Raw genomic sequence first — 144,179 nt, 5'->3', positions numbered from 1 at the left:
TGAACAATGGTAGAAGCACAAATAGATGAAGACCAGGGAGGAGAATGAGATATGGATTTGAACTTACGGTGAGGAATGAAGGTGTTGGTTCCAACAAGAAGTCAGTCACTAACCGCCTTAGCAACATTATTCGGTAACATAGCAAAGATAGGATCTCATGGAACGTCACATAGGAAGCTGTGAACTCCATCCTAGTTAACCTTCCTGTAATTGAACGTCTTCCTATAGAAGGGACTATCAATAGAAAATTTAATCTCAACGCGAACAACAGAACGAAATGTAGGAAAAGAGGAAACAGAAGTGAGAAAAAGATGAAGTAAGGATGGTTAATGGTGATCATTACCAAGAAAAAAGATGAAGTAAGGATGGTTAATGGTGATCATTACCAAGAAAGCATGTAAGGAAGATGACAATTTGAGGACAGATTTCACTAAATTTGTGCAATAAGAGTGGGTTAGGGTTAGGGTTAGTGTGGGTAGTCAGTTATTAAGGTGGTGAAAAATAATGTCGTTTCCTACGTTCAACTTCAAGTAAAAACCACATTATTTTTGCACTAACCTAATAGAATCTGAGCATTAAAGTAACCAAAAAAGCCAAAAACAAAAACAAAATAAATAACAAAGATGGCGATAACAGATGAAGTTGCAATGAATTTTCAATACTGCTGGATATAGTATTAACAACTGAGCAGTCATTTTCAGAAAGGGAGCGATAGAAAGCGATTTCAATAGAAAATGTTAAAAATCTTTGAAAAAATAAACAAGTTTTTTGGGGGGCCGAGATTTGTGTGAATTAAATAATTTTTTGATATATTTACTTCTTATTGCTATTTTATTTGGATAATATTTACTATTAAATACACACAATATAAAAAAACATTTATGATTTAAAAAAAAGTAAATAAATATTGTCTTTCTTTTAACTTATGTATTTTTTTTATTTTCATGCTTGACTAATATTTAAAAAAATATTTCCCACTAAATCTAAAAAATAAACTTGTTTAATTTTTACAAAAAGATTTTTATCGAAAAAAAAAGCAGCAGGAACAATTTTTCCTGCCTTAATTTGTCGTGCGTAAATGTCAGAAAAAAGTAGTCTTGTCATATATTTTTTGTGCCTTAATTTGCCATGCATAAATAGTCAAACCGCAGTTGTATTTTCGCTCTTTTGTTAGTAATAAACAGTTATTGGCTATTATTTGTATGTCTGATTAAACTTAAGAGAAGGCTTTCCAATTTTGATCGGGGCCTCTCGAGTTATAACAGAAGTGTTATAAAGTCCTGGTTTAATGTAAAGTGTTATTTGAACTTTTACAAACACTATAAAGAATATATATTTAAAAGCATATAGTCTTTTCACCAAACACATACTTGTGCATTTCGGACAAACACGTACTCACCATACTTGTGGGTTATCGCTAGTGAGCGGTCAAGAAACATCTCAATTAAATAAAAGTAGTTTTTTTTTTACATAATTATTTTTGTTTACATATGATCTGGTCTTTATTGCTTCGTCGCTTTCGATGTGTGCGGCTGTAGATCTGCATTATTTAATGGCTGTTTAACTCATGTATGGAAACACAAAGAGACTTATTGGCGGTTTTAATGGTTTTATTGGGAAGAGAAGTTCGTTCACAAGGAGAGAGACCGAAATTAATTCCTTGTAAAAGAAAGGCTAAAATTAATTCCTTCTTATTCAATTTTCTTTCGTAGCTTTAAAGAAATTGTCAAGGAACAAATAAATCTCGAGGATATTTATTTTAGATTTCTACATCATTGACACGTCTCATCCAGCTATTTCCTCGTCACTAGGGCTGTGACAACAGCATATTCTTTTCATTGTTTTGACTCTTGAGTATATATCCGTTAATATCTTATATGTTTTTATATAGATGGAGGTGGTTCTCGGTTAGTTGTGTCTAACTGTGGCGTATATATACCCGAGATTTAAAAGAATAAAAAAGAATATTCGATTGTCACGACCCTACTCATCACAAACTGCTGAAATTCGGACGTCATCATTTCTTATGTAACAATTGACACCTGCTTCTACTGTGTCTTATCTAGGGAGTCGACTTCTGAACTCTCCGCATCAATCACACCAGATGCGCTGGGTTCATTTTCTGACATGCGCTTAATGTAACACTTTCAAAATTCATACACGTTAATATAATCGGTTAAACTGAAGAGAAGCCTTTCCTATTTTGATAGAGACCGCTCGAAAATCGTTCCTAGATCGAGATCGTTTAATACAACTAAAAGATTTTAATTATGAAAATCAGACTTTTTAGCTATGGAAGACCGTATTAGATTATCCAGCTCTTCTGAACTAAATAAAGTGAAACTAATTCAACGGTCATACACGTACATTGTATTACGCTGTAGGTGCTCTTGAGTGTTCATATTAGTGAGATAGAGACAGGGTACATTTTAAAGGAGAGACGGGATCATGTAATACACAATGAGAGGGGGATAGATATATAGATAGAGAGATTTATACAGTTCTGAATGTTCTGGGAGTGTTTCTATAAACATTATCTTTCTTTAACACATATATTTTTGAGATGATGATTCTCAGTTCTTTTACCATAAAGAAGGAACCAGTTATTACTTATAATAGCTGAGGAGGAGGGGGGAACATTCTTAAGATGGTAGACACATTACTTATATGAATTTTATATACAAAGTTCTTTTAATACAAATTCACAATACCTTCGTTTGTTGAATGACATATCACAGGACAGTTGCTACAAAATGATAATAACGTCCTTTATTTCTTGACCAGTCAATGGCTTGCATCAAGTAATTCAAAGTTTCTACATGATTTCAACATTTCGCCTCTAAAGGTGGGTTCCTTCATGACTCATGTCAGCTCAGTCCGACCCTCTTTCGACCCTGCTTCGCCACTGACTCGCACTCATACTGACTCTGATTCTTCTAAAGCTCTAACTATATTGACAACTCCTTTCTTCCATGACGTCATTGCATGACCAAACAACGTGCATATCGATCCCGTGGCCTGGCATGCCTCACGTGTCTAAAAACATGCACTGTTTCCTCACATGTTTACAACAAGAGTTCTATTTTTCGACTAACCTATTTTATAATAATGTTTAACATTTTCTATTGTTCGTATAACCTCAATTTAATTCCTTTTTCATATAAACAGAATTGAATCATTAAATTCTCTTTTGAGCCACATATCTAAACTATTTTATGGAAAACTAAACAATGGGTACTTTTACATTCCATTTTCAATAACATATCTGTATTATTTATTTTAAATTCTCCTGAATCTTAATTTCAAACCTAGCTTCCCAGGTTCGAATTCTCGGACTATCCTATCTCATTTTTACTTACTTACAAGAACAGGCGACTGTTCTCGTAACAATTGTTATTGTCCTTTCCTTATTTTTCCCCCCATTATTATTTATATGTGGATGGCAATAGATAAGACAAAACACAATACGTGCAACGAGTTTAATCGCAATGTTTCTTTATCTATGGACAAACTAAAGTGCCACCGCTAAAGGCGGTGTAAATCCTAGATAGTCTCTCAAGCAACATTTTCCCTTTTCTGAAAAACGAAAATAAAAAAGAGATCTAATAAAGCTAAATTCTAATAACCTAAATTTATCTTCGCCTCCTAATTCTATCGAGGTAGAGATCCTAAGTTCAGCTTCGATTTAGTATTTATAATTAACACAAGTACTACATAATACACTAAATCAGGGGTCGGCAACTCATTTTACCTTGCAGACTTTAATCATGTTATAATGACGGGTCGCAGGCCGGACGAAGGCCATGAATAAAAAATTAAGGAGAATTATATATGCAGACTAATATAAACTTAAATATTAAAAAAAAACATAATAAAAATAAACATTAAGAAATCAGAAAATCAAAAGGAAATCTAAAATTAAAAAAACACATAACAAAATAATTTTTTTTAGGGAAAGTCAAAATACTTGGGAAAAATATATCACTGAAACGAAATAGATGAAATTAAGACGTGTATGAATCTGTTACTGAAACGAATAAAACACGACCCATTCAAAAATTCCAGTAATTTACATACAGTAGGTGGCAAGGCTGTTGAAGGAATGAATTAGAATGCCGACTGAGACAATATTGTCCCTTTGAAGTTGTCTCCACCTAATGTCTGTCAAATTTGCTCTCAGTTTTTGTTTTAAGTTCATTAAAAAAAAATTGGGAGGGTAGGTTTTGATTGTGTTTTGCCGTCATAGTATTCACATTCGGTTGGGTGAATCAGAGTAAGATAATAGCAGGCCTTTTGCTGAATCCGAAAGCCTCGTCTCTCATGTTAAAAAATAGAGCCATTGGTAATGAGATTTGCAGGTCGGTCAAAATGAATTCATGGGCCGGATCTGGCCCGCGGTTAGTAAGTATCAAATCCTCGTACTAAATAATAACTATTAATTAGTAACATAAAAGGCGAAAATGTATTTCAAACTTTGTGAGGCTCTAGACTTTAAATTCTGCTTCGCCTTATAATCCAGATCTTAAACAGAAGGTTATGTTCATAATAATTGCTTCTCAGAAAACAGTGGTGTAGTGTGGTTTGCTATCGTCTGCGTTCTTCGAATTTGTTATCTTTCCGAGCCTTTCCCTTTATGCGTTTTCAGCTTTAAAGAATCGGAATACGAAAGAAAAAATATTATTTTTCTTTCCATCACATGTGGCAAAAAGCGTCACCCTAATAAAATGCTACAGCTATTGAAAGAAAAAATATTATTTTTCTTTCCATCACATGTGGCAAAAAGCGTCACCCTAATAAAATGCTACAGCTATTGAAAGAAAAAATATTATTTTTCTTTCCATCACATGTGGCAAAAAGCGTCACCCTAATAAAATGCTACAGCTATTGAAAGATAAAATATTATTTTTCTTTCCATCACATGTGGCAAAAAGCGTCACCCTAATAAAATGCTACAGCTATTGAAAGAAAAAATATTATTTTTCTTTCCATCACATGTGGCAAAAAGCGTCACCCTAATAAAATGCTATTGAAAGATAAAATTAGAGGTGCTTCTGCATCTACTGACTCGCGACTTCCACGAAGTTTCTCGGCTGTGCTCGGCCGCTGACGGGAATAACCGGATGCGGATGATCGCGAGACGTTAAACCGCTACGAGATAATTATAATGGAAAAACAATAAATAAAATTACAAGCATGCATCTTAGCCAACCCTGACCCTAATCCTAACCTACGCGATTAAAATTATTTTTTAATTTTTTTTCCAAGTTTTGGCGTCAAGTTCCGGATGTGATGAGATATACAAACGGTAATTTAGCTGATATGAATAAGAAAATACTTTACAAAAACTCTCGTCCCCTGCATGTACTCGTTCTGACAAGGCTTTTGCCAAATTTGGATATTGCCTAAAATGATGTCAAAATGCACCACGAGTATACAATCTCATTTTCAAAACTACCTCAACTTCAATGTATGATCTCCCCCTTGCCAAACTTTCACCAGAAAATCACTTTTCATGGCAAGTACTCGTCTAAGTTTAAATCTATAGTACCTTCTTGCTAAACTTTAAAAAAAAAAATCACTCGTCTGGCTACAACCACTATAAACGATCCACCTCCCACTTTCTATATATGCCTAAATCTAAACGGAGCTTCCACGAACAAAGCTTCTTTCCCAGGACTGTCCGCCCGTGGAATACTGTTCCGCTGTCTTGCTTCCCGATTAAATACAGCATCGTGGACTTTATATCCAATGCAAACAAATTCTTGTTGAACCGTCCCCATAAATAATCAAATTCTACCCAATTTATAACATTAACACTACCACCTTATATTCATTAACACTTGTTATCGAGTGGCCTTCGGGTCTTGATAAGTAGTGGCTCTCACGTAAAACAAAAACAAAAAGCATCTTATTCGTACTAGTCATTACGAGTAATGCCTCCATTCGTAAATAAACAACCGGAAAAAAAAACTTACAAAGGAAATTCAAAATAAAAAGGAACAATAAAAGTCCTTATAATATCTTGTGGAATTAAGAAAAACAATTTTTGTTGAATAAATTATTTACAAAAAACAAACAAAAAACAATGTTTTTAAATATTACAAAATTAAAAATAATTTTAGATTTTACTTTGAGATGAGTGTAAGAATTTGAAGATTTTCACAAACCTCTATTTTTTTCGACCTCCTTCGTATAACTCCAATTTTAAAACCTTTTTCACTTTCCGTCGACATATTGGAAAAAAAAACACGCAGGAGACTCTCCTTGTCTAAGACATAAGACATAAATAATTATATGCTTACGTCATCAACAACTTCATGTAAAATTCCGTGGTCATTTGTGATGTCATAGCGAGTTTTTCTACTATTTAAAAAAAAAAAACATCTTAATATTTTTACTTTTATTTTTTGAATTGCTTTCGATTTAAAACCGAATTCTCACATTATAACAATTAAAACAAATAAATTAAAAAAAATAAAAATAAAGAACGTGCTTTTTTAAATTTTTTAGATGAGAATTGGTTATCTGTATTATTTGGATTTTTAGACTACTGTTCTCATCTTGAGTGTTATTTTCACAACGTTTCGAGCGATGTAACCTCTTCTATTGGATCTTATCGGGAATCTTTCTGTCGATCTGAAGAATCTGCACGGAATTTCGAACTGGGTCCATTTTCTGACATGCGCTTAAACAGAAGGTATGTTCATAATAATAATTCGTTATTTAATTCACGGGGGTAGCATTCTCTCGTTCTGTCAGCCACGACTGGGTAGAGGTTCTAAGTAAATCGCGATTGTATTTTGAATGTCGCACTAAGGATCGGATCTTCAACTTCCAGAAGAGCATAACTTTACAACTGAATTTTTCCAAATACGTTATCCACTACGCCACGGGTCATTGCGGACAATTCTAGGATCCTTAATCCGATTTTGTTTCTAGATGTACAATTTTATTAAGTATCATTATATATCACTATGTATTACTACCTATTTATTGCTATTTTTATTTATTTATATTACCTATTATAGCTTTAAGAAGATCGAAGGTTACATCGACCGAAACGTTATTAAAGTAACACCCAAGATGAGAACAGTAATCCGAAGAATCAAAATAATATGAAAAACAAGATGTTCAATTTTTCGAGGGGTGTTTAATTAGCTGTGGTTCGTTTGAATTACCGTTGAAGGAATAAAGTTTTTGTCTCTAGCAAATAGAAATAAAAGCTAAATCTAAAAAAAGGGAGGTTACTTCCGCATTTACTAACCCGCGATTTCCACGAATTTTCTCGGGATTGCTCGGCCGCTGACTGGAATAACCGGAAGCGGCCGATCGCGAAACGTTAAACCGCTATAAGAAAGTTATAATGATAATTAGGAAAAACAGGGAAAAATACAATAAATAAAATTACAAATATGTATCTAACCCAACCATTACCCTAGCCCTAACCCTAACCCAACCATTACCCTAACCCTAACCCTAACTCAACCATTACCCTAACCCTAACCCTAACCCAACCATTACCCTAACCCTAACCCTAACCCAACCATTACCCTAACCCTAACCCAACCATTGCCATAACCCTAAACCCTAATCCTAACCTACGCGATAAAAATTATTCTTTTTTGTTTTTATTTCTTTCAATTTATGCAAAAGTAGCCTTCTTTGTACTGCCGCCATATTTCCTCTCCCAAAATTTCACCCAATTCCTCCTTGAATACATTTCGCTTTCATTTTGATACAGCCATACGTACGATGCGGATCTTCGTTATTTTCGACTTTCACCGTTACAAAATTCGCGTTTCTTTCACCCATCATTTAAGGATTTCGCTTTCATGTTCATACAGCCATAACTACAATGAGAATCTCCATTATTTTCGTCAAAAGTAGAAATATTTCCAAATTTTCACCAGCTATGGACAAATCCACTTGTGGATGCCTTGGTAAAGGCAAAGACTAAAGGAGTAAACCCTGACAAAAATCCGGTTTGGAGTCTTCATAACAATAAGCGGATCGTGAAGCACTGCAACACCTTTCCGGCAACTTCTGCAGCTGTATTGGCTCCGACCGCATTAGCTTACCTTTCCGTCGGACTTTGCCTGTAGTGCCGAGAGGGTAACCCTCCCAGGCCTCCATCTGCAGAGCCAATTCCAGCTTCAAACTGTATAGCCACAGCAGATGCTGCAGTGCACCAGACTCGATGCATAATGCCATTGTCTTGTTAGACAGGAGGTTGCCATGAATACATGTTTAAATTCTGTTATAAGTTTCCCGGATGCTGGCAGCCGACTTCATCCAGTTGAGATACTTTGGCAACCCTCTTGAACTTGGCATTATTAATTGTGATGAGTGCCATCTACTGAATTGCATTAGCCCTAAGTATGGGTAGTAGAAATCCTCCTTTACAAGAACAAACTTTACTGCATATTTCTGTCCAGTTTTGGTGTTTATTATTTTAACATGACATTTCCCTAATGACTTCATTACTTCAATATTCCACATGACAAAAAGAATCTTATTTGAATGTTCAAGTGTTTTTCCCTCACATCCTTCTTATTCAATATATTGCCCGAAGCTCCACGATCAAGTTGAAACGTAATTGTCTTTTCTTTCACTAGGTATTAGGTACGTGCAAAACGAATGCCGATGCTCAACATATATAACCATTTTGCGCCCTCCCTTTACTTCCAAATTCACCAAAAAAGTCAGAAAATTAACCAATTTTAATAAAATTTTCAGTATTTATCAAATAATGATCACGGAATATAATGAACACATCATTTTTACTTAAATCTTAGTGGTTTTGCATGATTTTTGTATGCACGATTCTAATAATTTCCTTGCTTAAATGAATGTGAAACTTTTGGGGTAGCATAATTTTTTATCTAATCTTGAAAAATAAAACTTTTAACAATATTTAAAAGCAGGAACATAGAAAAATAATTAAATTAAAAAATGGTAAAAATTAGACTAACGTTCACGATATGAATGTACGGAGGCACGACTGGGAGAAAAAAGAAAAACAGCTCCCCCTACCTCCCTTTAAAATATCTGACGTCATTTTCTGATTGTCTAAAAATTTGGGCTTCCGTATATAATTCATGTGACGAGAAATTTTTTTACATTCAGTTGAACGAAGGGAGACCCTCTCGCTTTTTAGGCTAATTAAGCTATTTTTTGTACAAACAAGGTGTGTTTTTTTAACATTTCATCTATTATCTTAGGACTTTACTAATTATCTTTAAAATAGACCCAGAAAATTAATATTTATCTTTCCAAGAATTTTTACAATGAATTTATTTAATTTAAAAATTTAGCTCAATTAGATAGCTCGCCGTAAAATAGAAAAATTCTTAACTTTTTTTTTACGCGTACAAATATTTTTTTCCTTTAGTCTTTCAAATACAATAAAAACGTAGTCGGAGAACTACAAAAAAAATATGATAAACCGGCCTTCAAATCTACGTTCCCCTATTTTTTCGGCCATTTTTGCTCGTACCTACCTTTCACCGTCATCTCCGCCTTTATTGTCTCTTGTTTTACAGAATTTATTTTTGTTGTTGTTGTGACAATGTCTATATGTCCATAGTCTGAACCACTACCACTATCGTCTTATTGCGTTTCGGCTGTAGAGATATTCTATTTTCTCACAGATTTGAACCAGGTTTGCATCTCATAGCAAAGTGGTTCTTCTCATATGCAGAACATAACTCTTTACTCAGTTCACGTCGCAAGGCGCATGCCCTGTGATTTGTCCCTATTTACAATGCCTCCCCACGGGACAGGGTCGTTTTTTAATGTGGAGAAAAGGAACAAAAATAAAAATTGTCTCAGTCGTGAAGGATTTCTCCTCGACTGACAGAGAACAAGAAATTAAAGTGTAGATCTGAATAACAGATATTACACTTTTATCTTGACCCGAAGGCATGCCCTGTGATTTGTGCCGACGTTTTTCTCTTAGGTTTCAGACCCACTCTGTTCATTTCCATCAGTCTCAGGATTTTATAGCATTTTCTGACAGCTTACTGTTGGTTTTCTCAACTTTAGACGTTAACAAAAATAGTGTGACGTCAACAAGCAGAAAGGAACACAACACAAAAAAGTTATAAAGAAACTTGTATTGATAGGAAAGAGGAGGAAGAAAGAATGTTTCTTTGCAAAACAGTCGCTTTTGCGGAACTTATCTATGATTCGTCCTTTTAACGTTGTTCGTTTCCTGTGGTGTGGTAGCAGTGTCAGAAATTTCGTGAAAATAGTGAATAATTCCACCCCATCTTTCCAAGCTTATAACTCCTCGAAAAATGTAATTCAAGCCCTAATTTTTTTTTTCAATTAAAGGAGTAAGGACCAAGGTTTTATTTAAAAAAAAAACAAAACAAAACAATGTGTTTTTTTTTTTTTTTAAAAGGTTTTAAACTTCGGACTTTACAGGTAAATTTCTAAAAAACTGATTTTTTTTTTGTTTTAAATTTGAATATATTATTTATTGACCTTTTCTCTTCAATTTGTGATATATAAACCTATTAAACATAAATTAATTATTTACTTTTTAATAGACATTTCAAAATGAGAGGCGTAAATTATTCGACCCCCTATCTTTCTAAGCTTATAACTCCTCGAAAAATGTAATTCAAGCCCTAATTTTTTTTTCAATTAAAGGAGCAAGGACCAAGGTTTCATTAAAAAAAAAAAAAAGACAAAAAGAAAAAATGTGTTCTTATAAAATAAGGTTTTAAACTTCGGACTTTACAGGTAAATTTCTAAAAAACTGATTTTTTTTTTTTGTTTTAAATTTGAATATATTATTTATTGACCTTTTCTCTTCAATTTGTGATATATAAACCTATTAAACATAAATTAATTATTTACTTTTTAATAGACATTTCAAAATGGGGGGGGGCGTGAAAATGGGGGGGCGTGAAAATGGGGGGGGCGTGAATTTAAAAAAAACGTTTGTCTAAAATATTATATTCGGTTTATTGGAAAGAACATAAAATTTCACATTGACCCTGAAAATATCGTAAAAATAGAATCAATAGAAAAATTTTGATAGATTTTTAAAATTTAAAAATTTAAAAATATTGAGTTCGGAAAATTCATTACTGTTTTAAAAAAAAAAAATATATTTTTATTACTTTTAAAACAACTGTAATAGTTTATTTTGGAAGTATAATCCATAAAGAAAATAAATAACCCACTTTTAACAGAGAAATTACGAGATTTTTATATTGTATTCGCAGTTTCGTGTTAGGGGTGTCAAAAATTCCTACAAAAATTCTGATACTGCTAGTGGTGTGGTACTATCGCCTCCCCGGGAGGGTTACTTGGTTGAAGAATATCTTGGGAACGCAACCAGCTCCCCGGGGAATAAACGATATCCAACGATATCTAAACGATAGACACCTGTTGGAAGCATCAGCGAAAACGGGTCGATACGTCGTCGGCCATAACTGTCTGGCATGGGTCGCATCTTCCCATCGTCGGCATTAATGGCATGCTTAAATCGAATACTTGCATAAAAATAGCGACAAATGCATTTTTATAAAAATATACATAATTTATTTAACAGTTAACAAGTAGGAAGCATATTTTGTCAACCCATCGCGTATAGCGAGCAAATCTCAACTGTTTTTACAACAATAAAATTATAATTCTCTCTATCTTCATTGAAAGAGAGAGAAGGGGAGTGAAAGAGAGAAAGAGAAAGAGAAAGAGAGAGAGAGAGAGAGAGAGAGAGAGAGAGAGAGAGAGAGAAATATGCGTTTCATACAATGCTTTGTTTTTCAACTTTAGATATCCGCGTGTACGTCTGACCTTTCTTGAATGATTTTGTCACTGCTAAAAGTTTGATAACACCTGTCATTCAAACCCAACCGACATGATCTAACGTTCCCAAACCCACAAAACACCTGTATGAAACGTTTTTAACTTCATCACAAAGTCAGACACAAGGTTAGAAGCTATATATACGGGTTATTAATGTAGAAGCCCCCAGCTCCCTTAAAAAGGGCCACGTCATTGTGCCATTTTGGAGGTTGGCCGGGTTGAGGTAAAAAAAAGGAAGTCTTGAGTTCTTTGGTGTTTCAATTGCTGTCGGAACTTCTCTCATGTGTCTGGTATGAATGACGGAGAAGACTGAAAAACACGTGTTGTCTTCGAGGCCTCAACAAACAAAAGAGTAAGAGAAGCCGAAATAACCGCTATCGAGGGATTGGGAGGAATCTAAAAAGGGAAGCCTGGGATTAATTGCTTTTCATCCAATCACAGGGAACCCGGTTAGTGACTCCTTAATAATTTCAATATTACATATGTCTATGCAGTTTTGAGAATCTCTCTCATTTTTAGTAATTCCACATGTGTATGAGGATTATGTATTCGAAGAATTATCTGATCTTGCAATATTGATGAGACGCAACTGTCATAAAAATTGCAAGTTTTTTTTTATCAACGTACGAAACGACGTAATAAATGCTTCCACAGTTTCTGATTCTCTTATGGAAGACGTAACGTTCGTATGTTTCGTTTGTTCTCCCTATGGCGCATTTATCGAACGTAACGTCTGAATTATTTCATGGAATGTTCTCTTATCTTCAGCAGTTAAAATTTAAGACTCCTAATAGACATTTGATGTCTCATCTACTAGCATATAGCGCAAAAAGCGCCGTTTGGTATTGTACCGACTGTCTCGCCAGATACGTAATAGCAGTCATAATTATGTCATTTCAGCTTACAAAGTTTCCAATTTGCTCATAAATTATTTTCCATGCACAGGGATAAAGGTCTTATACAAGCCACAGGTATATTTGTTTCTTCCATGTTGAGTTTAGCCATTTTTTTTTACTCCACGTGCACACAAATTAAAACAAAATAATAAAACATGATTTATTTGCATTCGTCTTCCTAAAATATATTCCGCTATTTCCTTCATCATACTTGAAAAATCCTTTGCTCTCATCGCTGCCACCACGTTTCATTATCGTTTATACGTGGATGGTAAAAAACAAGAGTAAACGCCAAGACGTGCAACGAGTTCAATTGCAATGTTTTTTTTGTTTTTTTTTTATTCAGGGACAAACTACAATGACACCGCTAAAGGCGGCGTAAACCCTAATGATTCCCTCATGCAGTATTTTTGACTATGTTGTTTTTTTTTCGCATTATTTTTCTCTTCGTTCATTTTCCAGCTAGCTTCACGTTGACACATTTATGGGTGCCTGGGTAATCTCCAAAAATACCGTTAGGGCTTACAACATGGCCGCCAGAAGAGTCAACAAAAAACTGCGAATAAAATATATAAAACTCGTAATTTCTGTTTTTAAAGTGGGTTGTCAATTTTCTTTATGAAATATACTTCCAAAATAAACTATTACAGTCGTTTAAAACATAATAGAAGTATTATTTTTTATTTTTTAAAAACAATGTTTACAAAATGTCTACGCACGTTCGTAGACATTTTGTAAACATTGTTTTTAAAAAATAAAAAATAATACTTCTATTATGTTTTAAACGACTGTAATAGTTTATTTTGGAAGTATATTTCATAAAGAAAATTGACAATCCACTTTAAAAACAGAAATTACGAGTTTTATATATTTTATTCGCAGTTTTTTGTTGACTCTTCTGGCGGCCATGTTGTAAGCCCTAACGGTATTTTTGGAGATTACCGGTGCCTGTCTTGGCGTCACTTATTTTAAATTCAGAATTTACTTTTTTACGCCGATGTTAATGCTCGTTTCTCCGTGTTGATATCTGCGTAGAAAAACATTTTCATACTTACAGAGATTCCCGAGTCTTCACATAAATATTAGAACGCTCGACGAACAGTACCAGTTTTTTTTTTTTTTGCAAACAATTAATTCAGACAAAATTGAGTTTTTTTCTTCATTATTCATAAGAGGACGTTTTTAATGGATTTTATTAATTATTATTTTTATTTATATCAATGTTATTTTTGTAGTAGTTTTTTTTAAAAATTTATTTACTAGAAGATGTACCCGACGCTGCCTGGTATTAAACGTAACGTTGAATTCCCCTAAAAAAATGAAGTAAAAAAAAAAAAACGGAATGAAACAGACATGTGCATGCGAGTATTCTGTTTTTCTTTCTAAACAGTTCAGTTCTTATAAGTAAAAAATAAATACTCGAGCTGAAAGACAACTTAAAGACAGTGAGTCAAGTACGATAACTATTAGACTAGCTTGATATCATTTTAAAAAAGTGTTTTCAAACCAACTTATACTTAACATAAGGAATCCGTCATATTTCAGATAAAAAAATTCCGATAACTCACACGTGCACACAATTTTTTTAATTTTGACTCCTTAGCAGCCTTTTTTCCTGATGAAAACGATTAAAATGTTTTCCACATGTCTGAATACCCTATATACCAAATTTCAAGTCTGTAGATCAATAATTCGTTGTGTATATAGGTTGAAAATTGTCCTTACACGCATATTCATAAGAGGACGTTTGTTGCGGACCAGGATATAAATACCCTAAACTCGCTAAAAGAAAAAAATAATGAAACGAATTGCATGAAGGAAACAAAGAACTCAAATGCTGGAATAAAATAAACATGTCGTTTATTTTCTGTTGAGAAATGAAAGTCTTGGGTGTACACGTGTTCATTCGGCCGTTGACGACTACGCGCGTTGAAGGAAAGGGAATGCAATAGAGAAACGCGAAGTGGCAAGCCGGCCTGTAGAAAGAGAGGGTTAACCTCGGTAGAGAGTCGCGCACATGTCTGTTGATGGACCAAAGCCGAAGGGGAGATAGAGTGAGAAAGTTAATCCAGGTTATGGAGATAGAAAGCATATAAAGTGTACGTATGGTCTGTTAGCTTTTTGTCCCACATAGTAGCAAGTGGTGTGAGGCACGCGTGTGCGCGCGCATGCCGAAAAGGCACGCTGTCGGTCCGTAGACCGTACAGCTCGAAAGCTGGTCTTAAAGGAAGAAGCTGCTTATTGCTCTTTCTTTTATAGGTGTTTCCGGTGGTCTTTTGCGCATGTGTGGATTTCCTTTGAAAGGGGAAGTGATGTTGTCCATGCGTGCGTGTATGTGAGTACACGTGTGTACGTTAGCGTGTATGTATATACACGTGAATGTGAGTGTATGTATGCGAACGTAAATATATGTACGTGTGTGGACGTGGACGCGTATGTTTGTGTGCGCGTATGTATATGACAAGTAATATAGCTTGAAATGTGAACGTGTGTTTTTGTGTGAGACTAGAAAAGGCTCGCACAATACTCCCCTTCCTAGGGGGAAAAATATATGCAGTGTATATATATATATATATATATATATATATATATATATATATATATATATATATATATATATATATTGTAAGTAATGTTTTCGGCAATTGACTTTTCGTCCTGTTTTTTTGCTGTTGGTGTGGTTGTTTAAAAAAACGTCAAAAACGGAATGTCAAAAACGGAGTGTGTTCGTAAAAAAAAAAATTTACTTACGCGTGGAAAAGGCGTTTACTCTTTTTTTAGGGTGATATTTCTTTGGTTGTTTTTTTTTGTGTGTGTGTGCTGACGTGTGCAACGAGTTGCTTGGACAGTGAAATGAATTGTACGTCTGGAAGGAAAATTTTTGTTTCATGTTGACGGTTTCTTCGCAAGTGAGTCTGCAGTAATGTGTGCATTGTTTGGATGGGCGCTAGTTATGCATTCGTTCTTGTTGAACGAGTTTCCAGTTTCCGTTGTCTTCGCATGTGAGTCTGCGGTAGTGTGTGTACATTATCTGTACGGGCGTTTGTTGTGCATTCGTTCGTGTTGAACGATAGTGTCCGGTTGCCGGCTGTCCATGAAACTTCCAAGTTGTGATTTTATCAGCGTGCGTGGTGCATCTCAACTCGTATTGTTGATTCAACTTCTTCCTATGTGTTGGTAGGGATGTTCTGTAATTGTTTCTTTGTTGTTGCATCTGCTGTGCGGGAGAGAATGTGTATAGGCCTATGTGATTTTGCTCCTCGCATTTGTTGCAGGGTAATGTCCGGAAACCGTGAAAATGTTTGTCCAGCTCGAATTTTTCTTTAAATTCGCTATGAAGTCGACAGCTCCGTGTTTATTTTCTGCCGAGTCTGACGAGGGGTTTTGTCATTGTTGTTTGTAGTAGTTATTCCTGTCGGTAGGGGTTCACTTGTTTTTCTTTGTTGAAAAGTTCGTTTTTTTTTCTTTATCAAATAAAACGCGCGTCTCGCTCAAAACAATTAATTTCAAAAAGGTAGGGTCGCCATGCTTGTTCGTTTCGCGTCAGTCAAGCGCCAGTTTGTTGTGGTGGTGAAAATTAGGACTAATGAATTGAATTGAGAAAGAGACGAAATACGTGTTAAATTGAATTAAACGAACTAGGATTTATTTCGTGAAGAAACAAGTGAAAGAAAAAGGTACAACACGTGTTTAGTTTGGCGTGCGTCTCTCGTTGTTTACTGGTGAGAAGGAAGGTGTATAGTTTGGCGTGTGTCTCTCGTTGTTAGCTGGTGAGAAGGAAGGTCTATAGTTTGGTGTGCGTCTCTCGTTGTTAGCTGGTGAGAGGGAAAGTATTGTTGTAGAGAGAGAGAGAGAGAGAGAGAGAGAGAGAGAGAGAGAGAGAGAGAGAGAGTGAGAGAGTCTGTGTGTGTATAAGTGTTTCATTCAAACTCATCCATTTCATTTTAAAATAACGGGGTCACCATTTCATGTTGCGCGTGGCAAGGAAAGGAGATGGAGTAGAGGAACAAAAAATGAAATGCTGGAATAAAATAAACATGTCGTTTTTTTTCTGTTGAGAAATGAAAGTCTTGGGTGTACACGTGTCCATCCGGCCGTTGAAGACTACGTGCGTGGAAGGAAAGGGGAATGCAATAGAGAAACGCGAAGTGGCAAGCCGGCCTGTAGAAAGAGAGGGTTAACCTCGGTAGAGAGTTGCGCATATGTCTGCTGATGAACCAAAGCCGAAGGGGAGATAGAGTGGGAAAGTCAATCCAGGTTATGGAGATAGAAAGCGTATAAAGTGTACATACGGTCTGTTAGCTTTTTGTCCCACATAGTAGCAAGTGGTGTGAGGCACACGCGTGCGCGCGCATGCCGAAAAGGCACGCTATCGGTCCGTAGACCGTACAGCTCGAAAGCTGGTCCTAAAAGGTAGAAACCGCTTATTGCTCTTTCTTTTATAGGTGTTTCCGGTGGTCTTTTGCGCATGTGTGGATTTCCTTTGAAAGGGGAAGTGATGTTGTCCATGCATGCGTGTATGTGAGTATATGTGTGTACGTTAGCGTGTGTGTATATACACGTGAATGTGAGTGTATATACGTGAGCGTAAATATATGCACGTGTGTGGACGTGGACGCGTATGTTTGTGTGCGCGTATGTATATGACAAGTAATATATCTTGAAATGTGAACGTGTGTTTTTGTTTGAGACTAGAAAAGGCTCGCGCACGTTTTTAATGGATTTTATCAATTATTATTTTTATTTATATTAATGTTATTTTTGTATTAATTTTTTTAAAATTTATTTACTAGAAGATGTACCCGGCGCTGCTCAGTATTAAACGTAACGTTGAATTCCCCTAAAAAAATGAAGTAAAAAAAAAAAAAACGGAATGAAACAGACATGTGCATGCGAGTATTCTGTTTTTCTTTCTAAACAGTTCAGTTCTTATAAGTAAAAAATAAATACTCGAGCTGAAAGACAACTTAAAGACAGTGAGTCAAGTACGATAACTATTAGACTAGCTTGATATCATTTTTAAAAAGTGTTTTCAAACCAACTTATACTTAACATAAGGAATCCGTCATATCTCAGTTGTGAAACAGTTGAAAACAGATAAAAAATTCCAATAACACACATGTACACAATTTTTTTAAATTTTTCCGGATGAAAACGATTAAAATGTTTTCCACATGTCTGAATACCTTATATACCAAATTTCAAGTCTGTAGATCAATAATTCGTTGTGTAGATAGGTTGAGAATTGTCCTCACACGCACATCCTCACTTTTATGGATATATAGATTATTCTTTTTGTTTGGAGAAAGAAAACACTGTCCGTAGAGACTATTTTGTATAAGGTAAGGCGGGAGCGAGACGCGCTCGTTCTCTATGTACATGGGAAAACGTGGGGCTCAATAGCATTTCCAGGACGCCTCCATTTAGAGGAGGAGTGTTTTCTCATATCTATCTCAACCAAAATCAGAATTTTTCGGGAATCTCTGGTAAATTCTTGATACGCTATTCTGCACAAGTACCACTACGTATACTATGCTAATTTTCACGAGTTATGTAGAAAGCTATAGACCATTTTACTGTGGGGGATAACTTTTCTATATAAATTTAACGTAAAATGTTCGACCAGTCATGTCATCTCTATCATGTTTTTTCAAGTTAGGCGACGGGAGGAGGGGTGTGGAAGAAACATGACAAATACATTTTTTTGTTTTTTGTGGTGGTAGTGGGGGGGAGCGGGAATTACATTTGAAACATAAAATAACTTGATTAATTTTTTATGAGACCATTCTGTACTTTCACCTAACAATTTTATAAACAGAACGAACCCCAAAATATGACAAATTCATTGGGGGGGGGGATTACATTAGAAATATAAAATGACGAAAAATTTAATTTAATTGTTTTTGGAATTAATTTTTGGTAGATCTTTTTTTCCTTTTTTTTTTTCGATCGCACGGACATTCGCTGCTATTTTTATTGAAACAAAAGTTGTAATGATATATTTTTAATTATTATTTTTTTTTTTTGGGGGGGGGAGATCTTTCCAGTGCTCAATATCCGAAGAATAGTTTCTTCTCTTTGTAGCCCTTCTGTCGAAATATCTGGTGGAGAGGGTATCACATACTTCTTTTTTTAGGCGATTACATGTTTTCATCCGTTCTTTTATTTTTATTGTGGGTGTATCCACGTTGCCCATTATGAAAATGATTAGTATACAGGTGTGTTTCAAACGGAACTTCATGTCAACCCAGGCAACGCTGGGTACCTATGCTAGTATATTAATAGATTGATAGTTAACAATGCGCATTTAACATGGGAAGAGTTGAAGAGTTCCTTAGAAGACTGCTATGGAATTGTAACAAAGTCCAATGCGGATATAGTCGAGTTAGCTAACATAAGAGAGGGTAGATCAGGGGGAATCCAAGACTATTTCCAGAGGATACTACGTCTAACAGAGGGGCATATAGTGGAATAGTTGCAAAGCAGGCATTAGGTTTTTTTTATAGAAAGTCTCAGAGATCGAGATGTTAAGATGTTAAGATGGCAGTAATGAGACACGAGCCGAACGATCTTCAGGCCGCTTACCAGAAGTACAATGGAAGATCCGGCTTGATGCAAGCCATGAATATGTAGACGAACCCATGAAGGGTTGTCATGCTAGACGGCGAATTCAAATTGAAGCCGTGGGTCCAGCCAGTTCCCCTTCAAAGTACGACGATAGACGGAAAAGAGGAAACCGAGTAGAAAATAGGGGCCCGGTATATAAAACTAGGGAAAAGGACAGAAGAAGGCAGGTCATAAAGTGTTTCTGTTGTGGTAAAGAAGGCCACATGTGGAGAAACTGTAATCGACATATCCAGGGAAAAGGAGGCGCTCCTTTTATACGACACTCGACGATCGGGAACAAGAAGTTATTGACACACGTAATCGGTAATATAGGTACAACAAACTCCATTACAATTAAGTTTGAAGACAAAAATTATCGAGCTCTAGTGGATACGGGGGCAGAGGTTTCGGTAATAAACTGTAGTGTTTTCAATGTACTGAGACAATGGCCTGAACTTAGAAAGACCCCCCCAGTAAATTTAAGGACAGCAAATGGGTCTCAATTAAAGGTGGAAAGTCTCGCCCGATTAAGGATAGAAATAGGAAGGCAGTCCACACCGCATGAATTCTTTGTTGTGAAGAATCTCACCAGAAGTGTAATACTAGGCTGTGATTGGCTTAGACAAAATGGGGAAGGAATGTACTTTGGTTTAGGAGCAATGAGATTAAGAAATGAATATATAGCGTTGGAGGAAGATGCTCATATTTCAACAATAGTTAGACTGGCCGAGAAAATAGCGGTAAAAGCCCAGCATCTACATGCATGCAATCCTCGTGCGGGTTTTAGTAACGGTCAGGGATTGGAATATGAGATAGAGCAAATAATCAGCGGATTTGTTAGTAATCTTAGTGGAAATTCAATGGTTAATTCAGTGGTAAAAATTAACAAGTCTAGTAAGTTTCCGCTGAATAATACCAATCAAACGATTACTTTAAAAAGAGGTTGTCATATAGCTAAGTGTAGTGCGGTTGGTAGCATTACTGAGATTATCACGCCAGAAAAAAATAATAAGATCTCTGATGAAAACTTGAAAGGAATAAAGGTACCTGAAGAATTCAAGCTAGAGATCGATAGATTGCTAAAGCGGAATAGGGATTTGTTCGTTACGGATGATAAGGACTTGGACAGAACTGATGTAGTAGAGATGCGTATTGATACAGGAACGTATGAGCCCATACGTAAATTCCCGTATGGAACACCACTAAAGCAAAGGAAAATGGTAGATTCAGCAGTAGATGAAATAACGCTGGCAGGAGTAATTGAAAGATCGAACAGCCAGTGGAGTTTCCTTATAGTATTAGTAGAAAAGAAAGATGGCAGTAAGATATTTTGTGTAGCATTGAATAAAGTCACAAAGAAGTATGCCCGACCATTACCAGTTATTGACTCGAAATTAGATTTAAAGTCAGGTTACTGGCAGGTTAAACTGAATGAATAAGAATGATAAAGAGAAAACAGCGTTCACCTGCCACCAGGGTTTATTTCACTTTGACGTGATGACGTTCGGACTCTTAACTGCTTATTACATACATAGACTAAACATAACCTTCCTTTCTCCCTACACATAATTACTAATGCCTCCCGCGCTATCGTCCGTCAGTTCCTATTGGTACACAATCGCACGTGCGTGTGAGCATATATATATATAATATACTAAATTTATATATTGCTCTATATTTAAATATTGAGCTTTTCCTTTTTGGCTAGGATCACCCTGAAAGTGTTACCTCTAGTAATATCTATCAGGATTTTCATCGAATTTTAATCTGTGTCTTATCTCGCTTATCTAGAAGCTCCCTCTCCCTGGTCGAGCTTTTTATCCTTACCAAAAATGTTTGACAAGGAATATATACCCCTCTCTGCTAAAAATATCCCCATTCCCTCTAATTTATCCTTCATCCACAAGTTTACACAGGCTATCAATAAATTCCTCATTAATATTAGATGGAAGGCATACCATTTTGATATGCGCTCCAACAAACAGTATAAAATCAAAACGCAAATCCCACACCCCGAATACTTTAGAAATGAACTCCCAATTAATTCCAATAGAGAACTAAAACAAATCGAAAGAGCAGCCGCTAATTTCTATGGACTTAAAGCAGTCTTCCAACCAAAATTTACCCCCAATTAGAAGAGTTTGAAAAACTTATGCTGAACCTAGTTAAAGTTAAATGAAAAAAAAAAAACAGAAGCACCCAATTAACGCCACCACAAGTAAAATAAACAAATTCACACAGAAAGTTAAGAAAAACGCAAACCTATTTATACCTGCAGATAAAACAAAAAAAAACACTATAAGATGGACTACCCCACCTATGAGAAGCTTATGTATAAAGAATTGAATAAGTCTCATAAAATTGTTCATAAAAACGAATTAGACATGATAAATATAGATACCAGGATCATACTCAAACAAATGAACCTCCACAATTTCACCGAAATCGTTACCCCGGGAACCCCAAGATTTACGTTGAAGGACCATAAACAAAATTTCCCAGACAACCCCTCGTTAAGATTAATCTGCGCCTCAAGCTCTGATTTAGGACTACTTAGTAAGAAAATCTTAGACAGAATTATACCGCAGATAAAAGAGAAAGTAAAATTCCTCTTTGGCAATGCTCCCAAACTGTCCTCAAATGGTTCCTTCAGCTCAAAGATCAAAAAGACTCAACTTTATAACTTTCGATATATGTAATTATTACCAATCTATATCCCCAATACTTCTTAATAAAGCCCCGATTTTCGCTAAGAATAATTCCAAAATATAACAGATTTAGAAAGGAAGCTTATCCTTCTGGCTAGACGTTCTCTGATTGACTTTGATGGAAAGTACTGTACCAGGAAAGATACTCCATTTAATTTTGACATTTTAATGGGTATAAACGACTCTGCATAAATCACCGATTTGGTTGGTCTTTACTTGTTAAGGGAGCTTAGCTTAGAATTTAAAAACCTACAGGGAGACCTATATAGAGATGATGCCCTCTTCATCACAAAAGACAGACCTAGATAATACAATAACACTGTAAAGAAATTACATGAGTTCTTTAGAAACTATGGCCTCTCTATTGAAGTTGATCCTAATAAGAATTTCTTGGACATCTCCTTAAATCTATATTCGGAAACTTACTCCCCTTACCATAAGCCCAATTTGACCCAAAAGAAAAATAATAACACTATCCGTAATTTTTCGAACAAGCATAACCCTAATCCAGAGCACACAAACTCTAAGACTAAATCCAGTAGCACTCAAACTAAAAAGAATAGAAATAAATTAAGGCGAAAAAAAATCCATATGGTTCAACCCACCATACAGCTCCAACGTAAAAACTAACATACCAAAGGAATTCTTTAAAATAATTGAACAATCCTTTCAACAACCCCATAGATACAGCACTATATTAAATAAAAACTCAATAAAAATCTCTTACTCCACTACGACTAACCTAGCGCAAACGATAATGACATCAAATAACTCTAAAATAAGAAAAGCCCAGGCCCCTCCCTCGCAGATTCCACCCACACAAAATTATAATTGCCTAAACAAACAATCTTGCCCCTTAAGAAATAATTGCATGTACAAGGACGTCATATACTCGTGTACAGTCACTGAACTCCCAAATACAGCAGCATATATAAGTGATAGAACACCCAAAAATCGTACTCAAAATATATTAATTACTAGAGAGCTCCAATAACTCCCGCTTTGCTACCCCCATAAATGAGACACAAGATAACACCCAAGTTACACTTGAACCCCCTCCTGAAAACGAATCGAACCCAATTATCCCTTCCCCCCTCTACAAGTTTATCCCACACCCATAATAGAAACTCCAACAGTGTAGGCACCATTAATGCAAACGTAAAATCCCACACGTATATCGGCGCAACGGCAAATCTAATTAAACTGAGAATATTAAACCATGTAAGCTCCTTTAATAATGAAAATCCAAATAGCAATAAAGGCACCTCCCTAACAACTCTGATCAGAAACCTCCAACGTAGGAATATCCTGTACTCGGTAAAATGGGACATACTGAAAAAATCCAATTCAAACAACCCTAAATCCAAAATCTGCAACCTTTGTACTTCAGAAGCTGTTGCAATAATGATATACCCTAAAGCCACAATAGACACCCAAAATGAGCTTATTTATGCAAGCACAGGGAAAAATTCAAGTATATCCAGCTCAAAATCACTTAAGCCACTATACCTATGGCAATATGCCCTTATATGTATGCACATGGGTTTACATATGTATGAGTATATATGTATTCATGTATGGGTGGGTGGATGATGTATGTGGACACGCATCTTTGTACCTGTGTTAATGTATGCGTATGTGTATATATGCACTTATGTATGTGTGAGTTTGTGTACGTATATGTCTGTACATGTGTGTGTGTATGTGTGTATATGTGTGTATATATATAAATTGTTTCCATTAATTTTATTTCCTTATGTATGTGTGTATGCATGTGTGTGCGCGCATGTGAATATGCGTTCTGTGTGTATATAAATGTGTGTATATATATATATATATATATATATATATATATATGAGTATGTACTGGAGTATGTATGCATGTGTATGTAAATGTATGTATATGTATATATATATATATATATATATATATGTATGTATATGTGTATGGATGCGTACGTATATGAACATGTACAGTTTACAGAGTTGTGTGTATATATATATACATATATATATAAATTGTTTCCATTAATTTTATTTCCTTATGTATGTGTGTGTGCATGTGTGTGCGCGCATGTGAATATGCGTTCTGTGTGTGTATATATATGTTTGTGTGTATATATATATGAGTATGTACTGGAGTATGTATGCATGTGTATGTAAATGTATGTATATGTATATATATATATATATATATATATATGTATGTATGTATATGTGTATGGATGCGTATGTATATGAACATGTACAGTTTACAGAGTTACACACATTTACCGTAATTTAATGCGCTCCAGATGTCTGCATCTCCCCGGACCATCTGTATATGCAGACAATGGGGATTACTCTCCCATTCTAGAATAGAATTATTAAACCCGATCAATTGTTGATGCCTGTATATGTTTAATTGAGTTGCAAGCTCGTTGTAATTGTAATTGTATATGATATGCGCGCCTTTATCTCCGTATGGAAATATCTCTTACACTTGGGAACGCGCGGACGTTGGCGCGATCGGATGTATTTGTAGTTTCCGATGTATGTGCATTTTTTCACATGTGTGCAGGCGTGTATGTTTTGTGATATGTATATACGTGATTGTGTATACATGTGCAGGAATATATGGACACGTGTGTGTATAAGTGTATATGTGTGTATGCATGGTATAGATGGATATATATGTATATGTGAATGCGATATATATATGTGCATATATATATGCGGATATGTGTGTGAGTGTCTATTTGCTTGTATCTGCGCTTAGGTGCATGTTTGACAGATAGATATACGGTTTATTATATAAATATATTTATAAACTTGATTTGCTGAAATACATTTTGTTCATTACGTTTGTTATTGTAGTGTGTTCTGGTTTAATTGAATTTATTTAAAACGTATATATTTCTGTTATATTCAACCACGTTTGGACAACTTCACATTCAGCCCTGCATATGTATCAAATCCCTCCAGTATAAGAATAGCTAATCAACCAAAGTATATAAAGCATCCACTCAAACATCGTTTCCAACCCAACGAACAGCAAAGCCTATTTATCCATAGATCGCCCCCAAACAGAAATATATACGTTTTAAATAAATTTAATTAAACCAGAATACACTACGATAACAAACGTAATGAACAAAATGTATTTCAGCAAATCAAGTTTACTTTTAAATATACCCCCATAATTAAAAACACCCAATCTTTAACCCACTTAAATAAGTAATCCCCCAAGCATTTCAAAACTTTAGACCCTGACTTGTCTCCATTTCCACTTCACCTACTCACCTACCTACACAGAAAAACAGCGCATCCACCCCTTCTTATACACACTCCCATAAAGAAATCTCAAGAATGTACATCTCCCATTTGAACCTAAAATTAAGAGGTCAACACATTTTATCGAATACTAACATACAATCCCCCCCCCGAAGAAATTTCATTAAGCACATGCTTCCTCGCCCATATCAACCCTTCGCCCTTCTCTCTTTACCCTCTCTACCTCACCTCCATCCTCCTCGTCCCTTCATCTAAAAGGCTTCCCTCACCCCTTCTCAACAAGAAAGCTGACCGGCTTTCACTAAGTATCAATCCCATATTAGAAGCTATTCGTCCAACATATCTCTTCTAAAAATCATCTCTCGGAATATTTTGCTACCAAGACCATTGAGTTTCGAGTTCCATTGCCCCATAGACATGCATATATAATTCCATCACCCATGGGAATATATGCAATGGATTGGTATATCCATCCAATATCTGATATACTGTGCCAACTCCAAAAAAGAATCTGGATTACATATACCAAAACGCATTCAACACTCCAACGAATACGGCCGCCCCATATACCTTTCAGAATATCAATAAGGAGCAACCACGCATTTTGTTATCTGGGATTACTGTGTTCTCCCCTGGACCAATATTCTGCCTACTTGGAAATCACCCCGGAGGACATTATACTGCTTCCGATAATGGACTGCCCAGGTTGTATGAAATTCCCCCTTCCAATAATTATTTTCATATAACAATTATTCACCACCAAAAAACTACTTTCAATTTTAATTTAATAATTCTTTGTAGAAAAGAGCAAAAGTTATAGGAGTAAACCCCGACGATTTGGAGTTCCGATATGGAGATTGTACAAATCGTTGACTAGTAGCATATATATATATATATATATATATATATATATATATATATATATATATATATATATAGAGAGAGAGAGAGAGAGAGAGAGATGCTACCTATCTTGGGTCGAGCATATTGGGAAGTGATATACAAACAATGTCTAAACATCGTTAATTCACTACACGCTCAGCAGCAGCCGTATAGCATAATGGTTAGAAGTTTTGACAGGTTTCGATTCTGGCTTGACGTAATTGCCTGTCCAGCCGCTGTGATAGCTGTTTTTTCATATATATATATATATATATATATACTAGTAAAAGTATCCGTCCTTGACTGGGTTCAAAAACAGCCTACAGAAAATGGACTCTGATTTATGAAAGTATGATAGGTTATGAAAAGGAAGGGTTGTAAAGAGATAGCTTCGAATTTGAGGGTATCAAAACCAAAGCAAAATATGATGAAAGTAAAAATAAAATAGATAACCCTCATAATTTGTTATACCATACCCGTTCACACTGAAACACTTTTCACAATATTCTGTGGATTTATATTACAAAAAACTTGTTAAACTTTGTGACATATTTCCATTCTATGGAGGTCAGGTGCGAACAAACACTCCATAATTTTATTATACCATATTTCTTCAAACTGAAACATAATTATCAAAGTATACTTACGCAGATAGATATGAAAAGTCTTTATTAAACTGTGTGCCTAGTTCCATTCTATGGTGACCAGGCGCGAACGCAGACCCCACAATTTTATTATACCATCTTTATTTAACTTTAAACATACTTATCAAAGTTTTCTTATGTACATCTATATCAAAAACACTTGTAAACTTTTTTTTTTAAATTTTAAATTTTTTATTTCCATACTCTTGGGGCCAGGCACGAACGCAGACCCCACAATTTTAATGAACCACCATTCTGCCAGATCAAACATACCCATTCCTGTGTCTCGATACATCTTCTATCATTATATGTAATCAGTTTTTTTAAAATAGTCAACTATATAGGAGCCTATTCGTGATCACACACACACACACACAGCTTTATATATATATATATATATATATATATATATATATATATATATATATATATATATATATATTCCAGCGCATCTATTTATCTCCATATATCTTGGAATCTCTCTCTCTCTCTCTCTCTCTCTCTCTATATATATATATATATATATATATATATATATATATATGCCACCATATCTATCTATCTATCTATCTATCTATCTATCTATATATATATATATATATATATATATACAGATGTATATGTGCATGTATCTATATATATATATAAACAATATATATATATATATATATATATATATATATATATATATATGTGTGTGTGTGTGTGTGTGTGTGTGTGTGTGTGTGTGTGTGTGTGTGTGAATAAAGATGGCTGCCGGAACACACAAACGATGTTGAGTCTTCTACGAACTTTTTATCTTCTTGCAGCATTATGCTGTCATATATTTTTTCTACCTAGGCAAAGAATTTCTATTTTTTCTGAAGAGTATATCCACGAAAAGATACGATATTTACATAATAATAACTGTTTGTTTCTGCATAACGAAACGGATCTGCAAAAAAAATACCGATATTGTAATATGCTGGAGGAACTGCTTTCCTTGAATAATAAATATTTGAATCTTGGAATGTAACTATACTGTTATCCTTATATATCTATATATATAAAAATGTAATTCTTGGTTCGTTCAAAGTGAATAAAACCATATTTCTACGTTACCAATTTAATTGAAATTTTCAGAATATTTATCTGTAAAGTCAAGGAATGTTTGCATGTTATTAAAATTAATTAACATCGCAAATTATAAAAATATATAAAATAAAATAAAAATATTTTTCATAAATGCAGAACTATGTTCCATTTTATTTCCGATTTGCAGTCAATTCACGACGATTTGACGATTTCGAATTAAAAATGTAAGTCTTGATTCGTTCGTTATCAATAAAACCATATTGGTACATTACCAATTTATTTGAAAGCTTCAGACAGTTTATATGTTATTAAAATAAATTAACATCCCAAATTATAAAAATATATAAAATGAAATAAAAATATTTTTCTTAAATGCGAACCTGTGGTCAAATTTTATTTCCGGTAGAATGCACATTGGAATGATTTCACTACGATTTGACGATTTCGCATGGCATTTTCAGTGTTACATCGCTAAGTATAAGGCATTTCATTTGTTTATCCAAAATTTACATTTATAATTTATTTGTTTATTTCATCCATCAAAAAATAAGTTTTATTTGTTTTTTTACGGCATCTCGTATTCCAAAATTCCATTTTTTTTAATTTAAATTTCAAGATTACATTTTTTTTTTAAATTTAAATTCCAAGTGTTTAGATTAAATCCAAGCCTACCTAAAATAAATTTGTTTAATTCTTAAAAATATTAATAAATAAAAAATAGCATCCATTTGCTTCGATCGATTTCATTTGCTGGAAAAACTTACCGCATTCCTCCCCCCATTTTTATTCTTCCTCACGTGTTACAGGTGATTCTTGGTAAGTTTCTTTCTGTAAATCTGTCTAAATAACTTCATATTTGAACTTATCTCGAATTACAGGATTTTAAAATTATTTTGTTTTTCTTACCACTTTCCGGCAATTTGTGCTAATTCATTTGCTGTTTTTTTTTTTTTTTTTTTTTTTTTTACAGTCAATCTTATTTCTACATTTTTTATGGCATCTCGCATTCCAAAATTCCATTTTTTTTATTTAAATTACAAGTGTTTTGATTAAAGCCAAGCCTACCTAAAATAAATTTGTTTAATTTTTAAAAATTGTTTCGATCGAATTCATTTGCTGTAAAATCTTACCGCATTTTTTCTTCCTCACGTGTTTCTTTCCGTTTATTTTTTATTTATTTTTATTCTGATATTCAACAAATTTCTTGGTAAGTTTCTTTTTTTCCATAAAAATTCATTTGCTTTTTTTTTTTGCATTCAACCTTATTTCTACATTTGTTACGGCATCTCGCATTCCAAAATTCCATTTTTTAATTTAAATTCCAAGATTACATTTTTAAAAAAAATTTAAATTCCAAGTGTTTTGATTAAAACCTAAAATTACTTAAAATAAATTTGTTTAATTCTTAAAAATATTAATAAATAAAAAATAGCATCCATTTTTTTCGATCGAATTCATTTGCTGTAAAAACTTACCGCATTTTTTGTCCCCCCCTGATTTATTTTCTTCCTCACGTGTTTCAGGCGTTTCTTTCCGTTTATTTTTTATTTTTTTTTTTTTACGAATTATTACTGATTCTGGATATTCAACAAATTCCTTGGTCAGTTTCTTTTTTTTCCATAAAAATTCATTTGCTGCTTTTTTGCAGTCAATCTTATTTCTACATTTTTTACGGCATCTCGCATTCTAAAATTCCATTTTTTTAAAAATTTAAATTACAAGATTAAATTTTGTTTTAAATTTACATTCCAAGTGTTTTGATTAAAACCAAGCCTACCTAAAATAAATTTGTTTAATTCTTGAAAATATTAATAAATAAAAAATAGCATCCATTTTTTTTCGATCGAATTCATTTGCTGTAAAAACTTACCCCATTTTTTGTCCCCCCTGATTTTTTTCTTCCTCACGTGTTTCAGGCGTTTCTTTCCGTTTATTTATTTATTTTCTTTTTTTTACGAATTATTACTGATACTGGATATTCAACAAATTCCTTGGTAAGCTTCTTTTTTTTCCATAAAAATTCATTTGCTGTTTTTTTTTTTTGCAGTCAATCTTATTTCTACATTTTTTTTACGGCATCTCGCATTCCAAAATTCCATTTTTTTTAGTTAAATTCCAAGATTACATTCATTACGAATTATTACTGATTCTGGATGGATATTGTTCAACAAATTCCTTGGTAACTTTCTTTCGGTAAATCTGTCTAAATAACTTCATATTTGAACTTATCTCGAATTATAGGAGTTAAAAATTATTTTGTTTTTCTTACCACTTTCTGGCAGTCCACTTTTTCCCAGATACATTTATAATTATTTGTGCTAACTATAGCATTCATTTTTTCCCATAAAAATTAAATTTGCTGTTTCCTTTTTTTTTCCTTTTTTTGCAGTCAATCTTGTTTCTACATTTTTCCCCCCATAAATTTTCTTTTTTCAACTTTCACGTGCATTTAGAAATTGTACGATTATACTTTAACAATTCAAATAGTTTTTACACATAAATCCTTCTTTCAACGTTGTCCAACAATATTTATTCCTTACCGTTTTCCGGTGTTTTGTGGGGGCATTACTATATTGCTATTGCAATTATTTAAATTTTTTGCTTCTTGCTTTTTCTACAGATTTTTTAAACGATTTATTAATTATTCTTAAAATCTTATAGCATTACAATAAAGATTACATCTTCTTATAAATGATTTTTGCTTTTTGTGTTATGGAAATCAATACCATTTTCTTACTCACGTGCATATAGCGTACGAGCCATCTGTTTACTAAAAAACACTTGGCCTTACATAACGATACAGATGTTGACTGGCCAAACAATTGATTATATTGCGATATCTGCGATATGTTTTTCTTCAGTCTCCTCTTTTTTCAGATTGCTTAATTAAAAACTTGCAGAAACAAAGAATCAAACTTACTTGAACGCAAACAAAATTACAGAATTACCATAAAAAACTTGGCATTACTTGGCCATACAGGCAAATAAATTGAGAAATCACCCAAGCAAATATTTTTTAGACTTCTCCTTCTTCAGATTCCTCAATTAAAAATAGGCATTAAAACTTAAACAATTTTAAAACTAAATTCATTTTTCCAAATCTATTTGGACACAAAGAAAACTACAGAACCACATAGAAAGCTAAATTGGCCTTTATTGACCATACAGCTCAATTACCAATAAGCAAAAAAAAAAAGAAAAATATAACAAATTAAAAAATATTGCTCCAAATCTATTTTGAAGCAAAGAAAGGATTTTCAGATTCCTCAATTGAAAATAAGCAAAAAAAAAAAAAAAAGAAAATATTTCTACAAATCTATTTGTAAGCAAGGAAAATTACTGAACCATATGCAAAAAACGGTCTTAATTGACCATACAGATCTCGACAGATAAATAAATTGAGAAATCAATCAAGCCAATACTTTTTTCAGACATCTCTTTTTTCAGATTCTTCAATTAAAAATAAACAACAAAACACTTTTTTAAAAAAATATATTTCTCCAAATCTATTTGGCCGCAAATAAAAAAAAATTGGCCTTATTTGACCATACATTTGTCGACAGGCCAATACATTGAGAAATAAATCAAACAAATATCTTTTTCAGATTTCTCTTTTTTCAGATTCCTAAATTAACAATAAGCAAAAAGAAAATTTAGGAAAAAATTATTTCCAAATCTATTTAGATACAAGAAGTACAGAACTACATATAAAATAATTGACCTTATTTAACGTTACAGCTCAATTAAAAATAAGCACAAAAAGGAAAATTAAAAAAAAATATATCTACACATTGTGCTTATTTGAACATAAGTTCTCAATAAGCTAATTATTTGAGAAAACAATCGAGCAAATATTTTTTCATACTTCTCTTTTTTCAGATTCCTCAAATCAAAATAAGCAAAAAATTACAAAAAAACATTTCTACAAATCTATTTTGACGCAAAGATAACTACAGAACTACAAACAAAGAAAAAGAAATTGCTTTTAATTGACCGTACAGATCAACTAACAATAAGCAAAAGAAAAAAAAAATAAATTAAAAAAATATTGCTTCAAATCTATTTTGGAGCTATATAAGGAATTTCAGATTCCTGAAATGAAAATGAAAAAAAAAAAAAAAAAAAAAATTACAAGAAATCATTATTTCTACAAATCTATTTTGACACAAGGAAAACTACATGACTACAAACAAAGAAAAAGAAATTGCTCTTAATTGACCATACAGATCAATTACCAATAAGCAAAAAAAAAAGAAAAATATAACAAATTAAAAAAAAAATTGCTCCAAATCTATTTTGAAGCAAAGAAAGGATTTTCAGATTCCTCAATTGAAAATAAGCAAAAAAAAAAAGAAAATATTTCTACAAATCTATTAGTAACCAAGGAAAATTACTGAACCATATGCAAAAAAGGCCTTAATTGACCATACTCATTAATCATTTCACCAAACGGAACCACAGCAACACGTGGCCGGGTACAGCTAGTATATATATATATATATATATATATATATATATATATATATATATATATATATGATGATTGCAGCATCTTGTCAGACGAGTGCCACTCCCTCAGACATTTAAAGTCCATGAGCCCTAACATTACTTTTTTTTAGTGGTACCGGCGAATTCACACACTCAAGCAGACATAACACTGAAGACGGTCATTGCTATACATACATATATATACGTACACGCATACACACATACACACACATATATCCATAAACATACATATATTCATACATACATAATACATATACATACACACATGCATGCATACACAAATACATACGCATATATACAGTCATATACAAATACAAACACACATATACATGCATATGCACATATAAATACGTACACATATATGCACATATACATACTCATGCATTTAACTACATATACATACATATCTATGCATTTATACACAAACATACACATATGCATATATACACATACATATATATATACATACACACAAATATATATATATACATATATACATACAACCTCACATAAATATATATACTTATATACATACATACACACACGGATACATATAATGATGGCATATCAGTTATTCCATGCTTCCAGCATTTCAAGCCTACACGCGTCACAACTTTTTCATTACTATAGGACTACTTTTTATAGACAAATGCCTGAGGGAGTGTCTACACAAGGATGCTGTTGCAGAGGTTTAGCTTTGTACGCCAGCTAAATCTCTCTCTTGGTTGAAAATGTTGAAATCCAGTAACAAGCAAGAGCAAGATAGCCAGCAACAAGTTAAACTGCAGACCAGCTTAATGCGGGTACTGATCTCCCGCTTTATGGTTTTTTAAATCAGAGATTTGCTTCTCCTAGAGGGGTTGCCTTCACCACGGCTTACGGGAGCCCTCTCCACCCCACATACACATGGAAATAAACACATGCATGCACACATACATGCATACACACAGAATGCGCTCAAACATACATATGCATGTACACACACATGCAAATATACACACATAATATCACACACATATAAGAATGTACTTACATATGCATACGCACGCGTACACATGCACATACATGTAAAATACACATGAAGTAGCGTTCCAAAAGTCATATATCCTCAATGATCAAGATGAAGGTGATGGGTACAGTTCAATGAGTTTGACAAAAAAAATCAAAAACAAATTAAATATACATAGAATCAGACGAAAAATCCAAATGAACAGATCAGCGTTTGAAACGGCTTGAGTTTTTGTTTTATCTTGTTTTTTCTTTCTCCTTCTTTCCCTTTTCCTCCCTCCTTTCCTCTTGTTTTTATTTAAATAAAATGTTTGTACACAAAAACTCACGTCCTGAAGGCAGACAATGATGACGAACTTCATTATTATTTTTATTACAACTAAATATACATAGAATCAGACGAAAAATCCAAATGAACAGAAGAGCGTTTAAAACGGCTGGAGTTTTTTTTTTGTAATAAAATGTTCATACACAAAAACTCACGTCCCGAAGGCAGACAATGATGACGAACTTCACGCATAATTTACAACTAAATATACATAAAATCAGACGAAAAATCCAAATGAACAGCGATTAAATATATATATATATATATATATCACTTTTAAATATATATAATATATATATATATATATATATATATATATATATATATATATATATCACTTTTATCACATCAGGAAGACTACTGAGATGCCCACTTGATAGGTCGAATCTGCTGCCAATTAATGAACACCAAGAACTTAAAGAAACGTGTCATGTATTTTTGCGGCCATTACTTTTGAGAAAGCTCTAGCGGAACATAATAGCACCTGAGTAATTTGTATATGTAGAAACATTATTTTTCTGGGTCTTCATTAACTTTTGTTTGAAGAGGTAGTAACTCTTTGGATTATAAATTAAATATGTAGCGATGAAACTTAAGCACATTTCCTATTTATTTGTTTCTCTTCCCTTGTTTAAATATTTCTCACTTGCCACAAGGTATTCGTATGCATTGCAAACATGAAACACATTAAACATCTACTCGCCCAGTGCATATTTATACTAAGCAAATCAGAAACTGTTGATCGGATTTAATATAAAAATATTTAGAATAACTCGAAATGAAATGTAAGACCCGTAAATAAGGCAACTTTTCGATGTTTGCATTTATTTGGCTACTTGTTAGAATTTGATATTAACAGCTTATGTCATATATATATATATATATATATATATATATATATAAGTTTATGTTATATATATAACAGTTTATGTTATATATTAATATATATATATGTATATATATATATATAAAATATATACTTTTATTTTTATAAAATTTATATATATATATATATATATATATATATATATATATATATATATATATATATATAATATTTTGGGGTGAAGAAGGCTCCCGTAAGCCGTGTTGAAGGCAACCTTTATAGGAGAAGCAAATCTCTGATTTAAAAACCATAAAGCCGTAGACTAGTACCTGCATTAAGCTGGTTTGCAGTTTAACTTGTTGCTGGCTATCTTGCTCTTGCTTGTTGCTGGATCTCAACATTTTGAACCAAGAGAGAGACTTAGCTGTCGTACAAAGCTAAGACTCTGTAACATCATCTGTGTACAGATACACCCTTAGGCATTTGTCTATTAAAATGGTCCTGTGGCGATGAAAGTCATTTTTGGGCTCATGGACATTAAGTGTCTGAGAGAGTGGCACTCGTCTTGTAAGACGAGTGCCACTCTCTCAGACACTTAAAGTCCATGAGATGTTGCAAATCATCATATATATATATATATATATATATATATATATATATATATATATATATATATATATATATAATATAAAATTAAACTTCCTATTCAGCGTAGAAGAAGGAATATTTTTTAATGAAACTAAGTAATATAAATAGAATGCTACAAATAATAAGATTTCGTTTTTTATTGTGCGTGAAAAAAAATACTGAACATAAGATTTGAAGTAAAAAATGAAAGTTTATTGTACATGGATCATTTATTGGTTCTGATTTGTTTTACTGAAACCAATCTGTAGTTTCCATTTTTGTTTGAGAAAACAAATGATACGATTAATACAAAAACAACACATAATTATTAAACTAAAAACAAAATATGCCTGTATTAAAAACGCGTTTTTTACGCGTATATCTGCCATACTTTATTTAAGAAAGCTATGACGTCAATTTAAAATGTAAAAAAAAAGCTTTAGAAATAATAAAATAAGTAAATAGCAATAATAATAATAATGATGATAATAATAATGATGATGATGACGATGATGATGATGATGATGATCATAGTAATAATAATAATAATAATAATAATGATAATAATAATAATAATAATAATAATAATAATGATAGCAAGTTTATCGTATGTGATGGATTTGTTTATTTTATTTACGTATAAATTTGTTTAAATGTGTGTATCGTCATCATCGTCGTTATTGTCGTTGTTGTCGAAGATACTTTGCATTTTTCTGGTAGAAAGAGTTCTAAGTCTTGGCCGAAAACCTTTCTAGAGCTTGTGTTTCGATAAAAAATACTGGTTAGTTCCAAGCAGAAACTGAATCCTCGTGGTAAGGAAGCGCCGGGTTGACGTCCAGCGGAGATAACCAAGTTCTACGGCCAGATTAAGTGTTCTTTAGTTTTGGTTGGTAGAGGAAGGAACCTCCACAAATGCAACTCATTCTTATGATGAATATAAATACAAAGGAGTTGGATCTTGGGAGGACTGTACCTTTTATGCAAACGTTTAAACTTCTGCCACTGGAGTACCGAGTTTGCCCAATTCCAAGAAAGTAAATTATTACACTCGTAGGAAATCGGCTAAAAGAGCTGGTGATGTGAAAAGAAAGTGGAACAAGGAAGAGCAAGCACAAGTTTGCAGTGGAATGTAAACTGAGAGCGGAACGGGATGATCATACAAGAGGAATTGGAAAGGTGATACTGAAGTACAGGGAAGAAGGAGGTACGTTTGAAATGATTGAAAATAAGCTGATGAATCAGATAAGAACAACACTTAGAAAAATATGGTTTACGTCAGTTGAAAGAGAATAGGTCAGAAGGAGGATAGTAAACAGTTCATCTGCCGGTGGTATTGACTATGCTGAAATCTTGCTTGAATTTGATTCTGTTAAAACACTTCCAGAAATGTCTCATGAGTGCCAAGAGTTAGAAGAAGAAAGCAGAAATTATACTATGGGAATGATAGATAATCATATAATTCAAACAGAGGAGGATAGCTTACTTCATAATTGTGAGATTTCCAGTGCGGAAATAACAGATGATGAATTAAATTTGCTGAATAGACTGAAAGAATTAACGAGAAATACTGAAAAAGGGAATATTTTTAATTGCAAGATTATTGACCAGAAAAAAGTTAAGGAATGCGACAAATAATGTGAGCAGAGTAAATAATGTGAACAGAGAAAAAGGTGTCACTGAAGAGCATAACAAATGTCATAGACATTTTGCAGGCAAAGGCTCTATTGGTTGGTGAGATGGTAGGGGCGAAAGAACCAAACATGAAACAGAAAGAAGAACCATATTGGAGAAAAAATAATAGAAGGTGACATGAAGAGATTAAGAAAAGATGTAGGTTGAATTCAGGCATGGTTCAAAGGAAAGTGGAAAATACAATCAAGAAGAGAAAGAAGAACTGGACGACACAAACTGAAAGCCAAGGGGTTTAATACCACTACGGAAGAGATAAAGCAGCAGATTGTGACAAAAGTTTCCAAGATTAGGAGGTATAACAGAATTCAGCAGTTTAACGACAACAGATTATTCAAAACAAACCAGTCAAGTATTTTTTTTTTTTAGAAATCTGGAAGGAAATGAAACCAAAACAGTGACTTCTAAACCTCAAGAGGCTAAAAAGTTTGGAGCAAGAAAGACTTATCACAAGGTTGATGCTGACTGGGTCACTAGAGTAAGTGAAAGACTGGAATGGGACAAGCAAGAGGATATCCACATTTCAGTTGAAGATCTGAGAAAACAAATGACGTTCATGCCTAAGTGGAAAGGATCCGGACCTGATGGAATTCATGGGTAATGGATTCGATCTTTCACGGAAATCTATGAGAGGCTTGTTGTTTTTCTGGATGATTGTGTCAGATTGTGCCAGATACCAGAATGGCTTGTAGTGAGAAGGACTATTTTAATAATAAAAGATCCTACAGATACTGAAAATTATAGACCAATTGCTTGCTTGAACTTGCTTTGGAAGACATTGACAGAGATACTCAGTTCAAAAGCATATGACAATTTTGAAGTCAATGATTCACTACCAGTGGGACAAGAAGGAGGGAGGAAAAGGTGTTTAGGAACAAAAGACCAACTATCGATTGCTAAATGCATTTCAAAGAACTGCAAATGGAGAAAAAAATCTTGGATGTGGCATGAATAGATTAGAGGAAGGCTTACGATATGGTGCGGCATTCGTGGGCATTCAGGACATAAAAATATTAGGGGTGGCTGAAAATATAATTGAGTTTATAGGGAAAAGTATGAGCAGTTGGAAAACCAACCCTTTTTTTTCAACAGTGGCGAAAGGGGAAGAGTTGGATAAGGATTCATTGGAAGATAAGCAGAAGTACAAGGAAAGAATCAAAGCAGAAAAGTTGGTAAAAATGAAAATTCATGGTCAGTTTGAGCGAGATACTAAGACACAAAAATGTCAGGACACGTGGAATTTTCTGTCAAAAGGTAACTTGAAAAGAGAAACAGAAAATCTTATATTTGCTGCTCAGGAACAAGCACTAAATACAAATGCAATAAAAACATGGGAAGGACTGTTCTGATGAGTACAGGTTGTGTGGTATATCTCTTGAAACAGTGTCACACATTGTTAGTGCGTGTTCTATACTTGCTCAAAAAGAATACAAACGTCGCCATGACAAAGTTTGTACAAATCTGCACTGGAGTTTGTGCCAAAAGTTTGTAATTTAAGTGACGGAAAAATGGTACTAACATCACTCAGAAGGGGTAGTGGAAAATAAGGGCGTTAAGATCTTTGGTATTTTATGATTCGGTGTACAGGAAACCGGATATTGTAGTTGTGAACAAAACGACCAATGAATGCCAAATTATTGATTTGGCTTTCGCAAACATCAACTTAACAGGCAAAAAGAATGAGAAAATACGGAACTATCAGAAACTGAAGGTGGAGATTGCTAGATTGTGGAATAAGAAAACTTCCATCGTGCCAATATTCATAGGTGCGCTTGGCTCAATTCCTGATGATCTGAAACAGCTGAACTCCTTGGTGTAAGGGCCCGCTCTTGAGGGGGAAAAACGGCGTAAAACATTACAACATTGTGGAGTTAACGGAATAATAATAATAATAATAATAATAATAATAATAATAATAATAATAATAATAATAATAATAATAATAACAACAACAACAACAACAACCCTTGAATTCGGAGAATAATACAAGAAGACAATATAACGAAGAAGCGTTACAGGGAATGAAGAACACTGAAGCTGCATATCTACAAGTTCTACACCCCCATCATGCATCCCCCTCATTGTCTCATCACCGTTCCTCCCAATAGAAAAGTGATACTAAAGAGCCCAGAAGGGTCGAGAAGGTTTGAAAGACCGAGGAGAGAGTGCTGGCCAGACCTCGGCTGGACAAGCGCGAAGAGAACTGGGACCTTGGGGAGGCTTAGTGCCACTCAAATTCCAGTATAAACCAATGGCCACTGCCAGCGAGAAATCAATGGTAAGAGGCTGTTGGGACGACGCAAATTTATTTGCAAATGTTATCGAAGGAGGTGGAGAGAGCTGGACATCTGGAGAGACTTGTTGTCACTCAGCTTCCAGAGAACACCACAGGTTTCCAATCAGATTGTTTGTTGACGTGTGAAAGCTCCATGTGAGCCAATAATAATAATAATAATAATAATAATAATAATAATAATAATAATAATGATAATGATAATGATAATAATAATAATAATAATAATAATAATAAATACAACTCTCAGAGAGTCCTGACAGAGATAGGCAAGATGACATTGATTAGTTTCCCTCGCTGATAAATTGGACAATGGCTCAGTTAACAGATGAAAGTTGAATATCGAGGTTTGCAGCGATTTGATGCTGATTAAGCTTACCATTCATATCAACCTATGATATGGCTCATCTGAGACTCTAAGAATTTTAATGCTTCTTTAATCGATGTTATATTTCAATGACGACACTAGCTGAATAAATATATTTCTGTAACATAAAAGATATAAATTAATTATAAAATATCTATATTTAAAACTTTATTGATTGTTTGTACAGCTCTGAGTTCTGACCGTCGGCAAAGGAAGTAAAAGTTTAAAACACGTTTGGATTATTTTTGTAGGGTGCTTATTTGCTTCTTTCGTACCTGCGTTTGTTGTGTAACATGAACTCAATTTTCTTTTCTTGACGCAGAAATTTGTTAATTATTTGAACAAAAGTAAAAAGAAAAAAAAAAAAGAAACAGATATTTTAGCATTTTTGATCTATACTAAAAAAAAAAAAAAATGAAAATTTCTCACTAATTTAAAAAAAAAAAAAAAATTTTTTTTTCGTTGTATATAGCAAGAGTAATAATGGCACCGGTAAAATAACACAAATCAAATTGACACAGCTAAAAATGGCACAAATGAATAAACGGGAAATATAGCACAATATGATTGCCAACCATTTTTCTCAGCTGGTACTAATCATACAGTTTAAGAAACTAGTTTTAGTTGTATACTGGCTGGACGCCTGACGTTGCCCGGTCGTACAATATGCTATTAAAATTATGATATTTTAATATATGCAGATTGCGTATTTATTATTATAGAACCAATCCTCTATTGATTATTATATATTACGAAGAATAATTTCCACGGTGGAGTAATTCGCATATAAATAAATAAATAAATAAATAAAAATAATAATAATGGTAATGTTGTTCTTCAAATTCCGTCTGTGTTAGTTTACAATATCACCTCAGCTGATATTTGGGCTTGATGATGAATGCCCTGGTAAAGTAACTTTTGATAAATGTTTAGTTTAAAATATGCAAACGAAGAAATGATTTGCGGCAATTTTAAATGGCTCCTCTTCTTCTCACGAATTCATTAATAAGAAAAAATTAAAATAAAATTGTGAGGTGCACTCGGGTTTGAACAGAGGATCATTCGATCTGTAGTGAAATGCTCTACCACTACGGCGTAGTGGCACTACTACGCTATATCGCCAGATTATTATAAATCTTTTTTATTTTTTTTTTATTTATAAGAAATGATTTGCTGAAAGTTTATTATCTCCTCTGGCCGGTGTAACGTAAAATATTCCCTTGTAAAAAATTTATTCTTTTTATCTATAAGAGAGAAAAGCTATTTTTAAGATCGGATTTTTTTTTTTCGAAAATTATCGGATGAATTTCTGTACAAACCTATCTAAGAACACTGTCAGTCGTATAAATTAGCTTTGTGTGAAATTTTCGAAAGTTACGTTCAGCTGTTTCGGAACCTATGAGAAACTCTCTTTCTCTCTCTCTCTCTCTCTCTCTCTCTCTCTCTCACACCCCCCACACACACAAAGTGACTTTTATATAACGGTAGAGATTTTTGATACTGAGTATGGAATTTTCATCTCTATTTTTCCCATGTGTTATTTTCCCCTATTTATCCGTCTTTACTATTTCACCTATGTCAATTTTAGTAGTGCCATTTTCACCGTGCCATTTATCTGTTCTATTATTACCTATATTTATTTGTATATACCAAGTGCAATAACTAACATTAAACAAATAATTAGAGATGTTTGTTTGGGTTGTGCTAGTTATGTCCCTTGTACAACAGGGAAATTGAGGAGAGTTATCTCCCTTAGATTTTATCGATTTTTCCTGTAATGGCGTTTCATAAATAAAACATCTGATGAATGAGCGCTTGTTTTACCATTCAATATCGCAACCGATATCGTGTTCGATAACCTTCTATAACATAACAATTTGCTATTGAAATCCACCGAGTTTCTAAAAGTTTATGATCATTAGGATAGAACTGTAAATTTTGTGTAAGTTATTCTCATTTGTTTGTCGGTGCCAATAAATTAACGAGAGGGGCATACAACTTCTATAGCGCCATTTTGAAACGGTCACCATGGTGGACGATAATGTGTAATATTTGTATATAAGCCAAGGAAAAAAAAAAAAAAAAAAAAAAAAGAAAGAAAACAACGGCGAAAAGAGGCAAGCACACGAAGTTTTTTCGTAAAGTACTCCAGATATAAATATTGGTCTGTTTTGAAATGCTAATTTCCATTTTCATTTTCCACGTGAAGAAATAGCTGCCTGCGTTCTTAAACTTTCGACCACCCCATGCGCATGCGCGTTCAAATAAATATTCTCCATCAGTCTGCCTCGTGTTCTCATTTTATTTTGGTTCTCATGTGCTATTGGTACAAAGACTATTAAAACACACCACAAAGTTAATTTTTTTTTTCTGGACGGTGTGATTGGAAATAAACACTTAAATATCTTTATACACTGGCCATTGACGATAGTCCACTCTTTCCACCCAATAGTGGATCACTCGACTGAACAAAAAATACAATAAAGGTCATTTTTTTTTTCAGGACAGTGCTATTGTAAAAAAAAAAAATAAAATAAAATAATCGGGATATCTTTATAATTAATAATGATCCACACTCTCCACCCAACAGTGGATCACTCAATTGGCAATTGTAATATTTATAGCTTTATTACTTATTGCTGTTCACGACATGTGGTCTCCGGTTGCTAACACCTTCAGCGACATATAGTGCACGTGCGTTTCCGTCGAATTCGATCGTGTGTTCATTTGACCTTCTTTCTCGCTTTCTCGCCTAGCTCGATGTTCACTCGATTGGAACGTCTGCATTGCTTGACCAGACACGTCGTTCCGATCGGACGTCATGGAGAAATGGGAATTCCTTTTGGCCTTGTAAGGCATGTGACCCGTCAGCTGATAATAGACGCGTATATTTTGGGAGATGCATTGCCGGCAACAGAAAGTATCCAGGAAAGCGGCTTTGTATTTCTCCGACACGATGTTGTAAAGGATCGGATTAATGGCTGAGTGACTAAAATAGAGAATGCCTGCAAAATAAACGAAAAAAAAAAATAATAATGATAAATAAATAAATAAATGAATAAGATAAAATAAAAATAACATAAAATAACAAATAATTTAAAAAAGTAAAAAAAAAATGAAATAATGAATAAAAATGAAAAACTTAGGAAATAGTAAAAAAAAATAAAAAAATAAATAAATGAAATGATTAAATAAAATAAATTAAATAAAAGTAAAGAAATAGTAAAAATTATGAGAAATGTATAACAATAAAATAAAAATAAAAATGAAATAATGAAATAAAATAAAACAGAAAATAAAAGAAATAAAATAAAATAAAAATAAAGAAATTTAAAAACAATAAAATGAAAAATACAAATAAGATAAAATAAAAAGAAAAGAAAGAATAAAATGTAAATATGAATAAAATAAAATAAAATAAAATAAAAATAAAAAAATATAAAAATAATGTAATAAGAAAAAATATAAAAATAAAACAACAAAAACAACAAAATATGCAATGAAATGAAAAACAATAAAACAATAAAAGAAAGGCAGACAGCAATAAAATAAAACATAGAAATAAAAAGTAAAAAATAAAATAAAATATAAGTAAAATAAAAAATGAAATAAAATTACATGAAAATAATGTAATAATAAAATAAAAAATAATTAGAAAATGAAAGAAATGAAAAAACAAAGTAAAGAATAAAAATAAAATACAAAAATAATAAATTAGAAAAAAAACAGAAAATAAAAATATAAAAATCATAAATTAGAAAAAAAAAGAACATAAGAGAAACTAAAGAAATTAAAATAAAAAAAAATATGAAATAAAATAAAGTAAATGAAGAAGAAAAAATATTTAAAGAAAAATAATAAAATAAAATAAATAAACAATTAAAAAAGTAAATAAAAGAAAAATAAAGAAAAGAAATAATGAAATAAAAAATAAACTAAAAATAAAATAAATATAATAATGAAATATAAAATAAAATAAGACATGAGATAAAATAAATAAATAATGGAAATAATAAAAAAAATAAAATAAAAAGTAAAAAATATAACAATGAAACAAATAAATAGAAATAGAAAGAAAAAGAAAAAATAATTGATTTAAAATAAAATTAAAATAAAAGATAAAAAAAATAAAAATAAAAGATAAAAAAAAAATAAAAGAATAAAATAAAATAAAATAAAAATGAAATAAAAATAAAAATAAAAGAATAAAATATAAATAAAAATAAAAAATAAAAGAATAAAATAAAAATAAAAATAAAAATAAAAGAATAAAATAAAAATAAAAAATAAAAGAATAAAATAAAAATAAAAATAAAAAATAAAAGAATAAAATAAAAATTAAAAAAAATAAAAGAATAAAATAAAAATAAAAAATAAAAAAATAAAATAATAATAAATATAAAATGAAAAATATAGAAAGCTAAATCTTTATTATTACAATTTTACTCTTTCCAATCTCTGTCTCTCTATCTGCCTCCATTTTCCCTCTTCTCTCACTCTCCAACTTCGTCTCTCCCCCTCTCTCACTTTCCGGTCTATTAGACATTTAAAGGCTATCTATCTATCTATCTATCTATCTATCTATCTATCTATATGTGTGTGCACACGCGCACACATAATTTAAACTATACACGCATTTACATTTTAATATATATATATATATATATATATATATATATATATATATATATAAATCCCCTTTATATATATATATATATATATATATATATATATATATATATATATACATACATATATATGTATATAAAGGGGATTTATGTATATATATATATATATATATATATATATATATATATATATATATATGTATATATATATATATATGAAATAAGAATTGCAATTAAGTCTACCAAGATAATCCAAGATGGCAAATCTAAAGTAAATTATAAATATTAAAGAGTTAATATTTATAAAGTAATCTCATTTTTCTTAAATCAGCCCTGGCAGCCGTGTTTTAAAATTTCTCCATTTCTTCTTTCTACGCACAATTTATCTTTCTTTTAATAACATTATTTAAACTCATTCCAATTTTTTCTTGTACCCATTTATGAATTATTCCATGGAATTCTGCCTTTTGGATTACTTTGAACCATCTTCCAATAACGCGATTCTTTTGGATTTTACTTGTGGAAATGGAAATTTAATCAACTTTTTTGGATTTTACCGTTATTGGATATTTTACCCTTCACCAGAATATCCATTCATGCGAAATCATCTTTTTCTTCCCTCTATTCCCTCTCTTTCACTATTTTTTTTTACTAAGTAAGATCCATGACTTACTTGTAGTTTCATTAAATACTTTTGCAAGCAAAATCCGATCCCGCATTTTGCTACTCCCTACCCTCTGTTGAGAAGGAAAGTATTTCTTCGAAACTCCGCGGATTAAGGACTATCCACTTATTTTGTATTTCCTTTTTAAAATTAAATATGTTTTTAACTCTTTTTCAAAGTGTTTTTTAAACACGTTTTAACTACTTGTTCTTATATATATATATATATATATATATATATATATATATATATATATATATATATATATATATATATATATATATATATATAAATCCCCGAAACAATGTTTCATGGTAAATAACTGATGATCCCTTAAATCAACATTAGGACTATAGTGAAGTCGAGAGAGCAAGTTGATTCATTGATTGCAAGTGATTAAATGACTTTCTGACTTAATAGTTTTCTAACGAATAATAAAAATTATAAAAATTAAATAAGTTTTTTCTATATAGTTTTTAAGTTAAAAAAACTTCCAAGATTATATATATATATATATATATATATATATATATATATATATATATATATATATATACAGTAGCGTCCAAAAGTTAAGGGCTAGTAAAACCTCAGCAAGTTTAGCCATATATTTGAAACAAATACCCACGAACAACAAAAAATTACTTCACAATTATATAGATAACATGTATATCTTCAATGGGTCATAATTTTGTTAGCCTACACTAAGTATTTTTTGAATAACTACCATTTTAAATAAAATTGTTCAAAATTTGTGTGTCCAAAAGTTAAGGGCTAACACGATTGCGGCTTTTGTCCTTGCTGTGAATGGCTGAAATTACCAACTAACTAGTATTTGGTAAACAAACCCTTGCTATTTATGACTTCTTGACACCTCTTGGCACAGGAATCCACCAACTTCTTGCAAAACGCTGGCGTTATCGCACTCCATTCAGCATGTAAGCACTGCCAGAGTTCTTCTTGATTTTTTGGGCACTGAAGTTGAGCACGTTCACCAACTATTTTCCAGATATTCTCAATAGGATTAAGATCTGGACTCTGAGGGGGCCATTGCATCGTTTCAACTTCTTCCTCGTCTAAAAATGTTTTTACTTTCTTAGCAGTGTGACAAGGAGCGTTATCCTGCATGAAAATTGCAGGTTGATAGAGCGACGACCGAAGACTAGGAACTGCATGCTGCCGTAGAATCTGCTTATAAACTTCTGCATTTATTCCACCTTGCAGACGAATCAGTGGTCCACAGCCTGCAGCTGACATAACGCCCCAAACCATTACACTTCCTCCTCCAAATTTCACAGTTTTTTTTACGCACTTAACCTTCAATCTCTCACCAGTTCTTCGCCGGACATACGTGTTGCCATCAGATCCGATAACGTTAAACTTCGATTCATCACTAAAGTGCACACGGGACCAGTTTTCGGTTGTCCACACAACGTGTTCTTGGGCAAAAGCGAGGCGGAGTTTCTGATTCTTTTTGGAGATAAGAGGCTTCCTTGCTGGCACTCGAGATTGCAATCCAGAAGCGTGCAACCGGCGTGTAACAGCTTGCCGAGACGCTTGAACAATAGACCTTTGCTTTAGTTCTCGATATATTTTAGAAGCAGTGTTTAATCTGTCTTTAAGTGACATTTTGACAATAAGACGATCCTGTTGAGCAGTTGTGATTCGAGGTCTACCAGATTTTGGGGCAGCTGCCACTGATCCTGACTGCTTGAAATGTGCCACAACACGCTTTACTACACTAGGAGACCTTCCTACGGTGTCAACAATCTCAGAAGTTTTCTTGCCATTACTATGAAGATGAATAATGATCTGTTTTTCTTCGACAGAAACGGGACGACGTTGTTTTGCTGCCATGTTGTACTAGTGCGATACAAACACTCATTTCTTTTACCCAATTACAATAATTTTAATGTTCTTTAGTAAATATTTGAAGTAAGATTATTCATAGTACCTGTCTGACAGCGAAACGACGTGTGTCGACTTCAGAATGAAGATGGACGTTTCTCTCTCTTTTTATAGGAGATCGAAGTCCACAAATGTAAAGTTATGAGCCAGGGGCGATAACTCTTACCCGTTGGAAACTCCACTTATGTAAAGTATGTTCAGGGGCGATAACTCCTGTCCACCTATACAGTACCTTACTGTTATAATAATTAAAGTTTATACCGCCTAGCCCTTAACTTTTGGACCACGAGAATTTGGACAAACTTTTGTGTTATTGGTCATAACTTCAAAAATATCCAACGGATGCTTATGAAATTTAGGCGAGACATGAGGGATGAGTATGTCTAAAAGTATATATGCATATTAAGTATTTTAAATGAACGGTTTTTCTTAAAAAGTACTTAAACTTGTCTTGAAACTACTAGCCCTTAACTTTTGGACGCTACTGTATATATATATATATATATATATATATATATATATATATATATATATATATATATATATATATATATACGAGAAATAATAGATGAGAATTTAAAATGAAATAAAAATTTATTACATCGTCATATCAATAAGGAAAAATGAAAAGAAAAACTCTTTAGTCCATGGTATTTCGAAGCCTGATTCTTCTTATCAAAAAAGGAAAAAAAGTTCGTCTGCAATATTTGCAAGATAAAGAAAAAACAGATATGAATTTAAAAATGGTAAAATGGAATCGAGCAGCCTCATAGAATCCAACGCCAAAAGTCTGTGAACACTGAAAAGATCGAACACCTGAATAAGCACTTCCTGAGCGAAAGTTTTGTTCTCAATAATGTGGTGAAGCTTTCTGGAGCGAGTATGCAAGTCATTTCTTTTTTTACTTGTCCAAGCTTACAATAAAATCGACACATCGCTTGCTATTGTAACTAATATAGTTTAATTAATATTTAATTAGAGATTAATCTTTATACGTTATTTTTGCTGTAATCGGTAAAGTTCTCAACTTCTGAAAGAAAAATAAAGTAATTCGACGCACTCACCCGATAAGTAGAACAGGATGGCATGGAATTGCATAAGAGCTGGAGTCCAGTTCGTGATGTACATTGTAATCAGTCGTTGGATGTGAAAAGGTGCCCAACAAAAAAAGAAAGCAAACACAACAGAAACTGGAAAACAAAACAAAACGAACGGTTATAAACCCTTGTAATAACGGTGTGAAGAGTCACGGCAATAAAATATCTGTTTTGTCTAAAGATAGTATAATGATATCGTGGGGTTTCCGTTTGCGCTAGGCGTCCATACAATGGAAATATGTTACAGACTCCTATAAGGATATGTGAGATAAACCGTAATAACTAGATATATTCTGACATTACATCAGCTAGATTACTTAGATAAGTACTTTTGCAATTTTAACAAAAGGGCTACAATAATTTCGCTGGGTCTTCATTCAGGTTGAACGTCCAAAGAATGCCCAGCAGTAATATATTACATATGAAAAATGCCGCTGCGGAATTTCCACAGATCCCACCAATACAGTTATGATTATAAGAAAAAAAAGGGGAAACTTATTCTTATTACCGGATTTATCTCTCTCTCTCTTTTTTTTTTTTTACAAAGCAGTCACGACTTATCAAGGTCCGGAAGTTGGTTGGTTGGTTGTTTTTGTTTTACAGCATATCAACCCTTTTCGGGTTATTTAATGCCGAATCCAAAGATTTTGAAGAATTTTTTTTTTAATAGAATATATTTGTTGTTTTCACGTCGGTTTCTATTTAACCCATAGTTGGGACCCTAACAGGTACTACCACTCCGGGTCAGAGTGGACCTGGGAGCAATGGTAATTAAAGGGTGGCTCCACACTCCCCAAAGCCCACAAGCTGGGGCCTCACCACTGGATATAGTTTAAGGTCATATCCAGGACCTCAAGGTCCGGAAGCCACCCAAGGATGAGTGTACAGTAGTCAATGGGATAATATCGTAGTAATCGGTAGTAATGGAAATTTGGCAAATTGGATTACTTAAGGGGACATCAGCAATTAATATAAATTGTCTATAAAGATCTACATTATAGTAAAGGATGAAAATGAAGCGCACAAAACGGACGTGTGTAGTACTATCGGCAATCCCCACAAAGTGTTAAGAAGTGATTAAAAAAGGAGGAAAAAAAAAAAAAAGAAAAGAAAAGAAAAGAAATACTTGATTAGTAGAACAAAAATATAAAAAGTTAGATTAGCAGAAAGACACTGGGAGAAAGCGGTTTGATAAAGTACACAAAGGCAATCGAAAATAGGATTGTTAATCAAGGTGTGGCAATGACAGAGACAAAAGACAAGACATATAGTTTGTTTATAGACTTTTTAGAAGTGGCAAAGTGTTTTGCAGTTGATGGCTTTGATGGGTCCGAAATAGGTCGACAGATAGCTAAGCTATGGATGTTATGGTTTGGAGGATCCTTTTCTGCAATGGTGTCACACACGCACCCAGAGTACAACTAATTATGTACATAGTGTGTTTTCTTTTGTTTCTCTAGCCTTATATATATATATATATATATATATATATATATATATATATATATATATATATATATATATATATAAATGCTCACTCTCAGCAGTTGGCAATGTATGAGAGGCCATGACACGGCCAGAAAGAGAATAAAGGGCGAAAGAGAAGAAAACGGCGCCACATTCAGAGTTGGGGCGGCGATTATCGAAAGGGAGTAGATAATTGCACATGTCATGTATATTAAAATAGAAATAAGTAAAACATTTGAGAAACATTACGGTCACCAACTAGCAAAATATATAAAATTAAAATTTATAAAATCAAAATTAGGTTCTCGACAGTGCAACATAAACTACAATATATTGTAGACTAAGTCACTTCAGGGAGGCATGTGTAGCAACTTCCCGATGCACCACGGTGGGTCCTCAACTAGAGCAGGAAATTAATCGATTTGATTGAAAAATGGGTGATTTTACCGATTTCGATGACAATAAAATATGATCTAATCCTCACTTAATCCTGGGCAACGTCGAGTCTCCCTGCTAGTATATATATAAGTGACATTGTTTATCTGTGTGTGTGTGTGTGTGTGTGTGTGTGTGAGAAATAGTCTCTACATAACTCCTCTGTCAGTTGTTGGTCTACAAACTTGAAACTTGATATATAGGTGATTAGGACTTATATAAGGAAAGATGAGAAAAGCAATATATACTAATACATATAAATTTAATCGTTCATTCAAGAGTAGATTACATTAATTATAATTCATACCTCGGTATTTGAAGCCTAATGCTTCTCATCAGAAGAGGAAAGAAGATGCTAGGTAACATATTAGAAATGCGACGTATATATAAAAGTGAACTTATCTGTTTGTGTGCGGAATGACCACTACAAAACTTTTACATCGATTTTTGAGTCTACAGACATGAAAGTTGGTACTTACGGGATTTAGATCTGTGGAACAAATTCGATTTGGCTTATAGCCGGTAAAAATAGCTGCGAGGAGTCAAAAGTAAAAGAAAATAAGAACTTGATAAGCATAAATAAAGTTAAAATGCTCTCCTACGCATGCGCAAATACACATTCATAGGTTAAACAACATTATTTTTTAAACTTTTATATTCATAAGGACATAGTACAGATGTTAACAAGTAAAGCTGGAGAACTATATGCTTTGGTTTCGATTCTAGCTGATGGCACCCAATTCATTTGTTTTTGCTTTTTGTCTATCTGTTTGCAGAACGATCTCAACCAAAATAATCTTTCATTTTTTTTTTTTACACGGTGGTCACCACTTATCAAGGCCCGGAAGCCACTCAGGGATAAGGGTTAATTCCAAGTACAGTACATTAGTGTGGAGATTTGATGAAGTGTTTACTTAAGGGGGCGGTTCACTAGGAATTTGTTAACGTTGGACTTGAAAACATCCAAGTTGTAGTCAGGTGGGAAGCAGGCAGACGGAACAGAGTTCCACAGGCGTGCAGTTTTAAGAAAGAAGCTTTGTTCATGGAATCCACGTTTTGATTTAGGCACAGATAAAGAGTGGGGGAAAATTTTCACAGTGGATTCAGCTAGACGGGTGTTTTTCGTGAAAGATTGGCGAGGGGGGGGACCAGAGATTGGAGTTCAGACGAGCACCTGCCATGGAAATAACGATAAAACAAGGGTAGGCTCGCAACGTCTCTTCTGTGGGAGAGAGGTTGCAGGGTAGAGAAAAGGGCACCCCCCACTAAGCCACGAAGTCTATTTTGTACTCTGTCAAGGCAGGATAGGCTGTTTTTAGCAGCTCCTGCCCAGATATGGCAGAAGTATTCCATCCTTGGACGTACTTGGCTTTCTTTTAAAGGCTTGGAACTTGATATATAGGTGATTCGGACTTTTGGAACAAATTCGATTTGATTTTTAGCTGGTAAAATAGCTGTTAAGAGGTCAAAATTAAAAAAAAATTAGAACTTAGCAAGCATAAGTCGACTAAATGTGTATTTCTTTTCTATTGATTTAACAACGTTCATTTTGAAGTAGGGACAAATAACAAATAAAGCTAGAGAGCTATATGTTTTGGTTTCGATTCCAGCTGACGGCACCTAAATCATGTGTTAAAAACTTTTTAAATCACTATTATATATTGGGTACAATATAATAATCAATAGAGAATTAGCTCGATACTAATAAATCCGAAGTCTGCATACATTAAAATATCATTTCCCAGTGCATTTTACGATCAGGTCAACGTCAGGCAGCGTACTAGTCTATATAAATAAAGTAGTAGATGTATGTGTGTGTCTCTACGTATGTAAATATTTAACCGATAAACTCTTAAGCTTCTTGTCATATAACACTGAAATTGGAAATACTAATCATGCACCAAGGATGGTTTGTAATGCGCAAAATGTTGGATGGGTGAATAACGCATACAGAAATATGTCGGCGAGTTGAAATGCAAAATGTTGGATGGATGAATAACGCATACAGAAATATGTCGGCGAGTTGAAATGCAAAATGTTGGATGGATGAATAACGCATACAGAAATATGTCGGCGAGTTGAAATGCAAAATGTTGGATGGATGAATAACGCATACAGAAATATGTCGGCGAGTTGAAATGCAAAATGTTGGATGGATGAATAACGCATACAGAAATATGTCGGCGAGTTGAAATGCAAAATGTTGGATGGATGAATAACGCATACAGAAATATGTCGGCGAGTTGAAATGCAAAATGTTGGATGGGTGAATAACGCATACAGAAATATGTCGGCGAGTTGAAATGCAAAATGTTCACTTCAACTTGCCGACATATTTATATTTAGCCTGCGCTTGCGCAAATTCATTCATAGCTTGAAAAAGTGGTTTATTTTGAAATCTTTCTCATCTATCTGTTAATAGCTGAAGCGGTAGGAAAACGGCTGGAGCGCTATATGTTTTGATTTCGATTCGAGCTGATGGCACCGAAGTCATTTTTTAAAACTTTTGAAATAAATGCTATATATATATATATATATATATATATATATATATATATATATATATATATATATAAATGCTATATATATATATATATATATATATATATGCATAAATAAAAAATCAATACGAAAAATATATGAATGTTTATATCTTTTCTGTATTTATTTCCTGTGTGTTGACGTGTAGGAATACAAAAAGTCTTTTAAAAAAACAAGAATGTTTCCTTCAAAAGCACATAATATATATATATATATATATACATATATATATATATATACATATATATGTATATATATATACATATATATATATACATACATACATATATATATATATATGTATATATATATATATATATATATATATATATATATATATATATATATATTATAGCGGATTGATACGAAATCTGCATGAATTAAAATATATTTAAGCGCATTTTACGACCTGGGTATTGTATTTATTTGCTTCCCCACTGAGCAAATTAGGCACAAGGCCGTTTTTAGATGTGGAGAGAGAGAGAGAGGGAGAAATGTTTTTCTAACTTGTAATTACCTGCGTTCATATTTTATTTACTTATTACAAAGATTTTGTACTTTTACGTTACGTAGATTCCTTATTGTGTCAAATTTTAAAGAAAAAGGTCGATTGTAAGATTTAGTCCGAACATTTTTGTAATTTTTGTTCAGACTTAAAAGGATTTTTTTGTAAAAGATCGAGTTTATTTTTATTTCTAATTTTTGTAAATGTATTTTTTATGCATGGAGCTAAAAGTTATTTGTTAAAATACACTCTCATCTGAAATTTGTGACTCGATTCGTTTTATTTTATATTTCAGTAATACCGCAAGTAACGTTATTTTGCGGTGATATATATATATATATATATATATATATATATATATATATATATATATATATATATATATATATTATAAGCTCTATTTCCTTTTCAGTTTTATTGAGCTTTTACATCTGGCTGAGTTTATTTTACTTGTAAATATTAACTCTTTAATATTTATAATATATTTTAAGTTTACCATTTTGATTACCTTGGTAAACTTATTGTACGGGTTTCAATCCTGGCTTGAGGTAGTTGCCTGTCTAGCCACACTGATGAGCTGTGAAACAGCGAAACAGTACTGTATGTGGATGACTATATATATATATATATATATATATATATATATATATATATATATATATATACAGGGTTACCCCCCAAAAAAACAAAAGCTAAATGGAGGCCATCTAGAATATATACTGTAGAACAGAGAAAAAAAGGTCAACGACCCTAGTGTTTTGATGTGACGTTTTGAATATAATAAACTAGTTATAACCAAAGTTTCATTTCATTCGGACAAAACACTAAGAAACGGGGCCTAATTAGAGTTGGAGCCCATATATATATATATATATATATATATATATATATATATATATATATATATATATATATATATATATATATCTTCTCATATTAAGTGTCTTTATGCCTTGTCTGGAGCGATTTCCATAAAAAATGATAAATAAAGACCTTTTTTTTTTATATCCGACTGCTTTTTTAATAATGACGCAGAACCTATGAAAAAACAAATAAACAAACAAACAAATTAACAACCAAACAAAAAAACACTCGACAATAAAGATTAATAAAATAAATAGATTCTTGTTAAATGATGAATAATACTGTGAGAGGATTGAAAATGATGACTCATTCAAAATCAACTTTTTGCAAAGTGTATTTCAAAAAATAATATCTGGCGGGTGCACACAAAAAATAAGTGTTTTAATATAGCAGGTATTTTTGTAAACTATGCAGGCAATGTGTATCATTCTAGACTTGTGTAGTTAAAAGAAAATTAATGCGATTATCCTCATAAAAATAAAAGTCGCAAATCATTATGTGTGAGTGTATGTGCGAGAAGGAAAGCGAGGGAAAATCAAACAGATCGAACACAGAAAACAAATGCCTATAGTTTTGCCGGAATTTGAACCAAGACAAACGAGGATAAGCTTAAAGTTGAATGAAATATACCATTTTGTTTCACTTAACAATTCATATTTGACTAGTGAGAAGGGAGAGGCGGTCTTGACCGGTCGTATAATACGCTGAAATATAAATTCATGCAGATTTCGTATTTATTATTATAGAGCCAATTCTCTATTGAATATTATATTGTACCTAATATATAGTAGTGATTTTAAGTTAAAAGAAAAATGACAAGCTGCAACATTAGCAGACTTTTAAACCAAAAGTAGCCCAAACTACTACCGTCATCATAACAAGTACTGCTATAATATATCATTACAATACTGCTATAATATATCATTACAAGTACTGCTATAATATATCATTACAAGTACTGCTATAATATATCATTACAAGTACTGCTATAATATATCATTACAAGTATTGCTATAATATATCATTACAAGTACTGCTATAATATATCATTACAAGTACTGCTATAATATATCATTACAAGTACTGCTATAATATATCATTACAAGTATTGTTATGATATATCATTACAAGTACTGCTATAATATATCATTACAAGTACTGCTATAATATATCATTACAATATTGCTATAATATATCATTACAAGTACTGCTATAATATATCATTACAAGTACTGCTATAATATATCATTACAAGTATTGCTATAATATATTACAAGTATTGCTATAATATATCATTACAAGTACTGCTATAATATATCATTACAAGTACTGCTATAATATATCATTACAATATTGCTATAATATATCATTACAAGTACTGCTATAATATATCATTACAAGTACTGCTATAATATATCATTACAAGTACTGCTATAATATATCATTACAAGTACTGCTATAATATATCATTACAAGTACTGCTATAATATATCATTACAAGTACTGCTATAATATATCATTACAATATTGCTATAATATATCATTACAAGTACTGCTATAATATATCATTACAAGTACTGCTATAATATATCATTACAAGTATTGCTATAATATATTACAAGTATTGCTATAATATATCATTACAAGTACTGCTATAATATATCATTACAAGTACTGCTATAATATATCATTACAAGTACTGCTATAATATATCATTACAATATTGCTATAATATATCATTACAAGTACTGCTATAATATATCATTACAAGTACTGCTATAATATATCATTACAAGTACTGCTATAATATATCATTACAAGTACTGCTATAATATATCATTACAAGTACTGCTATAATATATCATTACAAGTACTGCTATAATATATCATTACAAGTACTGCTATAATATATCATTACAATATTGCTATAATATATCATTACAAGTACTGCTATAATATATCATTACAAGTACTGCTATAATATATCATTACAAGTATTGCTATAATATATTACAAGTATTGCTATAATATATCATTACAAGTACTGCTATAATATATCATTACAAGTACTGCTATAATATATCATTACAATATTGCTATAATATATCATTACAATATTGCTATAATATATCATTACAAGTACTGCTATAATATATCATTACAAGTACTGCTATAATATATCATTACAAGTACTGCTATAATATATCATTACAAGTACTGCTATAATATATCATTACAAGTACTGCTATAATATATCATTACAAGTACTGCTATAATATATCATTACAAGTACTGCTATAATATATCATTACAATATTGCTATAATATATCATTACAAGTACTGCTATAATATATCATTACAAGTACTGCTATAATATATCATTACAAGTATTGCTATAATATATTACAAGTATTGCTATAATATATCATTACAAGTACTGCTATAATATATCATTACAAGTACTGCTATAATATATCATTACAATATTGCTATAATATATCATTACAAGTACTGCTATAATATATCATTACAAGTACTGCTATAATATATCATTACAAGTACTGCTATAATATATCATTACAAGTACTGCTATAATATATCATTACAAGTACTGCTATAATATATCATTACAAGTACTGCTATAATATATCATTACAATATTGCTATAATATATCATTACAAGTACTGCTATAATATATCATTACAAGTACTGCTATAATATATCATTACAAGTACTGCTATAATATATTACAAGTATTGCTATAATATATCATTACAAGTACTGCTATAATATATCATTACAAGTACTGCTATAATATATCATTACAAGTACTGCTATAATATATCATTACAAGTACTGCTATAATATATCATTACAAGTACTGCTATAATATATCATTACAAGTACTGCTATAATATATCATTACAAGTATTGTTATGATATATCATTACAAGTACTGCTATAATATATCATTACAAGTACTGCTATAATATATCATTACAATATTGCTATAATATATGATTACAAGTACTGCTATAATATATCATTACAAGTACTGCTATAATATATCATTACAAGTACTGCTATAATATATTACAAGTATTGCTATAATATATCATTACAATATTGCTATAATATATCATTACAAGTACTGCTATAATATATCATTACAAGTACTGCTATAATATATCATTACAAGTACTGCTATAATATATCATTACAAGTATTGCTATAATATATCATTACAAGTACTGCTATAATATATCATTACAAGTACTGCTATAATATATCATTACAAGTACTGCTATAATATATCATTACAAGTACTGCTATAATATATCATTACAAGTATTGCTATAATATATCATTACAAGTATTGCTAGAGTATATCATTACAAGTACTGCTATAATATATCATTACAAGTACTGCTATAATATATCATTACAAGTACTGCTATAATATATCATTACAAGTATTGCTATAATATATCATTACAAGTATTGCTATAATATATCATTACAAGTATTGCTATAATATATCATTACAAGTATTGCTATAATATATCATTACAAGTACTGCTATAATATATCATTACAAGTACTGCTATAATATATCATTACAAGTACTGCTATAATATATCATTACAAGTATTGCTATAGTATATCATTACAAGTACTGCTATAATATATCATTACAAGTACTGCTATAATATATCATTACAAGTATTGCTATAATATATCATTACAAGTACTGCTATAATATATCATTACAAGTATTGCTATAATATATCATTACAAGTACTGCTATAATATATCATTACAAGTACTGCTATAATATATCATTACAAGTATTGCTATACTATATCATTACAAGTACTGCTATAATATATCATTACAAGTATTGCTATACTATATCATTACAAGTACTGTGGCAACAAAATGTTCTTTTCATTCTTTTGACTCTCAAGTATATATCCGACACAGTAAGACACAGTCAATCAACCGAGAACCACACCGGGTTATATAAAAACATATAAGATATTAACGAATATATACTGAAGAGTCGAAACAATGAAAAGAATTTGCTATTGTCACAGCCTTAGTAATGACTTCAGTGCCATCAGCTAAACTCCAAACCAAAATATTTAGTGCTCTAGCCACATTTCGCCCCGCTAACCCGACAGATAGGTAAGATAGATTTAAAATTAAATCACTTCGGTTTTCTTTTTATTTTCTTTAATATATTAAACTAGTTGGAAAAGAGGCATATGAAAATACTACAGCATAGCAACAACCGAGGACAAGATGAGAAAATGGTGATTCAGATGGGTTGGATATGCGATGAGAGTCGCACACAAGAAACTGCTCTAAAGATGTTCTTGTAATGGAAACTAAGCAAACGGGGGAAGAATGCAAATTCTTTGTTTCGTTGTTATTGCTGTGAATGTCTTACACGTGTAACGTTGCAGTTACAAACTAACAAGAGGAAGTAAATAAATAAAAATCCGGGTCGGCATTTTTTTCTTTTTCAACACAAGTGTTTTATTACCGTTTCTTTCGGCACCACTTAAAAGTCTCTCGCTGCCACATTTGCATTTTAGCCTGGTGGCGCGTTTCTCTTTTTTCTGACCGCAGGCTGGGCACAGCCGGCCTATTCTCGTCTTCGACTTTGCACGACCATTTTCTTCGACGCGTACTTTCTTCTTCCTCGAGCACGCGCTATATTTTTCTCTCCTTTTTTCCTTCTTTTTCTCGCGCACATTTCCTAATTTACATATTCGCTTTTTTTTCGGACACTGCTGCTGCTAATCTCCTTGCAAGCCAGCCATACTTCGCTGCTGCTGATATTTTCCCATGTGCTTATATGCACTATGTTACAAAAGTAGAAACAATATCCAAAGGTACCTGTTTCGCTGTATTACAGCTGCTCAGTATGGTTAGACATGTTAGCGTTTAAAGCTGAGATTCGAAAGTTAATGCAGTTCTAATTCATACCCCATTTTTATTTATTGTTTACATATTACAGTCCCGCAGAACTATTAGATCATCCTATAAGTTCTGTCCGAATTTTTACCTTTGTTTTTAAATTGAACAAAACTTAAAAAATATTGTGTATATTGTGTATTTTTTTTTACATTTTTATGTTTAGATGCATTTTAACTGATTACATTTTTTTACAGAAGGATAAAATTTAAATTTGCTTGATCACAACCCTACTAACATGGAAGTGCCTAAGAATCATTTCAGGCATATAATGCTTTATGAGTTAAAGAAAGGAAACTCAACAGCCGAAGCAGCTAGAAATATTCCCTAAGTTTATGGAAATGAATGTGTGAATGAAAGAACTTGCAGAAGATGATTTGCGAAATTCAGAAGTGGAGGTTTCATTCTTGAAGATGAAGACCGAACGGAACGTCCAGCTTAGTTTGATGACAAGTTTCTTGAAGCAGCTCTTGAAGAAAATCCTGCTTTATCAGTTGAGTTATTGACAATAAAACTGAGTTCAAACCATACAGCTCTTCATCGTCATCTTTAACACTTTTGAGAAGTTCCTAAACTTGGAAAATGGGCGCCTCAATGAATTGTCTGAAAACAATCTCAAATCCCGAATCGACATCTGGTCTTCTATCCATTCTCGCCAACTTGTTTCACCTTTTTTGGATAGACTTGTGACATGGTCTCGAAAAATGGATCTTTTATCGAGATGTAAAGCGATGTAGGTAATGGCTTGGTAAAGTGAAAAGACCTCAACCACAGCCGAAAAGAGAACTTCATGGGAATAAGGTTTTTCTTTCAATATTATGGGATTGCCAAGGAATAATCCACTTTAATGCAGCAATTAATGCTCAAATCTACTGTCAGAAATTAGAGCGTTTGAACCAAGCTTTGAGGGGGGAAACCTGTCCTAGTGAATCGAAAAGGGGTGATGTTTCATTAGGACAATGCACGACCCCACACAACAAGAATCACCTCACAAAAAATCGAAGAACTTGGTTTGGAGAAAATTCCTCATCCACCCTATTCTCCTGAACTTGCTCCTTAAGATTACTATTTGTTTCGTCGCTTACAAAATAATTTGGAAGGAACAGCTTTTGTGACGCATAAAGATGTTGAAACTGACATTTGTTAGTTCTTCGAATCAAAGCCAAAAGAATTTTACAGTGATGGAATTAATAAGGTTGTTAATAGATGGGAGGAAGTCATAGATAACCAGGGAAAGTATATTTATGATTAAAACTTTAATAAAATGTAACATTTGGTCACTTCTTTTCTTTGTTCATAAATTCGGACTGAACTTATGGGATGACGTGATAAACTTAAATTAAAAGCAGTAATGCTTTTACCCTAGATAGAAACCGCTATTTTTTTTTTCACCATGAAATAAACAACAGCCGTTTTTGACAGTGGTTATTAGTGTCCATTACTTCATTAATCAGTGGAGAAAGTTTAAAATTGCCATCTTATTTCTTTCTCTGTTTAGATGGAAATGGATGTCCAAGCCGCAGTCGACAAGGTGTCTTATGACGACCACCACCACCACCATACACACTTCGCACAATTGTCCGAGCATTACTCGTCTGAAAATGTCAATGACTATAAATGAGTCATCCGTGTGACAACTTGCGCAAAACAAAACGTCTGATGTCAAGAGAAAATGTTAGTAACGAGAAAGGAAAATCTGTTTTCAAATCTGACAGCTTTTACGAATAGAAAAGAAAAAAAAATGGTTAGATTTCTCGACAAGAAAATGTCCAAACATTTTTTAACGAGCAAAACGCGTTTGTCTTAGATTTAAATGGATTCCTTCAGAACAAAAGAGTCGCATTGTTTGGACTGATTTAGGACGCCGTTTTGTTTGGTATTGTTTCACAGCCGCAATTCTTTCTCATTCCGTCCTTTTTTTTTTACACGGCGAGTAATTAACTTTGGTACTTTTATGCGTTTAAGGTCTGGAGAGCGGTAGTTGTAAAAGTGCCAATTAACTGATAATAAGCAGATCAATGAATGATAATAAGCAGATCCTTAATGAAAGAAAACTAAGTTAACGTTTATTTCAGAACTACCAAGGTTACCCAGCATTGCTCGGAATGATGAATAACAAAATCTAAATGTGTTTTTTTCAAGTAAAATCTTTTAAATATTCTTTTATTGCTTCTCCATTCGTTTATCTTTGGAAACATTTTTTTTTTTACGTTAATCCCGATCTACAAACACATCTTACTTGGCCTTTTGGGCAAGATCAAAGTGTAGCATCTGTTCCGACAGATACTGCAAGCTATGACTAGCTATGACTAGCAAAGACCAGATGTGGGGGCAACCCCACATGCCTGACCTTTAACCAGCTCCCATTTCCCACCTCTCGGGAGCTGGTCCCCTTTTTCCCTTCCCCCTCCCTTCACTCCTCACGTTAAAAATTGGCCTTGTGCCTAATTTGCTCGGTGGGGGAGCAAATAAATACCATCTGTTCCGACAGATACTGCAAGCTATGACTAGCTATGACTAGCAAAGACCAGATGTGGGGGCAACCCCACATGCCTGACCTTTAACCAGCTCCCATTTCCCACCTCTCGGGAGCTGGTCCCCTTTTTCCCTTCCCCCTCCCTTCACTCCTCACATTAAAAATCGGCCTTGTGCCTAATTTGCTCGGTGGGGGAGCAAATAAATACCATCTGTTCCGACAGATACTGCAAGCAAAGACCATATGTGGGGGTAACCCCACATATCAGACCTTGGTCAATGTAGGGGCAACCCTTCATACCAATTGTCACTATCCAGCTCCCATTTCCCACCCATCGAGAGCTGGCCCCCTTTTCCCTCCCCATCTCCCTCTCTCTCCACATTAAAAAAGGCCTTGTGCCTAATTTGCTCAGTGGGGAAGCAAATAAATACTTACTTGGCTTTTTGGCCAAGATTAAAGTGTAGTATCTGTTCTTCAGGTGCTGCACTTCCATTTCTTGTTGTCTTTCATTGGAAAAGCAGTCCTTCACGACTGAGACAATTTTTTTTATTTTTGTACCTTTTCTCCACGTTAAAAAACGATCCTGTCTAACTCTGTCCCGTGGGGAGGCAAAGTAAATAGGTACAATGGAGTTTGCACTAAAGGATTTTTGCCTCCACTTTACACGATCACAGGCTTGGTCCGAGTGAAGGCCGGTGGTATAGAGATAATTGTGTAGGGCATCTGCCCATATCATCATCAACCTTTCACTTGGTTACTTCCTTCAAAGATAATATACAGACTATTGTTGTCATATTTGGACTAGTGAATCTTTGTCCAATTTGAGGTTCTTAATAAGGTGCAGAAACGTATCTATAATTTCATTAACCCCATCCTTTTTTCTTCTTCCTTGTAACTTCTCTTTCACAGATGTGAACTTGCTAGACTCACTATCTCTATTTATATATGAAAGGCACTTTGTCTGTGTGTCTATGCGTGTATGGGTTCGTTCTCTATGATCTTCGAAACAGCTGTGTCGAGTGTTTTGAAATTTCACACAAATGTACATTATGTGTCTGGGGGTGTTCTTAGATAGGTTTTCTGTTGGACTGCCTCCGATAAGTCAGAAACAAATCAGATTAAAGAAGGAACAGTCTGATTTTGATCAAGGTTAACACAGTTATACAGCCTAACATCACAAGTGCATTTAGTTTAATAGTTTCTTCCCTCGGGCCACTATTTTAAAATTTCATTCCCGTTTCCTGCTTTTCTGACTGTACTAACCTACAGAAATTTAAATATAATGTAAACGATCCCAAATAGTAATCTCTTAAGTTTTGTGCGAAAATGAGTAAAAGGAATTTGATAGATCGACGAACCTGTGATTTAAAAGAGACTCTGGTCGTCAGTGAGTCACTCTTAACGTGACCGATGGACAGACAAAGCCTCTTTCAGAGATGTTTGGACGCATTTCAAATAAAGTGCATCTGTTCAATCCATAAGTTGAGGAATAAAAAATTTCGTGCAAACTTCAGTGTGACAGACCGACGGATATACAGAAGTTTTTATAGAGATGTGTAGTCGTATCTAAGAAAACAAGAAAAAAAGACCCAGCTAAGTAGCCGACCATAGTAGAGACCGATCCGAAGGTTTCCTTTTCATTAGCTGCTACACCAAGAGGAAGGCGTCACTCCATTCCCAAGATTACTCCACTTACTCTTGACCCCTTCCCCATTATAATGCTGAATGTTTAGTAAGAGTGCATGAAGTATAATTAAATGCTTTGGTATGACTCTATTGAGGATTGAACTGCGATCTCCCGCCGCTTTAATGAACACTCTTACTATTAAAGAAGAAAAAAAGACGAATATAAAAAAATCTATATCTTAAAGAAAAACACTTGTAAAGGGTGGAGTCTGGATCGGTGGCGATTAGGAGATGATGAATGTTACAGCCATAGCGATGATGATTTATAGGTAATCTCTGACTTATTACATGATTATAATAATGGCGATTAGCGCCGTATGCAACACGATATAAGACTATTTTGATAAAGTTCGATGTAATTATATATTTATGCGTTTCGTATATAATGGATTCACTCCTAAACGAATTAACAGATCATTATGAATTTTGGAATACGGCTACTCGACGAAAAAAGTCGAAATGTAAGCTAATTTACTTTTATGCAAAGAGGGCAAAATAGGGTGGAGGCCTTCGATTTTAAAGAAATTAAACCAATTAATCTTAAACATCAATTAATAAATATTCCCTAAATCCCAGTTTCTTTTATAGTGTTTTAGAGTTCGATGTGAAGACAACTTGCCATTTAAAAATTCGAACAAATTTGTATTGAATATGATTCATAGTGTTTACACAACAAAATTAAGCAAAATTCCTTCCTAAGAATTCTTACCATCATACCTTGATTTTAATTTTCGTAAGGGGACCTAAACATGATGCAAAACCGTTCTTGATATATATATATATATATATATATATATATATATATATATATATATATATATATATATATATATATATATATATATATATAGTAGTAGTAGTAGTAGTAGTAGTAGTTACATCAAGCTTCATAAAGTAAATGATTGGTATGAAAGGTGAAATTTTTTTCCATATATATATAAATATATATATATATATATATATATATATAAATATATATATATATATAAATATATATATATATATAAATATAAATAAATAAATATATATATATATATATATATATATATATATATGCACTCTATTTATTTTTTCATAAATATACCCTGCTCTACTTCGGTATTGAACACTCTTGTATTAACCTAGTTAAACTTCATCGGTTACTTAACCTGTGGAAAACAATAACCTCGGATTATATATATATATATATATATATATATATATATATATATATATATATATACTAGGTGGTCCAGCAGGTCCCGAAAGAGCCCTTTTCTTGTAAGTAAGAAAAACATTAGATAAGTAAGAATGATATTAGGATAGACCGAGATTCGAACCTTGTAAGCAAGGTCCAGAAATAGATTCAGAAATGGAATTTAGCATTGTTCAGTTTCACATAAAAGAGTTTAGATATGTTGTTGTAAAAGGAATTTTGATTGTTCAATTCTTTTTATGAAAACCGAATTAAAATAAGGCCATCTAGAAAATAACGAACAATAGCAAATTAAAAACATATTGAAAAATAAGTAAGATCGAAAATAGGTTAGTAAGAATTCTTTGTCTGCAGAAATGGTTTGGGAACATGTGCGAACCGTGCATGTTCAGGTCAGGTGGGCCGATCACATTTTTGGACACACACGTATGACGCCATGGCAGAAATGAATTCTCAATATAGGAGCTAGAGTCGAATATGAGTTCGACAGAGAGAGACGGGGTCCAGAGTCGAGTCCGGATCAAATCAGAGGAGGGTCCCCCTTTAGAAGCGAAGGGTTAGAACATTAAACATGTAGAAACAACTTTGAATTCCTGGATGTGATCATCATTTTGACCGATCAAATGGAATAAAAGAACATCTCATATTTTTGTAACTGCCGTCTTCGTGTCGTCTTTCTACTAAATTGAAGGTAATGTGAGAATCATTTATATGAACATTGTTCTCACTCATCTTGATAATGAACTTTGTGTATAACTCATCTAAGTAATGTGTCCTCCTCTCCATCTAAGAAATGTGTCCCTTTCTCCATCTAAGTAATGACTGCCCTCTTCAGTGTTAAAGAACTGATCAATATCTCTCCATTCTAATATATATTAAAAGAAGGAACATACACAGAACTGTAAAAGGTATAAATGTCTTCTCTCTTCTCTCCCCCTCTGTAATATCTGTATAAATGTATCTTCCGTTCATCAATATTGATGTCACCATCCGTCTCTCTCTCTTTCTCTCTCTCTCTCTCTCTCTCTCTCTCTCTCTCTTTCATATGGTCTCCAAGCTACACTTATATATAGTTGCTACAACATCGATGTCTAATTGTTTCGACTATGATTTTAAAGGCATTTTATTTCCAATCGATTTTATCGATCACATTGGTATTTTTTTAAATTTATCTTAGTTATATTAAAAAATGAAAAAGAAGAAGCTGTACCTCCCACAGTCGAAAGTCTTGTTTTCTCCGTTCATGACATTCGAGAACAAATTTGTAAGAATCGTATTTTTGCTGATGCATCGGTAAACTTATATTTCAATCGTTTTCATTCGCCAATGTACATACATTTGACTAATTGCTGCGTTTCTTTTAAAAGGTGATCTTCTACTCGTTTAAAATATATTTAATTTTTAATACTTACCGAAAAGAAAAAAAAGAAAAGAAATATGAACCAAAGTTATTACACGCGTGAATTTATACTAATCTATATAAGTGAGAATGTGTGTGAGGACAATTCTCAACCTATATACTCAACAAAATTTTAATCTACAGAATCGAAACTTGGGATATAAGGTATTCAGACATGTAGACAACTTTTTATTTGTTTTAATCCGGAATAAAAGGGTTGCTAAGGGGTAAACAATGAAAAATTGGTACGTGGGGGGGGGGGTAATCGGATTTTTATCTGTTTGCTAACTATTTCACGAATGCGCATGCGTGAAAATTTCACATCATAGATTCATGATGTTAAGAGTAAGTAGGTTTTAAAATACGTTTAAGGCGTATCATGCTGGCTTAATGGTTATCGTACGTGATTAACTGGCTTTAGACATTGGTTTCGATTTCAGCTCGAATATTTTTTTACTTACAAGAAGTTATCTGTTTAGAAAAAACAAACAGAATACTCGCATGCACATGTCTCGGTTTTTTCCCCGATTTTTACTTCATTTTTTTAAGGAATTTAACGTTACGTTTAATACCTACGATGTTTCTGCTTAGAATAAATAAGAATTCTGCATTAATTAAAGTATGATATTTATTCGTATTTTACGACCGGGGAACGCTAGGCGGCCTGCTAGTATACTATTATTCCAACTGAATTGTTTTTGTTTTAATTTTTAGATTAATTTGGTAAAGATTCAAAAGACTCAAATACATAAACCTTTAACATCATGATGTGATTGACTTCTTTTCCGTTGCTTTACATGGACCGATCAAATAAATATTCAATGCAATATATTATTAAGAAATTATGATAATTTTCGGTGTTGTGTACATTTTAAAAGACGTTAAGATTAAGAATATGTCGTAGTTCGCTTGAAGCATTGTTTATCGGATAAAATGTGTGTGTTGAAGGCTTGTCAATGCAGGAATTATTCATGTATTGGAAGCATAAATAAATAATGATAAATAATTCAAAGGGTTCCATAATTTTCAATAAATATTTAATAATTAATTAATTAATTTATTTTTTGCGGACTATTACCCTTATATTTTAGATGTTGTCCCACGATGTTTCGGCCAACTATTTCTCTGTCCTTCGTTAGGTGGTAACCGCAATGGGATAGGAAACATCGTGGGACAGCATCTAAAAGATGAGGATAATAGTCCGCAATAAAATAAATTAATAAATAATAATCATCTCAGTGAATTCCGATCAAAAATAATAACTATTTATTTGTTTGACTGTACTCTCTGTACATGAACTCTATAGAGAGTTGATGTACAGTTCTTGAAAATGAGGTGCCCCAAAATATTTGAGGAAATATACCATTTACAGTCAGGTAAATAAATATTTATTGAAAATTATTGAACCTTTTGAATTATTTATTTATTTATTTCCAACAACTGAATAATCCCAGCACTGACAAGCATTCAAACACACCTTTTGGACGTTACGATTATTCGAGTTCAATTTTTTAAATGTAAGAATTTTTTTTTAAATATTCATAAAGATTTAAGTTAATATTCATTATTTTGTTTAACTAACTTTAATATTAGAAAAATAATAGCAGGACAATGGATTAAAATTTAAAACTATAAAAAATAGATATACAGAATTATGTCGCCCTAAAAAGCCGATGCTAATCAAATTTTTAGTTTGTTACTGTTTATTAAACTGCAATGTAAAATTACGAATAATAATTACAAATCGATATAGAATGTCATTTGAAACAAAAATTTGGAAAACGTACACAACACAATGTTTATTTTTCTTACACTTTTAAGAAATGCAGATGTTTTTTTTAATATAACAAGAAGTATTATTGATGAGAAAAATGCAATTGAAAGAATAAGCTGTTATTTTAACCAAGCATTTATTTATAACAAGCAGGACCCGTTAACCGCCGTTGACCGGTTAACGCAGCCTCCTCTCATATTTGTTGTATGAGAGGAGGCTATCGTACAGTTGTTATTGTTGGCCAACCCCCAACATCCTCATATTAAGAATTTTTAAAAATAATAAAAAATATTATTTTATCTATCTATCTATCTATCTATCTATCTATCTATCTATCTATCTATCTATCTATCTATCTCTCTCTCTCTCTCTCTCTCTCTCTATATATATATATATATATATATATATATATATATATATATATATACAATGAAAACAAAATAAAATTAAAATTAAAAAGTAAAAACTGAAATTCAGCCCATCTAACGTATCTGCGATTTCACTGCACATCGGTTGAACATTAAGCAAATCGCACACATCCATCATCGGAGTGGACACCCCGGCATAAAACCCACATTATACTTTGCCAAACAAAAGTCTTTTGACCCAACTGTCTGGAAAGATGTGCAAATAATAGGTAAAACATGTGAGGCGTGTCAGTATATCGATCCTGCGCCTGTACACTTGTGCAAATGGAGGCTTGATGTGGGAGGACAATTGGAACAGGTTGGGTATGAACATTACTCATTATGGCAGTGGCCATTATCTTACTCCCATTAATTGTAATTTAATTGTGTTATATGGAGGCCTCTACGTCAACAAGATTCATCAAGCATTGTACGCCAATTGGAATCCATATTTTACGAGCAAAATCCACCAATGGAAATTTTAACGCACAATGGCACCGCATTTACCAACCATTACATTCGACAGCTTCTACAAAACTGAAGTGTACGTCTCTGATTACGGTGTGCCTACGAACCAGGAAATTGTGTTGTCGAGAGAAGTCACAGAAGTATGAAAATCATTGAGGCTTGGAAACAATGTTCCATACAAGAAGCGGTTTACTGGTAAAATGTTACATCAAAACACAGTGTCTTAATCTCTACGGCACCGTCCAACGCCATATACACCTATGACGTCCGCATACAAGTTGTTAAGTCCATGACTAACCCTGACCCGCAAGATTCCCAGAAGCAATACCAAATGGGAGAGGTTGTTTGGGGTAGAATCCCTCACAGCAAGTGTACGAGCAAGTCCAGGATAGGCCGGGTGATTGGAATCAAGACCACACTCGGTCATGGTTGATGAAATCTCTTATCATATAAAGAATTTTCGCCTTTGTCCAGGAACTCGTATACCATTCAACGGCCTGTCAGAAGAAAGTGAACCACTGAACAGACCAAGGTCGGTATCGATAGACGATGCTTCCATCACTAGCTCAGACACCCCTGATGATGACGACGATAATGATGATGATAGACCACCCGAAAATAGTCTTGGAAGAAATTACTAGACCCGCAACTACTTAGGAGCACCCGCATTAAGAGGCCCGCACCCAACTGTACTATTTGTGATGATGATATCAGGGCGGCGGTGGTGGGGAGAGAAATAATGCAAAACGTGACTTACACAAGTGACGATGCCTCTGTCTATCCTGTCGGGTGACGGAATCAAAAAAGGAAAGAGGAAAAAACTTTCGTTTATAAACGGTTTATTAATATACATATACTATAATATACATATGGTATTAATTTGCATATGAGGACAATAATGGCTGTGAAAAGGACGAATGGGAAAAGCACATAGACGTTTATATACATTTGTTTAATACACCCTGTTTATATACACTCCCTACTTTGGAGCAGGTTTTTATAAAGTCATTTATAATAGGAAGCCGGTTTTCACTGTTCATTATCAGAGACTACAATACTTCAATCAACAGGAGAATTTTCAACAAAACATCCATTTTCACTAAATCTTTAATTGAACTCAGCGATCTAGAAATAGAAAATATTCTCAATGCAAGAAGATCCCTCCTCCTCTTTGACAATTAATTTATATATATAAATTGTAGCGTTCGCGCGTGCGCGCGTGTATACAAATCTCTTACAGCCCACACATGACCAAAACTGCCATGATGATCGTCTCCGATCATTGGATGGTGCACACTATTTTTCAAGTCATTGTCAAAGATTAAGGTGAAATGAGGGTATCTTTGCTGGTAGAATAGGAGTTCAAAATTTAACTTTGAAACCCCATATATATATATATATATATATATATATATATATATATATATATATATATATATATATGTATATATATATATATATATATATATATATATATATATATATGATTTCTAAAACAATATCTAAAATAAGATTTATTATTTATTACAAAAAATTAAAAACAAGCCAATTATTAATAAACAATTACCCTACATCTGACGACAGTGTGCTCAAAACTGAAAATGCTGTGTACGTCTTAAAATGACCCATAGGAAAATGTGTCTCCCAAAATAACACGTACATTGGCATGACTCGAACCAGCATCTCTCGCCGATTAACATGTCACCTTTCCCCGGTATAGCTTTATTTATCAGCATCTCCCAGCACACGCCACCCCCAAAACTGAATTTAGAGACACACTAATAAAAAAAAAAAAGTGCCATTTTAACTGTCTCACACTGTGATGTACGCCTCCCGATTATTGAAGCCTTGTTAATCCGTATTAAAAAAGACAACCATTAACAAGGCTCAATATGAAACGGATGGTACGCTTAAATGCTTTTAGGTATTTTAAGTATTGTAAACGATTTTAATCGTCTTTCCATTCAACTCACTATTTCATTTTTTATTTTTTTAAAAAATTATTTTTTATCACTCGCATGAGGACGACCAATGGAGGTCAAAAACGTTAGCGAATGTTCGGAAACTAGTCCCTCAAAAAGAAAAAAAAATGGATATTCTGAGAAAAAGCAAGAGTTGTCTCTGCTCTTCAATGAAACGTGCATAAAGGAAACAATGCTGCCCAAGTATACTAATATATATATATATATATATATATATATATATATATATATATATATATGTATATATGTGTGGTAGTCATTCAGTGATTCATGTATTTTTCCCGATTCCGATGCAATTACCGATTCCGTACTAAATTCCCGATTTTGATACAATTACTGATTCCGATTCTTTAAAAATCTCTACATATTTAACTATACAGTTGTTATTTTCCCCCCGATTACTGTAAAAACACATGTTAAATGTGCGAATATTTTCTCAAACGTAAAATCACACTTGTGTGGGTGAAATCTCTTGATTTTAGCTTCACTGATGGTTTAAAATCAACATATATCTATTATTTTTATTATTAATGCTAGTGAAAGATTTTATTTTAAACAAAATCAAATAAAGAAAAGATAATTAAAGGAATCGTTTTCGCATCGAAAAATAGGTGCATTTTTCCGATTTCTATACCCTAAAAAGACCCGGGTTTTTTTTTTCGATTCCAGATTCCGATTCCGATTGATCGTCCTAACACTATATTGCCACTTTGATGTAGGGGGCTACTATCAATGACATAATCTACAGGGGTACTATGTCGGGAGTTGGCAGAAAGATGCGGTTCACGTTACACTTGAACTTCTGCATTTCAATACAGTTGGGGAAGCAGGAACCCGAAAGGGAGTTCCAAAGTCTAGCGGTTCTGGGGAAGAAACTATTGGAGTAGAAGGCTCTCTTACATCTAGGGATCTCTACTGTAAAGGGATGGGATTTAGCTGCTTGTCGGGTTTGTCGGGGGTATTTACGCGAGGGGGGGTACAAGTGCTTGGAGTTCGTCTGAGCATTCACCGTTAAGGTACTTGTAGAACAGGCAGAGGGATGTTACATTACGTCGATGGGACAGAGGCTAACGTTTAAATGACAGTTCAGGACCTATCAGGTTAGCGACTCTCTTTTGAACCTTGTCTCGGAGCGAGAGACTAGTAGCAGATGCACCAACCCAAATATGACAACAATACTCCATACATGGGCAAATGGTGGCTTTATAGAGGTACAGGATACTTTCGGGCTTTAGTAGCTTTCTAACACGGTAGAGAGAACCTACCTTTTTCGCAGCAGTCCTAGCAATGCTCTCAATGTAATTGTTCCAACTCATGTTTTCTGTGAACGTTAGGCCAAGGAGTTTAAAAGATGTACCTTCAGATAAAGAGTCTTTGGCCATTGCTATTGGTGGTAGAAAAGGTTTCTTGTAATTATCGAAGGAAACAAGTTTAGTCTTGGCAGCATTGAATGTGAACATCCATTTTTGTCCCCATTCCACTATGAATTGGAGGTCATCCTCTAGTGTTTCTGCCATTTCTTTAGATATGTGTTCATTTGTTTTTCTGTCGTGTCTCTTATAGAACGTGGTGTCATCAGCATATATACCCATGTCACAGACAATTTTGTCAGGGAAGTCATTTATGAATATTAGGAATAACAGAGATCCAAGGATAGACCCTTGAGGCACTCCCGTATTTATCCTATATTGTTTAGATATACGACCGTCGAGGACAACCTGCATTTTTCAAGGATCTAATTATGTTAAGTATTCTTCCAGTGATACCGTATGATCTGATTTTTCCAAGAAGATCTTCATGCTATACCCTGTCAAAAGCCTTAGATATATCTAGAGCTACCTCTCTACCCTCACATGCTTTGTCCAGTGACTGGTATATACGTTCAGAGATCACAGTTAGGATGTCTGCTGTGGAACGGGCTTGCCTAAATCCATATTGTTGGTCGGTCAGAAGTTTAGCATCTGTAAGGTGATGGACTAGAGCTTGATTAATTATGGACTGAAATATTTTGGCGAAAGGTGGGAGGAGGCTAATGGGGCGATAATTTAGTGGGTGAGTTCTTTCGCCAAAATTCTTGAAAACTGGTACCACAGTAGCAGTTTTCCAGCAGGCAGAAAAGCAAGATTCATTAAGCTATTTGTTGTAAAGTTTGGAGAGAACTGGAGCACATTTTTAATAGCACAGCCGGAATGAGATCAGGTCCACATGCTTTTGAAGTGTCTAGATTTTTTATGATAGTATGCACCTGAGAAAGGGTGATTTTCAGATCATCTAGTGTGGCGTCTGTCCGCAAATGAAATTCTGGGATGGAGTGGTTAGCTGGGTCCAGTGTGGAGCTGGAGGCAAACCGACTGGCAAGTATGTAAGCCTTCTCAGTTGCTGAGCAAACAACCTCATGACTGTTGGATAGTGGGAAATTGTTGATTGCCCATTATTTACTAAACTGTTGTAGATTTTCCAGAAGTCACGAGTTCCTAATTTCTGTGCTTCGATGCGTTTTTTGGTGGTTTCAGTAAATTTTCTCTTAGCTGTCTCTATTTCTTTCTTACAGTTACTTTTGGCTTCTATATACTTCTGTCTGTTTAAACTGGACTCATTATGAAAAATGTGCTTCAATTGCCGTTTTGAACCATTCAGTGGTCTCATTTGCACACTTTTCAGCAGGAAGTGGTATATATATATATATATATATATATATATATATATATATATATATATATATATATATATATATATATATATATATATATATATATGCATGCATGCATACCGGTTGTATCGATTTCGTAGATATAAATCCAATGAAACTCGCGTGATTATTAAAGAGTCCTGAGAAAGTTTAAATCGAGGGCAGTAAAAAACTGCCAAGCTAAAAGAATCACCTAACACCCCCCCTACTAATGATAGCTGAAACACAGGAAACAGCATCTCCCTACCTATCACCACACCTAAAAAAAACACTACTACTCACATTCAAAAAGTATACACTCCAATTTTTCACGGTATGTAGGATGCACTCAAATATCTTATAAAAACCAATGTAATCTTGACAACCGTTTCAATATCAATTCTTTTTTGGTCTGATGAAGTGTTGTCCGTGAAATGGGACTCCACTGAAACACACACACACACACACACACACACACACACACACACACACACACACACACACACACACACATATATATATTATATATATATATTATTATACTGTTCGTAGAATTTTTCGGTAACTCATAACAACAACACAATATGTCATTCCAAAGAGTGCTCAATGCATGAAACAGAGCAATATATTTATATATATATATATATATATATATATAGAGAGAGAGAGAGAGAGAGAGATGAGTATTGGCTGAAGAGAGCTTGATATGGGCATCTAAAACAATCATAATTATCGGGCTTGAAACCGACGGTACCAATGACTTGTCTTATCTAACAACTTTCTGTACACAAAATATAAAAATATAAATACGCTCTCATTTTTCGATTTTCCTTATAATTGAGCACTCTGCTGGATTTCTCCCCCCCCCCCGAAAACCTAATTATATATATATATATATATATATATATATATATATATATATATATATATATATATATACTAGCTGTACCCTGCCACGCGTTGCTGTGGCTCAAATTGCGCAATGGAAAAAGTTCCAACATGAGAAAAAGCAAGTTTCTTATAGGTTTAATTTTCCATTTTGCATGGGTACACCGTTTTTGTTGTTCCATTTTCTTAGCTGATATAGAGATTTACCGGTGTGGTGACTCTTGAATACGTAATATATATTGTCCATGTGAAAAAACAGTCAGTGTGTAACTGTAAGGCCCACAATTGTAAAGATTGTTCCCTGTGCTTTGTTGATGGTTATTGCAAATGACAATAAAATTGGAAAGTTCAATTTCCTAAAGTGTAATGATGTATCCGGCGGAATCATAGGAATGCATGGAATGAAGATATATTCATCTGTGAAAGGTCCTGTTAAGATTGTTGTTTCTATGATATTGTTTGTTAATTTTTTTTTTACTGCAAGCTATGTGCCATTGCAAAGCTTGGGTTGGTTTATATTTCACAACATGATAATTAGTACACCAAATTTCAGTTGCAATACATGCGGTGGCATCCCTGGCAAATATAGCTGTTTGATAATTAACCACTTTATCTGCTTTCACAACAGTGTCGATGGATTTGTATTTGACTACCTCACTTGGAATTTTACATTGAATAATAGCGTTAAGTTCATGGGCATCTTTGTATTGACCTGTAAGAATAGCTCATTCACTCAGTCAAATGGAATTCTTATAATTTGAATATCTGCAAAAACATTTTAAACTAACTATTCTTTTGATGAAATAAAATTACAGAAATTACAGAAGTTAAAAGTCAAAGAATTTTGCCCTTAACTCTGATCAGCTGGCACTTTTTCGTACCCAATTTTCCACAAGTGATGCAAAAGTTTTTGTGCGGATCGAACAGTCGGCAACTGGACATGCATGTTTTGAGTTAAGTTTAATAGCTTCATATGGAACAAAAAAGTAGAGTATTTGAGGCAAGCATTTATTTCATCTGCTGGTGTTGATTGAAGAATAACAGGTAACATTTGTCTGAAATCTCCTGCAAGCAATATTACTGCATTCCCAAATGGTCTGACATTGCCACGCAAATCTTGCAAGGATCGACCAAGAGCCTCAAGTGATTTTTTGCGTACCATTGTGCATTCATCATAAACAATAAGTTTGCATTTCTGCAATATTTTTCCCCATATTGGATGTTTTTGAGATGTCGAAGATGAGATTTTTGAAAAATTGAATGTTTTAAAGTAGAATAAATAATTCTTCTACTTGGCAAGCAAGGTCGCAGGTATTCCTCATGCAGCAAGGGCTAAGACTATGCCATTTTGTTACCAAATGGCTGCCAAAATCAATTTAATTAGAAAGGTTTTACAAGTTACTTCTGGTGCTGTTCAAGGTAGCAGTAATTTCCAAATAACTTCTATTCTCACAGTCAGTAAATTAGGTGACTAAAATAGGATTTATCCATGTTTTGACAATGCCTTATTCACTGTAATTAATTTAGGAGACTAAAATAGGATGAGGGATTAGAGATGGACAGATAGAGAGGAAGATATATAGATAGAAAAGAGAAAGTGAGAGGAAAATAGAGAAAGAGAAGGAGATAGAGAGATAAAGGGATTGATAGATAAACAGAGAGAGGGGGAAAGTTAGAAACAGAGAGGGATGAGACAGAGGAAAGGAGAGAGATAGAGGGAGTTAGAGAAAGGGGCTCAAAGAGAGATGGAGAGAGTGATATAGAGAGAAATATAGATTGAGAGAGGGAAAGGGAGAGATGGATAGAGAGAGATATTAAGAGAGGAAAAGAGAGGGGGAGAGAAACAGAAGGTGAACTACACTTCACCGTTTGTTTCCTCGTTCAGTAGAGAAGAAATCTTTCGAGACTGAGGCAATTTTAATGTTTTGTTATTATCCAGAGTACCCCTTTTTTTTTGGGGGGGGGGGGCTAGATTTTCATCACATTAGAAACCGACCGGGTTATCTGTACTTTCATTTAACAAATTAATAAAAGAAAAACGGGTTTGTATTACTGTACACATAGATTCGAAAAAGTTGTCAAAAACAAATATATAACAAATAAATGTTATCAAAGGCAAGATAAGTTACTTTTCTGCCAAACTGGATATATGTTTTGTGTTTTTATTCAATGTAACCTATTTATTCAGCTCGAAAACCATACAGTGTTTACCGATGTATTGGAACATTAAAGATGGCGTCTGATTCTCTCTTTAACACGGTAAGTTTGGGAAAAGGTGTTATAAATAAAAAACCAGATAAAATACTGTTAAAAACTCGCTCAATATATGTTACCGTGACATATGTTGACATATATTCGGCGGGGTTTTAATAGTATTTTGTATAGTCTTTTATTTATAACACCTTTTCCCAAACTTACGGTGTTAAAGAGGGTGTGAGACGCCATCTTGAATTTTTGAATACATCGGTAAACACTATGTTTTTCGAGCTCAATAAATATGTTACATTGAATAAAAACGCAAAACATATATCCAGTTTGGCAGAAAAGTAACTTATCTTGCCTTTGATAACATTTATTTGTTATATATTTGTTTTTGACAACTTTTTCGAATCTATGTGTACAGTAATACAAACCCAGAAAAACATATTGTAAAATTTCAATTTAACATGAAAATACTATTTTAAAAAATAGCACGATACATAAGTGCATAAGTGCCACTTTAGGTACTCCTTGGGCGTTGAGTTCCATGGCGACCAGCATAATTATTTAATGGTCGCTCCCTTAGCCCCCTCCCAGTCAAGGCTAATGCATGCGCACGTAACATTTTTTTTATTTACTGACGTTGGCTTAGTAAGTAAACGATTTATTGATAATTTCGTAACCCTTAAACGCATGCCGGAAGATTTAAATTGGTTCATTATTGTTGTAATGAAAAAAAAAAAGTTTCATTCAACACAAAACCAAAAACACATATTAATGATAAATGATTTATTATTGTATTCATTGTGAAGCGAGGGGTTTGTATTACTGTACACATAGATTCGAAAAAGTTGTCAAAAAAATATATAACAAATAAATGTTATCAAAGGCAAGATAAGTTACTTTTCTACCTAACTGGATATATTTTTTGTGTTTTTATTCAATGTAACATATTTATTCAGCTCGAAAAATATACAGTGTTTGCCGATGTATTCGAAAATTCAAGATAGCGTCATATTCTCTCTTTAACACGGTAAGTGTGGGAAAGGATGTTATAAATAAAAAAACGGATAAAATACTGTTAAAAACTCGCTCAATATATGTTACCGTGACATAGGTTGACATATATTCGGCGGGTTTTTAATAGTATTTTGTATAGTTTTTTATTTATAACACCCTTTTCCATACTTACTGTGTTAAAGAGGGTGTGAGACGCCATCTTGAATTTTCAAATACATCGGTAAACACTGTATGTTTTTCGAGCTGAATAAATATGTTACATTGAATAAAAACACAAAAAATATATCCAGTTAGGTAGAAAAGTAACTTATCTGGCCTTTGATAACATTTATTTGTTATATATTTGTTTTTTGACAACTTTTTCGAATCTATGTGTACAGTAATACAAACCCGAAAATATAATTAAAAACAAATAATAAGACTTAGCTTGTTATAATAGGTGTGAATTTATTTGCCCTGGTGTATCACACTCGTGTTATTTTTAGTCCGAAAATAAAGAAGAAGAAATCCTTCCCGACTGGTCAAATGTTTTTGGCGATAAGTTGGGATGAAACGATAAATTAATTTTCTTTAGAAAATTCGTTCGGGTAAGGAGCGGCGTGAATAGTCTCCTCGAATTTTTTTTTGTCTTTTTCTTGGAGCTCTCCGGAAACGGTGAATGTTCAATGTCACTGTCAAAATTAGTTCCGGGGTAGACGCTACAATTGAAATTTACTAATTTTTAAATAAAAAAGTAAAAAAAAAAAAGTTAATAAAAAAAATTGTTGCTTATGTGCGCATAAAAACCTTTTTTTTTTTTAGCTTAGGTTCACCTTGAACTCCCCCCCCCCCAAATCTTAAGAACAGCTTCCGGAATAAACATCACTTTTGGAGGGCGGGGGGCTAATAAACACCATTTGGGGGGATATTTAAAAAAAAAAGTCGATAAAAGTCGTCATTTAAAAAGAAATTTAAAATCAAATGTTTGTAAAAGTGAGAAATTATTAATAAATGTTTAGTAACATTTTTTAGGTGCTAATGCAGAGAGTGATCCGCGCTATTTTTTTAAATCGTGTTTTTTTTTATTCCAAAAAAACTCAAAAAGCAGGCGACAAACTATTTTTTGGCCTCATATAATAAAGAAAAAAATGTGTAAATTAAAAAATATGGAAGATAAACCAATGAATTATGTTTTTTTTTGTTTTTTTTTACTTACTAAACAGAAAATGAAATCTTTCGTCAATTCGTGGCTGTGAAAATAATCGAACCGGAAGTTCAGTTTTATCAACAGAACAGATTCGCAGTAACGGTTAAAAAATATATTTATTTTATTTAATATTTTGATTTTAATAATTCGCGAGGTAAATTTAATTTAAGAAAATAAAAACATACCTCGACTCTAAAAATGGGTTGTCTGAAAATTTCAAATAAATTGGTAACGTAGAAATATGGTTTTATTCGTTTAGAACAAACCAACATTTACATTTTTATATATATATAGATAGTGGAAATGGTAATTAATAAAAACTGAAGAAAGTGCTCAATACTGTTGTAGAGCAAATATGCGTTTTTTTTACTGTCGGTAGCTTCCTCAGACTTTTACAGAAAAAAGTCTGAGGAAGCTACCGACGGTAAAAAAAAAAACGGCCGGGTAGCTGAAACAATAATGTAACTTAACAGAAAGATACGGTAATAAAAATAAAACGTATATATATATATATATATATATATATATATATATATATATATATATATATATATATATATATATATACTTTCCTACCTTCCTCACATTATTTCTCAAATGATTTGCGCTCACTTCCACAGTCAAAAACATTCAACGTGCAAACCAGCAGACAAGCAGAGTTTTAGTTGATATATTAGATAGATATTATTGTTAGATAGTAAATTAATAAAATAAGTCGTGCACCAAATTGTAAAAAAAAAAGATCGTTTTAATAACGATTGAAAAGTTCTGCGAAACTTACCAAGTATCCTCAGGACGGATCTTTTATTATTTGTGGCATCACCTCGTGAGAATCGCTGGATGGTCTTGCCCCTCACAGTGAAGAATATCAGCGTGTAGAGAATGGTAAGAACTAATAGCGGCGTTATGAAGAAGAGAAAGGTAGACAACTGGAACATGACTATCATCTGATTGATGAACGACTTCGGTATCGTACAGAAGAGCGAATCTGGCAGAGGCTCACCGGTGAGCGGATGGTCGACCAAGTAAATAAGCCGCGTGTGCAGAGGGTATGGCAGGGCGATTAGCAATGATATCAACCAGGTGGCACAGATTATTTTTAATGTTCGGCTCATTGTTGAGACGGTGTGGGCCCACAACGGGTGGCAAATTGCCACGTAGCGTTCAACTGTGAATGCGGTTATTGTCAGTACCGATGCGTATGACGTCATTTCGAAAACCATCGATTTGAAAAGACAGTATGCTATACCAAAAGGCCAAGGATACGATTGCCATATTCCATACACTTCAGTAGGTAGACCTGTCCGCACAAGTAGAAAAACAAAATAATAATTTTAAAAAAATTCCAAAGATATTTGAAACAGCAGGACCTGTGGAGATCCCAACGTTTAATTAAATAAAGTAGAATTTAACTGTATTCGTTTGTATGCACTTTATATACACATATGTACTAGCTTCCCCGGTTTGTCGTTGTCCGGGAATATTAATACTTTAAGATTAGTTTCGCATCTAGTTTTAAAATCTGTCGTTTATTTACCAAAATATTGTTATCTACTGCCTATACATACATACATACATATATATATATTTATACATATATTTATTTATTACATATATTATATATATATCCTTGTTTTATCGTTATTTCCATGGCAGGTGCTCGTCTGAACTCCAATCTCTGGTCCCCCCTCGCCAATCTTTCACGAAAAACACCCGTCTAGCTGAATCCACTGTGAAAAATTTCCCCCACTCTATATCCGTGCCTAAATCAAAACGCGGATTCCATGAACAAAGCTTCTTTCTTAGAACTGCACGCCCGTGGAACTCTGTTCCGTCTGCCTGCTTCCCACCTGACTACAACTTGGATGTCTTCAAGTCCAATGTTAAGAAATTCCTAATGAACCGCCCCCTTAAGTAAACAGTTCATCAAATTTCCACACTAACGTAATGTACTTGCACTAACCCTTATCCCTGAGTGGCTTCCAGGCCTTGATAAGTGGTGATCACTGTGTAATATATATATATATATATATATATATATATATATATATATATATATATATATTTACCAAAATATTGTTACCTGCTGTGCGTCTTCACAAAATTACGCTCGAAACTATTACTGAAACTGTGTTCACTTTATTTATACTGTTTATTCACCCCAAACAAGGCACAGTGACACAAAGTCGTAAGAGGCTACTATTTGGAACCAGATTTGCCGGGATACTATGTAGGGGGGTTGGACAGCGAAATGTCTTTTCACATTATGTTTGAACTTCTGCATGTCAGTACAGTTTGTCTCTTTCTGTCTCTCTCTCTCTACACACACACACACACACAGACACACACACACACGCACACAGTTTCGAGTGTGACTAGCATTCAGAATTTTTTTTCGGTTTTGTGCACTCGAAGATGACTTTTCAATCCTGCAAGACTACGACAGGTTGTACCAAAGATTGGACATTGCCGAATCGTTATTTTCGGATTCATAAGCTTGTTGGATTTATTTTCTTCCCCACAGAGCAAATTAGGCACAAGGCCGTTTTTTAATGTGTAGAGTGAAAAAGAAATGGGGACTAACTCCCCGGGGAGTAGGGGAGCTGGATAGTTAAAATTGGTATGAAGGGTTTCCCCTACAGTGACCAATAACTGATTGCTCAAGAGCAATGGTTTTATATGTGGGGTCACCCCCACATATGGTCTTTGAAATTCATGCCCAGCCCCCGCAGGGGCCGGGCGGGACTTTCGGGTGCCTAAGCTTGTGCGTGTTTGCGCAGATATCTTTTTGGACCAGCAAATGACAGGTAGAGTTTCCCACAGGCAGTACATTTGACAAGTCGAATATTTTGGAGTGGATTTGAACATATTTCACCCTTACAAATCAATCGTTCGAATAGATGAATAGCTAAGTCAAATGCGAAGACTTAGGTAGTACACAAATAAACAAGCACTGTTTTTAAAACGATATTGTATGCGTGATTGTTGTAATTAAATATTTCCTTAAAACGTGATTACCGTTCAGCATGTAACTGCGACGAAATTAGAAAAAACAAAACAAAACTAAAACAAAATTCGCCATCTTGAGTTCTATGTCCAACGCACGCGCCAAGGTTTCGTTCTTTGTTTACAATTACGACATGGTGTCCGAAATGTGATCATTGCTAACTTTGTTGCGGCTTGATATTAAAATATACTTAATAATAGAACTTTGGATCAAATTTTGGCTCCGATGAGATGGATGTTGAAACGTAATTGCATTTATGTAGGCAATACAAACACACACACACACACACACACACACACACACACACACACATATGTATATATATATGTGTGTGTGTGTGTGTTTGTATTGCCTACATAAATGCAATCTATATATCTATAAAAGTGAACGTGTCTGTCTGTCTGTCTATCTGTCTGTGTACATTTCCCTACGCAATAACTTTGTCAATTTGTAGTCTATAGACTCGAAATTTGAAATACCGGGTACTGAGATTTGGGAAAATCGATGTGACGGGTGTCAGCCAGAAATTTGGCTGTTAAGGGGTCAAATTTCAACGATTTGACCTTTAAGAACTCTACCAAACTCCTCCGACATTTTTTGGTCTAGACACTTGAAATTTTAGATATAGGTTCCTTGAACCTGGATCTAACTTAATAAAGTGATTTGAGCCCGAAACTATAAATTTTAAGGGGTCATAATAGGGGTCAAATTAAAAAAAATTTACTCTTTTTTTTTTTTGCTCAGCATACACCTCCAAACACCCGGGCAACGCCGGGCTGAAATGCTAGTATATATATATATATATATATATATATATATATATATATATATATATATATATATATATATAGTCCTGGTCAAAATCATAAGACCACTTAAGAAAGTAAGCGTTTACGCATAATATCGAATTTTTAATCAAAGAAATGGTTAAAACCATTGCGAAAAGGGAAAATATGATGGAAAAAAATGGAACCTGCTTCATTCGAAACCTTAACCCTGATCTAATAATTATTTTTTAAAAAACAAACATTTTCACCTGGTCAAAATGATAAGACCACTTTAATAAAATCGGCTAGTTTTGAAAAACTGAATACGAAAAGCTTTCTATGTTACTAAAAGCAACTTGTTTGTGGATAAAAAAACATCTTACTAAATTATAAATGGCAAAAGTGAAACCATTATCAGAGTTTGAGAGAGGAAGGATCTTTGAGCTTAATAGGGTTGGACTCTCCCATAGATCCATTGCAAACGAAGTGAATCGTAGAAAAACGGTCATCACAATTTTTTTTAAGAAATCCAGATCAATATGCGCACAAAAAGAGTCCAGGTTGACCAAAAAAATAAAAATAAATAAAAAATAACCCCATCACTGGATCGCCGTATCAGAAGAAGTTTTAAAAGAAGACTCCAGTATGAGCTCAAGTCGATTGAAAAGCCAAACAGCAGCAGAATGTAGTCCTAAAACCATCAGAAGGCATCTGTAAATGAAGGGTTTCAATCATTTAAAGTGACTGCAGAAACCACGTCTTCTTGAACAGCACAAAACTAACCGACTTAAATATGCCGCCAAATACCAGACTTGGGATGAAGAGAAGTGGGAAAATGTAATTTTCTCCGATGAGAAAAAGTTTAATCTAGATGGTCCAGATGGATTTCAACACTATTGGCATGATAAAAATTTGCCCAAAGAGACTTTTTCAACTCGGCATAGTAGATGAGGGTCTTTAGTGATCTGGGGTGCTTTCTCGTCAGCTGGGACCCTAAAATTGCAAGTAGTGAAAGGCCGACAAACATCATTGAAGTACATTTTAATGCATGAAAATGCTTCTATCAGGACTGAAGGTCCACGTCTGTGTGGAAGAAATTGGATTTTCCAGCAAGACAACGCTGCGATACACACTTCTCGACAAGCACGAGAATACTTTTCTTAAAATAATATAGAATTGTTAGATCATCCAGCATGTTCTCCGTGTCACCCCCTTCAGCCGGTCGGTTGAGACGATCGTCGACCTCAGAATTCTCCCACTCCAATTACGGCAGCCTGAAAACGACCCGACTCTGGCGGTTTGCAGCTCACTATTTTCGTCCTTCCAGTGACCACTGCCGGTGATAATTCTTAGCCGTTTTAATCTTGCTGGACAGAATTATCAGTTGATCGTCTAAATTTATACTCCGGACCTGACGTTGTGTACTCACTTACCGGCGAACATCGCCGATAAGAGAACCGTGGATTTTAGTGTGGTGAAAAAGAAAATAAAAACGATTCCACACACGAATAAACAATTAATCTGGGTTTATTCACAATAATAATGGTCTAATAATATTTCAGAGTTTGAAGGAAGTTGGCTGTAGCTATTTTAAAACGGTAGCTTGTGACTCGAGTTCAGATAAGTTTTTCGGCCATTGGAGATACGTGTTTTAAGTCAAAAGCCATCTCTGCCCGACTTTAACACCATCTGAATTCGCCAAAATCGAATTCTCTCTTTTTCTCTCTTCTCCCCTCCTCTCTTCTCCTTCTCTCTCCTCCTTCTTTCACCTTCTGTTCTTTTCTCTGTGTTCGAGGAATATATACATATCCATCAATGCCCTTTAAACATCACGAGTTTGTATTTGTTTACAACAAGAAAACTTGCCTGTCATCAGCTTTCAAACCTTGTTTTCTAAAATAAACAACCGCCTGTCATTTCATCTCGAATTCTGTGTTTCAAAATAAACAGCCAGCTCACTCCAAACTCTGACCGTTACAACAATAAGTATCTCTTGACATACTTTTTCCTTTGTCTGTTCTAACCAAAGAGTCATTTGATCGTCCTATTTTTTTTTGTTCTTTTGGCTTTTTCTCTAAAACGCCATATCAACCCCATAACTTGGTTACACTCCGGACCTCAATCCCATTGAAAATCTTTGGAGATGGATGGCAAAAGAAGTGTTCAAGAACCCAGTATGATTCGATAAAGGAACTTTCTTATTCAGTTTTCAGTACATGGGATAAAATTTCTTCGAACTGATAAAAAAACTTAGTCGCAAGCATGCTGAAGACAATTTTTGAAGTAATTCGTAATAATGGAGGCTATACTAAATACTGAGACCCTTTTTAGTAATTTATAATTTCCTCTTGTTAGATAAATTATCAGTGGTCTTATCATTTTGACCAGGTGAAAATTTTTGTTTTTTAAAAAATAATTATTAGATCAGAGTTAAGGTTTCGAATGAAGCAGATTTCATTTTTTTCCCCATCATATTTTCCCTTTTGGCAATGGTTTCAACCATTTGTTTGATTAAAAATTCGATAATATGCGTAAACGTTTACTTTCTTAAGTGGTCTTATGATTTGGACCAGGACTGTATATATATAGATATATATATATATATATATATATATATATATATATATCTATATATATATATATATATATATATATATATATATATATAGTAAGTTATAAAATATATATGGCGATTAAGCTACACTGAATATTCCGTGTTTCATCCACTCTAGGACGCTCTACTTCTGTATTGAGCACTCTTGTATGAACCTCGTTATATTTCACTGGTTACCCTACCTTTGGAAAATAGCAATCTCAAATTATATATATATATATATATATATATATATGTGTGTGTGTGTGTGTGTGTGTGTGTGTGTGTGTGTGTGTGTGTGTGTGTGGCTTTGAAATTAACGATATCAATGGAAGAGCAAACTAATATATTTAAAATAATGGAAATATACGTTCCTGCACAAGTGATTGAGCACTCTCATTATTTCTCCTATAATATTAAATTACACTATATATATTTGTGTGTGTGCGTGCATGATCGCACGTGCGTATATATATATATATATATATATATATATATATATATATATATATGTGTGTGTGTGTGTGTGTGTGTGTGTGTGTGTGTGTATGTGTGTGTGCATGCGCATTATTAGTTTTATTTATTTAAATGAAAATCCATTTGGTTTTAAATATCTTGTAGGTACACACATCATAGCGAAGAGGGAAAATTTCAACGGGCGCGCAAATAATTAGGTAGGGAATGTCGCGGGTAACCAAAACAAATGTAAAACCGGCGCCACCAGAAGCTGTTAGGTTTGGAGGAGACACAAGTCTGAATTTATAAGAGTTAGAACGGTTATAGCCTCGAGCCCTCACTTCATTTTTTTTATTTTTATTTGTTATTTATCTCTAAGCTGGAGCGATTCTAATTCCGTTTTGTCGTTTTTTACATGTTTTAAAACACCTCTGTAAATGGTACCATTTTTTTTTTGAAGACTCAATTAAATACCTAATCTAAAATCATGAAATACACCTTTATTACGCTTTTCAGATACAGCAGCGTCTTAATTGCGTAAATCTTACATGCAATTCCGCGTATGTTGCCAATAATAGAAAATACTTAATTTTCTTTTCACTGCAAACAAAGCATATTGCCATATAAAACTAAAGGAACTACTATTTGGGACCGTATTTAAGAAGGGAATGTGAGGAAGTTGAGAAACGAGATGTTTTTTTCACATTAGAATGAAACTTCAGCAACTCAGTACAGTCAGGGAAACAGAAAACAGGGAGAGACTTCCAAAGTCTTTCTGTCTCAGGGAAGAAACTATTAGAGTAGAATGATTTTCCGCATCTAGGGGCCTCAACAGTGAAGAGGTGAGATCTTGCTGCTAATCGGGCTAGTTGGGAATATGTATGTCGAGTTGGTACAAGTGCTATGCGTTCATCAGAGCACATTTCATTAAAATAATGGTAAAGCAGGTACAGAGATGCGACATTGCGATAAGGGGATAGAGGTTGAAGCTTAACCGAAAGTTTGGGACTTATTCGATTTGAGACTCTTTATTGGACATGTCTAAGAGTGAGAGATAAAAGACGGATGAACAGTCCAGGTGTGGCTTTGTAAAGATATACGGCACTCTCTGGTGAGAGTAATTTTCTAGCATTTTAAAGGGATCCCACCTTATTTGCAGCAGCCTTGACAATGTCCGTAATGCTCTATTCAAAAAGCTCTACTTTGTTGTCTTATATTAGTCATCTATTTATCTACCTATTTCTTTCTGATTCTATCTATCTGGCTACCTACCCCTACCTATTTAATCCTACATACCTACCTAGTTTAAACAGAGCCTCCGCACTCCTTACAACGTAATTATCGTTCAGCAGATAAGTACAATGAAATCGGGAAAGAAAACAAAAATAAAATTCGCCATCTTGATTTGATATGTCCAACGCATGTGCAAAAGTCTCGCTCTTTGTTTAACAACACAACATGGTGTCCGAAGTGTGATATCATCAGCAGATATTAATGAGTCTGCAATTCAAACAAAAGAAAAACAAAATTACTAGCAACCTATTTAACCAACCAAAACAATGAACATAGAGAATAAGTAAGGTCACTCGCTAAAGAACCGTGTCGGGCATGGAGAAAAAGAACCGTGGACATTCTTATACAGTGTCCAAATAAAACTGGACATCCTGATGTAGTTTCTAAATAAAACTGTAGACTTTCATATACAGTATAAAAAATGTGGACATCTATAATATAAATCTCACCTCTGTTTAAATGTATGTATGTATGTATGTATGTATGTATGTATGTATGTATGCTTAAAACTTTCGACAGAGGCGATGGATTTTCACGAGATCGGTATCATTTTGAAGCTCGACGTCTCGGACGACAAATATCGAAATATTGCCCCAAAACATTAATTCCTTCACCGGGCAGTATTCTACAAAAAAAGTTAAGGGTAAGACGTCAGGTTTTCTTTTACTTTCTTTTTCGCCTTCGTGTAACGGGTTCGAGCCTGCCTGCCTACTACAACTTTTTTGTTTCTTTGCTCAACGCACACCTCCAAGCACCCGGGCAACGCCAGGCACCGAGGCTAGTTCTCATAAAGACTATAAAAACTGTGGAACTTATATGCAGGATATAAACAAGGTATACAAACTGTGGACACTCTTATGCAGTGTATAAAAAATATGGATATCTATACAAAGGGTTGATAAAGACGATAATATCCTTCCCCTGTGGCAGGGACATCTTCAAAGAAGACTCACAGCACAACATTTGTATTTGCCCTTTATCCTCCCCACAATGATGGGTAGGTATCTTTGAGGATATCGATAAGCAAATTGACTATACTCTGTCAGCTCATCCCTCGGCTAGCATTCACGTCTGTGAAGATTTTAATGTTCACAATGTTAAATGGCTAATCCAATCAAACAAAACAGATGACGAAGGGAGATTTTGTCATCATTTCTCCCTCTCTTATAACCTAACTCAGATTGTTAACGAACCCACTCGGGTGCCCGATGCTGATGGACAATTTGAAAGTCTTCTAGATTTTTTTCTAACAACTTTCCATGAACTAGTATAAAAAGGCATAACCGTACTAGGTTTTGAAGCCAGTTTTAAACTCTATCAAGGCTGGATGAGGCGCGCCAAACATCTCCTGCCCAGATATGGCAACAGCACTCCATTTTACGGTGTACCTGTCTCTTATAAATATAGAGGATTGCATCAGGAGTGAGATATCTTCTGGAGCGGTAGAGTGATCCAACCATTTTTCCAGCAATCTTGGTAATCTTTGATGTACATGTTCCATTTCAGATTATGTGTGAAGGTCATGAAATATGAGAATTAAAGGACAAAATAAGGGAAGCGGGAGTTATTATTAATATACTGTATATAGGACATAATCACGTTGATACACCGGTTTCCGCTGGATCACCGAAAATAATCAATCTGGTTAGTATTAAATAGGTGACCATTTGGGACTTCCAGGTGTTGTATGTGCTCTCTGCTTATCTCAGCATTGTTTCCAGCCGCCCTGAACTTTCTTTACCACTGGACCTAAACAGTGCCGATTCAGGAGAGGTATGGTTAGGGATAGCGCAACCCTTACCTTACAATTACAAATGCAGCTTCACCTGCAGCGGGTTTCATTTGTCTTTTGAGACTGAATGTAGGCATTGAGCATACTGTATGTATATAACATTTTTTGCATGTTACCGAGCCGTATCGTCTAGTATGTATAATGTGTCGGTTTTTATGTATATGTACTATTTTTTGTACCTTTAAATATTGCTCGAGGGGTTGCGTTTGTGGGTGTTTTACATCATATAACTCCTATTTACCTCGAGACAAACGCACGCGGGACAGTTCAAACAAATACCGAGTTATAATTAAGTGAAAGTGTCTGTGTGTCTGTTTATCTGTGTGTCTGTGTGTCTGTGTACATTTCCCTACGCAATAACTCTGTCAATTTTTAGTCTACAGACTCAAAATTTGATATACAGGTTACTGAGATTTGGGAAATTCGACGTGATCGGTTTTTGGCCAGAAATTTGGCGATTAAGGGGTCAAAGTTCAACGATTTGAACTTTGGGTCTACGCACTTGAAATTTTAGATATAGGTTCCTTTGACATGGATCTAACTTAATAACTTGATTTGAGCCCAAAACAATAAATTTTAAGGGGTCATAATAAGGGTCAAAGTTTAAAAAAATTGACCTCTGCGGTCTCTTTCAAATTACTCAGACAATTTCTGGTCTAAATATTTGAAATTTTACATAAAGGGTATTCAGAGATAGGGCAAGCTTTTTCATCAGTTTGGGTCGAAAATTTTTAGTTACCAATATATAAATGTATGTATGTATGTATGTTTGCATGTCTGCCTTAAACTTTCAATAGAGGCTATGGATTTTACTAAGATCAGTATCGTTTTAATTTTCGATGTTTCATACAACAAATATCGAAAAATTAGTTAAAAACATTAATATCTTCCCCTTCAACTAGGCACTTTTCTACAGGGGGGGTCACTTTTTTCGCCGATATTTTTGAAAATTATCCTCTCCTTTATATTGTCTAGCCTTAATTTTAAAAAATGTCGATTCCGGTTTGGCGGTGGTCGTAACAGACAAAACGTTAGGCTTTACCCCGTTCTTTTCCTCCTTTGCGGTACGGGTTCGAGCCTGCCTTACTACGACCACTTTTTTTTTTTTTTTTGCTCAGCATACACATCCAAACACCCGGGAAACACCGGGCTGAAATGCTAGTATATATATAAAAGTGAAGGTGTGTGTATGTATGTATGTGTGTGTGTGTCTACGTGTCTGTGTACATTTCCCTACGCAATAACTCTGTCAATTTTTAGTCTACAGACTCGAAATTTGATATACCGGTTACTGAGATTTGGGAAAATCGATGTGATTGGTTTTCGGACAGAAATTTGTCGATTAAGGGGTCAAAGTTCAACGATTTGACCTTTGCGAACTCTACCAAACTCCTCCGACAATTTTGGGTCTAAACACGTGAAATATTAGATATAGGTTCCTTGGACATGAATCTAACTTAATAACTTAATTTGAGTCCAAAACAATGAATTTTAAAGGGTCATAATAGGGGTCAAAGTTTAAAAAAATTGACCGTTTTTTGTTTTGTTTTGTTTTGCTCAGCATACACCTCCAAGCACCCGGGCAACGCCGGGCTGAAATGCTAGTATATATATATATATATATATATATATATATATATATATATATATATATATATATATATATATATATGTATGTATATATATATATATATATATATATATATATATAATTTTATTCCCAACTTCCATCGGAGCTTTAATTTTCTCTTGTTCTACATCATGCTAAGATCGCGTTCCTCCAAAGCTGCCGTCTTGTTGCTAGCTATGACCCAACTATGATGGTTCATCTCCGACTGGTAGCCGACTTTCTCTGTCTATATGACTACTTAGTTATATTAACGTGGTACAAAGACAGCCCCGTGATACTTGTCACGTACCCTATTCCTATTTTATTGTTAACTAAATTCAACTTTATCAAGTTAAAATTCCTGATACATATTTAGCAGACATTCCATTTTTTTTTCCAATTCCAAACGTCTATCATATCTCATTTTCAACAACACTTTTCCTCTATTGAATACTTAACATTCCAAACATCTACCTCTTATAACAATAATAATATCCGTTCTTATGGTGACTCCACGTTGCCCGGGAATTTAATAATACAACAGGATATGACGGATATTATAGAAAAATGGCGATAAATTTTCGTGACTTCGTACTTTTCGTCCTCAATAATTTTCCCGACAGTTGGGACCATCTTTGTCTTAGTTACCTTGCTTTCATCGGGCTGAGGTATAGTTCTGTGACGTCCTAGGAGGTTCATTCTATACAGAACAGCGACCCCCTGAAAATTCTTCATATCGAGAACTATTATAAAATAGCTACCCATCGGAAACTCTTTTGAAATTAAACTTGACTTCCAATTCAAGAGGTTATGGGCCCTTTGCTTCGATGGATCAGAATCAAAATTCGAATTTGTGGCAAGTAAAATTTTTAGAATATTTATGAATCCAAAAGTTACACAACGTAATACAGGCAAAACCTGAAAACAGAAACGAGCTGAGTTTATTGAAAAGAATGCAACTGTCATTACGGAATTATTACAGTGCTTAGATAACAGAAGCCTATCTCTGGCAATCCGAGAACCCTTGGACGATAGCTGCAAAGCATTGAACATATTAAGAGAGCATTATTTATCGAAAGGGAAACACAAAATTATCTCTTTATATACTGATTTAACATCTCTAAAACGTATGGAAGCCGAGACGATTACAGATTTTATTATATTATAAGGGTCGAAACAACAGCTAATTCATTAAAAATTCTGGCGAAGTTATTAGCGATAATCTACTAATCTCCATGGTCCTTAGAGGGTTGCTGAGTGATTTTAAGCTATTTAACACCGTGATAACTCAGAAAGAAAAATCCATGACTAGTTAATTCGAAGTAGCACTTACGAGCTACGAGGAAACTGAGAAAATGATCACAGAAAAAAAAATCTACAAATATCATGAAATTTAAAAATGCCCACTTAAAAACACCGAAATTAAATTGTACCTTTACCTCGAATAAAAAACGCAATTTTTCTAAAATCAATATTCTCCTAAGAAAAGTACGAAAATCATTTGCTACAATTGTGGGCGACCCAATCACAAGAGTTTCCAATGTAGATACAAAAATTTCAAAGGGGGCTCCATTAAAATACATTTTTATTTTCATGTACGTTTCACGCTACAACAAGCAGTGACAACTTTCTTGTCGACTGTCTGCAACGGCACATGTAGTTATGAAGGAATCGGATTTTATCCCAACTGTAACCCTCAGTGTCACTTTGTATAGCTAGTCGACAGCAGTCGAGTAAACGATATCGTTTTGAAGAGAGGCGATGCTAAAATTTCGCTAAGAAACAAAAGTGAACTTTGTTTCTGTATTCTGGAAAACGGTCTTCTAATCCCGAAATTTAAACAAGCCGCCACTAAACAAAGTGCAAATATAAACTTTAGCTACAATAAATTAAAACTGGTGTACCTGAATGGAACTGCATTCGACATTAAAGAAAATGGAAGACAACATGATTTAAAAAGCGTAGATCTATTAAAACACGCCTGCCATGATTTACAGAAATGATATAAAATTCTTGGTAACTGCAATATTCCATATATCAAAAAGTTGCCGAATGTGGTTGAATGAATGAAAATAAAAACTTCAAAAAACTTGACAAACTGCGACGTTTACACACAAGGTAAAACGGCAAAGTACCAAAACAAGATGCTAGACAAGAAGGCCACAAAAATCCTATCACTGGTACATTGTGACTTGAACGGTCCCGTGGAACTTATGGGCCGACAAAACTTCAGGTATGCATTAAATTTTGTAGATGATTATTCCGATTTAATAATGGTCTATTTCTTAAAGAACAAATCTGATGCCTTGCTAGTAACTAAAAAATACTTAGCTGACATGCCCCCCCCCCTCACGCAGCATTAAAGGATATTAGCTCTGACAATTTTTTAAATTCAATTTTCACCCCAAACAAGGCACAGTGCCACTTTGAAGTAAGGGGCTACTATCGGGGCATTCACCATTAAAGTATTTGTAGAACAGGCAGAAGGATGCACCATTTCGTCGATGGGACGTCGATTATATGACAGTTCAGGACCTATCAGGTTGGCGACTCTCTTTTGACCCCTGTCCAGGAGAGAGAGAGAGAGAGAGAGACAAGTAGCAGATGCACCAACTCAAATGTGACAACAGTACTCCATGCATGGGCGAATGGTGGCCTTATAGAAGTACAGGATACTTTCAGGTGTAAGTAATTTTCTAGCACGATAGAGAGAGCCCACCTTCTTTGCAGCAGCCTTGGCAATGCTCTCAATCTATATATTCCAGTTAATGTTCCCTGTAAACGTTAGGCCGAGGAGTTTAAAAGAAGTACTTTCAGGCAATGCGTTCTTGTCCATTGCTATTGGTGGATAGAGAAGGTTTCTTGTAGTTATTAAAAGAAATAAGCTAAGTCTTGGCAGCATTGAATGTACCCATCAATTTTTGTCCCCATTCCACTAGAGATTGGAGGTCATCCTTTAGTGTTTCTGCCATTTCTTTAGATATGCGTTCATTTGTTTTCCTCTCATGCCTGTTATAGAGAGTGGTGTCATCGGCAAATATACCCATTTCAGAAACAATTTTATCAGGGTGGGGGTCATTTATGAATATCAATGGCACAGAATTCACTAATAAAGACTTTGAACTTTTAATTGACCATAGTATCAAACATAAAAAATCGGCCCCTCAGCAAAACAGAACTGCGGAAAGCTCATAGCGGATACTTTTTGAAATGGCAAGATGGTTACTCACTGAATCAAAACTCCCCCAAAACCTCTGGACGTATGCACTTATGACCGGTTCTTTAACAAAAAGACTATCTAGAACCCCATACGAAGCTTTCTGCGGTAGAAAGCCAAATTTAAGCAGAATGCATATGTATTTGGTTCAACTTACTTCGCATTTATAGATAAGAAAAACAAATTAAATATCTAAACTGGTTGAGGTATATTTTTTGAGTTCGATAAAAACAGCTCAGCCTACTTAGTATTTTTTTCCAGAGAAAAATAAAATAAAAAGAATCTTAGTGTAAAATTCAGACACGTTTAATTTCAATGGCAAAAATCCATCATATGAAGAGGATGAATTAATATTTCCTCAAATTCATAAAACAAATGACAACAATGTAGTCGCGGCTGATGAAGACAAGAGTATTAAGAATGATAACAGCGATAATGCTGATGTTAAAGTCCAAAATTTATCAGAACGTTACCCCAAAAGAAGTAGAGGATGACCCGTTTTGTGTGTGTGTGTGGTCGACAATTTGGAAGAATATCAAGTTGACTATTGCTTTTCCATGGATAATACGCCAAAAAGCTTTAACGAAGCAATTAATTCAGAACTTTGTCAACAATGGAAAATACGAGGGGTGTGCAATAAGTAATGCCCCTGAACCACTTCCCATAGCAGTAGAGCAACGAAACTTAGCACAGTTATTAATCGTTCTCTACATAGGAATCACCCAGAGTTATGCATTTCTCCCATCATTTGATGCAGCTCTGGGGACCGTTTTTGTAGAACAACCCAGGTTGGTCCTCCAACCACGACATGACTTCAGAAATCAAGGCTGCATCATCTGGAAAACGCTTTCCTTTCAAAAACAACTTCATGGCTGGGAAGAGGTAAAAGTCAGAGGCTGCAAGGTCAGGAGAGTAGGGAGGATGGGAGAGGATTTCATAACCACACGCCCGTGCTTCTGATCTGGTGACATGCGAGTTGTGGACCGGAGCGTTGTCCTGTAGGAGGAGGGTACCTTTGCTGATCTTTCCCGCCTCTTGATTTTGATAGCTTCCTTTAATTTCCTCAAAAGTGAAGCATAATAGGCTTCTGTAATTGTGCTACCCTTTGCCAGGAAATCTGTAATCACTACTCCGTCCTGGTTCCAGAAGACTGCGAGCATGTCCTTGCCAGTAGAGGGCTGCACCCTTGCCTTCTTTGGAGGTGGTGAGTCCAAGTGCTTCCACTGCATTGACTGGGCTTTGGTCTCTGGATCATAGTGATGGACCCAGGTTTCATCGTGTGTAATCAGCCTTTTGAAAAACTTTGACTCATCTTCTTGGCACATCTCCAAATTCATTCTCGAGCACTCGACGCGTCCTCGCTTCTGGAATGGTGTGAGCAACCTGGGAATCCATCTAGCAGACACCTTATGCATATGCAAATTGTCATGAATGATAGTTTCCACAGACCCTGTACTAATCTTGACATCTTGGGCTATTTGGCGAATAGTAATGCGCCGATCTTCCAAAATGGCAGCGTCAACTTGACGGACAGATGCCTCATCAATGGCAGAAGGGGGAGCGATCAGGTCTGGTAGCTGTTTCCACAGACTTCCGGCCATGTTTTAATTCACGATGCCAGCGTTTTACAAGGTCATATGATGGGGCATTATCACCATAAGTTTCTTTTATTTCATCAAATGTCTCCTGTGGTGTGCGTCCTTTCAAATACAAAAACCGGATCATTGCTTGACATTCAACAGGCTCCATTTCCCACCTGACTCAGTTCAAACACCTGTAAAACAGAAACCACAATTAGTTCAGATCTGTAATTTGCCACATAACCTATAGAGATATAAATCATTGGACATGCAAAATTTCAGCTAGATTGGATAACGGAAAGTTGATCAGGGGCATTACTTATTGCAGGCCTCTCCTAGCAGTGGAAAGCGAAATAGATGATTTAACAGAAAATAATACTTATTCGGTAGTGCATATTACAAAGGATAAACATGTCATTTTTTCTCGACGGGTCTTTACAAAAAAAAAAAACAAACAAACAAAAAAGACTAAAGCATCAGGTGTTGAACAGTACAAAGCTAGATTTTTTGATGCAAAATAAAAGTTGAGTGTGGAGGCTTAACAAATCACAGTACAGTCTGACGCAAAGCGGTCGATGCTGGAATTATATGATTGAACAGCAATTCAAACAATGCCTAGTGGATCTCTGTTTGTATACCCAAAACACAGACAATAAATTACTGTTTTTATGGGTCGATAGTATTTTAATCGCATCAAATTATGACATAAGGTGGAGAGGTGGCTTGTTACTTTTAATGCATCTAAAACCAAGCTTCTATCTTTACATCATCAACGCTCTGATCCCCATCTTCCATCAATTGAAATGGATGGCGCTAATCTTGGGTAGACTCCATGTTTAGACACGCTTCTGAGCTTGACCTTTACTTCTGAACTGAAATAAAACACGTACTTCAAATATATTGCCAAGGTCGCTGGAAAATGGTTCGATCCTTCTACCGCTCCAGTAGATATCTCACTGCTGATGCAATTCTCTATCTATATAAAAGCCAAGTACGTCTAAGAATGGAGTACTGTTGCCACATCTGGGCAGGAGCTGCTAGAAGCAGTTTATCCTGCCTTGACAGAATGCAAAATAGACTTCGTGGCTTAGTGGGGGATGCCCTTTTCTCTTCCCTGCAATATCTTTTCCACAGAAGAGACGTTGCGAGCTTGTCTTTGCTTTATCGTTATTTCCATGGCAAGATATCTGAGCTCCAACCTCTGGTCCCCCCTCGCCAATCTTTCACGAAAACACCCTTCTAGCTGAAACCATTGTTAATAATTCCCCCACTCTTTATCTGTGCCTAAATCAAAACGTAGATTCCATGAAGAAAGCTTCTTTCTTAGAACTGCACACCTGTGGAATTGTCTTCCATTTGCCTGCTTCCCAGCTGACTACGGCTTGGTTGTCTTCAATTCTTACGTAAATAAGTTCTTGATGAACCGCCCCCTTAAGTAATCCAATTTACCAAATTTATATTACTAACGATTACTACAATATTATCCCATTGACTTCTGTACACTCTATAACCTTTATCCTCGAGTGATCTCCGGGCCTTGATAAGTGGTGACTTCTATGTAAAAAAAGAACACCCTATTCCGGTCGAAAATGATATCAAGAAAAATACAGATACAAAATCTGAAATTATTGCCGATATACTATACTGAGCGATAATAGGATGTCTTATATACTTATTGACTGATACAAGACATGGCATATGTTACGCAGTAACAAAATTATCACAAAAATTATCAAGACCGACAATAAACGATTTAAACAGAGCTTAACACTTCCTTTGTTATTTAAAAGGAACTAAGGAACAGCATTTAATATTTAGAAAATCGACAAGTACCCTAAAATTAGAGGGGTTTTCAGATTTAGACTGGGGAAACGATGAAGATCGAAAAAGTATAATTGGATATAGTTTTAGACTATCAAGAAATGGGCCTATTATTTCGTGGAAATCTAAAAAGCAACAGATTGTATATCTCTCTACTTGTGAGGCGGAATTCATTGCGCTTACACATTCTGCGCAAGAAGTGCTATACCTAAATGTTATTCTAAAGACTGTTTTAGAACCAGAATTAACTGAAGCTCTCTTAGTAATTAATTGTTATAATCAAGCCAGTCTTAGCGTTAAACACAATAATTCACCAAGGATCTAAGCATATAGATATTAAATATCACTTCATAAGAAATGAAGTAAAAAGAAATTTATTTTGTTTGTACTAATACTTTTAACGTACGAACAAATGTTTAAACTTTTACTAACAAAATTATTTTAAAAAATGAATAAAAAAAATGGATAAATAAAAATTAATTTTTTGAAAACATTTTCTTTGTATCGTTTTTTATACAGATATTTTACGTGCTTATCTTAAGGCGCGTATAAATTAAAATTGACTTATTTTTTACTTTGATCTATTTTTAATATATCAAAAAAAGTATTTTCTATTTTCTCCTTTTGTTTCGTTTTGATTTTACTTAACGAAAAGAAAAATGAATAAATACTTAAATAAATCATTTTGACCCCTATTATAACCCCTTAAAATTTATTGTTTTGGGCTCAAATCGAGTTATTAAGTTAGATCCATGTCCAAGGTAGTAAGTTATGAAAATATATATGGCAATTAACCTACACAGAATATTCCACGTTTCATCCACGAAGGTCAACTGGGCCTTTATCCTCTAAGTGCTTGCTCATTGGCTGATTAGGAAGGGTGCGGGGGGAACTAAAAACTTGATTGGCCAACTAAAAACTCAGTAGAAGGTGCATATGAAAACGCGAGACAACCACAAAATCCTCGCATAAGCCTGATGAATCCTAGCGTGAATGAAACGCGGAATATTCTGTGTAGCTTAATTGCGATATATATTTTATAAATTACTATATATATATATATATATATATATTAGAACGGGAATGCATAATTACATAATTAAAATTAAAAATGGCTTCAGTTTAACATTCTCACCTTTTCAAGGTAAAAATATATTTTTTTAATTCTTATTTTTTTCCCACACATATTTTTCTTTGGCATTAAAACAAAATAAAAAAAATGGCTTCCTTTTTTACATGCTCAAATTTTAAGATCCTAATGACTTCTGTTCTTATTTCACATCCTGTAGTTTTACATATTTGAATATATAAATATATATTTATTTTTTAACAGAATTAAACATGGATCAAAAGGACTTTCCCATTATATAAAAATGGGGGAGGCGTTGCAATATTTTTGATTTGCAATGGGTTATCCTCCCTGAAAGCTGCGAGATTCTATTTATAAATACTGCCGATAGGAACTGACGAATCAAAGTAATTCACGTTCTGTTATCAACCAATCAGAAACCAGAATTGCTCCATGAAAATTGAATCTTTTTAGTAATCCAGCCCTTTTTCGTGTCAACACGAGAAGGGTCACTTGCTCTTTACTTGCAAAATTATGAAGTTCAGAACCCGTACAGAACAGCAACGCGCCCCCCTCCCTGGAGGAGGCACCTTTGTGGCCTTCGGGCCAAGATCAAAGTGCAATATCTGTTCCGGCAGATGCTGCAATTAAAGACCATTGCCCTTGTGGCAATCTTCTGGTCCATGTAGGGGCAACCCTACATACCAGTGTGCAAATCACTATCCAGCTCCCATTTCCCACCTCTCGGGAGCTGGCCCCCTTTTTCCTTCCCCCTCCCCCTCTCTCTCCACATTAAAAAACGGCCTTGTGCCTAATTTGCTCAGTGAGGAAGCAAATAAATACAACCCGTACAGAACAGCTACCAACTGAAATTTTTTTATCTTCAGGATTTGTATAAAATAGCTACCCATCGGAAACTCTTATGGAATTAAACTTGGCTTCCAATTAAAGATATATATATATCATTCAACCACGGTAGTGGTTGAATATATGCTTAAGTCCGAAATTGAATGAGTCGAGACACATTCAAACCCCCACCACTAATTCCGTTCGCAACCAAATTTCAAACAAGTTATATAGTTGGACAGAACACCTCATTAGCTACATTTTGAAAAAAAAAATTCGAAAATTGGTTCAGTAGAAAAAAAGTTACAACAAAATATGTGGGTTCACAAACAGGAGAGTAAGTACATAAGTGGCTAACGCTTTTTTTTTTATTTTGCATAACTTTTTTTGTATATAAATATTTTTTACTGCGATTTTGCCAATATGACATATTAGCGTAACGGTTAGAGTACCGGGGTTGGTGGAAAGTTTTAGGTTCAATCCCGTGTATCGTTTTTTTTTTTATAATTAAAAACCGAACTTTTTTTTTAATAACTATTTTTTTTTTAACTCTCCTTATGATTTTATAGCAAAAAATGGTGAATTTATCGATTAAAAATATTAGTGAATTCTATGATATACATATTCTTTGAATGAACTCAAATTTTTCGTTATCACATTTGATGAAAAATGTAGTCCCATTTTGGCAATGCGTCTGACCAATGATGCTTTTGAACCCGCGACCAGCACTGCGATGTCATCAGCAGCAGCCTGGGCATAAATATTCCTATTTTTAAACTCCTTTAAAAGAGGATTCAGCATACAGTTCCATAGTAAAATTGATAAAATCCCACTTTGGGGGTTTCATTTAACTACTTCCCTTTTAACAGTTGCCCTCAGTAGTTCTACTTGAAATGTTCTGTGCCTCACCATATACTCAATCCATCGGACGAGTACTGGTGGCACATTGAGTTCTCGTAGCGACATGAACATATTTCTGAAGGGTATGTTGTCAAAATCTCCAACGATATCTAAAAAGACACCGAGTGCCATCTTCTTTTTTGTTAGTTTACGCTCTATACAGATCACGAATTCATGAACCGCAGTCTCGGTAGAGACCCTGGCTCGGAACTACTGTGATTGAATGATAAATATTGCATAAATGTGTGTTTGAGAGCTAATTTTTTTTTTGACAATCATTAATAAATATTATAAATTTATATATTAATACAATAGCAATGCCTGGAAAAATCATGGATTATATGGAAAAATGCGCGCATGAAAAGTAATATTCTTAAGATTTTATTAAACCTGGAAAAGTAAAGGACAAGAAATTCAACCTGGAAAAGTAAAGAACAAGATATTCTAGTAAAGTAAAAAATAAGCATTTTTAGACTTAAAATATTGCAGCTAAAAATAAAATTTGAATATTGATAAATATTTTATTTATTATTTGCATATGTTGTTGTTTATTGTTGAGTTAGAAAGAATTAAATGATCCTAATTATGATATAATAAAATTATTAATTTTTATGTAAATTATAAAATTATTAATTCCATCTACTAACTAACTAACTAACTAATGAATTAATTTTATTCAAACAATTTTCACTACATAAATATATGCAAATAATAGGGGGGAAATAACTTCAATCCAGCGACTGACACCCTTTCTAACTCAACAATAAACAACAACATATGCAAATAATAAATAAAATATTTATCAATATTCAAATTTTATTTTTAGCTGCAATATTTTAAGTCTAAAAAATTCTTATTTTTTACTTTACTAGAATATCTTGTTCATTACTTTTCCAGGTTGAATTTCTTGTCCTTTACTTTTCCAGGTTCAATAAAATCTTAAGAATGTTACTTTTCATGCGCGCATTTTTCCATATAATATATATATATATATATATATATATATATATATATATATATATATATATATATATATGTGTGTGTGTGTGTGTGTGTGTGTGTGTTTAATTATTACACTCTCAAGTTTATTAACTTAATTCACTACAAATTGTATCAATAGACAGGATAAAAATTAGCTGTTGTCAGATGATTCAATTTAAAATTAAAATAAAAAGGAAAGATGGTTTTTGTGATTACATATGGATATTAAAAACCAAGAGAATGGGAGTAAGAAAGAGAAAGGGGAGAATAGAAAAGTGGGGAAAAGAGAAGACAGGGGAATATATATATATATATATATATATATATATATATATATATATATATATATATATATATATATATATACCTCGCTTGAGGTAGTTGCCGGTCTAGTCGCACTGATGAGCTGTGATACAGCGAAACAGTACTGTATGTGGATGACTATATATATATAATTAGTAAGTTATAAAATATATATGGCGATTAAGCTACACTGAATATTCCGCGTTTCATCCACTCTAGGACTCTTCAGGCTTATGCGCGAATTTTGTGGTTGTCTGTCGCTTTTATATACGCACCTTCTATTGAGATTTTAGTTAGCCAATCAGCTTTCTAGTATCCACCGCGCTTAATCGCCATATATATTTTATAACTTACTAACTAACTCTATCTACGTATTGAGTACTTTTGAAGTAAATACTTAAAGTTTACACATAAATTCATAGTTTCGGATATATATTTTATGTGAGTAAATGAAGTATATATATATATATACATATATATATATATACATATATATATATATGTATATATATATATACATATATATATATATATATATCTATATATAAAGGAGATTAGAACAATAGTCTAAAGAGCAGAGTGTATTTTAATGTAATAGTGAAATTACTAGTTTAATTAAAATACAGGAAAGAAAAAGCGCTCGTTGTAATTTAGATATATATATAATAAGCTAATTTTAAATTATCAATCACATTACTAAATATATATATATATATATATATATATATATATATATATATATATATATATATAGGAAAACAATAAGAATGGAAAATGAAATAAATAAATATAGAATGGTTCATTTATTATTTATTGAATAAATAAACCATTCTATATTTACCAATATATAGTTTTTGTGACTTCATTTTCCATTCTTATTGTTTTCCTATATAAGCTCCAATGAAACTTGTTGAACTTTATATTATTCCGATAAGTCTCCTCTTATAGAATTGAACTTACTCTCTTCTTCTAACTCACTAAGCTACATATATATATATATATATATATATATATATATATATATATATATATATATATATATATATATATATAAGTGATTTTGTCCGTCTGTGTGAGGAGCGGTCTCTACCAAACTACTCTGTCAATTTTCGATCTACAAACTTGATATATAGGGGATTTGGACCCGTGAAAGGAATTCTATTTTGTTTTAGCTGGTAAAAATAGTTGCTAAAGAGGTCAAAATCGAAAAAAAAATTGGAACTTGGCAGACATAAGTCGACTAATCGTGTTATTTCTACGCATGCTCAAATATACATTTATATCTTTAACAACGTTATGTTTTAAACATTTATATGCGTATGGACTTATATATCAGACTGTAATTGATAAGACTGGAAAGCTACATGTTTTAGTTATGATTTTAGCTGATGGCATTAAAGTCATAAAAGTGGTGCAGAACTGTTCAGTTTGATATATTAATTTTTCCTGTCCTGGGACGAGTATTCTTTTAGCTACTCGCATAGTTTACGCCATAGGTAGGTGGTGTAATACTTACCTACAATTAAGATGAGAAGATCCGATATAGCGAGTGAAAAGAGGTAAAAATTCGTGATCGAGTGCATCGACCGGTAGCGCACAATGACGGTGCACGTGCACAGGTTTCCGAAAAGACCCAATAAAAAGATGGAGATGTAGAGAACCGTGAGACAGATGGGAAATTTCGCCTGTCGGGGTCCGACGTGCTGCTGTAATATTTCTTCCAAACTCTCTGCACTCCAATTACCCGTGTCGTTTATCTCCGATAAGCGGACACTAACTTCCACTCCCAAAAGTTCATCCATCGTCAGACCTGCAAGTCACAAAAAGGGTTTCACTTGATTTGCTTTTAAGAACAAAGGGAGGTAATTTGTGAATGCTGTGAGTAAACAGAAAAATATCAACTTGCTATAATTTACAAGGTGGAACGATAAAGTTGTCGCCCTAATCAAAACGACATTTTAAAGCTTTTATTGAAAAAAATCAATTCAGGTGACTTGATTATGTAGTAGAGCTGACATCTATTCAATGTAGCCGCCTCCAGCCTCAATCACCGCCTCGATATAACATGCTTTTTTTACAATCGCCTGTGTGAACGGCGAATACTGGGTGATGGCGGCGATCAGGCTGGCTTTGATGTCGTGGGAGGTCATGTTTGTGATGTTCTTGACGTATGACCAAGCGAAGTAGTCCAACGGGTTTAGTTTAGAGGAGAAGGGGGTCAGTGAGAGAAGGGTACCAAGTCGTAGCACTCCTTTTGGAGCCAAGCCTGGGTCTCTTTGAACTTGTGGGTCGGTGCCAAGTCCTACTGCATACCCAGGGTCTGCCAGCTGCCACCCAAATGTACCAGGGGATCACCACACTCTTCGGCACATTCAAGTTCACTTTGGCGTTGACTTTCAAGCCGACTTTGAAGAGGTGAGGTGGCATGATGTGACCCACACTCGAAACCACATTCAAAACAATAACCATGACCGGAAACTTTGTTTTCATCACCCTGTGCACATCCCTATTATTCGTGGCTACTCAGCGACGCATTTTGAGGGTGCTGGCAATGGCCCTGTTGTCATAACTTGACTTTATAGAAAGCATGAGTTGTACAGCGGCGCATCTCTGATCTCGCTCATTGAATATTGTGTCACTTTCAGACATGATAGAAGGCTCAGCTCGCTCTTGGGGTTTGTACACAACTGGCCAACTAGTAGATGGTCCGCCCCCTCCCCTAAAAAACGGTTTTCATCAAACGGAAATTGAATCATATCGTTTGGGCGACAATTTTATCTTTCCACTTTGTAGAGTATAAATTATGAGCTGTTGTAGTTTGCCGGTGTCATACTAAACAATTAGATAAACTGTTGCAACTGCTTAAATAGGAAAGATAGAAAGAAAATTGAAAGTTGGTACTCATGCAGAATACGGGGCGTATTATTGTCGATATATTCTAGTACGTAACGTAAACCGACGGAAGGCACCAAATAAAAACTTTTTTTTCGAAAATGCTGGCCAATGTTAAAAAGCTAAAAAGAAGTTTAAAATTAAATAAAAAGACAAAAGTCATTGTCTGTTAATTTCAATGAAAAATCAATGGAAAAAAAAATGAAAACTAAAAATTAAGGGTAAAAAAGTTCAAATCAAGAATTATATGGTCAGTTTCATAAATTTTTTATTTTAGTTACGAAAAATATAATAATGAAAGACTGATATAAAAATTGTCTAACCCTTTTAAGTTGTTTTTTGTTGGGTTACGTTATTTTATTGTTAGTTTCGCATTTATGCACCTCCAAGTATACTTGTCCTTTAGGCCATGTTTCTTTTTTCTTTTTAAATTGTATCATTTTCCTTTTTAGACAAAATTCAATAATTGATTCTGGAAATTAAAGCATCTATCCCAACTCGGTTAATGTTGGATATAGAGACGTGGCAACGCAAACTGTAAAGCAGAAGTGTGTACACACGCACATTCCAGATGGAGTTGATCTACATTTTGGTGTCCCATAAAATGGCCGAAATTACGTTTCTTAATTTTTGAGATGATGATTGGTTATTCGTATTATTTGGATTATTTGGTCTACTGTTCTCATCTTGGGTGTCATTTTCACACATTTACACACATTACACACATTTACAATGTCAATTATAAATAATTAATATATATATATAATATATGTTAAATAAATAACAATAATATATAAATATTCAGTAATATATATATATATATATATATATATATATATATATATATATATATATATAGTAATAATAATTAATAATAAAATAGTGATATTTACAACTAGAAATAAAATAAGTTTAAGGTTCCCAAAATTCGTACTAGAATTGTCCGCAAAGAATCCGTGGCGCAGTGGTTAAAGTACTTGAAAAAGCAATTGTAAAAGTGATATTCTTCTGAAGGTTGAAGGTTCAATTCTCAGAAGACAGTGGCGAGCGTAATTGACATCTCGACAACTCTCTCTCGGCGAGCCACACACACCATTAACCCCTTAAACTAACTCTCTCTCTCTCTCTCTCAATGAACTAGAAGCTTAATTGTAAATAAATCTTATACTTTGAAATTCGTCTCTGCGTTGATTTTGAGAATAGCGACAAAAATTGTTAGTGTGTATATATTATGTTAATTATATATACATTCAACAAAGCAACATTAGATTCATGCTGGCTTTAATCAATTTCCAAAAAATTGTTTTATCGAATTTTCCAGAGGATTTTTATGGCGTTTGTCAATTGCTGGCTACTGCGATTTTATTGGATAAGCGTTTCAGCACCATCCGGCTATTTACGTAATCTGCCGGACTATCCGCATAAGTATAGGCAAATTAATAAGTAGCTGTCTGATTTTGTTTCATTATATTCTTTTTTTTTTTTTACGAACACTTACGAGTAAGAATGAAAGAAACTCATTGTCCAATATAGCGCGGACGCGCGTATGCAAATGCATGTAAAATGACGTCACCGGTAGGGAAAATAAAGACTTTAAACAAGTGATCACGCTAGAGATGGGAATAACGTTCGAGATCACGTGGGAGACATGGATGACGTTCGAGAAGACGTGGATGGCGTCACGGCCGTAACAACAAGGAAATAAATGTCGTTGTTACAAAGAAAAAGCGAGTTGAAGTTATTTTCTATTCTTTGTCTATTAGACGTCTGAGACTGCAGCTTGTTGGGTTACGTTACAATTGTGTCTGATCGTCACATGCACTAAATTGCCTCAGATAACTTTCAGAATTGCGATTTGAGGTTAATTCGTACTAATCAGTTGATTAAAAGAAACACTTGGAACAATTTTAGTTTACCAGTACAGGCGTGTTTATAATAACCCCAGACAAATATAGAATTACCAGTTCTGGAGATCGTTTCTTCCCTTATTTTTAAATCCATAAACAATGAACCAAGCACAACTATTTTAATTAATAATTAAGTTGTGGCGTTTCCTAATTCATATCTCAAATGAACTGTAATAAATCTTTACTCTATAATAAAGACCAATATATATATATATATATATATATATATATATATATATATATATATATATATATATATATATATATGTATGTATGTATATATATATATGTATATATATATATATATATATATATATATATATATATGAGCAAACAGTTAATGAAATATGTTAAAAAACACTTTGAAATGAGTTAAAAACATATTTAATCTGAAAAGGAAACACTAGATAAATGGATAGTCCTTAATCCGCGGAGTTTCGAAGAAATACTCTCCTTCTCATCAGAGGGTAGGAATTAGCAAAATGCGGGATCGGATTTTGTATATATATATATATATATATATATATATATATATATATATATATATATATATATATATATATATATATAATATTCCCCTACTCCCAATGCAATAAAAGCTATGGTAGATCGATTTCATGAGCAAGGGTCTGTATGTGACCTCCCTAAATCTGGTAGAAGTGATGAGAATCGTAAGAGATTAGAAGAGAGTGTGGCCGAGGATCCATCCACATCTGTAAGAAGAAGATCAAGTCAAATTGGGATCTCTTGATCATCTCTTCACAGAATGCTTCATGAAGAGGGTAAATTTCCATATAATTTTTTTTTTTACATGAAGGTCACCACTTATCAAGGCCCAGAAGCCACTCGAGGATAAGTGTTATTTTGTGTACAGTAATCAATGGGATAGTGTTGCAGTATTCATTATTATTGGAGATTTAATAAAGTGTCATTACTTAGGGGGTCGGTTCATCAGGAATTTGTTTATGTTGGACTTGAAGACATTCATGTTGAAGCCAGGAGGGAAATAGGCAAGCGGTAGAGAGTTCCACAGGCGTGCAGTTCTAAGAAAGAAGCTTTGTTCATGGAATCTACGTTTTGATTTAGGCATAGATAAAGTGTGGGGAAAATTTTTGACAGTGGTTTCAGCTAGACGGGTGTTTATCGTGTAAGATTGGCGAGGGGGGACCAGAGATTGGAGCTCAGACGAGCACCTGCCATGGTAATAATGATAAAACAAAGATAGGCTCGCAACGTCTCTTCTGTGGGAGAGAGGTTGCAGGGAAGAGAAAAGGGCATCCCCTACTAAGCCACGAAGTCTATTTTGTACTCTGTCAAGACAGGATAGGCTGTTTTTAGCAGTTTCTGTCCAGATGTGGCAGCAGTATTCCATCCTTTGACGAACTTGGCTTTTATATAGATAGAGAATTGCATCAGAAATGTGATATTTTCTGGAGCGATAGAAGGATCCCACCATCTTTAAGGAAACCTTGATGTACGTGTTCCATTTCAGATCAGGAGTAAAGGTCAAGCTTGTCAAAACATGGGGCCTCCCTAGACGAGAGCCATCCATTTCAATTGATGCCAGATGGGGATCAGAGCGTTGATGATGTAAAGATAGGAGCTTGGTTTTAGATGCATTAAAGGTAACCAGCCACATCTTCCCCCACTGTACCACACGCTCGAGATCAGAGGAGAGAGAGAATCAGAGAGAATTTACAGCCTTTGATGTGTTTCCGTAGATGGTCGTGTCATCAGCATAAATATCAACGAATGATTTAAGTATGTATTTAGGGAGATCATTGATGTAGATCAGGAAGAGAGTTTGGCCCAGGATGGACCCATGAGGTACTCCAGCATTAATACTGCGAGCTTCTGATTTTTGTCCATCAACCACTACTCTTATGAGCCTATCAGAGAGAAATGATTTAATGATTGAGTGAACATTTCCAGTTATACCGTAGCTGGAAAGCTTGTGAAGTAGGCCTTTATGCCATACCTTGTCGAAGGCCTTTGATATGCCAAGAGCAATTGCCCTAGAAAGGAAGCCTTTGTCAAGAGATTCGCTAATCCTATGAGATATAACCGTTACTATATCTGCGGTAGATCTTGCAGAACGGAAACCATATTACGTGTCACTAAGAAGGTTATTTCTACTGAGATGATTGACTACTTCTCTATTTAATATGGATTCCAGCAACTTACTAGTGACACACAGGAGACTTATTGGTCTGTACTGAGAGGGAGATGACTTATCACCTGAATTTTTAAATACAGGGCATACTGATGAGGTTTCCCAGGGTGTTAGAAAGCACTTCTCCTTAAGGCAACGCTTAAAGAGTTTTGTAAGTATGGGAGCAATTTTTGGTTGAAGCTTTTTTAACACTATAATTGGAATGCCGTCAGGGCCAGTTGCTTTACTGGAATAAAGGTTCTTGATTGGCTAGGCGACCTCACGCGCAGATATCTGTATGTTACCTAGCTTGTTCTGTGTTATAGGAGGAAATACGGGGAGTTGATGGCCTTCGTCGCATAGGGTAGAATTTGCTGCAAAGTTCTTGGCGAATAGTTTGACGAGATGACCTCTGGTCCATTGATAATGGTTGGGATAGAACGCACACTCCTGTTCAGGATCCTATTTGCTATTTGCCAAAACTGGTGGGAACCAAGCCGCTGATCAGCTACTTTGGATTTAACGGACTGAGCATATAGCTCCCTTGCATTTTTATTACTCTTTTACAATGGTTGCTGGCGTTCCTGAAAGCAGCTTTAGTCTCGGTGCATCTATTACGTTGGTAGCTATGGGAAAAGTAATTTCTGTGCGTGATGGCAGCAGCACATTCTGGGGAGAACCATGGCTGGCTGTTAGGTTTCGATAAAAATTCAATTGGTGCAAGAGCTTCATCAAATGATCCGGAAAAAAAAAGCTGGAATACGCCATGCAATTCCAAGATTTGGGCAATGGGGATCCAAACTTTCTCAAAACCACATTGTGTCCGATGAGGAGCATTTTCATCTGAATGGGTTCATACATAATCAAAATTGCAGGATTTGGGCGATCAGAAAATCCCCACGCAGCAGCACAACGCCTAAAAATGTACAGTATATGTGGAGTAACTGCAGATGAAATAATCGCAATTGCTGGACATTTGGGTAACATTTTTTTTCATAACTAAAATTAGACCTTACCTTTACATCATCAACGCTCTGATCCGCGTCTAGCATCAATTGAAATGAATGGCTCTCGTCTTGGGGAGGCCTCATGTTTTGACAAGCTTCTGGGCTTGACCTTTACTGCTGATCTTAAACGGAACACATACATTAAATCCGTTGCCTAGAAAAATGGTGGGATCTTTCTATCGATCCAGTAGATATTTCACTTCTTATGCAATTCTCTATCTATATAAGAGCCAGGTACGTCCAAGGATGGAATACTGTTGCCACATCTGGGCTGGAGCTGCTAGAAAGGACTTATCCTGCCTTGATAGAGTTCAAAATAGACTTCGTAGCCTCGTAGGGGATTTTCTTTTTCTCTTCCCTGCAACCTCTATCTTATAGAAGAGATGTTGCGAGTTTGTCTCTGCTTTATCGTTATTTTCATGGCAAGTGTTCGACTGAGGTCCAATTTATGCCCCTCCCCCTCGCCAAACTTTCACAAGAAACACCTGTCTAGCAGAAAACACTATCAATAATTTCCCCAACTCTTTATCTGTGCCTAAACCTAAACGTAGATTCCATAAACAAAGCTTCTTTCTTAGAACTGCACGCCTATGGAATTGTCTTCCGTTTTTCTGCTTTCCAGCTGACTACAATATGGTTGTCTTCAAGCCTAACGTAAACAAGTTTTTGATGAGTCGTTCCATATAAGTTAACAACTTTACCGAATTTTCATTACTAACGATTACTATATTGTCCAATTTCTACTGCACACTCTTTAACACTTATCCTCGAGTGACCTCTGGGCCTTGATAAGTGGTGATGCTTATATTAAAAAAACATACCCTAGATTAATTTGTGTAAATAAAATTAAAATTAGAATAAGTAAACCATAATATCTTACTATATCTAAAAAAAAAATCACAGAGACGCTCATCTACCTACATACGAAAATTGGTAAGCATAACTTAAATATTGAGGAAGTTAATCAAATTAAAAATCCGTCAGCTTCTTTTGCGACACAGTCTCTCTCTCTCTCTCTCTCTCTCTCTCTCTATATATATATATATATATATATATATATATATATATATATATATATATATATGATGAAAATAATGGAAATTATATTCTAACGTGATAGCAAATATAAACGGTGAAACCAAAATTATTTATATATTCGTCAATGTTTCGTCATTATTTCAATACTTCCTCACAGTGATTGGTTTGAACAAAGAGTATATATATATATATATATATATATATATATATATATATATATATATATATATATATATATATATGTATGTATATTTCTATTTTTCTTTCTTTCTCTCTCTCTCTCTCTCTCTCTCTTTCTCTCTCTCTCGCTCTCTCTCTCTATATATATATATATATATATTAGGCGTGTGTTTAAGTAACATTCTTTTATTTAAACAAACGTTGTTGAATACAGCAGAGAACTTCCTTTTAATTTTTATTTTTTCAATTTTTCTAATGATCTTTTTTAGTGAATAGATCGAAAGAATTAATATAAGTCCCATGTGCAGTTCGAGGGTGACCGCAGTGTTGTTTTTCGTCTTTACAAGAACACATCATCAGGAAGGATGTGTGAATATTATTTGCGAGGAGGGCTGATATGTTTTTCTATATATTAGCAGCGGTGAATGTGTGCGATACTGTGAGTGTCCAGTTATGTGGTCAATGATAGATCACATAAGGGGAGAGGGTTACCAACAAGCATTTGAGTGTGTTTGGACAAGATTGGATTGTGTTTTTGTTAAGGGAAAGTTTTTGCATTTTAATGTACATATTTTCAATATTTTTAGCTTCTTGACATTGGTTTTGTAATACATCAATATTATTACGTCAATACTGAATCATATCGTGAATATACTTGTCAGAAAAAAACAGAAATCTTTTACTTAGAAAGAAAAAATACATAACAATATAATGCAAGAAAAAAAGAAAACAGAAATGTCATAAATACTTAGTATCGATTATTTGTTGAGGTAACCAGCTTGAAACATATTACAACGTTTGAATAAAAATGTTCTAAAAAGATTTTTGTCTATAAAGAAATTATTTATATTTATCTAATAATATTACTTTCTTTATTTGATTTTATATTTATTGCCTTAGGTTTACATAAGTTGTGGATACGAAACTGTAGACCTCTTCAAAATTGACCTTTTTCTTCAAACATATGGAAACTGATATTGTCCCCATTCTCCAAGGTCTAAATTAGCTAAATATACCAGTTATTGTGATCTTGGACCTTGGATATGCCTGCCTCAAGAGCCATGGAATTTTATTGTTGACGTTTTTCAAAAACGCTGCAAAATATGGGATATTATGTCCTTATTTTCATTGTAGCTTTCCAGAGGTTGATGCTATAGCATTGAAAGTGGTACCAAATGAAAGCTTATAAAATTTTCTTGCATATGGTGGTAAACACATGAACACCTGTGTTAATTTTAACTAATTTTAATGCACAAACATATATATTTTTTATGCTTGGAAAGGATGCCATCATAAAATACATAACTTTATCTCAAAAATGTTACTCTTAATGCATGTATATAATTTATTATCACTAAGTATGTTTTATCTCTTCATTTCAGGTCCAAGATCACAATAATTAGGTATATTTAGCTAATTTAGAACTTGGAGAATGGGAATAATATCAGTTTCCATATGTTTGAAGAAAAAGGCCAATTTTCAAGAGGTCTAACGAAACTGCTTGCTTTTCATAAATTGTACTTTTTTACGTTAAATCGTTCCGTAATTTAGTAATATATATAATATGTAAATATATATATTTATTTATTTAAAAGCATAATTGTATATTAAATAAATCAATATATTTCATTTAAGTTGATATAGACTCGATTAAAAATTATTTCGTATGCTAGGAGACTAATCTTTAATCAACATAACATTTATCGGCCCGGTAAAAGGAAGATAATTCAATTAGGAATTTTATCAGTTCTTTCCTTTGTAATATAGATGAAATTGCACTTATTTACCCAAAATATAATATATTTTTTCGTATATATTCACATATATACATACACGTACATCCCCATATATATATATATATATATATATATATATATATATATATATATATATATATATATATGTATACGATTCAAAGATAGCAATTGCATCTTCATTTTTCGATTTTCGAATTTTGTAACCATGCCCATATTCCTTTATTTTCTTTTCAAATTGATGAGTACCTTTTCTTCTGATGAGTTAAGAGGCGGAATGAATTTTTAAAAAATTGCATAGTAATTACATGAATGATTCTGCACTAGGAAACAGGTGCTGTCAGAAATTGAACATTTCAACATGCTTAAAAAACAAACAATAAGATTAACAACATCTTGGAAGTTGAAATATAGACGTTTGTCATTTATATATATATATATATATATATATATATATATATATATATATATATATATATATATATATATATATATATATATATATATATACACAGATATATATTAATTTAATACTTGCAAAATTTAGGGAAACATCTTCCTTTATAAATTATTTATTCGTTTTTCTAACTTATAATCTTTGCGTTTTTTTCACACTCACACACACACACGCACATATATATATAGTATGACCCCCTAAAAACAAAAGCTAAATGGAGGCCATCTAGAACATATGTTATAGAACGGAGAAAAGAAAGTTTTTGATATGGTATTTTGAATATGACCTAGTTATGACCAAAGTTTCATTTCATTCAGACAAAAAACTAAGAAACGGGGCCTAATTAGAGTAAAGGCCCGTTTTTTTAGGTCACCCTATATATATATATATATATATATATATATATATATATATAGAGAGAGAGAGAGAGAGAGAGAGAGAGAGAGAGAGAGAAAATGTGAGAAAATGTGTGTCTGTCGAAACAAACTGTAATGCTCTGCATTCACTAAAGGAAGAAAAAATTTATATATATAACTCTATCTATCTATCTATACTACTATAAATTCGGTTTTCTTTTGTGTGTATCGATATTCATATTAAAAACCCTCTTTTCTATTTATTTAAAAAGAAAATACAATTTTTTTTTTTAATTTTTTTTTTTTTTTTTTTTTTTTTTTATATCTTTGTTGTGGAATTGCATTCACTAGCAAAGGATCTAGCTAATTTGCATATTCTTCTAAACATTCATTTTAATTAATTTCCTATTAGTTGCTTCGGTTTTTTAATGAGATAATCATCTTTAGTTAACTATTACCGGTAATTATATTCATGCAGATATTCTACATGATTTATACTTGCATAATATTTGCGAAAAATGTTTATAGTAAACACAAAATTGTTTCCATATATATTTATGTATACGTATATATTTTTGTTAAACAAATCTATCTATCTATCTATCTATCTATCAATATATCTATCTATCTCTCTCTATATATATCTATAAAAGTGAACGTGTCTGTGTGTCTGTGTACATTTCTCTACGCAATATCTCTATCAATTTTTAGTCTACAGACTCGAAATTTGATATACAGGGTACTGAGATTTGGGAAAATCGATGTGATCGGTTTTCGGTCAGAAATTTGGCTGTTAAGGGGTCAAAGTTCAACGATTTGACCTTTGAGAACTTTACCAAACTCCTTCGACAATTTTGGGTCTAAACACTTGAAATTTTAGATATATGTTCCGTGGACATGGATCCAACTTAATAACTCGATTTGAGCCCCAAATAAATAAATGTTAAGGGGTCATAATAGGGGTCAAATTAAAAAAAAAATGTACAGCTTTTTTTTTTCTTTTTGCTCAGGGAAGATATATGCTCCTTGATTATGGATCTAACTTAACTTGATTTGAGCCCAAAACAATAAATGTTGAGGATTCATAATAGGGGTCAAATTTTTAAAAATGACCGTTTTTTTTTTTTTTTTTTTTTTTTTTTTTTGCTCAGCATACACCTCCAAACACCCGGGCAACGCTGGGCACCCATGCTAGTATATCTATAAAAGTGAACATGTCTGTGTGTCTGTGTACATTTCCCTACGCAATAATTCTGCCAATTTTAAGTCTACAGACTCGAAATTTGATATACAGGGTACTGAAATTTGGATGTTTGGATGTGTATGTTCAGCAAAAAAAAAAAAAAACGTGGTAGTAGGAAGGCAGGCTCGAACCCGTAACGCAAAGAGGAAAAGAACGGGGTAAAACCTAACGTTTATGCTGTTACGACCACCGCCAAAACGGAATCGACATTTTTTAAAATTAAAGTCTAAAGGAGAGAATAACTTTCAAAAATATGAGTGACCCCCCCCCCCTGTAGAAAAGTGCCTATTTGAAGGGGAAGATATTAATGTTTTTAGCCAATTTTTCGATATTTGTCGTATGAAAGGTCGAACTTTAAAACGATACTGATCTTGGTAAAATCCATGCCTCTATTGAAAGTTTAAGGCAGACATGCAAACAGACATACATACATACATACATTTATATATTGGTAACTAAAAATTTTCGACCCAAACTGCTGAAAAAGCTTGCCCTATCTCTGAATACCCTTTTTGTAAAATTTCAAATATTTAGACCAGAAATTGTCTAAGTAATTTGGAAGAGACCGCAGAGGTCAATTTTTTAAAAATTGACCCCTATTATGACCCCTTAAAATTTATTGTTTTGGGCTAAAATCAAGTTATTAAGTTAGATCCATGTCAAAGGAACCTATATCTAAAAGTTCAAGTGTTTAGACCCAAAATTGTCGAAGGAGTTTGATAGAGTTCTCAAAAGTCAAATCGTTGAACTTTTGGCCCCTAACTGCCAAATTTGTGGCCGAAAACCGATCCCAAAGATTTTCCCAACAAAAATATATACGTATACACAAATATATATGGAAACAATTTTGTGTTTACTATAAACATTTTTCGCAAATATTATGCAAGTATAAATCATGTAGAATACCTGCATGAATATAATTACAGGTAATAGTTAACTAAAGATGATTATCCCATTAAAAAGCCGAAGCAACTAATAGGGAATTAATTAAAATGAATGTTTAAAAGAATATGCAAATTAGCTAGATCGTTTACTAGTGAATGCAATTCCACAACAAAGATATAAAAAAAAAATTGTATTTTCTTTTTAAATAAAATAGAAAAGAGGGTTTTAATATGAATATCGATACACACACAAAAAAAAAACGAATCTATAGGAGTATAGAAGATAGAAGATAGATAGAAGTGAACGTGTCTGTCTGTGTGTGTACATTCTCCTTCGCAATAACTCTGTTAATTTTCAGTCAACAGGCTCGACAATTGATATACAGGGTACTGAGATTTGGGAAAATCGATGTGATCGGTTTTCGGCCAGAGATTTGGCTGTTAAGGGGTCAAAATTAAACAATTTGACCTTTGAGAACTCTACCAAACACCTCTGACAATTTTGGGTCTACACACTAGAAATTTTAGATATAGGTTTTTTGGACATGGATCTAACTTAATAATTTGATTTGAGCCCAAAACAATAAATGTTAAGGGGGCAAATTAGGGGTCAAAGTTAAAAAAAATTTGACCTCTGCGGTCTCTACCTAATTACTCATACAATTTCTGGTCTAAATATTTGAAATTTCACATAAAGGATATTCATAGATAGGGCAAACTTTTTTATCGGTTTGGGTCGAAAATTTTTAGTTACCAATATATAAATCTATGTATATATGTTTGCATGTCTGCCAAAAACTTTCGACAGAAGCGACGGATTTTACCAAGATCAGTATCGCTTTGAAGTTCAACCTTTAATACGACAATTATCGAAAATTTGGCTAAAAACATTAACATCTTAACCTTCAACTAGGCAATTTTTAACAGGGGGGGGTCGTTTTTTTCGCCGATATTTTGAAAGACAAGCTCTCCTTTCGATTGTGTAGCCTTAATGTAAACATAAGTCACTTCACGTTTGGCGGTGGTCGTAATCGCAAAGACGTCAGGTTTGTTCCCTGTTCTTTTCCTCCTTTGCGGTACGGGTTCGAGCCTGCTTCCTACTACCACTTGAAATGCTAGTACATATATATATATATATATATATATATATATATATATATACATACACACACACGTACTATCAATACAGCGGAAAGTAATGTTTACCTGATATAATCAGAGGTAATCTTTAATGTAATATATATATTAATATTTATATATTTTTTCGTGACTGAATATTAACTTTTCTGCATTTCTGCGAACGCAATAAAACCTAAAAGACCAAAATCCTCTTTTATGAACGTTAACTGGATTTTTCACATTTTGAAATTTAAGTAATTGGAGCTATAATTCTGGATAGTTTGTTTCTTAAAACGAGTTCTCTTTCGCCTTTCGCATTTACAATGAGGAAGTCATTACCCACGCTAAAACGTTCTTCCCGTTTTTTTGTTTTTTTTTGCCTTTTTCAGTTGTTTCATGTATATTTTTTTAACTGTTTTTCCTACAATTGATGACGAAATATCATAAATTGTTGTTTCATCTAATGCATCAACCAGCAAATCTCTAGCTCTGTTACAATTATAATTTGCTAATTTCTACCTTTCCTCTAATCAGAATAATAGAAAGAGCGGCATTCTTTAAAACTCCGCGGAATAAGGACGTTGAAAATTGTTTTTGGAGTATTCTGTCGAATAATAAATTTAATTGTAAATTTTAGTTTACAGTTTTAAATATTTTGTATTGTCCCCGACACACACACACACACACACACACACACACACACACACACACACACACACACACACACACACACACACACTATATATATATATATATATATATATATATATATATATATATATTTATCGGTTTGGGTCGAAAATTTTTAGTTACCAATATATAAATGTATGTATGTATGTTTGCATGTCTGCCAAAAACTTTCGACAGAGGCGACGGATTTTACCAAGATCAGTATCGCTTTGAAGTTTAACTTTTAATAGACAGACGGCCATAAAAAACGGCCGGGTAGCTGAAACAATAATGTAACTTAACAGAAAGATACGGTAATAAAAAATAAACGTATATATATATATATATATATATATATATATATATATCAATTACATTAAAAAAAATAATATATATATATATATATTCTGATGAGTTAAGGGTATAATTGATGTAAAGGAATGAAATACAAAATTGTCAACATCATGTAGTTTGGAATATAAAGTTTTGTCATTTATTCTATATATATATATATATATATATATATATATATATATATATATATATATATATATATGTATGTATATATATATTTATATATATGTATATAAATTTGATTCAGTACTTCTGTTTGTTAATCTTCAAGTAATTTTCTATATATAAGATGTGCATTTACCTCGATATTGTTTATAGCAACATATGCACAGTGTCGTTTACCTAAAATATCTCATCTAGGAATATATAGGAACATTATTTAATATTCACCTAATTTAATCAAACTTTCTTCATTGGCCCCGAAAGCATTTTAGATCTGGGCATCCGAGCGTAGGAAGTATATTTTATATACTTTTTTTTTAAATGAATGTTTTATTTAATTTCTAAATTATTGCCAGAACAAATTTTATGGATATTTTTTGTAAACGATTCTCATTTGGATACGACAACAACGAGGAGGATCTCCGTCATTTTGTCGAAATTTTCAAATTTTCACCGTAACGGAACTTACGTTTCTTTCCCCCGTGTTTTTTTTTTTTTTTAAATTTAATCACTTGAGGATTTCATTTTTATCTTTATACAACAACAACAACAACAACAACAACAACAACAACGACGACGACGACGGCGACGACGACGACGACGACGACGACGACGACGGCGACGACGACCATTATTATTTTCAACAAAATTGGAAATATTTTCAAATTTTCAATGTTACGGAATTCGCGTTTTTATTGTCCGTGACTCTTAATTTAAATCATTTAAGAATTTCATTTTTATTTTCATACAACAACGATTTTGAGGATTTCCGTTATTTTCGTCAAAATTGAAAATATTTTCAAATTTTCATCGTTACAGAATAGCGTTTCTTTCGCCCGTGTCGTTTTAAGTTGAATTACTTAAGGATAACTAAAAAAAAAAACAAAAAAAAAAACAAAAAAAAAACGAAAACAACAACAATATTATATTTTCAAAAAAGATCGATTAGAGGAACGCATCGGTTTTCCAGTTGTACAGTTAAACTCTTTTAAGGTAGACAAGTTTTTCATTTATTTTAAAAATGCCGCTGATAACTAAACAAAACAAATAAAAAACAAAAACAGAAACAAAACAAACGGATGCATTGGAGGAACGTATCGTTTTTTTAGTTGAAAAAAAAAATGAGTAAGAGATTGAAAATTATGAAAATGTAAACGATAACAACAGAGAAAATATGATCGAGCATTTATTCCTGGTTCGAGTCTCAAGAGTCTAAAAGGATCCGACCATACAATTTAAGGACAGTAGAAAGTGGATCTTGGATTTACTTTCGTCAGTTGCGTCACTCTCCCTTCCCGTTTATATCCTTTAGTCCTCACATTCAATGAGCGATGTCTCTGACAAAGAGGGAAGAATTATTGTTTAATGCGTCAGAATCTATTTCATCTTATACTTATAGTTGCTAAGTTTATAACTTTGAAGTAGTATTTTAAGCTCCTTACATCAAGTGTATTTATGCTTTGTCTGGAGCGATTTCCATAAAAAAAGTAAAGTTTGTACTATTTGTGTTATCTGGACGACTGTTTTCATTTTAACACGAATTCGGAATTGAGCAGTAGTACTTGCTTGGCTTTCATTTATACCGTACTATACCGACGTGGAACTCATCCTAGTCGTGTTGAACCATAAAGGAAGAAATTTCATTGGAATATGAAATTCACAAGATCCCCAGTCGCATGTATATTCCCGTCAAGGAAAATGACGACGTTAGGTTTTTGCTACTCTTGCAGGGAGGTGTCGACGGCCTTTTACATAGAGCTCCTGGTATTCTCAAATAGTCACTCATCTAATACTGACCAGGCTTAACGTTGCTTAACTTTGGTGATCTAACGAGAATTGGTGTGTCAACGTGATTATACTATATTCCTCAGTTATTGTAAATAGAATCTATCATTTGTATCACATAAAGATGTACACACGACAAAGCGAACGTCATGAATATTCTTTCCCTCGAGGCATTCATGAATTCATTGTTGCTCATCATTCAAAATCCCGTTCTTGTTGTTTCTTTAAGGTATTTGATGTTTGTCATGGCTTTGGAGTTGTAAAGACAGTAAGTTGCAGTTTCTTTCTGCCCGAGCAGTTCCCATACTGAGCGATTGTCCTAACCATTGTACCCAAAGGAATCTTCTGCTCAGCCCAACGAGATACGAAACCATGAAAACAAATATTCGTGATTGCTTCAGTATTACATATGTCACCTAGTTTCCATGAGCTCACGTTACCCTGTATTTCTCACTTATTGTTACTAGAATCCATTGTTGGTATCGCATGAAGATGTACACACGAACACACGAACAATCAAAGCAAACGTTATGAATATTTGAAGACATAAAGAACTTGTGCTATGGAGTCCATGAGATAGATAACGCGATTAGAGCGGGGTGTTGTTGAGTGCGATGGGGTTCAAAAGGTTAAGACTCATCAAACTCGGCGATATCGCTCTGTATGAACGCGCTGGCTGCAGGTGCAACGAGTTAGAGACCACCTACAAAACACTCCATCTCAAAACATAAAAAGGAGGAACGACAGTCCACAATTCGTTCGACAGTCTAGAGGCTGTCGTGATTGCATGAAGATGAAAGACTTCTCGTGGAAGCGGCGGAAGATAGCGATGTACGGCAGATAAATCGATAGAAAAATTCCCACCATCCTTCTAAGGATGAGCAGAACAGGGACGCGACATTCGACCATGAAACTGGATAAAGTTCCAATTATCCAAAAAAACAAAAAGTGACTTCCATCTGTTGTCATGCATGAGAGAGCTTTTGTTCCAGGTGAGCCGACACAGTCAGGATATTCGGATACGTCCTGCTTCGTTTTCATAAACCCTTCAAAAGGGCTGATTTATCGTAAATGTGAACGTTTGACGCAATATAAACAGACACCTCCTACGCAACACTTGAAACAACTCTTACTGAAATGGATTCGGCATTACATAACCTCAAAACTGTTGATATGCCGTAAAATGAAAAAAATAAATAGATCTAATAAACGCTAGGAAAACCAAATCGTCAACGTATATGGATAAATAAAAAATTCCTTGAATGAATTGTTTACAATAAATATTGAGTTTCAACATTTTTCACACAAAAATTACTCATCTAGCCAAAAACACTATCAATAGATCCCCCCACTCTCTTTCGGTGCCTAAACCTAAACGTGGGTTCCATCAACAAATCTTCTTTCCTAGAAATGCCCGTCTGTGGAACTTCCCAGCTGACTACAATATTGTCGTCTTTAAGTCCAACGTAAACAAGTTCTTATTGAAATAAGTAATCTGATTATACTAAATTTCCACATTAACTATTACTACGCTACTGTCCCAGTGACCAAAATACACGCATTAATCCTTATTATCGATTGGCCTCCAGGCCTTTATATATGGTAACCCCTTTGTAAAAAAAGAAATAATTAATATTTTTTTTCTTCTTGCGCGCGCATGCATGCGTGTGGTGGTGAGTATTCCATTTTTCCATAAATCAACCTACTAGATTATTATCCAAAATTCGTGAAATGCACTAAATCATTTGTTTAGATGCGTTTTCACCTGAGAAACCTTGTTTGTCGTCCTGGCATGTTTAACACTGAAATAATATTTTCGTCAATCCGTCACACTTAACATTAAAATTGCGTTTGTGTTGGTCTGTCAGGCTTAATATATAGATAGTAATATGTTGGTCTGCCATACTATCTGTACAGTCGGCATTTGTTGCCGACTGTGAGGTGAAATGGATTCGAACAATAGATCTCGGACAGACTGTCAATCTCACCTCTCTCCGCCTAACAAACCGTTTCTCATACCAGGACCCCCTTTCTTTCCAAGGTCAGCACGTGACTTTTTTTTTTTTACCAGTGACTGTATATACGAATATTTCTCCAAATTATTTGTACCCAATACAATTTAATTTAGTTTTCTATTTATCGATTTGGTCATTCTTGTTGATATTGCCTTCTCTCTACGTCTACAAAAGTTGGTGACCCCGACATGATTCGAACTTGCAACTTTTTAAACGCCTGAAAGTTTGCCATAATATATTGAGATGCGTTCACACACCCGTTTGTCACGTTAAAGTTTCAAATAGAATTTTCATCGATAATCGCGTAGATTGATTGGACGTATGCCAAAAATAATTGTTTAAAACGATGTTTGCCGTTAAGTGTTCTGGTATTCGGTTCTTGTGCACTGCGTGTCTGTGAAACATGAGACTAAAATAAACGTTTTCATTGGCCGAACAAAATCTATGTGGAAGGAAAGCAATAACATGCCTCCCTCTCACTACTAAATAAATCGAGTTAATTAAAACAGCTTTGCTTATTAAATTATTTTCTCATTGAGTTGGAATATTTGCAAACAATTGCCATTGCTTTAATATAAAAGATGTCAATGTGAAATATTCGAATCACATGGTAAAAACAATAAAAACAAACAAAAAAGAAACGTTTGACCTTGTTTACAATGGCGATGTTTGTTTTACGGCATATCAACCCGTTTCAAGGTTATTTAATGTAAAAGCTCTGTTCTAAACAATTCATTAATTGACGTTGTTTGTTTACTTTACAACATATCAAGCCATTTTACAACATATCAACCCATTTTACAACATATCAATCCATTTTACAACATATCAACCCATTTTACAACATATCAATCCATTTGACAACATATCAACCCATTTTACAACATATCAACTCATTTTACAACATATCAACCCATTGGACAACATATCAATCCATTTGACAACATATCAACCCATTTTACGACATATCAACCCATTTTACGACATATAAAGTTGTTTTCGATTACTTAATGCAGAAATACGATATCTATTATAAATGTTTCATCTATTAGTATGGTTTGAATTGCTTAATGACATGTCAATTCATTTTTACGACCTATCAACCCATTTCAGGCCATTTAACGCAGAGACACGTCTTGTCTTTGTTATCGTGTCGTTCGTTATTGTGATTTGCTTGTTTCTACGTCATGTCGACCCGTTTGAGGGTTATGTAATGCAAAGAAAAGTCATATAATCTGTTCTAAACAATTGTTTGACTGGTGTTATTTGTTTTATGATATATCAACCCGTTTTACGACATATCGACTCGTTTTCGTTTATTTAATGTCGAAATACAATATCTCTTCTAAACGTTACATTTATTGTTATAGTGTGATTGCATTTTTACGACATGTCAACCCATTTAACGCCATTTAACGCCAGACGTACCCCATCTTGGAACCGTTTCATTCATTGTTGTGATTTGATTGTTTTACGGCATGTCAACCCGTTTTAGTTTATTTAATGCGACAGTACAACGATGTCTTTGATCCAATTTATTGAAGATAAAATGCTGCTTCATCTATAGTTGAACGGAAATTGAGTGTTGGTACATTTACCGATAGTATTCGTAATTGAACAAAATGGATATGATTTGATTTGGATCGATATTCAATAGACCGATCACAACGGATTCGAACCATTCATCGCCGTTTTTAAAGCGTCCGCGTTAATAGCAATTGCACTAACTACGCACCCTCACCAATTCTGTACGAAAAATTCTTCTTTATTCGCTTTGCTCTTTAATCTTATTGTATTCGACACAAATTACTTTGAATGAATTCCTTTCCCGTTTCATGTTTCGTCTGAATAGTAACAAAGCAATTAAAAAACAAACTTGAAAGGGATTGCTATACATTTATCGTGTTAACGCATGCGCAGCGCACGCACACACAGACACACGCGCACATATTCTGGGCGAGTCACGAGGAACATTTATAGAGAACTTTTTAATCTTAGTTAAACAAAGACTGTAAGAGATATACGACATAATCACGTTAACACAATGGTTTTCGGCCAGGTCATCAAAGTTAAGCAACTATGAGCTTGGCCAGTAACAGATGAGTGATCATTTCGGAATATTGGCGGTGCAAAATTACTGTCAAATGAAAAATAAGGCACCTCCTTCCCTCCGCTAGTCTATGGGAGACCCTTGGGCAAAATCGAGAGCCCACTTTATTTCACCGATCAGGGTAACATGAAAAGTAAGTGAATGATGTAATATGGAAATGATCACAAATAATTCTGTTCATGGTTTCGTATCTCATTGCGCGAAGCAAAAGATTCCTTTTGGTACAATGGTCAGGATAGGAAGTTCTCGGACAGAAAGAAACTGCAACTTACTATCTGTATAACTGCAAAAAAAAAAAGCTATGGCAATTCATCAAACAGCTTCAAGCAACACGAGAACGAGGTTCTGATAATGAGCAACAGTGAATTCATGAATGCCCATGAGACAGAAATACATGAAGAATCATAGCTGTCACTACCTGTACAAGGCAATGCACCACTTGAATAACAGAAAACTATGATAGAAACCAGATGTGTACTTCAATCGTCAAGCAATAAACATGGAAAGAAGGTTTGATTAGATCAGAAGCCATAACACAATAAGCCACCATAAATGTCGTAGCAACTATTCGTAAGATTTGTCCCTCCCCCGCAGGCCGTTGATAATCCGTTAACCTTTAAAATTTCAGAAAGTCCTCAGAATTGCGCATTTAATTCGTGTCTGATGAAAACCGACTAAATTTACTGCATATCTAAATTATATGTATTTACAAATTAGAGGTTATGCCCATATTATGATTCATTAAAAATCATTTAAAATAATTAAAAGAATCTGAAATTGAAGTTAAATTTATTAATTGGTGTTTTTTACCTATTATTATTACTTAAAAACTTTTAAATTTTCACAAAAGGTTTTCACCTGCTCTTTGAGTCTAAATTAAACTAAATGAAATCCATATTTCCAATCCTTATATCTAACTATCTAATAGTGGTGTTCCAAAATTCATGATAATCGGTTACTTTGATTAGGAGTGAATCGTGTATATATATATATATATATATATATATATATATATATATATATATATATATATATATATATAGTAGCGCCAACAAGAAAGCCCGCACTTGCAATTTTTTCAAAATCCGCAAATTAGAACCAAATTGAACGTAACTGTTTAAATAACCTATATCTCATTTGATTCGTTTTATTCCTCTGTAATTTTACCAGTTCACATTTGATTTTTAATTGAAGTATTCTAGTGTTCATGTCAATTTAAAAAAATAGCTTCAATTCAAGAAAGCTAAAAGAAACTCCGCAGCAACAAATGAGCTTAAAACCAGATTAAAGTATCCACCTTTTAGGCAACAAAGCATCTCTAATCGTAATTGTTGCTGTTTCAGGTTTTAAAACGTAACATTTAGTCCATACGCCACGACTTTCTCTTAGTGATCGTCAGGAGCTCATTAATCTCCACCTTTCTGGTTTATCCAATCGGGAAATCGGTCGCAGATTGAAATGTGATGAGAAAACGGTACGAATGACTGTGCGAAAACACCAAAACACTGGCAGTGTTCGTGATGCCCTAGTCGTCCTAGAGTTACTTGTTACAAGGAAGACCATGGTATCAAGATCCGTACCCTCAGAAACAGATTTAAAACGCTTTCCTAAATCCAACAACAGTGTAATCGTGGTAAATTGTGCTGTCTTTCTACAGTTAAGAACAGATGGAAGGAATTTAATTTGCGAGACTATGTTGCAAGACGCAAGTCAATGATTTCTGTAAAGAACAAAAAGTGCCGTCTGGACTTCGTCAGATGCAATGAAGATTATGATATATATATATATATATATATATATATATATATATATATATATATATATATATATATATATATATATTTACTATAATAATTAAATACCTACAGACACTAGTGTTTCATTCTTTTCGGAAATCATCAGTGCAGGGTGTAACGATTAACACCGGTCGACAGATTCGAACCCGGCAACGAGGACCAAATCCATTCGGCCACGGTTACCCACGAGAGACACTGTTGAAATTTCAGAATTTATTTTTAAATTTTTTTAACGTCTGTCAGAGTGACCTAATTATTATATGATGATCTTTTTTTTTTTTACATGGCGGTCACCACATATCAAGGCCCAGAAGCCACTCGGGGATAAGAGTTATTGTGTGTACAGTAATCAATGGGATAGTATCGTAGTAATCGTTAGTATTGGAGGTTTGATAAAGTGTTTTACTTAAAGGGGCGGTTCATCAGGAATTTGTTTATGTTGGACTTGAAGACATCCAAGTTGTAGTCAGGTGGGAAACAGGCAAGTGGAAGAGAGTTTCACCGGCGTGCAGTTCTAAGAAAGAAGCTTTGTTCATGGAATCTACGTTTTGATTTAGGCACAGATAAAGAGTGAGGAAAATTATTGGTCTGTGTATGCGAGTTAAATTGACCTATTTTATTTCAACTTAAAGTGCTCAACGATAAGAAACGAATTTCTTTAAGGGGCTGACATAATTATTTACTATATACTATTATTATTATACTAATATAATTGTTACTATATATATATATATATATATATATATATATATATATATATATATATATATATATGAACAGGTAAACTTATATATATAAGTAACTGTTCCAATTTTAAGGTCATGACGTCATTTCTAGGAAACTTTCCTTGTTGAAATGAAGTCGAAAAATATTTTTGATTATTTTTATGCTTTAAACTACAAATAAAGGAAGGTGAGACACTTAGTTTAGTTGTATTCTGGGGGTCTCCTTAATTATATTTAGTGCTTTTAGTAGCGCTCTGCAGGACTCCTTTTTTTGTTTTGTTTTACTAGCACTAAAAAATTCTTTTCCAGAGGCGAGGTAAGAAAACTGATTTTAGTAGTGTTCTGGAATCTACTAACTTACAAAAGCGTTCAATATCCTAAATAGAGTCATAATCCATAGTGCTTAATATCTTATAATATATGTAAACAGGTAGTATGTAAAATGTGAGTTTTTTTTTCACTCCTCAGAAAACATGGAATTTCTTTTCTTGAAGGAGTGAAATCTTCACATACATATATGTTTGTACGTACGTCATCACCTTTCACTCACCTTTTATGTTAGTATGTAAATTATCACCGTTCACACACAATTATATTTGTACTACGTTATCACCTTTCACGCACTCATTTTTTTTTTTACCTACGTCATCACTTTCCACATACATTTCTGATCGCATGTACGTTTTATTACTTTGCGCACATATATTAACCTCGTACGTACGTTATCACCTTTCACATACATTTATGTTTGTACGTACGTTATCGCCGTTCACACAAATTTATTACTGTACATACGTCACCACCGTTCACACGGATTTGTATTTGTAGTAGTTTACACATTCTTTTAAAAATAACTTTTTATTTATTCACTCGATTTTTTTTTCTATTTTATAGGATAAGTAGTTTCATTTTAGTATTACGCACAGTTCTGTGTATAAATATTTTCTACATCGTGCATAATTGCATAGTATTTGAAGCTGCAATTAGGGTAAATCTCCATATCTATCTATATCAAATTACGTTATCAATTTTTGGTCAACATGCTTGAAACGATATATTGGATATTCAAACCTGTGGAAGGAATTAAAATTCCAAAAAATATGGAACTTGTAATGTGTAAGCTCTACATATGCGCAAATATACATTTATACGCTTAACAACGTTATTTTTAATGTTTTCATATGCCGATAGACTTAGATCGGATTGTAACGAATTACGCTCGAGAGCTATATATTTTGGTTTCGCTTCTACCTTATCGCACCCAAATAATACATTTTCTAACTTTTGAAACCATATAAATTAGGTACAATTAATAAGTTTTGAAACCATATATATTAGGTACAATATGATAATCGATAGAGAAATTACTCTATAATAATAAATACGAACTCTGCATGAATTAAAATATCATATTATAGCGTATTTTATGACCAAGCAACACCGGACGGCGTGCTAACACACACACACACACACACACACACACACACACACACACACACACACACACACACACACAAACATACACGCACACACACACACACACACACACACACACACACACACACACACACACACACATATATATATATATATATATATATATATATATATATATATATATATATATATATATATATAATACTAAAAGTCTATGGATCTTGTATGTTTGCAATCAGATTTCCGGTTTTCAACATCCGGTTGCGCATGCGTAAATAGCAACGTCTTCAATCCGTTATTCCAATTCCGGAATTTTTATATCGCTTTTAATACAAACAATTTCATTTAATTTGATCAAATAGTTATTTATATATACAAATAATACATAGATTCATAGATAATTATAATATATATTATAAAATCTATTTATCTATGAATCTATTAATAATATGAAATATTACCCTATACAATTTATGGAAAGAAAACACCTCTCACTTTCCCTCTAATAGATTTCAACACTCCTACTCCCTCTGTTTTCGTTACGTACGCGAGAAATAGTTACGTGTATGTGTGAGAGAAAGAAAAAGGGAGCGATGTAAAACTGGATAGAGTTATCCCCCTTAACTAATGCAGACCTTTTTACTAGAGGGCGTTATTACAAAAAAAATTCTTTTTCTTCTTCCCATGTTTTTTAAAGTCGTCTGCTTACATTTCCAAACGGAAAGCTGAATCGGTAAATGCACACATTTCTATTACATTAAATAGTGTTTTCCTTTACACAATGGGTACTGAATGTTTGCTTAAATTAAATGAAAAAAGTTACATTTTATTTTCATTTTCTATTTAAAAAGCCATTATTAACATGTGGAGAGTGTTTTTTTATTATTCTGTACTTTCAACTAACAATTTCATTTAAAAGATGATATATCAAAATTTGAATTTAACTATAATAAGGATTATGATACCTGTTCAGTGCATATTTACCTATAAGTATGACCAACCACTTATAATTCAGTAACTGTAATTTAAAAAAAAATAACAATTATAATAAACAGAACGACTCATAGAAATCTATCTATATTCTTTTTTCATTTTAATATACTTTCATAGAAATGTTTGTTATGTAAAAAAAACTATTTTCTTTATGCCACAAGTGTCACGCTCATACATGAATTCCATAGCTAATATAACGTACTGACCCAACGGGTCACGGGTGGTCTAGTATATTAATAAATTCAGGTTTGAGATGTTCAAAAATAGGGACTAATGAATACAACGAGGTTGTTAGATAGTGCTCAATAACAAGAGCAAGATATTTTTTTTTATTATTTATTCTAGGGTAAACAGTTGCATTTGGTCGCTACAAACAGCCATCTGTTTCAGTCAATGATACTTCGTCAGACGACCCTGAGCCATTCGACGCCATAGAAAAAAAAGAATAGCTTTTCTTTTTTTTCTATGGCGTCGAATGGTTCAGGGTCGCTTGACGAAGTCTCATTGACTGAAACAGATGGCTGTTTGTAGTTGTACCGACCAAATGTAACTGTTTACCCTCGAATAAATAAATAATATATATATATATATATATATATATATATAGTTTATTTTGCATTAGTAGAGATATAAGTGTAAAAATAATTAGCGAATATCTTCCCCAAGCCGAAAATCGGTACTTGTAAGAATTTCATTTACCTTTTTGCCAATATTCTTCTTGATTAATTTCATATAGTTGGCATTGGCCCAACCAGGTGATAGGAAGTTGACTGCCAAATGCCATTCCGCTTGAAAGAAGTCCCACGTCTCGGATTATTACAAGCAATTGATAAGGACATTCATCTGTCTCATTCGACAAATGCCCTTTCAAAAGAAAGGCGGAAAAAACCTCCCCGGTTATAATTATCAGCATTTAATATATGAAATCCGATTCACCTTTTTTAGTAACATGAAAACCCTGGGGTAATCAGCTGAAAGAGGTGAATTATTCAAACGATTTTTTTTTTAATTCCTTCTTTAGATGCGACCTTGCATCTCTGTTAGAGGTTTTGTCTGTGTGTCAGTCACATTGCAGTTTAAGGTAATATTTTGGTCCGTCTGTCACACTTAAGTTTAAAATAGCACTTTTGTTAGTTTGTCAAATTCAAGTTTTAAGAAACACTTTTTTTGTTGTTTTACAAGGGAATCACCACTTATCAAGTCCTGGAGGCAACTTGAGGATAAAGGCTAATGCGTGTAAAGAAGTCAGTAAGGCAGTAGCGTAATGTGGAAATTGGATAGAATTTTATTGGACTTGAAAACGACTGTTGCAATCAGTTGGAAAGCAGACACGGCGTAAAGAGTTTCACAGCGGGCAGTTCTAGGAAAGAAACTTTGTTCATGGAATTTGCATTTAGATTTAGACACAGATAGAGAGTGGGGGGAGTGTTGATAGTGGTTTTAACTAGACGAGTGTTTGTTGTGATTGTTTTGCGGGGGTGGGGATAGAGTGAAGCTCAGTTGAGCATTTGCCATGAAAATAACGAGAGATAGTAAGATGTAAATCTAATTTGTATCGGTCTGTCCCGTTAACGTTTAAAACGTAACTCTCGTTGGTCTGTCACACTACTGTTTGAAGCAGCAGTTTCGTTGCTCTGTCACGTTGAAAAAACACTTTTTTTTTTTTAGTTTGCCACCTTTAAGATTGAAACGGTAATTTTTGTACCGTTTGTTATTCGATTGTTCTAAGGATCAGTTTTGTTGGTCTGCCACACCTACATGAAAAAAAAAAAAACAGTTTCAACGCTAAACGTGTAGATTGGATTGGCGCATCTTAAAGAAAGAGATTCTTGTTTTTTGTTACTAATGCAAATCGATGTACGGCAAATGAGATAACGGATCGCCTTTCTCACCTCGAGAACGGATCATTTGCAAACACGTTTTCACTTACGAAATGAACAGCCAAATCAAGATGAAAATTAAAAAAAAAACTTAAATGGCATAAAGTTTAAATAGAATTTGAGATTAGCTTCATTTACTTGAAACGTTCGTTCGATTACAGTTTACGTTGCATCGTTTATATACAAATCGCATCCTACCTATGACATTGCCCGGTCGTACAATACGCTTAAACATGGTATTTTAATTCATGTAGATTGCGTATGTTTATTATAGAATCAATCCTCTATTGATTATTATATATTACGAGGAATAGTATGGCCAGTGAACTAATTGCCCCCCCCCAAAAAAACCCCCAAAAAACAATAAATAAAAAATAATAATGATAATGTTCATCAAATCCCGTCTGTGTTTGTTTACAATATCACGCCAGCTTGACGATTTTAAACATAGTCTTTCTTCTCTTACAGATAAATAGAATAATTTTTACAGGGGAATATTTTACGTTACACCGGTCTTAGAAAAATAATTATATTATTTCCCTTGGCTCACGTAACGTAAAATATTAAATAACGTAAGATCTCTACAATTATATAAATGAAACTTTGTCTGTGTGTGAGTGGGTGAGTTCCTATAGACTCCGAAATGGCTGAACAGATTTTCTTTAAAATTTACAGAAATTTGCTGTATAAGTCTGGGAGTGATCTAAGTTAAGTTTTGTCTCAGAATACAGCCCCCCCCCCCCGATAATTACCGATAATCGAAATTGTTATTTTAATTTATCTATTATCGGTAAAGCCATTTTTTTCATGTCGTTGCTTAGCAACAATGATAGAACAATGGGCCGTGAAAATTCTACTGTGGGTAAGTTAATAGCGTGTTTTTTTTTGTTTTTGTTTTTCTTTGCATGGCGTGGTATGTATGCGGAATGAATGTGGGATATGGTAAGACAGCGCTCGAGAAGTACCTAAATTTCTTAATTTTTTTATTAACTAAAAAGAATTTTCTATGACTTGAAAATTTACATGTTTTCTTTTCTTCTTCTTTTTTTTTTTTTTTTTTTGCGTGACATGGTCTGTAGGTTCAAACCCTGCACGTAAAGTTCTTAATGTTTTTTTTTCGTTAACTGGAAAGAAGTTTATATAAAATAATTTTATGAAAGAAACAGTTGGTTCTCTAGAGTGCAATGTAGAATGACATATACTTTTGACTAAGTTACTGCATGGAGGCATGTGAAGCTTCCAAAGACGATGAGACACAGAGACACACACATAAGTGCCTTATATATATGTATATATATATATATATATATATATATATATATATATATATATATATATATATATATATATATATATATATATATAATTCAAACACGATATTATTTTAATATATGGTTAAGTTGCAGTTTTAGTCATTTAGAACTGCTTTAAAACTTCACCGCTCACTTATTTTTCGACCAAATTTCAAACAATTATTACAGTTTGAATATTGCAGCATTAAGAATTGATTATATAATGTTATTAATTGAATTAAAAAAATCTTAGTGCTGCAATATTTAAAGTTATAAATTTATATTTTTTACTAGAATATCTTATCCTTTTCTTTTCCAGTTTTAACAACTAGTCCTTTACTTTTCCATGTTTAAGCTTAACCATATTACTTTTAATCCTCGCATTTTTCTATTGTAATATATATATATATATATATATATATATATATATATATATATGCATAGATCGTCGTATAATCACTAGATCACTCTGACTGACGTTAAAACTATTTAAAAAGAATAAATGTTTAATTTCAACTGTATCCCTCGCGGTTGTCGGTAGCCGAGTGGTTCGGATCCTTGCTAATGAAGCCAGACATGACTTCTCTTGCCAGGGTTCGAATCTCTCGACTGGCGTTAATCGTGACACCCTGCACTGATGATTCCCGAAAGGATGAAACACTAGTGTCTGTAGGTATTTATTTATTATAGTAAATAATTATATATATATATATGCACGTATTTCGATGTCTTGCGATTCATGAGTGTAATTAGACTATGCATGTTCGTACGGTCCGGGAAACTAATGTTTTAAGAGAATTCCAACGGCAAATGGCTTATGGAATGAAGCTATCAGAGTCAAAAATCTCCTGGCATCTAAAAAGCTTGGCAGTAGAGAGTTTGATGTACACGCCCACGCACGATTTTGCTGCAATGATAAAAGAGAAAACTACTTCTTATACGAGAATACTAAGCCGGAATAACAGCCGTAAATATCAAACACAAAGCTCAACAACCGCCAGCCATTACATTACGTCATATATTTTACAGCGATATAACAATGAAACGAGAGGCGCGGTATAAATAATGATTTATTTACGGTCCAGAAATAGAAACGCTAATGAAAACGCTCCTCTCAGTCCGACGGCGTGACGACGTGACACAAGGAACGTGGGATATGGTAAGACAGCGCTCGAGAAGAAAAGCACTCTGGCATACAAAAATGCTTGTGGAACTCCGTCGTCATACGGGCGCCTAAAGCGATTAGCAATAAACTAGCCCCCCTCTCAAAGAGTAAGAAGGTAAAGCCTAGGAGCGTGGACCAACTAGAATTGCACAATACTAAAACAAACCCCCATTTAACAGAAAACAAGATACCTGAACAATAACGTAGATTTTGTTGGCTTTGGGGTCAAATAAAAGCAAGTGGTAAGGGCAAATACAATCACGGTCGTTTTTATAAATAATTAGCAGTGAGACTCGACGCTGTCCGGGATTGAATGATGGTCAACGAATGTTTCACACTCCCATATTTTTATTGCCATCGAAATCGGTGAAGTCACTCATTTTTCAATCAAATCGATTAATTGCCTGCTCTAGTTGGGGACTAATGCACTGGCAGGAGGTTTTACATGCCTCCCCACATGACTTAGTCCACAGTACATTGTAATTTACACTGCACTTTAGAGAGCCTACTGTTATTTTATAAAATCATTTCATATAATGACTTGAATTAAGTTTAAAATACAAAAGTGAAGTATCATGGTTCAGTTATGCTCTAAATAGAAACATTTATTTCGAACGAACACGCCCCTATCATATCAAAGAACCTACTTTTGATTTTATATGGGGATCTTTATGTTTGTGCGGTAATAAAACTTCTCAAATGCACTTACGATGTTAGACTGTATAAGGCGTTAACTTTAGACAAAATCGTATGTTCTTTCTTTCATTTTGATATTGATTATCGATACTTATCGAAGACATTCCTATCTAAAAGCACTGCCAGACACATGAAGTACATTTGTGTGAAATTTCAAAAAATTGGGTCAGCTGTTTAGGAGTCCATAGGGAACGAAATAAAACACAGATGCGCAGACAAAGTTCTTTTTATATAAAAGTAGAGATTCTAAAGATGAACATTTAACATACTTAATCGGAAAATGTTCTCATGGACATGAAAAGTACGAATGTCTTCTTATCCTCCTCACATGAGTAATATATGAGATTTTCTATGTTTTCTTTCGTTCGTGGTCATTAACAATAACCAGAGAGATAACAGTGGCTAAGGAAATGGCAACATGATCTGATTTTACCCGTCCTGGGCCGGGTATTTTCTAGTTATATTATATATTGAATCACTAATTTATGCAATTATACGACTGGTGGGGGTTAAAATTAAAGACGCTCGAGCAGCGCCTTATCTGGACGGCTAGTATTGTATATTTTATGGCCATGTTTTGGCTATATTATATATGTCTCCATTAAGCTATGTAATTGTACTACTGGCATTAGTTAAACAATAACGAGCAGGTAAGATTAAGTTACATTGGCATCTTTTTAGCATAAACATGTACACGATTCGTTGCTCGTCTTTTTAATGTTTTTCTACACATTCTACTAAATTAACCTCTTTTCTGCTCATTGTTTTGCTACAGAAAATTGACTGAATGGTAATTTTCGCAATTATAAAATTAATTAATTATCGTCATATGATTGCGGCGACTTCTGCGTTTTGACTTACGAGGGACTGTAAGTAATTGCTAATTTTTGTTTTATTATTATTTTACGTTGGTTAGTTTTAAGAGATCAAGGGAGATAACCCCTGGCGCTAACACTTGATTCGATTACGATTTGAATTTATATCGGAGGACTCTTTAAAGGATAGATACTTTCCTTTATGGCTGATATTTGTATTTCGTTAGAGTTCAATCTTCCAGGGATTGCTTCTAAGTATTTCTGAAGATTCTTTTTTTGTTAGGCCAGTTGCTTCTATCACAACCGGTATAATGTTTATTTCTTTCACTTTTTAAATCATTCTTCAGATCCTGATATTTTGTTATTTTTTCCTGTTCAGCTCTATTAAGACCATAGTCATTTGCGACTGTTGCCTCGATAATGAGTGCAGTTCTTTCAGGCTTATTCCATATTACAATATCTGGCTTAATGACCTTGTCTTTTATATCTCTGCCCGTCTGTATGTCTTTGTGATAGAACACTGTCACATTTCTGTTTGATGTTATCGGTGGTGACTCATGCCCCCGGATGTTCAACGATCTGTCTAGCTGCATCTCTCCAGAGATCTTCCAATGGAGGAATTTACATACTTTGTTGTGGCAGGCAGTTGTAAAGACTGTTATATTACGTAATGAGGAGAAAGTCTGTTACTTAACCATTTAGGTGTGTATTCTCTAGGTTTATATTCAACTTTTTTTTATTTTACGGTCTTATTTATCAGGCCGTGACCTCTAGTTAATGTCTATTTTAACGGCGTGTTCGTCTAGTCTTCGGACGTGTGTGTGTGCGGCAGAACATATAATACAAATATACATGATGACATACCTGTCTTCTGCTGTTACTTTTTTTTATGTGACAAGTAACGCGTCATATACAACTATAATAGTTACTGCAGGCGGTAGATATCACATACATGACGCATTACTTGTCACATAGTAGAATGTAGAACTAAATAAAAATATAAAATTAAAATCGGGGCATAGCCAATAGGTTGCGCCGTGGCCCATATGGTTGGGTCGTCAGTATTGCACACTTCATGCGTGCGACGACCTGGGTTCGCGCCTATGTCGGAGCACGTCACTGATGAGATGCAGTACATCAAAACCCCCTTTGGGTCTGGCATTGTCCGTTGTCGATGCAATTGCTCGATTCCATCTAATTCTGGGTTCTAGCTTTATCATGAAAAAGTGTATGTGAACGGGTATATATATATACTAGGCTACCCATGACCCGTTGGGTCAGTATATTATATGAGCTATGAAATTAATGTATGAGCATGACACTTGTAACGTAAAGAAAATAGTTTTTTGTGACATAACAGAAACATTTCTATGAAAGTATATTGAAATGAAAAAAGAATATAGATTTCTACGAGTCGTTCTGTTTATAATTGTTTATTTAAAAAAAAACTTACCGCCATTGCATTATGAGTGGTTTGCCGTACTTATAGATAAATGTGCACTGAACAGATACCATAATACTTTAAGTTAAATTCAAATTTTGATATATCTTAATTTAAACGCAAAAAAACAAACAATTGGAACGCTGAAAACGTACACAGTAAAACAATACGTTTTATTGTCGAGTTGATTATTTATTTGTAACACAATTAAAAAAACATTTTCGGGGTTATTTATTTATGTTGGTAGTGTAGAAGAAAATTTATGAATATTTTTTAAGAAAGGTGCATTAGACAATGGAGAATAAATTAAAAAAAAAAAGGGAAGGCGGTGGTTAAATCGCCGTTGTAAAATGCTCTTATGGTTGTCAACGAGTTAAAGTAGATTTATTTGTAAGAAAATTGCGTTAAAATAACTTAAACGCAATATGGAAATGAACGATGCAAAAAAAAATGCAGAACGTATTAACAATTGTTTATTTGGATAACTTAAACGCGAAAAAATGGGACGCTGAAAACATACACAGTAAAACAATGCGTTTTATTGTCGCGTTGTTTATCTAGTATAATATATATCGTATATATGAAACAGGTCGATGATTATACGTATTATTTGTAATCGCGTTTTGCATTTGCTTTCCATATCTTGAAGTGTTTTATTCAATAAATTTAAGATATTCCCTTTTCTAAGTGAAAATGTTGTTTTTTTTTTTTTTAAATAATTATTAGATTAGGGTTAAGTTTTCGAATGAAACAGATTTCATTTTTTTTTCCATCATATTTTCCCTTTTGGCAATGATTTCAACCATTTGTTTGATTAAAAATTCGATAATATGTGAAAACGCTTACTTTCTTAAGTGGTCTTATCATTTTGACCAGGACTGTATATATATATATATATATATATATATATATATATATATATATATATATATATATATATATATATATATATAACAAAGTATTAAAATATATTCACACTAAAATAATGATAGATTATATATATATATATATATATATATATATATATATATATATATATATAGTTTTAGAAGAAATTTATAGCAATGAAATTACAGAGAATTTTCCACGATTCATCTTCGTGAAGAAATAAAAGTTTGTAGTCAGAACACGAAACAACAATGTATAGGTAATTGTATATTCAACTATAATAGTGGGGAAAATATAGAAATTACAACCAGTCATTTAGAATACTGCAGATATCTAATCAGCTCAATGGAAGATGTGTTAAATATTCCAGATCTAAAGTAAATAGGAGGTAAACGAAATTAATACAAGATCATTTACACAATGTTTCAAGAATTAAAAACGCATAAATACCGGCTCTACAATCCAGACGCAGGGTTTCCATCTCAGTGCTGATGGATCCGTAGATCTCATCAAGTTATTTAGGAAAAAATCTCTGATGTTAAACCTGTGCTTCTGACCTCGTACGTCATGATATCAAACAAACGGAAGAAGGAAGTCTCCTTAATCCTGATTGACAATCTTTCTGATTATCGATTTGCAAACGTAATCTGTTTAATAAACAGGTAAGCCTCTCTATTGCTCCTTTTTCTATTATCCAGGCATAGAGGTGCGATCAGAGAGATTTAGCAGAGACACACAGTGCTTGGCGTTGTGTCTTGACTAAAGCAACGATCGCCTTCCCTACTTCGTCTCATTCCTTCTTTCTAAAACGGAGAATTTTGAGAGTGCTTGATTCCGTATGTTTACGCCACTAGTTTAGACCACTTTTGTCTGACAGCTTTGAGGGTACCGGTTTGAAAACATATCTGGCTGCTGTATTGCGACTAAAAGGATAGGAGCCCGAACTCTTTGGTAGTGCTTAGAGCAGCTGTTCTACCAGTTGTATAGTATCGGGATAGTTGTAGTGCCAAGTTGTGCATCGGACCCTGCACCCATCTTCAGAGGATTTTCCCGAGGCCACAATCCTGTAAATGAAGAGTCGGCTGATGGTCTAATTGTGTTGCGTGTTTGGTATTATGCAGATCAACTTTGCTTAACACTTCTCACATTAAAACTGAAACTATTAAATAAAATGACAGTCCAAACGAAAAATACGATCAAACTAAACGCCCGCTCAAACAAAAGCAATTCGCTCATCCCTTGAGGCTCGCATTCACAAATATCCTTGGATTTAGAACAAACTAGCAATTCATCCCGGCTTTGTTCGGTCTCTATGTACTCGTCATAACTTGCTCTGTGTGTGAATACACTTTATTTAAGATTTCAAATGTTTAGACCGAAAATTGTCTGAGTTATTTCGTAGAGACCGCAGAGTTAAATTCATTTTAACTTTGACCCCAATTTTGACCCCTTAACATTTATTCTTTTGATCTCAAATCAAAATAAAAAAGTTTTACTCATGTCAAAGTTACCTACATCTAAAATTTCTAGTTTTTATACCCAAAATTGGCGAAAGAATTTGGTAGAATCTGCAAAAGTTAACTCTTTCAACTTTGACTTTTTGGCAGCCAAAATTTCACCCCAAAACTGATTAAAATGCTTGCTGCATGTCTGAATACCCGTTATATATAAGTTTCAAATGTTTAGACCCAAAATTGGCTGAGTAGTTTGCTAGATACCGCAAAAGGTTAATTTTTTAAACTTTGACACTTAGGCAGCTCAAATTTTTGGACCCAAACCGATTAAAAAGCTTTCCCTACACTTTATGTAAAATTTAAAATGTTTAGACCAGAAATTGGCTGAGTAATTTGGTAGAGACGACAAAGATAAATTTTTTAAACTTTGACCTCAGTTTTCACCCCATAAGATTTATTTTTGGGGGCTCAAATCAAATTAAAATGTTTGATCTATGTCCAAGTAACCTACATTTAGAATTTCATATGTTTAGACTCCAAATTGGTGGAGGAGTTATGTAGAGTTTTCAAAGGTCAAATCGTTGAACTTTGACCCCTTGACAGCCAAACTTTTGACTGAAACCCGATTAGAAATATTTTACCAAATCTCAATATCCCTTATGTCAAATCTCGAGTCTCTAGACTGAAAATTGACAGAGTAGTTTGGTAGGGAAATGTACACACACACACACATGCACACAGACATGAAACTAACATACACTACTCCATTTCTGTTAACTACTATAACATGTTTGGTTACCTCCTATTTTGCCGAAAGGACACAAACTAACATATGCACGGAATTGGAGTCTATATTTGTAACACCTTCCCTTGACTAGAGAATACAAACTAGAACCAGACGACCAGGTTTTCATGTGCTTTAAACTAACCTTGCAAAATAGCACTAGTTACTTATATTTTTCTACTGTTTTCCATAAACCCAGTCACGTTTTCAACCCATCTCTCAGATTGCCAGGATCAGCAGGCCTTGCCCATCTCTCACTTACTTCTAGACCTATTTCTGACCCCAGTTCCCGAGTATTGTGTGACAAATGACCATAGCTCACTCGAGAATTCTGATTGTGTTGTGATATTGGCAGACATCACTCTAAATTCTCAACCGTAAGTTGAAGAACCATTGCTCCAAAAGACAAGGTACTTCAAGAAGACTGACTTTGAAGCCATCAAAGATTACATCAGAGATGAATATCAATGGGATAGAATATTTTCTCTTGTTGTGATACAATGTTCAAATGAGGCTACTGAATGGTTCAAAGCAGCAATTGAAGCAGATGTTCCCACACGGAAGTTTTACAGCATTCCGCAGAGTTATTGAACATAAGTCCAGTACAAATGGACAAAAGTATATAGAAACGAGAAATAATTGTGAGAGTGAGATTGCAACAGCCAAGAAAAGGCATACCGAAATCAACAGAAGACGCATTGAGTCACAGAAATTAGGAACTTGCGATTTCTGGAAATTCTATAACAATTGAGTAAATAATGTGCTATCAACAACCACCACTCCCTCCCAAATATACTTTTGCACCTACTATACAACAATGAGGATGTTTGCAGGGCGACTGAGAAGGCTAATTTCCAACTCCATTTTAGACCCAACAAATCACTCCCTCCCAAATATACTTTTGCAAACAGAAGCCATACTTGATGATTAGAATATCACTCCCTCCTGTGTTCGACTAAAGACTAACATAACATGTTCCTTCCTTTCTGCGGTAAGGACTTGGATAGATATATGCACGGGCTTGGAGTCTATATTCAAAGCACTCCCCCCTTTAATTAGAGAGCAACGTCTTAAATCAGATAACCAGGCTTTTATGTGCTTTTGACTAATCTTTCATCACTGCGTTAGTTAGTTATATTTTCTTTACCATTCTCCCTCAAGTCAGAATTTTAACCTAATCGATCATGTCTATAATAATATAGATGAAGCACTCTCTTTAGATAGTAACATGTGTTTGATAACTTTAATATCCACCATAAAAAATGGTTTCGTTTCCCATGGACAGATGTAGCTGGATGCTCTTATTATAGCTTCTCTATAGCTCATTCACCCACACAGACAGTAATATTCCAACCTGTATCCCAGATCGTGAACACCAGCAGGCTTCACTTCTAGACCTATTTCTGACCACAGTACCCGAGGGTTGTGTGACTAATGCCACTTAGTATTATCTGTTGACATCACACTTAAATCCCAACCCTAAGGTGAGGAGCTATTGCTCAAAACAGCAAAGTACTACAAAAAAAAGCTTACCGGGAACATATCAGAAATGCTCCATGGACCAATATCTTCTATCTTCCTGCGGAACAGTGTGCCAATGAGACAACTGAATGATGCAAAGCGGGCATTAAAACACCTGTTCCCATACAGAAGTATTATAGCAAGCCCCACTCACGCCCATGGTTCACTATACACATAGAATCACAAAAGACAGGAACTCGTGATTTCTGGAAAATCTTTAATATTGTAGTGAATAAATGGCAATTAGTAATCCCCCCCCCCACACTATCCAACAACCAGAAGGTCGCATACACGGCAACCGAGAAGGTAGAACTGCTTGCCCGGCGATTCGTCTCCAACTCCACCTTAGAGCCAACAAACAACTCCCTCCCAAATTTCCGTATGTGGACTGAAGCCACACTAGATGTGAAAATTACTCCTTCTCATGTCCGCGATATCATAAAAAAATTAGACACCCTCCAAGTGTGTGGGTCTGATCTCATCCTTGTTATACTAATTAAGAAATGCTCAACTGAGCTAGCCATCGTCGTTTCCAAGCTCTACAACAAATTCCTTGCTGAATCTTACTTCCCTAATAGCTGGAAGATGGCCTCTGTGGTACCAATGTACAAAAATTCTGGTGAAAGTACTGAGCCTTTTAATTATCTCCCCATTAGTCTTCTTCTCGCCTTCGCTAAAATCTTTGAGACCTTAATTAATCAAGCAATAGTCCACCACGTCGCAAAAGCAAATCTTCTCTCTGACAAACAGTACGTATTTGGGTAATTTTAACAGTCATCTCTGAACGTATATACCATGCACTGGATTAGGCGGGCGAAGGCCTTTGACAAAGTCTGGCACGAATGGTTGCTAATGGAAGTTAAATTGTACGGTATAACTTGATGTATACTAAATATAATTAGATCCTTCCGAGACAATAGGACCATCCAGGTTGTTATTGATGAACGTACATCCAATCAGTATAACATTAATGCGGGAGTGCCTCAGGAGTCGATCTTTGAACCACTATTATTTCTGATATTCATAAACGATCTCCCTGATAATATTGTGTCCGAGATGGGTATGTTTGCTGATGATACAACGCTCTTTAATATGCATGAGGGAAGAACGGATGTACATAAATCTAAGGCAATGGCAGAATTGTTAGAAAATGACCTCCAGACTGCAGTGGAATGGGGTTGCAAATAGATGGTAACATTTAATGCTAGTAAGACTAAGCTGCTTTCCTTTAACAATTACAAGACGCCTTTCCAACTACAGATATCGATGACAAATAACACCATACCTGCGAATTCTTCCTTCAAACACCTCTACCTAACATTTGTGGGCATTATGAATTGGAACAAATACATTGAGGACATTGCGAAGGCTGCTGCAAAGAAGTTGGGTTCTCTTTACGGAGCTAGAAGACTACTCACATCTGAGAGTATTCTGTACCTTTATAAAACCATAATTCGTGGGGTATTGTTGCCACATCTGGGCAGGTGCATCTACCACAAGGCTCTCCCCTTGGATAGGGTTCAAAAAGGGTCTTCAATCTAATATATCCCACTTTGTCAACTAAGCTCCAACCCTTATCACATTACTGCAATGTTGCATCGCTGTGCCTGTTTTACAAGTATTTTAATAGAATGTATTCTGACAAACCTAAATCACCTAGACCCCTCGTAAATACCCCGACTAACCCGACAAGCAGCAAAATCCCACCCCTACACTGGAGAGAACCCTAGATGCCGGAAAGCCTTCTACTCTAATAGTTTCTGTTATGTTTGCAGGTTGAACCAAATAACGTATAAGGCAATACAAATGAAGACTCAACAAACAAAGGTAGATCAATAAGAAGTGTATTAGGAAAAGTATATTTACAGTATGTTTACATAATGGGTGTCAGGTAAGAGAGTCTTGGCTGGAGAACATATCTGCTCTCGGCTCGGCCTTCGGTGGCTTCTGGTTAACACACACTCAGACTAACCGAATCTTGTTATTTACGTGTAAACTTATCCACATATGTAAATGAGTGGATGCCACCACAACAATTTCTTTTCTTAAACTTCCAGACTTTATAATTCTGTCTCTATTGCAACCAATTCCTGTATCTTAAACTTCAAAAGTGAATGTCTATACCGATACAAAACCGCAACAATAATAATAAAAACACCTAATTAATCGAGCCAAATAGATCTCATCAAATAAAAAATATTCTACAGCGAATTAAAAAAATATAAAACAGGTTTTAATTAATAAACAGTTCCTCAATTTGTTAGTCGATAAACAAATTAAACTAACATTTAGAAACATAGATCAAACTAATAAATAACCAAGTAAACAATACCCACCCCATTAATTTATTCTATCGCAACCATCTACACCACAACTTTAAATTAGATGAAAAGGTATCAAGAAATATAACACATCGATATATATCCCCAATCAATAATAATAAGATCAGATTTATAATTTACTCCAAGAAATGACAACTGCTAACCTTATAATTAAAAACAACATTTCCCGGACAACAAAATCAGTCGATGAAACCAATGCCCCTTGGGAGAGTGCATCTCCAACAATACAGTCTAGACGATTAACCCTACACCTTCCAGATACAAGCTCGATTTGCCAACATCTAAAACAACATGGCTGCCCACATTCCCAATTTAGAACTATCCTAGTTGAAAACACGAAAATCATTCATATGGATCCAAACATACAAAGACATAAAAATACTGCAAACACTGTATATAAGGGCTAAACAGCCGAAAATTTACAATGTAAATTTTGAAAAAAGCAATAACATTTTAAAGTGTCTGGGTATGTAACCATCCAATATATATATATATATATATATATATATATATATATATATATATATATATATATATATATATATATATATATATATTTGTATATTATATACAGGAATTTACATCGGTAGTCGGTACCGACGGTTTCAAGCCCGGTAGTTGAGGACTGCTCTTAATGTCCGCCTCAGGCTCTCTTCAGCCGACTCTCATCATAATATAATATACAAAAAAATATATATATATTGCTCTTATTTCGAGAAAGGTTTTTCCCTAATAATAGAGCACTGTATGGGATTTCTTTTACTACAAAAAGTACAAGTATATATATATATATATATATATATATAATTTTTGTCATTCAATGAATTTAACACTTTATGACGTGAAATGTTTGATTTTCCGATCAAAAGATGTTTATTATTCTATGTAAGACAAAGAATATATTAGAAATATTCTAACTTCTTATCCTATAGGATTTCGATGTCTACCATCTCTTCAGAGGAGAAAATATTAGCAAATAGTTATAATGGTTTACATCTTATTTGCTAAAGTCAGTGAGACATGGAAAATCACAATTAAAAATTGATTTAGTAATTAAAAGTGATAAAATAAGCTAAGTTAAAGAAAATGTCTTTCTCTCTCTCTCTCTCTCTCTCTCTCTTACTCTCGCTCTTACTCTCTCTCTCTCTCTCTCTCTCTCTTACTCTCCCTCTCTCTCTCTCTTTATATATATATATATATATATATATATAGAGAGAGAGAGAGAGAGAGAAAGAGAGATATATAAGGATCAAACGAAGTTATGTGTTCGTCAACGTTTCGTCTTTATTTCTAGACTTCTCCTGGATGAATGAAATTAAGAAAACAAAACACCAGTACAAATATTTGAAAATATATTTTTGATGTCATGAAATGTACGACACTGTTCCATTTCAGAAACGGAAAAGTCGTTGGGAATTCGAAAAGGGGGCCATAGCGTTGTGAAAAAGAGCAATATTTATTTTGATAATGACATATAGCCATTAATATATTTAAAAAAGATATGATGCAATTCATATCCCTTTTGGAAAAAATATGTTCCTTTTGAAATGAAACGAGTTTTATTTTTGTTATGTAATTTATTGACTGATTATATGTATTAAATATAATGTATATGTATTATAGGAGTTTTTTTTCTATAGTGTGAGAAAGTTAACCTGTATGTAAAATTAAATTATGTTCTTTTAATAGAAGTTTACTTATTAATGGCGATACCTTATAGAAATCTCTTCGTTGTTTAATTGTGCTTGAATTTGCGATAAGCGCTGAGTTAAAAAGTCTCCGTCGTGGTTTATTTGAAATAAATTTAACTACTTTTGCTTGTTTGAAGTCAAAAGTATGATTATGCTACAATGAATAATACATTCAGAGAATTGCTATTTCTTATATCTCTTTTATGTTCATTAAGCCTTTTCTCTAATCTGCGTTGGGTTTTACCAACGTAAATATGATTGCAATTTTGACAAGGAACAATGTCTATGCCTACATTCGGAACGATTTTGTTTTGGAGATGTTTGGATGTTTTTAATGTTTGTTTTATAGTTTGCGATGTGGTTTGTATGATTAGAATTCCTAGTTTGTTTTGTGTGTTGCAAATTATTGTATTATTCTTGTGTGTAGGTAAAAGATGTTCTGTAAAAGAACTGTCTAGTGTATATCATTTTTGCTGATTTATCCTGGAAAATATTTGTGTTTTTTTCTTAGCATTTAATATAAAATATCTCGGATATTGCAAGGTTTTCAAAGTATTTATGAGGTATTTGAATTTTTCGTTCAGATATTCTGGATTGCAAATTCTGAATGCACGTACGAAGAAACCAATTATCATATCTGTTTTTATTTTGTTATTATGGTGTGAGTAGAAATATATTTAATCATTTTTGTGTGTAGATTTGCGGTGAACTTTGGAGGATAGTTACTATTGGATATTATAATAAGTATAAGATTATAATAAGTATGTCTATAAAGGTAATGAATGATTGTTTTCTGTTTCATAGGTGAAATTTATGGACAGTTTGCCTGAGTCTAATTTGTCTTTAATGTTATCTATGTGCGTGCTTTCAGGAAGAAAAGTTAAAATGTCTTCAATGTATCTAAAATATTCTGTATTCGGAGGTAATCTTTTTTTCTTTTTTTTTT

General features: G+C 33.7%; 2 protein-coding genes across 3 annotated transcripts in view; both read right to left on the bottom strand.

Annotated features, from left to right (window-relative positions):
• Positions 1 to 6,303, bottom strand: part of LOC145285842 (cyclic nucleotide-gated channel alpha-1-like) — a 30,950-nt gene extending 24,647 nt beyond the window's left edge. Inside the window, exon 1 of one of the 2 annotated variants that reach the window (XM_080134283.1) lies at positions 6,168 to 6,303. In XM_080134283.1, coding sequence (XP_079990409.1) covers positions 6,168 to 6,284 — 117 coding nt within the window. In that variant the 5' untranslated portion in view covers positions 6,285 to 6,303. The remainder of the gene's footprint in view (positions 1 to 6,167) is intronic. The other variant, XM_080134284.1, reaches the window with a different exon arrangement.
• A 35,538-nt stretch (positions 6,304 to 41,841) lies between these two features.
• Positions 41,842 to 102,034, bottom strand: LOC145286371 (neuromedin-U receptor 2-like). The gene is made up of 5 exons (XM_080135304.1): positions 101,746 to 102,034; positions 78,777 to 79,295; positions 50,232 to 50,242; positions 47,818 to 47,938; positions 41,842 to 42,558 (listed from the first exon to the last, which is right to left on the bottom strand). Exons 1-5 carry the CDS (start codon positions 102,029 to 102,031, stop codon positions 42,197 to 42,199), a joined length of 1,299 nt encoding a protein of 432 aa, XP_079991430.1. The 5' UTR covers positions 102,032 to 102,034; the 3' UTR covers positions 41,842 to 42,196.
• Between the last annotated feature and the right edge of the window lie 42,145 nt (positions 102,035 to 144,179).

Source organism: Euprymna scolopes, chromosome 10 (assembly GCF_053919585.1).
Source record: "Euprymna scolopes isolate OS-2025 chromosome 10, ASM5391958v1, whole genome shotgun sequence".
Lineage (NCBI taxonomy): Eukaryota > Metazoa > Mollusca > Cephalopoda > Sepiida > Sepiolidae > Euprymna > Euprymna scolopes.
The sequence above is the reverse complement of the archived record's forward strand: the minus strand, read 5'-3'. Positions and strand labels throughout refer to the sequence as shown.

What these genes read in the sequence shown, in the direction of transcription:
- LOC145286371 (XM_080135304.1), bottom strand. Translation starts at nt 102,031, where the DNA reads ATGGATGAACTTTTGGGAGTGGAAGTTAGTGTCCGCTTATCGGAGATA. An exon ending in TCTTCTCATCTTAATTGTAG is followed by an intron (nt 79,296 to 101,745) that starts GTAAGTATTACA and finishes TTGTGCGGACAG; the next exon opens with GTCTACCTACTGAAGTGTAT. An exon ending in CATCCTGTTCTACTTATCGG is followed by an intron (nt 42,559 to 47,817) that starts GTGAGTGCGTCG and finishes TTTATTTTGCAG; the next exon opens with GCATTCTCTATTTTAGTCAC.